The following is a 122,819-nucleotide window of genomic DNA, read 5'->3' as shown; positions in this document are numbered from 1 at the left end:
ATGTAACTCTGTGGACTGATTGTAATACTGTGCTGAAACAATTCAGAATCTTGGCCACTGTCTGATTAGAGCCATAAGATCCCTTGCCATCGCTATGCAAAAGTGATGGAAAATGTCCACCCACTAAGTTAGTGCACCATTATTGTGGAATATGACACATAGGCTGATGTGCCGATACATAGGATTCAATTTAATCTGAATGGGGCTCATCTGGGAATGGGAAACAGGCTTCTAGATGCATGCCTTTCTCCTGCATATACAAAAGTGGGTTGTGTGGAGATAGCTTCTTCTACTGAATTCTCACACTTAGCACCTGTGGATCAGTTGCATAGTTGCCATTGCCTGACTGGAAGGAGGGACATTGTGCTGACCAAATTATCATATTGGCAGCAAAGGAAATCCCAACTTTCCTTTGCCATTACCAGGAAGTTTAAACAAGTGTTTAACATTGTCTAATGTCCTGATAACCTGATATGGACTCTGGTGGACAGTTGAATAATCAATCCAGATGTTTGCACATTAGGATTTATAGATTTAAATGATTATGCATAGAATATCACAAATTACAAAGTGAGACATCATCTCACAATGTGCTGTGAAAATGAGTGGAAATAATGTAGTATCATTATCTTTCTTCTAATAGAGACACTTGTATCCTTCCATTTAGGGTGACTCTGGGGGTCCGTTAGCCTGTTTTGGAAAGGGAAACAGATGGTACCTGACAGGCATTGTCAGCTGGGGTGAAGGATGTGCTCGAAGGAATCGTCCTGGAGTTTATACCAAGATCACAGCACTTTATGATTGGATTCGTCAGTATGCAAACTGACCAATAGGTTGAACCCAAAACCAGAAAAGCATGTACTTTCTTATCGGAGTCCTCACTTATGATGAATAAAATGTGATATGAGTTAATAATTGTACTGTTATATTTTCTAATATAATAAAGATAATTAAAGAAGAATATATGTATGTGTTCAGATAGATAATATATAACTTAAGCAGAAAAGTGCCATAAACTTTTTGTACTGATAACAAACAATATGGATTCAATCAAACAAGCATAATTTCCCAATAAGTGAATGTTCCATCATCAGATATGTGAAAATGGAGTCACACTTTTTGATCAGCTATTTCGATGCTTCATCTGCTTTGCATCAGCTTTGAACTTGCTTTTGATAATTTTCTATTAAGATGGATTTTTTCCATATCAGATGTATCAATTTTTTTTGAGATATATGAATCTTTTGGATATTACACATATTTTGAAAATAAAGGATACTTTACTTTTCAGAATAGGAGCTGGATATTGTTTCAAGTTTTATTTATTTGTTTTTCTGTCAGAATATCTATGTGATCAATCTGCCTGACATCTTGCTTTTCTAAAATAGAGTTTTTAATAATCCACCCACCCTCCACAATGTCCTGGTAATATGGGGATGTTAATACAAAATGAATTGTATAGAAACTTAATAACATAAAGGTTTATATCCCAAGTTAAACCATAAAGATTGCTCATCAGCTACAGTGAAGGTTATGCCAGGAGCTCCCTGAAATCTCAGTATTACCAGTCTGCTATATTTTGGGAGAAAGGCAAAATATAAGTGCAGTAAATAAAATAAAATTTATTTAAACAAATGGATGAGGGAAAATGGGGCTGGACAGACATAAAAAGAATTTGGACTTTTTTACACGGGAGGCAAGCATCATTAAATCGTGATTAAATCACGCTAATAGCATGATCGAGGGAAGATTATCACATGTGCATTACTGTTTATGCATGGGACACAAATGGGACAAGCATGCGGGGGTGTGATAATCTTCCCCCGATCGCACTATTAGCATGATTTAATCACAATTTAATGATGCTTGCTTTCTCCATGTGAAAAAGTAAAGGAGCTTCTCTGGTAACTGAGATAGGCCTGAATATATTTGCAACATTTGCTGCATTCCTCTGGAACTTTCATTTTTCATGTTTGCTTTTGTCCCTTGATTTGCTTTCTCCTTTTGATCAAGCTATTATTTAGGTTGTGTGTATGTGTATACAGACAAGTATCATTTTGGATTTTAAATTAAATCTGCTAAGAGACAGCTACCCACTCTTATATATATGCACACATCATGAACTTTGCAAACATTTATAAAAGGATAAAAAAAGAAAATGTTTAAGAAACTCTACATTTTAGATGTAGAGGTTCTGCAAAATATTGGTGGTGGTGGTAGTGGTGGTGGGAATTCTCAAACCAAGAAAGAGTACATTGGTGTGCATGAGATATTAGGTAGAAATATGTATTTGTTCATCCCTAATGGAAAGAAAATATCAGACCAGTGACTGGACTGAAGGTTATGTTGGCTGAAAAAAAAAAATAAACACAAGAAATAGCATTTTGCATTTGGTATCTTAAAGGTTTATTTTGTTTTTACATACCTTGAAGTCATTTCTGGCATATGGTGAGCCTAAATGTTTGCAGGAATGCTTTAGCATAATTTTGTCAGCTAAAGATAATTAATGGGCTCTGATAATCAGCTAATACTGTATATCCAGAAGAATGGAAATCCTATCTATCTATTGGGAATGAAGCCAGTGAAAGAGAAACAGACTGGATTTTTTTCTAACTGGTGAGCTAACCTCAGTAGGAAATTGAAGGTTGGGTTACTGTTTTTTGGTGAACTGAAGTTTTACAATCTAGGATAGTTTACTTCCAGTAACAAAAATAAACAAGACAAGCTGCTTCTGAAATTTCCTGTGGTCAGGATGTGGGGAACCCAAAATAATATAGTTTTTTCCTCATCATGTTAACAACTTGTTAGCACAGGAGTGAGACAAAACAGCTCTGCAAGAGGAAGGTTTGACTTTTTGAAGAGCTAGATGATTGAACTATGAACTCCATGAAGGTATGCAAAGGAGTAAAGCTGCGAACTTCCCCAGGAATTTAGTTAATAATTCATCTCCAGTTTCAGATTTCTTATCTACAAGTGAGAGATAGGGGTTGAATGCTAACATAACAGAGAAAGGACAATTCAGTTGTACAGTTAGGAGTTTCAGACATGCATTGAAATCATCATCCAGGATTTAAGGCCATTGAATGTCCTTGTTTTATGGCAATTTGCCACACTGGCTGGGAATGATGGGAATAGTAGACCAAAACATCTGGAGGACGTCGGTTGGAGAAAACTCAATTAACGGTAAAATATGTATTTTCGATTATTTCTTTACATTTTCCAATGTTACTTTCACCATTGTGATAGTTCTTTAATAGGAAAATAATATTTTGTGTCTCAAGTCAGTTAAATAAGAACACAACACACAATATTTTATTGTGTAAGGGACTCCTTAATACAGGGATGGGTAACTTCCAAATGATTTTAGATGGCAGATCCTATAATGCTATACCTCACATTCACTATGGTGGCTACAGTGATGGGAGTTGCAATCCACAAACCACTAGAGGGCCATAAATAGTCCACATATGTGGATCACACTATTTTTGATATATGTGTTTCATTGTGTGGCTTCTTTTTCTGTGCCTGAGAATTTTCTTAGAATAGCATGAGATAAGACATATCCTGAGAATCTTCTTAGAAGAAAGAACAAGACTTGTACAGGGAGAAGGTTAAGGATGTTCCAAATTTGATAAAAGTCATATACATTAAATGGTATTTGGTTACTAAATATCATTGAAAGGGATTAATGTTACAATCATGTACACACGTACCAGGGAAGAAGGCCTATGGAATTCAATGAGTCTTCCTTAACAAGCATCCATATTATTGTGCTTTAAATGTCAATTCACATAACGGCTCACAGATGTTATGATCATTCTTATTTGAAAATGTTCATGATTGGTGCCTAATATGTGGACAAAAATAATCTATACTGCTTCCAAATGAACAGAATCACTATCATTGATCTTTTCCTTTTCTACACAACTCACGTTTTAGCCTCTCTTTCTTTTAAAAATGCCACACAACCATTACGTGAATTAGGAATCTACAGAAACAAAAACGGTTATCAAAACTTTATCTTTTATTAATACATAAATCCATATTTGTTCCAAGGACACCTATTATTATTTTACACATTTCCTCCTATGCTCCTAGATCTCTGTAGGACATATTTTTGAAGAGGCCCCATGCTTTCAGAGGATTTGAAATTAAACCAGTTTGAATGAAAACAACCATGAGCTTCCATGGGATATATCTCCTATTATAAATTGCCCTAAGGTCATGTAAATTCCAGATGTCTTTCTTAGTTCCTAGAAAGTATCAGCTGGGATCATGTTGGTAACATATGTCTTGTTTGAAGTCTCTCCCTCCAGCTCCCCACATTCCTACACTTTCTCCAGCTCTCCTAGTTCCCTGTCTCACCATCTCTCTCCAACTCCCCACAGCTCCTCCATTCCCTAACCATTTCTCTCCAACTCCCCTCATTCCCTGTCTTACTCTCTCACTCCAGCTCCTCTCCTTCCCTATCTAACCATTTCTCTCCAGCTTCCCTTATTCTCCGTCTATCTCTCTGCAGCTGTCCACATTCCCTTTTCTAACCATCTCTCTCCAACTGCTCACATATATTCCCATCTATCTCTCTCCAGCTTTCCCATTCCCTATTTTACTATCTCCCTCCAGCTCTTTTCAGCCCAATCCGGGCACAGGACAGAATTGGGCTGGAAGAGGGGAAATGGATTTTATCATACATTAAATTGCTGCTGCGCTGCGCTACCTCCTGACCATCACTCATCCCTCAGCAATTCTCTGCCAGCCGATTTTAGTACTACAGAAAGTTCTGGCAACAACAGCTGCGCTGATCAACTGGCAGAGAGTGGGAAGGAAAGCAAAATTTAAACCCACATACTTACTCTTGACTAGCCAATTGGTGTTACTACAGCAGGTATAGAGGAACCTGGGCCTGGCAGCTGGAACAGTGGGAAGAGGCATGTATGCAGCCCCTAAACTAGGGGGCTAAACTAAAGCCTATGTAATGATTGTGTTAAATGGAATAACAGCTGGCATCCTGTTAGTGACTTATGCCTGCACTTGTACTATTTTGGACATGGTGTATTGTCTGCATTCAGCTGAAGGTTGTGGAAACAGAGCTGAACATGTGGTGACACTGCACTTGCAGATGTGCATTGTGCTTTCTACATTATACATGCAACCTAGCAGCACAGTTCTGACCAGATACCTTGTGTTACCCAGCTGCAGTTCTGTGGTACTTTAAGATTAATACATTGATTATAGCATGGGTTTTTAATGTATTGTTCATTCATTCATTTATATCCCACCTCCAAGACAGTTCATAACATTAATTAAAACAAAGCACATCTAAAAAATCCCTAATTATATACTTTTTAAAAACACAGACACATCTAGCTAGCTGTGTTTGATTTATATCCTATCTTTCTCTTCAAATGAGATTCAAAGCAATCTTATTAAAACAACTAAATAAATTGTCATATTAAAACATCAGTACATTGAAGCAGTGTAAAGTAATTTAAAAACATGATTGTCACAATAAAAGTACAGCATACATTTGCCACTGAAAGGAGCTTTTGCATAATCAGTCACCAAATGCCTGTTCAAATAAAAGGGTCTTTATTTGCCAACAAGAGAGTAGAGTGTGGGCCATATGAGATTCTTATGGGAGGCAATTCTATAGTCTGGGAGCAGCTGCCAATAAGGCACTCTCCCATGTTCTAGTTCCAGAGAATTTGGCACAAAAAGTATTAATCTCAGGATGACATCACTTCATTCCTCCTTACATTCTCATTTTTTTCCTCTCCTTGGTAGTATCTCAGGTTTATAGTCCTGTCACTAAATGGAGTTCCTATTTTTGTCTTCTTTTCTTAATCAAGCATCTTCCTTCAAAGCATATCCAAAAAGTAAATAAAGCAAGAGAAAAATTAAATGCAGAAAGTAATGAAAGTAACTATTGTATTATTAACCCTGGCCATTCACAAAATGGTTTCTGATGAAGTAAACATTCAGGAGGTAGATAAGCCAGTCAATACAGACAGTGTGATAAGAAATCATTATTCCTATTCAAACATCTGGAACCTTCTACTATAGCACCCATGGCACAGTGCATACTGCCAATAAGCTGTGTACCAGCGCTGATTCTAAGGTTAGGGACTGCGCAGCAACCGCATGGTCCCTAACCCCAGTAAGTACGGGCAGCATAACAATGGCAATACCCTGTGTACATGGGTGCCGTCATTGTTACGTACACACCATGTGGCATCCACACATTGCCGCACAGTGTTTACGTAATGAGTGCTCCAGTGGCACACTCATTACGCCACCCTGTGGCTTTAAAAGAACCTGTTTTTTCCGGGTTCTTTTTCCTGCAGAGGGAAGCCATGTGGTTTGGAGACTGTGGCTTCCCCCCAGAGGAAATTAGGCCACCGCCAGCCTGGACATTCTTAAAGGTATGTACCAGACCTATATTAGACTATGTATTAGACTATATATATTGGACTACATATATATTAGACTATATAGAATTGTAATATAGCAACTGTATCTTTCTGTAATCTGTTTTTGTCATTTCTTCACTCAACAATGGTTACTTCAAGGACACTGATATACTATATGCTTTCCATGTAGACATGGTACACTGTAGAACCAACCATCACTTTTCAAAACCTGTCAAAAAATTAATTATCCAAACTTTCTATAGGAATGTCAGGATTTGCTTTCTGTCATTTAGACAAAACCCAGTCCTGAATTTAGCTGTCAGTTTAGCCAGAAGTCATTGCTAAACAACAGACACATGGTTTTCATCTTTATCCTGAGGCCAGCATTTCTTATGAGATAGCTTTTTGCCAGAATTCATTGACATTGTCCCTGGTAGAGGTTTCTATTTCAGCCCTACAAAGGAAAGAGCTTTAGTGTATTACTACATGAAGGGCTTGGTTGCCTCAGGTTAAATTACCTGCTGATGTCTATAGAGGGCAGGTTAAGTCAAGTAAGCAAACTGGAAAATCCAGACCAGCCTTGCACAACTTTTAAATGACAATCTTTCCCGATACCAGAGATCTTAGTACATTGTGACTTCATGTACCGAAGAGCACCTGTAAGGGCTGTATTGTGTTTTACAGCATTTGATTTCAGATATCTATCCATTCTGATTCATGTGGGGAGAGAATAATGAATGGAAACTCTTTTTGAACTGCATCCTATTATCAGCAATACCAACAGAACTGAAAAATGCAAAAGGAAGTTGGTTTTCTCAGTTTGACATGTCCTGTGCTGTAGACCACTGTGTTGATAACCAAGAACAATGAATGGCCACGTTCCTCAACAAGAAGATGCACAAGACATTCCCTTACAACAAGTAGGTGAAGAAAGAAGTGGAGATGACGTGCCTGAATCAAATGAGCTTCTTCAGCCTAACATATTTCAGCCTAATAAGGTAAGTAGTTGAAATATTCATTTTCTGTTCTGTAAAGGTATATTAATTCACTGCCAGGGGTTGATCAGTACTTAACCAGGGGTTAGTGAAAATAAAGTAACTTATTTGGATATGTTTAGACATTGAAAGTTTGATTCTAATATAGAAGGGGGAAACCTAGCATTTTTTAAAAAGAACATTATATACTTATTTAATAAATCCAAAGTCTGTGTCCTGATTAAATATATGAATTTCAGATATCTATCCAGTTTGTAGTTTATACCAAAGGACATGTGCTTATTTTCCTAGTATCATGTTGATTTGTTAAAAAACACACACCATTCTGAACACTTAAATTTCCAAAAAAACAAAAAGCATCTAAAAGGCATGCCGTGATTCCCACCTTTGCCAGAAACCCTCAGCCTCAATCCCTCCATTGGTATAATTGGTATTCTTTGCTTTCCAAGAAGAACAGGCAGCAGCAAAAGAAAGAGAGAAAAATAGTAGTTTCCAGTAGCTTCACCTTCTCCTTCTGGCAATGATGAGGACAAGTAAATGGGGCAATAGTAACACTGGCAAAGGTCCAAAGGTACTTCAAATATTTGGTCAATACAGTGTCTTTTCTATATAGGGCCTTGCCTACATGGACCAAAGGCCCACTCTATGCCCCCCCCCTCATTCTAGCATTGCCCAGTTTGGATGATATGCATTCCAAACTCTGATTCAGATGTGGGCAGTCCAGACCACATCTGATACATTCCATACCAGAAACAGAGTATTATAGAACATATTGGGCCAAAACAGATGGGCTGAAAGCGCTGTGTCAGTGCCAAAATTAGAGTTCCAGAGTGCACGGCAACCACATGCTCTAGAACCCTAATACATATGGACGGTGCCATCTTTATGTGGCACTGTCCATACGTGGCACGCATGCACGATGCAAGTGCAGTGCTGCATCCACACCTCCGGGCACCACGCTTGCGTTGTGGACGTGTCAGTGTGCCAATGGCACACTGATTATGTCCTCCCCGTGCACCCAAAAGAACCCACTTTTAGCAGGTTCTTTTTGGAGCAAAGGGAACCCACACTGTTTGGTTGCTGCAGGCTCCCTCTGGAGGGAAAATGGGCAGATCCAGACCATCCCTTTAGGGTGTTCTGTCGAGCCCCATAGTTACTCAGAATCTTCCAAGGAGATCCCTCTGTTCCTGCGCCATGATAGCTGTCTGCATGGGCATCCCACTGAGCTGCCTGACATATCTGCTGCCACCATAAATCACTCAATCTGAAGTTAGTATGAGTTGCCCAGCTGGGTGGCTCAGCAGGATACCCATGCAAACATTCATTACAGCATGGGAATGGAGGTCCATGGACTTCTGGGAAATGAATTCCCAAACGTATGGAGAACCAAGGGTTCTTTCTCACTCCTACTGAAGGAAAACTAGTCTGTTTCCAACCACTGCAATGGACAACATTGTCAAAATACCTTGACACAAGATGAGGCTACTGTAAGCATGATAACAATCAGACAATCCTTATGAGGTCTTTTGAACACTAGAAAGTACTGCACAAATGGAAAGTAGTATTAAAGTAAGGGCTATGAAAGCTCCATGAAATTAATCTGTATTTTCCTGGATTGATTTCTGAGCCTTAGCAATGATGTTTTGTTTCTACAAAATTAAGAGTAACAATAACCTCATTAAATAAATGTCTGCTTAAATTTGACTCATTGATCCTTTATGAAGTATTGCTCAGTTTCAGGGTATAAATACATGCCATAATTCAACAGAATACAATGTCCTCAAAGGAACAATATTTTTATTGGCCAGCCAAAATGCAGAAAATATAATATGCAAGATTTCAATGTTTCACTGGCTTCCCCGTGGCCTGGAAAGGGGTGTCCTTGGGGCTTCATGCCCCAAGGACACCTGATGGCAGCGGGGAGAAGGAGAAAGGGGCCACTCGGCCCCTTTCTCCCTTGCATCCCTGGCGCAGCTGTCTGAAGGCTGTACCAGCGACGCAAACCACAGAAGGAGCTCCGTTTCAGAGCTCCTTCTTGTGCTGCGGAAAGGGCGCTCTAGGCACCCTTGTGCGGCGCAATGATGTCGCAACTGTGCCACCTCATTTGGAGACGGCGCGGTGGTGACGTAGTCATGGCGGCACCCATCTGTATAGGGCGCCGCCATTATGTGCGGACTGGGTCCGTACTAGGGTTAGGGGCGTCAAGAAGTGACGCCCCTTTCTAACCCTAGTACACGCTCGTCGCATACTAGGGTGCCCGTTTGTAACAGGCCAATGTTAGAGTCACAGGCCTACATTTTGTCTCAGATGTTCTTTCTGTTGTTAGTTAAGAAGATGGTATAGAAAGATATCAGTGCAGGCAAAGGCCATTCTCCTTGGCCATGTGGGAATCAGGAGAAAAGATAGATAAAAGAGAAGTAATAACGCTTGAATTCCATTAACAATGGAGTATTAGCATTGCTAATAGAGTTGAAATTTTAGATGTGTGTGTGCATGTATGTAGCAGGGATGGGGAAATATGAGCTGTATGCAGCTCACAATCCATTTGTTGCACACTAGCTCTTCCAAATCATCTGGGGCCCTCCATTTTTAAAAACTGGGGACATAAAAATTTCCCTTCAGATTCCCTCCAAACGCTGTGCTTTCCTTTTCTATGTTCCCTGTCTCAACACCAAATTGGTTGGATATCAGCTGGAAAACACTATAATTTTTTTTTGTTTTTTGTTTTTAAACGAGAGTAGAATGTTGACTGGGAGTTATATTTAACCAATTTTCATCCCAAAATACAGCAGTGTAGCCCATGGAAGGGGTTCTGTCACAGTCACCCACCACTAACATATATGATGTCACTCAAACTTTCATCTTAACTATGACTGCTTTGAGGGAGAAAAACAGTACACAGAAGTGTTTTTTTTTAAAGATCAATTTTGAAAACTGAATTTTTAAAGCTCCATGCTCTTTATTCTCAAATCACAATACATACATTTCCAATCCGAAACTCATATGTCTAAGGGTTTGTTTATACAGTCGTTTCCTGTTCATCTTATTACAAGAAAAGAGACTTCAAAGGTCACCTGAAACTATTTCTAATCTATTGTTATCTGTGCTCATGGAAAAAGGGTGTTGGTTTATGGAACTGTGTATGTGACACAGACTTCTTCTGTTCAAGCTTATGAAATAGCCATGTTTACCAAAGGTGTAACTGGTAGCTCAGGATATTTAGGAACATAGTAATGCTGCTGCTGTTTCTTAAAGCCCAAACTTCAGTGTGCAATTTTTTCCTTCTCAGTTTTTTGATATTTGTATTTATGCTCTTTCTTTTTCATTCTTATACCCACAAGTTTCTTTATGTTTTGCCCCACTTAAATTCTCTATATTGTTTCACAAAATTGTTATTATGGAATGCTATCTCAGTTCTATGGTGTTTGTTCCATAATTATTTTTCATCATTATAGATAGATTTCTCTCTTTCCTCCCATGACTAGAAGAAAGCCCTCTTGAAGTCATGCTCTGAGATTGTGTTTTGGAAATGCAGACTATGGATGCTTGTCACTTCTATTTTCCTGTTGTTGATAGCTGTGACTATCATAACTTTATCTGTGAGTTCAGGTATGTAATCTTTATGAGATATTAATTTTTCAAATAAGAAATCATGTCAGAAATATTTGTGGGAACTATGTGAGAGATTGTTCCTGACTCCTGATGCAGTTCAAATTACTTGTGACTAGGTCCTCTGACTTTTTAGTCATATTTTAGGACATATTTTAGTCATAACTAGTTTTAGGTTCATCTCCCACATACTTTCATGACATTTTTGCTCACCCTAAAAATATGGTATTCCTATTATAGCTCTTCTTCTTCTTCTTCTTCTTCTTCTTCTTCTTCTTATTATTATTATTATTGAAATATTATATTTAGTCATTCAGTCACAAACTCTATCAACAGAGGAAGAAGTTTTTCCATCACTTTACTGTGGAGTCTATCTACCTTTCTGTTATATGCCTTAAAGTCAATTCCAATTTATGGTGACCCTATCAAGATTTATTTGGAGGTTTGCCATCACCATCCTCTCAGGTTGAAAGAGTATAACTAGCCCAAGTTTCCATGGCTAAGCAGGATGTGAACCCTCATTTCCCAGAGTCCCAGTCCAACATCGAAACCTACACCATACTTCGATTCAACCCATGTAACTCTACTGTCTAGTTAATAGCCTAAATTTGACTTTAATTAACTTTTAAAAACTAGGTGTGTTTTTTTTAATTCAGTGAAGTTTTTATGCCACTTCACTGTAGCATCCATTTCCCCTACTGGATAACACCCTAAATTTGGCTTCAACTAATTTTTTAAAAACATAGTACACTGCTTAAATTTAATCTGAAACTTCATAATCAAAATAACTGCTTTTGCTCTAAACCAACTCAGGAGTCATTATCTTTAACCAAACCCATTACCTCTGAACAATGTAATGAAAAGATCTTTGGGTTACAGGTACCCTTTTGCCCACAGAGAGCAGCCATTAAATATGCATTTAAGAAAAGATCAGTGTTGGGTGTCAATGGATGCCTTTTCACTTTTCATTTTCACAATGGCCTTAACTCAGGGACGTAGCCAGGGGGGGGGGTTCTTGGGGTCTGGACCCCCCCCCTTCCATTAGATAAAATGAATGGTGTGTGCTGCTGCGCCACCGCACCCAAGCCCCATTATAATGGTGGCACTTAGTCTGGACCCCCCCCCTCCCAAAATCCTGGCTATGTCCCTGCTTATCTGCACAGGCCAAAAAGCTTATTCCTACTCCACCCCAATCTGGTGTCATCCTGTTCAGATGATGCACAGCCAAACTGGTTCTGGTGTGGGCAGTCTGGACAATATCTGGCAGGCCTTGCACTAGAACTGGGGAATAACAGGGTTAAAAGCAATTTTAAACATTTACTTGTTGCTCCAGATCTTCCAGAAAGATCCAGAGCCCTTCACTTCTGTGCCATGACAGCTGTGCCACCCAGCATCCTTGCTGCCACTGTGGGTCACTTGTTTTGAGCTGAGAATGTGGCACCCAGCTCCATTGCTGGGTATCTCATTTTGACCTCAGAGGTAAGAAACCTGCAGTAGCAGTGGACATGCCAGGTGCCCAGTAGGACATTGGTGCAGACAGTTGCCATTGTGCAGAAATGGGCAGCTGTGGGGTCATGATACTCTGGGCTGTCCTTGGAGTATTCTGGCCAGTATAGGCAAGAACCTACTCTCAAATACCAACCTGTCCATTTCTGTGCAACATTCCATCAGATGTTTGGAGGCTTGGGGAGTTACTACAGATAAGAACTTACTTTATTTTCATTTTACTTTTAAATCCTTTTTTTAAAAAAATCTTAGCGGTTTACATTGACGAAGATGAATACTGGGATCCTGAATTAATAGCAAGTGGCAATCATCACAACTTCTCAGGGATAGTAAAAATCCATTGTGTGAATCCTGAGCTGCTGCTTTCAGAATCAACATATAATTTACTTTCTGAAAATCTCCACAAGAGGGTAAGTTTTATATAAAGTACATACCTACCTATTTAGAATATGTATATACATCTTTTAACTTTAAAAACATAATCCAAATAATTTCATAATATAAAATTGTAACAAAATGCAATAAAACCAGTCAATAAAATGAAACATCTCATTAAAAAAAAACTGAGAGAGGAGACAGACACCACATCCCCACTGCGCCTTGATGCTGGCCTTTATCGCCAGTCTGTATAGCCTCTTAGCTAAGTGTTAAGCACCTTTTTTCAAATAGAACAACCTAGTGATGGAAAAGCAAGTGTTACCATACCATAATCTATTTAGGTTGTGATTGTGATGCAGATGAAGCCCTTCTCCACTGGTTCCATTACATTCACCACGTGTAATGACCTCCCCACTGAGATTGGGTAGGCTCCTCCAAGGTCTGCATTCAGTAGTGTGATGTGTTAACACAAGGAAACTTGCACGAATTGAAGCAAAGTGCTAAAATTAGCACAAGGAAGGGAACAAATGTGTGTTTTGTTTGTGAAGCACTATGCTAGAGATAATGTGTGCATTACCACTTGCACAGCCATTGACTCCACCACAAGCTAGTGTGACATTTTTCATTCTGATAACATCAAGTTGGACCTAGGATCTAGTAAGGAATGACACAGTGCCAAAGGTGTATTGAAAAGCTGCAGTGCTGGTGACTATGGTGCCCTTTCCATGGCACAAAAAGGAGCTGCTTTTTGTGGCTCCTTTTTGCACCACAGAAAGACCAGATCAGTGTCATGGCATGTAATTGCCACAGCCCTGATCCAGCAAAAAAGAGGTGGCTGCAGGCTGCTCCTTAGGGGTGGTCTGTTCAGCCCATAACTCATCAAGTCATATAAGCATAGATAAAGTACTCTGTCATCAGAATGAAAAACAAGTGTTTTAGAGCTTGCCTATTTTTAATTAAACTGGCCAACTACTCCAAAATAAGTTATCTACTTGAAATGGTTACATTGAATATGATCAATTTCCTCCAAATAAAGAAGCAGCAAAGAGTTTACCACCTTTGAAAAGCATGGAGAACTAATTTAAACTTGTGGTCCGATGGTGATTGACTCCACCTTTTATTAAGCCCTATAGCTTCATTAGAGATGAAGAAAGTTGTAATCCATTCATATCTGAAGGGCCATATCCCTGGTCCAAGCACTCTGTTATGCCCCTTCTCTCTCACACAAACACATTTTATGCCAACCTGAACAGTAGATAAAGTAGTTAGCTTGGACAAATAGGAGGGAACATTGTAATACTAGTTGTCTAGCTGCTATAACAATCTTTATACTATGTTCATTGTGCATTTATTCCAAACAGCTCAGGCAGTATGTGTGATCTCTCATTTTTAACACAATAACCCACACAATAACCCTTTGGGATATTTTCTACACATTGGCTGGTCATCACTCTAGCACTTAGCACTAGACCCAGGGTGAATGTGTTGAACCAAATTTCAACCGTGTCACAGGTATGAAACAGGAACTAAAAAGGCAAGCAGAATAGATAGCTTAACCTAGTGATTTCAGATGCATATAGGCTGCAAACAACTCACTGAGAATATTTGTTTTAAAAACAGAGGATAATATAAGCAGAAAATATCAATAGTTAAATCTAAACTACTTATAAACATAATAAATATTATGATAATTATAATAAAGCTACAAATATAGGCATCTGTTACATTAATCAATACTTTTTTTTTTTAAAAAGTGAATATTTTGTTATATTTTTCTTCAGTTCATAAATGAGCATGTATTATAGGTGTACCTCTCTAATTCTGTTCCTGTTTGGTAAAAGATAGCCATAGTGTTTCAAAAGAGTAGCAACTCACATATATAGCACACATATAACATACATATATGGAACATATTATTATATGATCAGGCATTTAGAAGGCGTTGTAAGAAACATATATCCATTTTGCAGGTTCGGAACCCAAAACCCGAGATTAATCCCATGGGAAGCCAATGACAGATAATACAAAATATATGCAAAATATATCTGACCTCGTATTTCGTGGAAGACAATTTTATGTGAGATTTGAACTTTCTCTTTTTCCTCTCACACACTCTCTCAAGAAGAAGGACCCTACTTTCTTTAAATACTATCCACCACAAATAAAGGATTTGGGGCATTCTGTATCACATGAATTCAGGACAGGCCTTCTCTTACAAAGCAGGATATGTGGCAACCCTAATTGTGTTGTTGAGGTTGTGTGCATCTAGAAAATATTTTAGAAACGAGGCAGAGAGGCTTGACAATATATTTTAAAAATGCCTACAATTTAACCACTTGGATTTGACTCCACTATTCCAACACAAGAACAATGAAATTACTAAGTACACAAGATGATTTTTTTTCATGCTATATAATATGTGTCCCTAATTAATGAATTCTTTCTCAAGCTTCTGGATGTGTACAGAGATTCACCTGCTCTTGGGCGATATTTCATCTCTGCTGAAGTCATTTCCATCAGGTAGGAAAGTAGAAGAAGCTCTAGAACTTTCACAGGATAATTCTGAACACCTATATTTGACTCTGAAGTATGGCCTTAAGAAAAGGAGATGAGTTTGGGGAGGCAAGTTGAGGAACACACTGAGACATCTGGAGAGGTATGGAGGAAGGGAGCATGGCTAGACAGAAATAGGTGGGTTTAAGGGCCCATACAGATAGGCCAAAATAAAGCTGCTTCAGGTCACTTGGGAGGTATGCTGTTTAAATGATGCATTCATCCTAAGAGGCAAGAACTCCAAGCAGTCTTGGATGAAGCTGATTACTGTATCTGGATCCATATCAAACTGGCTTCAGAGCGGGACACGGAGTTGAGAGTGCCATGGTTGCCTTAGTCGATGATCTCCGTCTGGGCATTGACAGGGGAAGCATAACCCTGCTAGTGCTCTTGGACATCTCAGCGGCTTTCGATACCATCGACCATGGTATCCTTCTGGAACGCCTGGGAGAGTTGGGTATCGGGGGCACTGCACTCCAGTGGTTCCGATCCTACCTCTCGGGAAGGTTCCAGATGGTGAGGCTGGGGGACAGCTGCTCTCGGAAAAGAGAGCTGACATCTGGCGTTCCTCAAGGTGCCATCCTGTCCCCCACGCTGTTTAACATTTACATGAAGCCGCTGGGAGAGATCATCCGGAGACATGGAGCTCGGTGTTATCAGTACGCTGATGACACCCAGATCTATCTCTCAATGGCTCCAACTGATACAGTGACTAAGGATGGCACCTCCCCTCTGGATGCCTGCCTGAGGTCAGTAATGGGCTGGATGAGGGAAAACAAACTCAAGCTGAATCCAGAGAAAACAGAGGTACTCGTGATAGGTACCCTAAGTCCAGACAGAGAAATTTGCCATCCTATCCTTGACGGGGTCACGCTCCCCATAAAGGATAAAGTTCGCAGTTTGAGAGTACTCCTGGACTCATCTCTGCAGTTATCATCTCACGTGGATGCGATGGCCAGGAGTGCTTGGTTTCAGCTTCGGCTGATACGCCAACTGCGTCCCTGTCTGGACCGAAAGGACCTTGAAACAGTAGTACATGCACTGGTAACCTCTCACTTGGACTTCTGTAATGCCCTCTACATGGGGCTACCTTTGTACCTAGTTCGGAAGCTTCAACTCGTTCAAAATGCTGCAGCCAGATTGGTCGCGGGAACTTCAAGATCCAACCATATAACACCTGTACTGAAATCTCTCCACTGGCTGCCAATTAGCTTCTGGGCGCAATACAAAATGTTGGTCATTACCTATAAAGCCCTATATGGCTCAGGCCTGAGTTACTTGAAGGAGCGCCTCTCCCTACATAATCCGCCACGCACTCTCAGAACAACGGGGAAATACTTACTCAAATACCCCAGAGTGAGATTGTCATCAACTCACCAGAGAGCCTACACGGCAATAGCTCCAACTTATTGGAATACACTCCCAGAATGGATCAGACTCAGCCCTACATTGGAAGCCTTTAAAAAGGCACTGAAAACCCATCTTTTTCAGTTAGCAGCGAAATTTTGATATAATGTATTGTATTTTATTGTAATATGTTATAATTTGATATGTAAACCACTTTGATCTGGAGGAAAAGCGGTATATAAATAAAAGTTTTATTATTATTTATTATTAGAAGCCGTACCAAAGCTGTGGTCCAGTTATCAGGATTGGAGTGTGGCTTTGGCATGGCTTCTGGCTTCTTAGGATGCATGCATCATTTAAACAGCATACCTCCAAAGTGATCCGAAGCAGCTTTATTTTGGCCTGTCTGTACGGGCCCTATAACTCTTTTCAGTACTGAGCTTGTGCCTAGTGAAAGAAGTAACTACAGTCGCCCCTCCTAACTCATGAATCTGAGATCCGCACCCTTGAATATCCGTGGAGGGGCAACCTCTGCTATTTTCAATGGCACCCACATGGGGGTGCACCCCATTCAAGCCTATGGGGCTTGGATATTCACTTTCTCAAGTGGTCCAGAACAGATCCCCACAAAAACTAAGGGCCAACTGTACATTGGAAAACAGTAATTAGAAGAATGAGACTGACTTATTGCTGTTTCTGGAAATCCATTCAGAGATAAATCAGATTTTTTGTCATTATAATGCGTCCTCGCCTTACACGGGGGATCCGTTTCAGATCCCTCCGCGTAAGGCGAATTCCGCCTATGCCCGAGCCCCATTGGAAACAATGGGGCTCGTGCGCGGCGGTGCGGCGGTGCGGGCGCACGCAGGGCGCAACGGGCGTGCGCGCCCATTCAATTGAATGGGACGCACCGGCCCTTCCGCCCCACGCGTGTGCCGCGGCTTGAGCGTGTATGCTCAAGGCCGCGTATGGCGGGTGCGCATATGGCGCGGGCGCACTGTATTTTATTTTAAATCTTAACATGGTTTACAAAATCTCCCAGGCTGGCTTTCATGAACATGAGTGTGTTTGCAGTCAAGACAGAGGTTTCTTTCATTTTACAGTTATAACACTTTGATACCACTTTAAATGCACTGGCTGCTTCCTATGAAATCCAGGGGTTTGTAGTTTGATGATACACTTGAGATATCTGATTGAGAATTATAAATATAATCTGTTGTTGTTGTTAACTGTTCTCAAGTCACTCTCGACTCATGTCGACCCTATGGATAAGACATCTCCAAGACACTCTACTGCTCTGCTTAATACCTGCAACCCCATACCTGTGATCTCCTTAATAGAGTCCATCCATCTAGCATGTGGCCTTCCTCTCTTCCTACTTTCCTCCACCTTTCCCAGAATTATTGTCTTTTCCAATAAGTCCTTCCTTCTCATGATATGTCTGAGGAGCGACAGCCTCAGTTTTGTCATCTTGGCTTCCAGGGAGATTTCCAACTTGATCTGCTCTAAGACCCATTTGTTTGTCCTTTTGGCTGTCCATGGAATCCTCAGCACTCTTCTCCAGCATCACATCTCAAATGAACGAATTTTCTTCCTGTCTTCTTTCTTAACTGTCCAGCTCTCATATCCACACATATTAAAAGAGAATACAATGGCTTGTATGATTCTAACTTTTGTGCTCAGTTCTATATATTTGTATTTTAGAATCTTTTCTAGTTTTTTCATAGCCATCCTCTCAATTCCTAATCTTCTTCTGAAGTCCCCATTTCTATCAATGTTTAATCCCAGGTATGGGGATTCTTTTACTATTTCTAGTTCTTTATTGTCTAGGTTGAACTTGTGAAGGTTTTTGGTGGTCATTATTTTTGTTTTCTTTATGTTCAACATTATGCCTGCCTCTGCACTTTCTTTCTTTTTTAAATCTTTTTTTATCTTCCCTAGTAGGTGTTCCAGCTCTGTGAGGTTTTCTTCTAGTACGATGGTATCAGCTGCTTATCTTAGATTGTTGATATTCTTTCCCCTATTTTCACTCTTCCTTCTTCTGTGTCCAAGCCTTCTTTTCTTATAATAGCAGTGGAGAGAGGGGAAAAGAGGAGAATCACACCCACTCACACTACATGATTGCATGAGAGGTGGAACTAAAGCGAAAAGCACTGAAATCCATAATGAAAAAATTGTGATTGGGAGGCATTGATGGGGTTTCCCCAATAATGGAGAGGAGTAATCCAGGAACAGATGGAATGCAAAGCAGCAGTAAGATAGACATGCCATCATGTGATAAGTACTGGCCAAGTACACTTTTATACTTTTCAAACTCCACTTTGATAGCAATGTATGATAAAGTCCTTTGTGTGTAGTGTGAAAGAGACAAGAGGCTGCTGCTTCCCATGAAAAGGAGAACAACTAATTTCTGGAGAACCTTAAGAATAGCTACATCCTACACTAAGCAAAAAATTACTTTAAAAGCAAGCTAGTGAAGATATCTGGGCTGCATGACTCTCTCTCTGAGTCCCTCTCTCTTTCTGTTTGTCTCCCTCACTGACATTCACACATGTGATTTGAGTAAACATAAATTAGCATGTGGTGGTGATAAATTCCAGCAAGAAGGAAACGTGTAGCCATTTGACCTGCCATAGGGTGGGTCAGTGATGCCTCTCTGGATTTTATTCCTGTTCATCCTGCAGCTGCTCTGAGTTGAATGGAAACTCTGCCAATGCTAGTAATCCTATTCAACTTGAAGTAGTGGTGAGAGTGGATTCATCACCCTTGTGACAGCAACAGATCCACCAGCCTCTGCTGCCCTCAAAAAACAATACAGACAGGGAGGCTGGCTGGTTGTCCAATTGAAGGGCTTTCCTCATGAACAGATTATTGATTTGCATTAGTTGCGTGTAGTTTTTATCATTTTGTTATTGGGTGTATGTCACCATTTCAGAGTAGTCAATACACTTTACATGGCAAACTGTATCCTTACCTCCTATCAGGAATAATGTTTGGGTTTTTAGCCAGCCACACTGTCCTCCAGGGTACCAAGCTGTAAGCTGCTCAAGTAAAGCATTTTATACACACGCATTCCTGTTTTTCATTTTCCAAATAACATACCCTCTATGTTCTGATTTGGAAGGGACAGTCCTAAATAAGTCTCTGTTCTCCCATTTCTTCCAGCTGCTGTTAAAATGTCCCAATTTCTCTCTTCTCCTTTCATTTTCCTCTTTTGTCCTCAGCTTAGTTCAATTGCTGCAAATTGAATTCAGAATGCAAAGGGAAGTTTGCAGTTAACTCAGCAGGGAGGGCCAATGCAATTTTAGGCTGCATCAATAAAAGTATAGCGTCTAGATCAAGAGAAGTAATAGTGCCACTGTATTCTGCTTTGGTCAGGCCCCACCTAGAATATTGTATCCAGTTCTGGGCACCACAATTCAGAAAGGACATTGAGAAACTGGAGCGTGTCCAAAGGAGGGCGACAAAAATGGTGAAGGGTCTGGAAACCATGCCCTATGAGGAACGACTTAGGGAGCTGGGGATGTTTAGCCTGGAGAAAAGAAGGTTAAGAGGTGATATGATAGTCCTGTTTAAATATTTGAAAGGATGTCATGTTGAAGAGAGAGCAAGCTTGTTTTCTGCTGCTCCAGAGAACAGGACCCGGAACAATGGATGCAAGCTACAGGAAAAGAGATTCCACCTGAACATTAGGAGGAACTTCCTGACAGTAAGGGCTGTTCGACAGTGGAACACACTTCCTCGGAGTGTAGTGGAGTCTCCCTCCTTGGAGGTCTTCAAACAGAGGCTGGATGGCCATCTGTCAGGGATGCTTTGATTTGGATTTCCTGCATGGCAGGGGGTTGGACTGGATGGCCCTAGTGGTCTCTTCCAACTCTATGATTCTATGATTGGGTAGAATCTTGCCCTCTCAGGCAAAAAGCAAACTGCTGCAGCCTCTCCAAACTTGTGTATTCTTCCTCACTAATATCTTTTGCCCTCTTTATGACAATCTGATGTTGCCTGGTGACATGTGTCTCAATTTTCATCTGTGAAATGCTGGAGGGTATAAAATAAGCCTTTTTCTCATGTGAGTTTTTAGTTTTTATGCCAAAAAATAGTACCTTGGTAAAACTCAGGGTTTTCCTAAGAATGAGAAAACCTTCTTCCTGTTTCTTAGCAGCTCTGTTTTGGACCCATGCCTATCACCACCAACCTACATTTGTGATTAAAGGGAACAGTTTCATAACAGGGAAAAGTGGCATATTTTATCCACATAATACATCCATAGTTTTTGTGACTGTTTTGTGTAAAGTTGCCATTGTTGCCTACTGTGTTGCAACTGGTGATGTACAGTTCATTCATTTTCTATGATCAATAACATTTAGTTATTATTATTATTTTTAAATGTCCCTGATGTCCTTTTGAATCTTTTACAAACATTGATTTGGGGCATTCAAAAGTTGTTTGTGTTCAAACTCTCAGTGAGAATTTTTAAAAAGATGTTTCAACACACTGCCAAACTGATGCTCCCTTCATAATCTGTTCAACACAGAAAAGTGTTCTACTCTGTTTTAAATATATTGGAAAATAGCAAGGCAACATTTACATATGCATGAAGTATCATTCTTTCTTGGTGAAACATTGCCTGCTAGAGGAAGAGTCTAAATAGTGTTTTCTAATTTCCACATTCTCTATGTGGTTTCAGCCCAATGATACATCTTGAACAATTCTGAAGCTTTGTGAGATTTCTTTCCTTTAGACAAGAGCAAGAAAAGGACCACTATTTTTCTCACTAAGGTCTCTGTAAGTTGTGCAAACTATTTTTGCACAAAATCAGTACCCATCTTCTTTGACAATCACACACATGCAGCTCAGTACACCCCAAGCACAAACTAACTAGAAAAAAGAGAGTTGTTTGAAATTTACAAGTCTATTCAACAAAGCAGCAGTCGTTGTTTTGCATGGTTCCTCTATGTAATTTAGCTTACTGGTAATTTGTAAAAATAAAATTTGTTCATATTGTCTCTTCAGAGAGCCACAAATACCTCACTCTTACTGGGTGAGGAGAATGGTTTTTCCATTTTGTAAAACTGGATAGATGAGGCGATTTACATTGGTAGCTTGATGACTTTAAAATGGTTGGAATATGGTTAGGGTATTTCTCTTCTTAAAAAATAGACAGACAGACAGACAGACAGATACAATTTGGATCTAGAACTGGGAAAGAGAGAAGAGTAAAGAAAGTGTCAGCGCTTGCACCAAATCTACTCTTGGATTGTTTTTTTGTGTGTGTGTGTGTGTTTTGCTTTTTTAAAACAAGAAGTTCCTATTTTGTTTTTGTTTAAGGAGACTTTACTCTCCATTTGAACCTGTCTAAGCCTTATGATCTTTGGGGAGAGCTTTTACATGGTCCTATAACCCTCACAGACCTGTCTGACAAGAATGGAGGAAGAAACTTCTCACACCAGCCTAAGTTCCACCATAAGCACTTTAGCTTAAGAATGGGAGCATACCAGTTTGGCATAATTTCTTATCACACTTTTCCCCATGATAGCACTTTGGTAATCCATGGTTGCATGATCTGTTTTCTGCACTGCCAAGTGCTGCCTTCTATGAGGAAGGAAGAAGGATGAGTGACCCTGGCTGTCAACCGCTTCCCAAAGCCAGCTGTTGTGTGAATGTGCACAGAGCAGCTGCCTTCACAAAGGTGATGGCTGCCACAGCCACTTCTCTACCACCTCCCAAAGCGTGGGACTGCTGTGTGCACATTCACACAGTAGCCCTGCACTTTGAAAGGAGGGGAGGGGGCAAGTGATTGTTGATGCCAATTGCCTCCTGAAGTCAGCTGCTGTGTGAATGTACTGTAATCACAGAGAGGGAGAGAGGAGCAGAGTCATGCTCACTCACACCACATGACTGCCTAAGAAGTGGAACTTCAGTTGAAGGGACCTATCATACAAAAGCAATAAAGTAATAGCAGCAGAACTAAGAACCTATTGACAGGTTGTACCTGCCAATGAAAAGGTACACCAGGAGACCTGGTGGTGCAGTGGTTAAATGCTTGTCCTGCAGCTACTCACTCAAAACCATAAGGTTGCGAGTTCAATTCCAGGAAAAGGGCTCAAGCTCAACTCAGGCTTGCAGCCTTCTGAGGAGGTTGCTAAAATGAGTACCCAGATTGTTGGGGGCAATTAGCTTACAGTTGTAAACTGCTTAGACACTGCTAGTTTGGTATGAGGCGGTATATAAATGAAGCTGTTTTTGTTTTGTAATGAATGGAATGCAAGGCAGCAACAGGATCAGCACAGGTGCTTTTTAAAAATCTTTACTATGCTCTGAGTATGCTTTTAATTATGTTCAAAACAATTTTAATTGGATTATATGTTCATTTTTTTAAAAAAAACTTTTCTATAAGTATTTGTTTTAATTTATACTGTAAGCTACACTGGGTTCAATATTGAGAGAAAGACAGGATATTAAATAAATAAATAAATAAATGCTTTCTACTTTTTCTTTTCAGAGCATTTGAACAAAACAGAAGTGTCCATATTCTACTGAACTGTGCATAAACACACTCTGTTATAGTCTTCTATTTTTTGATATCTTTGGGAACTGGTACAGCATGTCCGTGTTATACGCGGGCGTGTTATACACGGCTTTGAGCACATGCGCTCAAGCTGCGGGGAGCGCGCGGGGTGCAAGGGGCGGGGAGCGCACGCTGCCATGCCAACACACCACTGCATGCACAAGCAATGCATAGGCAGAATTCAACTTACATGGGGGGGGGTCAGATCCCCTGTGTAAGGCAAGGGTCCACTGTATATTTACATTTGTCAGATTTGTATAACAGATATTTATGCAGAATCCCACTTCTATAATCTTTTTAAAGTGTGCATTTACAAATCTTATGGGTTCATTTAAGATTGCATGAAGTAGTAGGGTAGAGAACTTGCACTGGCATTTTTTCCCAACCATGTCTTATTCCTTCTTTCAGTGATGGAAATAATACGGCAGCCTATCACTTGTGCTTCTCAGTGCCACAAGATGAGACTAGAGAGTTTATGAAGTACAGAATGAACCAAAATTTTGTAATGAATATTTTGAGGCAAAATATTTATGACCAGGAAGAACTGTATGGTCTGGATGTACCTGAATGTATAAATCTGACACTTGATCCAACATCTCTTTCACTAACACGTAAGTGTTTCTTTAATGAAGAACTGCACTCCTAGATAATGTTTTAAACATTTCTTGTATTTGCAAACAGTCTCTCAGTTAAAAAATATGTAACTCATATATGTACATTCTACGCATTCTCTGATCCATTAGTTTTATATAATTTAAGGAGTGATGCTTTATTTTGATTAATTTTATGGGGAAAGCAGTCTTACATGTAGGATTAGAATACTCCAAATGTAGAGTATCCAACCCATCCAAAGCCCTGCTAGGATTGTGATGGTAGGACAGAAATGAGGAAGGGGAAGCATTTTCTGTTGCAAACAATGGGAGAGAATTATTATTTTTAATTATTAATTATTTATTTATTTGTATCCTGCTCTTTCCCCAGAACTGGGATTCAGAGCGGCTTCACAATATTAAAAGAACAATACAGTTAAAATGTAGAAAAGAGGAACATTAAAAAGGGAAATATTTATGCCTTGTCCAAGGTATTCCTTTTTTGTTGAGGTGTGGAAAGAGGATTATTTGGAGCTCTGGACACTTTTTCTCCATTCATCCTCAAATGCCCCTGATGTAATCTCTTTACCAGGTGTGCTACTATGGGGAGGGAAATAACGGCATTGCCCCCTAAGTAAGAAATCCTGTCCCTAAATTTTCCTACAACCCCCCAATGTTTAGCACTGCAGAAGTGAGACACTGAAAAGTATACCTTTCATTAGCTTATATCTACTGTGTTTGCATTCCCTTGATAACTTTTTACCAAGCCTACCACTTTTTTCTGGATGCCTAAACTGTATTTCTAAATGCTCAGATGAAATTTTAAGTTACTGCATGCTAGAAATTTGGGAAGTGAAGGAAAATTTCAAGGGAGGGGCAGCATTATTAGTGAGGGGAGCAATGCCATCATTCCCTCCTTCTGCTAGCTACACCCATGTCCTTTTCCTGCATGTGATATGAGACAGCTTTCTATGGGAGAAAATGGAGAGATTCAAAGTTGGATCTTCTCATTCGAATCTTTCATTGAGGAGAATGAATTCCAAATTGTCATATAGGATCCTGTGCTGGGAGAAAAGTGGGATATAAATTATACAAATAAGATTACAATAATCACTCATTTAATCCATCCAAATATTGCAATCTAAAAACAGAACAGGTAATAATACCCCTCTGGCTAATCTAGACACAGGCAGTATGTGTAGGTGTGTATGAGATTTCTGAGGATAGATATAATAAAGATAAATAAGGAAAGAGGTTTCAATAATTCATACTAGAAATGTATTTTCTCTTTTCCTCCTTCCCTTAAAAACCCCCCATAAACCTCCTTTTGTTCTAAAGAAATACAGCCTATTAATACAGAAGGATGAATTGCATAGATGTCTGGATTTCTTGCCTGATCTCGGAAGAACTTTCAGATACGTTGCCTACCATTTCATTTGTTCAACAAACAAAGTTCTGTACAACATATCCACTGTGTTCTTCTCCATCTTATACCAATCAACAATTCCAGGAAAAACGTGAGTGCATCAGCCTTATGGACAAGATGGTGGATCTATGAATAAGAACTTAAGTGCCAATGTTTAGAAATGAACACTCAAGAGAGCAGACTTTTCAAACTGCCCTTAGATTACAACTGATGGAAGGGGGGTTGTGTGTGGGGGGTATGTGTTTTTAACATTTGACAAAATGCTAAAAGGACAATGCTGGAAAAAAAGAGCATTCCGGAAAACAGATACATAAAAAGTCCCATTCAGCCTTGAGCTGGCTCTTGGTAGAATGTTGGCAAATGCCATTCTTTTTTACTTTGGTTCTTCAGTACAAGGGTGTTTCCAGGATTTTCACTATGCTGCTAAACTGTGCGTAGTAAAAGAGAAGCAAATATGCATTTCTTGGACAATAATCGTCTGCAGAAAGGCCTTCGGTGTCAAGTTTCAACCTGCTTCTTTGTGCCTGCTGCAGCTTTACCTTCCTTTCTGCGGTTGGAGAAATGTGATGACAGCATAGTAGCTATTTACATTTACTTCTCAGCAGCTCACTCCTCCTCTGCCATAACAATCAGTTTGAACACACATTGAGAATCCATCTGTTTAGTGAATGCATGAGCCATCCTGTGTTGATCTTATGAGTTACAGATTTTTTGGCCAATTGTTAAACATCTGTCTTGCTTTTGATTGGATGGATCTCAAGGAAACTATTGGCAAAGTAAAATGCAGAAGGGTATCCTCTTCCACGTAACCTTGGTAAGGGCAAGAACCAGTTAAACAATATCAGCAAATTGACAGGAGGAAAATAAACTCATTTGAAATAGGATGCAGGAGCAGAGTTGTACAGATACCATGGGTTGCTAGAAATACAATTGAATGGGTCTTACACCTAATCAAACCTGAACTATCACAAGAAGTGAAGACTACACTGAAACTGTTGTATTTGGATTATATAATGAGACAACGTGAAAAGACAATAAAGGTCAAGTGAAAGGCTGTAGGAAGAGAAGGAGATTACATTACCGGTGGACTGAATCAATAAAGGAAGCCATGACCCTGAGTTTGCAAAACCTGAGTGGGGCAGTCAATGACTTGAAGTCTTGGAGGCTTCCTATTCATTACCCATTCATACGGTTTCCATAAGTCAAAGTTGACCTGTAACAAACCAATTGTACAAAATGTACAATTATTAGTTTCTGAAGCCAAAGACCTGTGTATAAATGCCTTTGCTGACTGTTGAAAGATCATCAGAGATTGGCAAGAAGTAATTTGAGAACCTAAGAGCAACTACCAAGGACACTCTCTCAAATGGCCATCAAATGTGCTGCATATAAGGTATGGTTTGTTGCACCACTTAGTGGTAAGGAGGCAATATTGTTTTGTTAGAAAAGTTAAATCTGAGCATGTTCAGATCTGTGACTTTTCAAGCTAAACAAGTTCCCTAAGAACTGAGTAAAAAGAAACCAAGAGATAAATCCTGTAATTTTTTTTACCTTACTAGAATCGTATATTTCATATGTTGTTGAAAGAGAAAAAAGGGCCCCTCTCAATAATCTTAAAATTTGGACAGGTTTCTGTAGGAGAATGTAGTCTTTCAGATAACCTGGTTCCAAGTAATGTAGAACTCCATAGGTTATAAGCAGCCTAAGTGGAGCTATGAGTGAGCTTTAGGTTGTGAAATTTAAGGAGTTATCTAAGGTGTTGAAGTCCAGTCCTCCAAACAAGTTTAGCACCTTGCATAGCTGTTTTAAAGTTTGGACTAAAACTTGGAGTGGATTCACCCCCTACTGACATGTAGACCACCAGCCTCCACTGGTGAACTAGTAGCCAGTGAAACTGTTGTAACATGGAATCACATGCTCTCTATGACTGGCCCTGTTCAAATGTCTGATTCAGCTGAAATTCTGGACACTCCAGTGACACCCATGTGCATATTGCATTACACTGGCTCGAACAGGGTTTAAATAAGGCATGTAACAACATTGCCAATGATCACAGGGAGGGAAGCACCCAAATTCTGTGTATAAATGGGATTTAAACTCAGGTAAATCATACAAGAGCAGGATTGTTTTCAGACGACATTGCTTGAATTAAGCATTAACGCGAGATTAACCCATGCAAAAAGTGGCAAAATCACCCCGTTTATGCACAGGATTTGGGTGCTTTGCCTCCTGTGTGATAAACTCTATACTCATATTTACAGGAACAGGGATTTGTGGCACACTGACTTCAGCAGTGAACAAATATACTTGGACACAGTAGAAACATAAGCACTCAGAGTCAAGTCTGAATTGAACGCTATAATCAAATTGCAAAACTGAGGAGTTTATCGCACTGGCTTTTCCTGTCCTTTCCTCCTGAGTTAGGTGCGGGATGAAAACTTTTAAACATGAATTATTTTGCATGCCTCCATGCCCAGGCAGGAGGCATCCTGTACCCAATCATGGCATCACATACCCAATCCAGACTTCTGCATTTTTTGAAAGAACAGGGTTTTTCCATTCTTTGCAAGGTGCAGGAGGAGTCTGAATTGGATATGGGGATGGGGTGGGGGAGGGTCACCCCCTTCTGGCTATTACCTGGTGCAGGCTGCACCCCCCCCCCCCCCGGGTTAATACTGAAAATAAGTATAGGTATACTTGGTGGGAGCTAGTATTCTGCCAAAATAATATAGGATCACATCCATAGAGGCCTATATAAACTTTAAAATGCAATACTACAGTCCCTGAGAGGGCATCCTAGGGAGCATAGAACAGACTCCTTATCTGCTGAGACCAGAGAAGTTAGCATAACAGAGGGGGGAAATTTGACCTTGACTGCTCTTTTCTTGTCTAGTACTGGTGGAAACCTACATGAAGCAAAAAGGCTGATAGCATCCAATAGAAGAGATGTAGAGAAGAGACAAAGCTGAATACCACACTACACTGTTATAGTGCTATTATTCCTTTTTAACAGTTATGGCTGCCTCCTGGGATTTGCAGTTTAGGGAGGGGAACTTAGAATTCTTAGCCAAAGAGCTCTGAGGCAGCACTAAAGTACAAACCTCTGAATTCTATGGAAGGAAAACATAGCAGTTAAAGTGGAATATATTGCTATAACAGTCTTGTCTGATGTAAGGACCACTACAATAAGATTATTTTTGGAAAATGCTATGCAATTGTGGTTGCTTTGTTTTCTATCATACCTAAAACACTTTTGGGATTATAGCACAAAAAGCTTGTCACACACTGCCAAGACATTACCTCTGCCACTTTTGGCACACAGGAACACACATGTGTACAGATTATCTCCCTTCTCCAAATATAGATGAAATATAAATGAAAACAGTCTTACATTTAAAAATACAATTTTTGTCCTTTAGGGAGGGTTTTCTGATCAGTTAGACCAGACTAAGTGCTAGCAAATGAAAGCAAGCAGGAAGCAGCTATCTATCTGATCTACCTGAATTAATGAAAAGAAATTATTTCCAAATAGTCTGCCTTTGAGAGAACAATGAAGAGGACTAACATCATGTGATAATCCCCAGCTAAAGGAGTGATTATCCTGCATCAGTTATGATTTGCTGCCTTGTGTGATAAAGTCCTTTCTCTAAGGGTGTTAAAAAGATGATTTTATTCTTTCCATTAGCCCAAGGCATTTTGGGTAGTAACATTTAATGGCCTTGTTCAGGGGTTGATAAAATATAGAAGAAAGAAAAGGGACAATACATAAACACAAAAAATGGTAACAGGAGAAAAGTTACCATGTATAATATCAATTTTGTGAACATATATCTTGCATCAAGATGTATGTGAAATATCTCAATTTTAAAAATGCATGTTAACCCACATTGAGACCATGGAGAAACCCTACTACTGATGAATGTGTTTTGAGAGGATTTTCCAGTAAAGGGGACCTCCTTCACGTCCAAACACTCAGCTTCAAGTAAAGGTTTTTCCTAAGGGGAAAACTGTGGGGAATAGGGAGACAGTTTGATTTCCCTTTCTTTACCCACTGCATTCCCCAAAATTGTCAGTTATTACTCTCAAAACTCATTTGAACCCTCCTTCCATTTTTAATATGATGAAGAAGTTTCTATTACAAGCCTTTCCTTGTCAGACATCTTTTGTTTCTGTCTGCTGAGTCTGTTTTTATTTTATGTTGTATTTTATGGATTTTTTTAAATAAAAAAAAATGTACACATGAGATTGTGTTATTGTAACAGCTTTAAACTGTACTGAGCAATATATATTCCTTCAAAAGTAAAGGGGAATACATTTCCACAAAAATAAATGAAACCAATCTAACATTTCCTCATTCTTTGCATTATGAGGGTTTCCCAGTTAAGTTTCACACAGAATTCATGAGTCATCCTTATGAAAGTGGCAAACTCATTCTTGTGAAAACCCTAAACTTTTTAACCATACACATGACATTCTAAGCATGAACAAAATAGGATGAGAGAGATCAAAGTACAAATAAATAATTAAATGATCCTTTGCCCATGATCTCAATTTATACTTATACAATTATCCATTCTGGTTTATCAATGGGATCATATGAATTAGAAATAGCTGTAATCAAGCCGACAGAATTTATGGGGCTCGGCAGATGGGCAGTTCAACGCTACCCCTTTGAGCCCTGGATGGAGGCTGTGGCAACCAGATGCCGTGGCCTCCAGAAGGACCAAAAAGAACCTGCTTCCTGGCGGAGCATCATTTGGGTGCAGTGCCACCTGTGCATCATCATGGCGCCCACCGTGTGGATGGGCGCATGGCATAATGGTGCATGGGCAGTGGAACAAGGGCTTGGAGCGTGTGAATGCTCAGCCCTACCACAGCCCTAGTATGTGGTCAGGCCAGCCCAAGGTGAGGCCAGCCCAAAGAGCCCTCCCTCCATGAAAACTGTCATCTTCTGGCGTGGGAGGGAGTGAAAAAGCTAGCCCATCTCCATCAGGGCTAGCTCAAGAAGTTGAGTCATTTTTATTTTTATGTATTTTATATTTATGTATTTTTATTGCTGTAACCTTCCCAAATTCCTTGTGATTGGGTGGGCTATAAATAAATCATTACTTAATTACTTAATTAATTAATTTAATTGCTGGTCTGTACTGCCTCTATCCTTTTATAGATGTTGACAGAAATTCTAGATCAGCTATTACATTATGTAACTAGTTCTTTAGCTAAGCAGAGTCTCCTGGTCCAACCTCCCCTCCATCCTGATTTACCAGGCAGTAGTTTCTTCAAGTGATAGGGGTCTGTTCTCCTATTGAGCAAGATGCAGCAGCCTGGTGTTTCCACCCCCCTCTTGTGAGTGATCTCCAGTATGATACTCAGAAATAAGATCATTGTCATAATTTTTCATTCCACAACAAAGTGTGTGTGTGTGTGAGAGAGAGAGAGAGTGAAAACATCAATCTGCTGAGTTCTAATTGACAGGAAAACAAACTACTGTGGCTTGCAGTGGCTGCTAACCAGTAAGTGAAGATAGTGGGACTATGATTCCTTATGTATTCCCAACACTGTGGAATACAAACCAGTCAGGTTTGCATAACTCTAAATTACTACACACAGAGAGAGTGGGGGCACACACATCACATATTGTGTGTGTGTGTGTGTGTGTGTATATATATATATATATGTGTGTGTGTGTGTGTGTGTGTGTCTAAAAATGTTAGTCAAAAAATTGATCCTAAAAAACTGAGTCGACGTATTCATGGGTCAATGTAAATATTGTTCTTTATTTTTTAAAAATGAACTGGTGAAAGGCAAGCGTATAATCTGTCCTAGAAGCACCAATCCTATTCTATTCTCTCATTCATCCAATCTTTAGTGTGAGCACAAATAGTTATGCCTGCTGAAATTTTGTAAGCTCTTTGGCATCATTTTGCTTTGTTTTGTCCTTTTATGTCCCTTGTTACATGACCCTAAGTTTTACCCTTGACGTATCCATGGGTCATATCAAAATCCATAATTTTGGCCCCAAAACTTTCCCTTGACTTATACCTGAGGTCAACGTATAGGCAAGTACAGTCATCCCTCCATAATTGCGGCTTTGATATTTGCGGATTTGATTATTCACGGATTGCATTAATAGGTTCTCTCTGGGACTGTCTAGGTCCTCCAGTGCAACTCTGTGGTCAACTTTAACTAAAAGTTGCACTGAAAGACCATTTGTAGCTACTCCAGTGCCATTCTATGATTCCTAGAGAGGTGTCCTTCAGGTAAAAACATGGTGTTTTTGTTATTTGCAGTTTTTCCATATTCACGGGGGTCTTGTTCCCCTAACCCTAGCGAATGTGGAGGGACAAGTGTACATACAGTAAATACATAACCATACATTCTGAAAACAGAGGCTAAAAAGATGTATTTGTATTCAAGGTTAATCTTTCATAAAGCATTAAAATATAGCATTAAAATATAAAATGATAAATTATATATGTGTGTGTGTGTGTGTGTGTTAATTTCTTGATTTATGACATGTGCATGAAACACAGATCCAGCATCCGATAACCAAATATCCAAAGCATTCACCACTTCCTAGACTCCTGGCCCAAAACAAGAATCAGTTACAGCAGATAGCAGCCAAGAAGCCACTCGAGTGCACAACCATTGTGTGATTTTTTGTTATCTGAGAATCAAGCAGGTCCACCTGAAGTGAGAATGAGATGGGTGCTACTTGAAAAGCCTCTGCCTTCACAGCCCCATAACAGGACTCTCTGACTGATGGATGATGGACTACTAGGGCCAATCCTTGGCACCTGCATCTAGCTGCCAGAGAAGCATCTCCCACACATGGGATGACTTTCCCCTAGAAAAGATTAGTGAACTGACTTTTCTTAATGGTTTGACATTAACACTTTAACACTAATGCTAACATTATCCAACACTAAAACTTCCAAGCACTCCTGTAAAGTTTGGAGTAAAAACTAAAATGGATTCACTAATGTGGGAGCCATCAGCTTCCACTGACAAGAAATTGTATTTGCAAGGAACACTGTTACTTCCTAAATCAGTTCATAAATGTGACGTTTTCAAGAAGAAGTCAGAAAGCTTGGGCTTGTAGTTTAAAGGTGGGAAGTCCCACCTTTAAAAAAAAATGAGGTAGAAACATGACCTGAAAGAGAAACTCCACTCCAATACAAAGCTGAACATACTTTTTTTTTTACTTTGTTTCCCATCTCTTCTGTAACAGTCACTTCTATTTTTAACTTCTGTTTTCTTCCTTCTTTTTATGTGCATCAGACTCCATCTGCCAGGAACATTCTGAAAGTAAAACATTATCAGCTGGTTTAATAATTATTTGATCAAAGCCAAACAGAGTATAGTAAAACTGCCTTGTGAGGACATTCCCTTTTTACGTCACAAAGAAAGATGTCACTAAAAAAGAAGAAGAAAAGAAATAAGTCACATCATTTCTTGAAATGGAGTTTACAAGAACAGTCAAGTAATGGGCATACAAACCTGGGGGGTGAAAAACAGCTGATATGTTTTGGACATTTTGTGAAGTAATAATAATAATAATAAGTCGTATCCTGCCTCTCCCTGTATAGGATTCATTTGCTAATGTGAATCATGTTATTCCTAGATAAATATTCAGCCCTTATGAGAACTCGTGCAAAACAAAAATGTATTGAGTAACATAATAACAAAACATACCATACAGTCTGCTATTTTTTTAAAAAAAAATTGGAAAATATTCAGGTGAATCAAAACCAACTAAAAATCTTGTAAAAAAAAATCTAAAACGACCATCTTCCCAGAACTTAGTGACTTTGGGGATCATATAAAAGGAAACTGAACCCTTGCTCTTTCTTGTACATCCTGAGAGGAAACTTTGGCAAGAAACTGCCCCCCCTTTTTTTTTTGATAGCCCATGCTGTAAACTCACAACATTTGGTTTCAAAGAAAAAATTTGTAGCTAGAGATAAGGTGAATATGTTTGATTCTGAATGCTTGTTTTATACATGGAACATCACCAAACCTGACTGTGAATTTATTAAGAAAATCTCAGAGGCTAAACAGACCTGCTAAAAAGGCCAGCACTGGAGTGGAGTGGGGGCATAATAAACTCACAGTCAGGTTTGGTGATGTTCTTCTTCTTCTTTTGAAGCTCTGGTAACAAAGAAATATTTAGACTGAACATCAGCTTAAAGAGGACTATAAGAAGTGAATGAAACTCCCATCTTCCACCTGCATCCTGGCCATGACTTTAAAGCAGTTCAGTTTTCTCCCATTCAAACCAGGGTACTATATAACTGATGAAAGAAATAATAACTTCAATATGGAAGAGGTTCTCCTGCCTACTAAAGTCTATCAATATAAAAATATCAAGGGCTCATTTGTAACAGAAAATGGACTTTATTAAGCTAAACAAACTGCTAAAATGTTTGCAAAGCTAGTGGCAGGGCCTCCATTTGTGGTTTGTAAATACTCATAGCATCTGTGTTACTTCCTCAAAAGTACTGGGTTCTTTATGCTCACTGATTTTGTTACAGTGCAACCATATGCCACCTAATCAATACTAGATATAAACCCTGTAACCTTTGGGGTGTGTGTGTGTGTGTATAGAGAGAGAGGGGGGCTGTCTATTTTTAAGATTAAGAAAAACACCATAGCTATTGCAAACATAATGTAAATAGATTTAGATGAACCTGCACTTGAAACCAAAACCCCCTAGGAATACCACATGTCAATTATGAAGAAGTACTTGGGGTTTTTTTTCTCCCAAGTTCTCGAAAATGACACAGTACCTTCACAAAGCTATATGTCAACAGCCAAAAGCAAACTTGATCAGTGGGTAACAGCCCAAGAGACAAGATGATCTTGGCATCTTTTTTCATCTGCATCTTCTGGCCTGATGTGACAGGTGAGTAATCCACTTGCTCAACAGTGAATTGCCTGCATTATATTTTAGCTTTATTGACAAAGCCACCACAAAGATAACACCAAAATTTTGATTCTAGTTGTGGGGCAATTCTATGGCAACATTTTATATCAAAACAGCATTTTCCTTCCTTGATGCAATTATGTAAAATGCAGTGTACTGAAAAATTCAGGCAGTAGACAGGATGATATTGGTAGTAGTATAGCAATATTCAGTTCTCACAGAACTGGATTTACCCAGTGATAAAATGATGTGCCACTGCTGAAAAGCAGTATGAAGACAACTGAAACAATTGCTGTGAATGAGAAAGTGGGGCTTAATTTGTATCATAGCTCACAAGAATATATCCCTGGACTTAGGAATTGTGGAAGAAATTAGCTCAGTTTACATTTTCATGTAAAATTGCTAAATTCTGCACTTTTGAACTGATAGATCACGAGAAAGTATAAAACAAAAATGTATACATTATGGTAAATAATATTACATTATTATTATTATTATTATTATTATTATTATTATTATTATTACATTGCAGTGCATTACACTGTGGGAATATTGCATTACATTACAGTGCATTACAGTGTAGGAATATTGCTAATGTGTACATAGAATACAAAATGGTAAAATGTGTATAGTAGACAAAATTGCATACCAAAATGAGCGTAACTAGGAGAACATCACATTGAAATGCAAAAACATGTGGTCTTTTTATTTCTTTTATTAATCAAATTATGAATCAACCACAAGAATGGAAAACTGTTCAAATCTTGTAAGGAACAGATGTTAAGATGGGAAAACTGAGAAACAGTGAGAAGCTTAAAATAACAGATATTTTCAATGCAAGAATCATACCTGGGATATATCAAGTAAGTATTCTAAGCAGGACTAAGGTGGTCTTTCTCTCATCTAGCTTCCTAAGGAGCCCTGGTAGCACAGTAGTTAAATGCCAGTACTGCACACAGTCACAAGGTTGTGAGTTCAATACCAGCCAGGGGCTCCAGGGTCAACTCAGCCTTGCATCCTTCCAAGGTCGCTAAAATGAGTACCCAGCTGGTTGGGGGCAATTAGGTTACATGTTGTAAACTGCTTAGGGAGTGTTTAAGTGCACTGATAAGCAGTATAAAAATGTGCTTGCTATTGCTAAGAATCCCCATAATTAGTGATAGAGAGGTGAATGTTTCTAACTCAACTGCTATTTCAAGGCAGACTTGAACCAGATTATATCTCTCTTTCTTTCATCTAGAGAAACAGTAGTTCCCAAACTTTGGACCTCCAGAGGTTTTGTACTTCCGCTCTTGGAATTCCTGACTACTAGCCAAGCTGGCTACAGCTAGGGCTTCTGGGAGTTGAAGTCCAAAATACGTGGAGGACCAAAGTTTGGGAACCACTGATGTAGAAAATAGTTATGTGAGTAGCTGCAGACTACTATTACAGCTGATGAAATAATGGCTGAAATTGTGTTGGATGTTCCTAATAGAACAGAATCATTGAATCAACTGTTGAATTGCAAGTCAATACATAGGCAAATCCAGTTGATTCAAAGGCTCTAGTCTAGTCAGAACTAACAACAGAATTTCTTTCTTTTATAATAAAGAGTTTATTGGCATGCACACACACACAGACACACATAGGGGACAAACAGACCAGCACAAAATGCCGGCATTAGAATGGAATGGGGGCATGGCTACTGCATGCTGCAACGGGGCCTGCCCATCACAGGGCCTGCAGGCATCATCGCGCTATTTCTTTGGTGCAGCATTTAGATGCATTTTGCCAAAGAAAAGCCGCCACCATAGTGGCAAGGGTGGCTTTTTGCCACTCTAAAAAGCATGCCGCATGTGGGTGCTGTGGGTCCAATCCAGTGCATCAAGTCCCTTCTTCAGGAACAGCTGTTTTGCTACATAGATGCCAAGAATTCAGCAGCTTGAGTTTCTTTTACAGGTGCAACACAGGTGATTCACAAGTCTGTACAAACAGCCACAGCTGGAGACAATGTGACCTTGAACTGTCAGTTGACTGGAAAACATGACATTGTTCAGATCACCTGGCAGAAGGAGCATGGAAAAAATAAGACCAACATAGCTACATTCAGTGAAAGTCATGGCTCTAGGGTGCTGGGAAAATATCAAAGTAATGTGCAACTTTTCCAGAGTGGGATGGCCATTTCTGCTATCACCTTCCACACTGTTGCCTTGAAAGATGAAGGCTGTTATGACTGCATATTCAACACATTTCCCTTGGGATCCATCTCAGGCAAGACGTGCCTCAGGGTTTATGGTAAGTTATATGCTCTTAGGGGAAGCCAGTAATCTTCAAGCAGTTCTAGCCATTCCAAGTCATCTGTGGAAAAATGAATGTCTTTGCTGAAAACAGGACATTATCAAAACAATTACTGGAGTGTGATGGAACAATGACTATACATTATGGTCAATGGATTTTCAGCATTCTCTCTTGTGTGTATGGTGAAAAGAAAGTGCCATTCATGTAGGCTTTAATATATGTTTTGAGTCCCATGACATTAAATTATTTTATAATTAATAATAATAATAATAAAATTTATTTGTATCCCGCCCCTCTGAGAACAATCAGGGCAGCTAACAAGTTAAAAATATACAACATATCAAATCCCTGGTACCTTCCCTTAAAAAGGTATCAAATCTAACAAAGAATTAAAACCATACAGGTTAAAACTGACCGAAGGGTCAAACAACAAAACAATACAATAGAATAATTCTCACCCATATGCACACTCAACCCCTGCCCCCTTTCTCTTAAGATTTGTAACCACTTCCAACTGACCTCAACTTTACTCTGAACTTCCAAAGATTGCTGTTGAACTATCTCAAGATTTTCTGTTTGGATAGACTACCTGAGAGCGTCTCAGTGGGAAAAAAATGTGTTTATAAAATGTATTTCTCTTTTATTCTCAGAAATGTCTCTGATAGCTAGCTGTCCATATGCTTCTAATTAAAACCATGTTTCTTTAGGTGTGGTTGTAATAAATAGAGAGTATCAAGTGGAATAATGAAAGAACTCTACAAGGCAGAGGACAGAAGCTTTTGTTTGTTTGTTTCACACACACACACACACACACACACACACACACACACACACACACCACCTTTGCTGTTTGTGAGATAATATAAGGCTTCCTTCCACCCTTCCTGCTGCTGTTTCCATGATTACAGAACAGGAATCTCATGGAAACTGCTGCTTCCAAAAGAAGAAATGGTATGGGGGTGTAGGGAGATACTAAGGATACTTAATATCACTGCCCATCTTTTTTAACTGCACAGAAATCACCTGTCATGGGAAGTACAGTGCTTGAAAAATTCATTTTAATTATTTTTAGTTACAAAAAAAAATATGGTTACAAGTCTCCCCACCAGCATTTAATTTTCATTACACTTGCAATATTAAAAAGTAAAAGAAAATTTATTTCAATTACTTTTGAAAATTTTTAGGAGTTCCATCGTATCGAGAGCAGGGGAGGGAGGGAAGGAGGGAGGATGGGGTGGGGAGATGCAGACAAAAAGAATTCTAATAAAGAGTCATTGGTCTGAAACCTTTTATTAGTTTCTGCTAGACCCATTGAATCCATGGAATTTATCTCTGTGTTGTCTCATAGCATTTGGATCACCTGATTTCTGGCAGCCAAATAAAGTACTGTAGTACAATTCTAGACTGTAATAACAAGAAGGTGCAGATCAAGGGAAGTAACAGTACCAGTCTATTCAGCTTTGGTCCAATCTCACCTGGAATACAGTTTCCAATGCTAGACACCACAGTTCAGGAAGGATATAGATGAGCTAGAATGTGTCCAAAAGATGGTGACCTAGATGGTCAAAGGACTGGAATCCAAGCCCTATGAAGATCAATATTACCTGATTTCTGGCAGCCAAATAAAGTACTGGAAATTATTAGCTTGGAGAAGAGAAGATGCAAAGACAATATGATTTTGTTGTTGTGTACCTTCAAGTCTTTTTTGGTTTATGGGAACCCCAAGGTGAACCTATCACAGGGTTTTCTTGGCAAGATGTATTCATAGTCGGTTTGCATTTTGCCTTTCTCTGAGGCTGAGAGAATGTAATTTGCCCAAGGTCACACAGTGGGTTTCCACGGCCAAGTGGAGATTCAAACTCTGGTTTCCCAGAGTCCTAGACTAACCTGCAGATCACTACATTACATTGGCTAGCTGGCTTTGAATATCCGAAGACATATCATGTGGAAGATGGAGAAAGCTTTTTTCTCCTGCTCCAGAGACTATGGGCCCAAACAGGCAGGCCAAAATAAAGCTGCTTCGGGTCTTAATTGACCAGAAGCTGTGCCAAATCTGTACAGTAGTAAACACAGGTATACTGTAGTACTTTCACCAGGGAAAATTAGGTTTAAATACAGTGGGCCCTTGCTATCCACTGGGGTTTGGTTCTAGGAACCCCTGTGGAAGCCAAAATCTGTGGATGCTCAAGTCCCATTAAATACAATGGATAATAAAATCGTGCCCTTTATATAAAATGGCAAAATCAAGGTATGCTTTTTGGAATTTATATAATTTTGAAATATTTCCGAACTGTGGGTGCTTGAATCCATAGAGAAAAAAAATCTGTGGATAAGGAAGGAACTTGATCACCCATAACTGAACCAGTGATCAAAGAGCTACCATATTTCCTGTCTACCTACCAGCAACATACAGGTGTGAAGACTGAATGGGATAAACTGATGTACCTTGCCACGAGTTGGGAACAATGAATATATTGATGGTTTGAGTAGTCTTCCTTTATTCATTGGGTTGACAAAGGGGTGATTTTGGTCCATGATGGGGTTTACCAGGACCCAGAATAAATTGTAACCATACTAAGTGAGACCCAAAGGTCATTTGAGATAGACACTTGTGCCAAACATATATCCATTCATTTGCAGTTCTCTGTAGCTATGAATTCAACTTGTATTCTTTTCAGATTATATTGTGTCCAGAATGAGACATCAGACACCACAGTGCAGCCTGAAAAAGTTAGGTGCCATATATGGTCTAGCTAGTAAGCAGCAGGAAGCAATAATATTTTGCTTAGTCCCAGGGACAAAACTCTAAATGTTACTCTATTCTTTTTGTTTTTCCAAAGCTCTGACAGAGCCCAAAGTGACTGTGAAGCATATTATTGATCCAGAAAAAGCTGGAAAGGGAGTGCTTGAAATCAGCTGCTCAGCAACAGGGAAGCCAGAGCCAGTGATCACCTGGAAGTTCCCTAGACATCTTCTTATCCAGCCAAAGCAATATGCCATTCAGCAGCTGAATGAGACAGTGACTGTGGTCAGCAATTTCACTCATATATTCTCCCAAATCGTCTGGGAGAATCCAATAATCTGTGTTATTCATCATCTATCTTTAAATCACACACAAGAGTTGACTGTACCTGTGACTGTGATAGAAGAAAGTAAGTTTGAACCTGGTTGCTTTGATATCTGTGGTTTGTCTAATCTCTATCCCTTTTGTTTCACAGCCACATTTCCTGTATATGCTTGCTATTTTCTTGTGGTAAATTGTGGCCAGTATTGGAGGGAAGGGATGAACCAAAATATTGCCAGCCCCAGCTTTGATCAAATCCGTTGCCTTACAGTATTGCTTTTTTTCTCCAGTACTTTTTCTGCATGTCATAAGAAAGATCTGCCATCCCCAGGAAATGAAACAAAACATAGGCGGGTCACAGACCGCCATTAGGGACGTCCTGAGGATGTCCCAGTTTGAAAAAGGGGCGTCTCTTCCAGACGCCCCTAACCCTATCATGGACAGAGTCCGTTACAAATGGCGGCGGCCGTTCCACATGGCCACCGCCATCTTGACGTAGCGGACGCTGTGTGTCCGCACGTCGCACCCCAGAAGTGACGCCGCGAGTGCGCGACTAGCGTCTCGCGGTGTCTCTTCCGGGGCCCAGGAAGGAGCGTGATTTCCGTGCTCCTTCCTCGGAGCGTCCGGGAGCCGTGCGGTTTGGCCACTGCGGCTCCCGGACGCTGAAAGCGGAGGCGGAGCCAGACAGCCGCAATCCGGCGGTCTGTAACGTGCCATAGCGTAATGGGTCCTTTCCTCATCCTGGCCTGCAGTTCCAAACCTCTCACTAATTTTGCCCCGTTCTCCTTCATAATTCCTCCCTGGATTGGGTACTAGGGCCTCAAGAGTATGTCTACATGGACCAGTGGATGTTTTATTCAGTGGGTAGTAAGTGTGTGGTAAACATGACCATACTCTGTGTCAAAATTTAACACATGGCTTTTAAGAAAGGTGTCACAGGTTACATTGCATCTTTGGAGTAGTTCGGAGTAGGCTACTGAGTGGAGACCACGAGCCAACTTCCCCCCTATAGGATGTGCCTGCCAAAAGTGCTCCCAAATATCTCTGTCTTCATCAGAGTCATTCCCAAACTGATGACCTGAAGTGCTATTGCATCACTTCCTGTCACCATTTTGAGAAGAACCTTGATAATCATTGAGTCATTAGGATTTTCTGGGTTGATTTATGTATGGAACAGAGTATTTTTGGATATTAGGGGGCTTTCCATGTGGTTTTGGGGTAAAAACACATGATAAACTTGAGGGAAACTGTTGGAGAGCTTTAGAGGATGAATAGGTGGTAAGCAGGGGTCACATGCAGCACATGAGTGCCCAATCATGCACTAGTTGAATGAAATAACTGGCTAGAAACTCATTGGTACACTATGTTGATGTTACTGAGCCAGTATAAGTGTTGGTGGTAGTGGGAACCAAAAAGGGCCCACAGGCACAGCAGTTGTAAGGAACGTGAAGCACTGGAGAAATAGATTGATTAGAAGAAGTGTATTTGGTTTGACTTTCTTCACCATCATGGCAGAATCCTGAATAAAACTAGTATATTCCAGCCACTCTTTCCATGTTAATTAGGAGAAATCACAAATCATTAGCTGATATATAATAAATGATATAAAATAAAAGCAAATAATCTTTATGACCATTGCCATCTAGACATTGTTTGTGACTGTGTTATTCATATAATTAGGCAGAGGTAGACAATGTTAGGTTTATGACAGATGGTCTCTGCTAGTGAGTAGTAGTCTATTCCCATGCACTACAGCACAAGTCCTTTCTGGGCAAGAATTCTACATCCCTCATCAAATAAGGAATCCCAGAATTCTGTGGGATTCAGAACCAGTGACAGTACCAATCCATAGATTTTAACTGTTCCAGATATCCTGTTAGATGCTTCTAAAGCCATTTTAAAAACATTCTCTGTACACTTTTTTTCAACACCTTCACCAAACTGCTTTTGCAGCCATTCTGATTTGTTCATCATTTCTTGTTCCAGCGCCAAACAAAAATCCAGGAACTGACATCACACTTCCTATATGCATTTTGGTTACCCTGATTCTCATATCCCTGTTAATTTACTACTTGTGGTGGAGGCTACTTCCAGCAGAGAAAAAGCAAGGCCTGCAATTATGTTGTGTAAGTCTTCCAAGAAACAAACTATGTTGGTTTAAATTGGTGAATTAAAATTGCAAACCATCGCAATGAAGATCAAGAAATGGGTGTCTGTAGCACAGGATTTCTCTGGTACCACATAAGCCCCTCCAGGCTGTGAATAATGGGGAAATGGGAAATTCTCAACTTTTTGTCTTTTCTTTGGATACTAGGGGGCTGTACAGACTGGCCAAAAGGGCTGGCATCAGGGTGTAGTGGGGATGTGGTTACTGCATGCTACAACTCCACCCCCAAAGTGGCCTCATGCCACCCACCTGCCCAGATAGTGGGCAGCATCATGACATTTTTTTGGCACAGCATTTAAACATGCTGCGCCAAAGAAACAGGGGAGAGCCATGTGGTGGCAGCAAGGGTGCCCTTTTTCTCAGCCAAAAAGAAGTGGGATTTTGCCTCTTTTTTTGTTCTGGAAAAATACTGGGTTGGGGCTGTGGCATGAAGTTGCTGCTGCCCCAATCTGGTGCCCAATGAGGCAGTGGCAGGCCACTACTTCGGGGCAGTCTGTTTCACTCCTTTATCATTCTTCTTTTACATGTTTACTTCCACAGTTACAATGAGAGAGAAAATACCTACATCATATTGTTTTTCTTCCTTTTTGGGCTATTTTTGTATTTATTTATTTAATATCCCACCTTTCCCCCAACATTGAACACAAAGCTGCTTACATCATAGGCTAAAAACAAAGCGCAGCTTAAAAAGATGATAAAAAGCTTGTCAGAAAAATAGGAAGGATGTTTACTTATTTCAAGCATTCATACCCCACCCTTTCACCAAAACAGTTTTTCAGAGAAGTTAATTTGACATTCCCTGTCCTCAGGCTTACAGGTTAAATAAGGCATAACAAACAAGGAAAAGGGGATAGCATATTTTCCATTTGTCCCATTTTGCCAGGGATGACCTCATGTAATCCTCTACTATCCCACTTTCTCAGCTGTTTCTAAAATGTCCTGCTGTACCTCTCCTCCTCCCATTTGCCCTTTTTGTCTTCAGCTTAGTCCCATTTCTGCAAACTGAGTTTAAAATACAAAGGTAGTTTGCACTCAGTTGACTCAGTAAGAGGAGGAGTACAGGAAGGGCAGAGTCTTGCCCTTCCCAGTAGACTAAGATAAAAACACACTGGTACTAAAAATAGTTTTGTGTGTTCCTCCTCACTAATCATCTTTGTCCTCTTGTTGCCTGGCCATGTTCTTTTGACCACACTGTGATGTGGCTTGGCCACATGTATCCTGTTTTAATTTGTGAAATATTGGAGGGTATAGAGTAGGGAGGGCAATTAGGCAGGGGAATTAAACAGAACAGCTGTTTAATCCCAGTATAAGGGAGATGGACCTCACCATTCTCCTCTGTGGCAAGACAAGGGACAGTTGGGCTCTAGAACATTGACTAAGGCCCAGGAATGATGGAAGTGAGTCATGCTGTATATTTTCTCCTTCTGTGGCCACAGCAGTGCTAGTTGGATGCTCAAGGGAGAGGGTCTCAGCAGTATCTTGGGCTAGATCTGCTTGGTTTCCCCCCTTCTCTGTAGCAAGAACAGTGGCAATTGGAACCTGGGAGGAAGAACTCTTAGCAACAGGTGGGGACCAGGTTTCTGACTCCTTACTCCTTACAGATATAGCCTTTTCACCCTCTCCCATAACTGACACAGTGATTATGGAGGAGAGATGACAAGAAAGCTTGCATTCCTTCATTGAAAATATTTCTCCAATGGTGGGTTTGCCTCTTCTCCCATGACATCTCTTTGGATTGACAGAAAAGAAAACCCATTGCATCCTATGGAATTTTAGCTACATTTGCTGAGGATTTAAGATTGTTCCCTAAATATTGTTTTGAAATTATCTTCAAGAGTTAACATTTTAGGTTTTCAGCAAGCAACTCCTGAAATATTGAATTTTCAAAGTGAGATTTGCAAATGATTAAACTTAAGAAGTTGAATTTGAATATTGAAAGTTTGCTGAATTCTGAATTGTTTTCAGAATGTTTTCTTAAATTTAGCTTATAGATTTAGGGCCATTAATGAATATCTTCCTATATGATGGAAGGGAATCTAAGTAGTTTCAACCTCTTCTGTGACCTAAATCAGGCAGAGAAAATTGTCAGGTCTGTCCTCGGAATACTCCAAGAGTTACACAGACTGCCAAAAATTCCTTCCAAAGAGGAAGAGGTGAATCAAAACTGGAAGTTGCTGGAAGTCTACTTCAAGTTTTGAAAACAAGTAGTTTTGTGTGTTGGACAGTGGACCATGTAATTTATGTAAATAAAGGTGAACTGCTACTCCTGGGGACTCCCAGAAGAGACAGTTCATCCCCTTTTGACCCTCCCCAAAGCAGTTGATGTTAGAAGTAGCCAATAACCTTTAAATCTCTCCCTTTACCTCTTTACATCTTTCTCACTGTATGTGTGTGAGAGAGGGAGGGGTTAAGACCCACAAACCCTGTTTGTGGGTCTTAACCACCAACTTTCTTTGCTTGAATAAATTTTTTTTTTAATTTTTATTTTCGTTTTCAAACAAACACAAAAACATTCATACAACATTATACACATTATACATTGAAGCGTGTAACCTTATATACAAACAACATATTTCACATTGACAAAACAAATAGTTCCTTGACATGACTAAAATAACATTTAACATAAAGGTGCTTCCTATTACTCAGTTAACTTCATCTTTCGATATTAAATTCTTATGTTATGTCTTATTTCCATTTTTCCTTTAAGACATTGATCTCCAAACAAAAAGTGAGTATGAGACTTCCCAAGGAGTAATTCTAAGAAGAGTGTACCTTTACGCTTTCTCGTCTCTTTTTGGGGCGTCTCACTATAGTTTAGTTATAATTTTATTTAAATAGACTGTTGCTATGCAAACTCCTCTCTATCTTATACAATATATAAATTTTAAATGACTTTCCATATGTCCCCGCTCCGGTATAGACAGATTGCTCCTTTGTATTTACAATAGAGCTTCTACTTTTAACAAAGTATATTTGTTTCCATAATTCATATATTAAATAAAAACAGTAAAAAGAAAGAGAGGGGAAAAAATCCCTTCTATTACACTAATTAACTTCCAAGGAAGAATATATTCTGCTCCCAGAGCAACTTAGATATGGAAACGCTTATTTAGTGCCATCTCCCAGTGGTGCATGATTTTTAATCAGACTAGCAAAATATTTTGCCATCTTCTCTTAATATAATCCTTAAATGGTAACCATTGTTCTATTGCTTGTTCTTCACTTTTCCCTTTGGTCCAAGAGGTCATTCTATCCAACTCCGCCATTTCGAAAGTTTTCATTAACCATTTCTCTATTGAAGGGGCGGAGTTCTGTTTCCAGAAGCTAGCAAAGACAATTCTTGCACATGTGAATAGGTAGAATAGTAATCTTCGGTATCTCACAGGTGCAGTGTCTTCAAACATCCCTAATAAGCACACTTCCGGGGAGAAAGGTATTGAAATTTTTAACTCTTTCACAATTATTTCATATACACATATCCAATATTTTTTTGCAATCTCACAGGTCCACCACATGTGGTAGTAAGTTCCTGTGGTTTTTTGACATTTCCAACATATAGGACTAACTTTCTTATAGATCAGAGAAATTTTATGAGGGGAAAGATGCCATCTGTAAACCATTTTGAATACATTTTCTTTCAGGTCCTGATTAGCAGTATATTTTAGCCCCCTGTTCCAGATGTATTCCCAGTTTTTATACAAAATGTTATGGCCTACATTTTGAGCCCATTTGATCATACTATGTTTGATAGGCTCTTCTTCAGTATTCCATGAAAGGATCAGCTCATAAAATTTCGTAATTGCCTTCCTATTCACTTTACTCAATAGTTCTTCCCAGGCTGTTTTTTCTTTTGCTATTCCCACATCTGCCATGTCAAGCTTCCATCTCTCTTTAAGTTGTCTAAATAGGTACCAATGGCAGTTACTCCCTGATTGGTTCAGTTCTTCTTGAGTGTTAAACACCAAGACTCCTTGCTGGTCTTTTATTAAATCTGAGTATCTAAGCCATTTTTTTTTGGGGAATGGCCTCTCTATTAAAGAAGGCTTCATGTGGGGAACAACATTGTAGAATCTGGTTACTGAGTCTGCTTTTCCATCTTTCCCAAACTTTTAGTAGAGCTTTTCTCAACACATGATGTTTACATGCTCTATGCACCTTATCTTTAGAGTAAAATAAGTAAGCATGGAACCCAAATCTGAGATTCTCTCCCTCTAAGTTAAGTAGGTGTACATCTTCTAGAGTTATCCACTCAGTAAGCCACCATAAAGCCGCAGCAAAATAATAAGATTTTAAGTCAGGCACCCCCAAACCTCCTCTAGACTTTTTATCGCACATTGTTTTTTTTACTAATTCTGGCTTTCTTCTTGTTCCAGACAAATCCCATAATATCGCTCTGCCATTTATCAAGTGGTTTGAAAGAATGCAAGATGGGAATCGTCTGGAACAGGAAAAGAATTTTTGGCAGAACACACATTTGAATAACAGATATTCTTCCAAACCATGAAAGTTGAATATTTGCCCATTTCTCTAAATCTTTCTTAATATCCCCCCACATTTTAACATAATTATTCTTGTATAGGTCGATGTTTTTGTTTGTTAACACAATCCCCAAATATTTGACACTCTCTACCACCTTAAATCCTGATATATGTTCTAGATTTTCTATGTCTTTTCCCTTCAGGTTTTTAGTAATCATGTTGGTCTTATCTTTGTTAATCTTTAATCCAGAATTCTTTTCAAAATCAGCTAGGATATATAACAAAGGCTTTATGCTATCGCAAGGATTTTCCAAAATATAGACTACATCGTCTGCAAAGCATCTCATCTTGTACTCTTCTTTTTTGATCTTTATACCTTTGATCTGCGCTTCTCCTCTTACAAGCTGATTTAGAGTCTCAAGTACAAAGATAAACAAAAGCGGGGATAGCGGGCATCCTTGCCGCGTTCCTTTATTTATTACAAACTCATCAGACTTGGTGTTGTTTATTAGCAGCCTAGCCCTCTGATTGTTGTAAATTTCTCGAATCCATTCCTGAATTCGGAAACCAGCCTTGACATATTCCAACATTTTAAAAATTGTTTTCCACTTTACGTTGTCAAAGGCCTTCTCGAAATCTATGAAGACAAGTGCCAACTCCTTCTCATTATGTTGTTCAAAATATTCAAGAGTGTCAATGATGATTCTTGTATTGTCCTTAATATGCCTTGTTGGTAAAAAGCCCGCTTGTTCTTTTCCTATCCAGTCTGATAGGACTTTTTTGAATCTATCAGCCAATATTGTGGTGAAGATCTTGTAATCGGAATTAAGGAGGGATATAGGTCTATAATTTTTGATGTTCCTGGGATCCTTGTTTTCTTTTAAGATAAGTGTGATATTAGCATGTTGCCATGTTTCAGGAAGTTTATGCCTGCCCAGTGCGTTCATAGTCGACTTCAGGGGGAGGATTATTTGATCTTCAAAAGTTTGATAAAATTCTATTGGGAAGCCATCTGGTCCTGGGGATTTCCCCTTTTTGCCTTTTCTAATCGCTTCAGTGACTTCTGCCGTGGTTATAGGAGCGTTGAGTATCTCTTTTTGTTTAGCGTTAAAGCTTTGTAAGTTAGTTTTTTTAAGGAATTTCTCTAGATCCTCGTCTTGATCAGGATTTTCTTTATAAAGAGATGAGTAAAAGTTTAGAAACTCTTTTTTGATTCCTTTTAGATCCGTTATTATTTTTGAATCTTTAGTTTCGATTTCCGATATTATATTTCTTTCTCTTTGTTTTTTCAATCTGTAAGCTAGCCATCGACCTGGTTTATTAGCGTGTTCAAAATGCGCCTGTTTCATATATCTTATTTTGTTCTGTATTTCTTCGTTCTCTAGTATCTCAATTTGTTTTTTTAATTGTATTGATTTCTTTTCTAATGACTTTACTCTTGAGATTACTTTGCTGTTCCTTCTCTTTTTGGTGCAATGTATTACATAAATTAGTTAGCTTTTCTTTCTTTTTCCTTTTATATATGGAGTTCTGTTGTATAAAGAAGCCTCTTATGAAAGCTTTAGAGGTGTCCCAAACCGTAGTTACTGATATATCTTCTTTTAAGTTTTCTTCAAAGAAATATTTCAAAGCTTGTCTTCCTCTTTCCACTATTTCTTCCTTCTGTAGCAGGTTTAAGTTCAATTTCCAGGAGAAGTCCGCTTTCCCTATTCTTAATACTGCCAATATAGGACTATGATCGGATATGGTCCTTGGTTTAATGTCCATTTTGTGGACATCTTTACATATAGCTTTTGTAGCGAACATCATGTCTATTCTAGAAAAAGACCTATGGCGGTCAGAATAAAAAGAAAAGTCTCTAGAGTTGTGGTATTTATATCTCCAGATATCCAGAAGTGCTTGTTCTTCAATGAGTTTATCAAAGGATTTTGGTAACTTGCCTTGAGTCTTTTTTATCTTTTTATCAGATTTCCTATCCAGCTCTGGATTCACAACTCCATTCCAGTCTTCCAATATCATGATTTTTCCATAGTTAGTTTTACAGAGTTCTTCATTTAACATATTGAAAAAACTGTTCTTTATGATCCAGAGGTGCGTATATCCCAACCAGCAAACAAGGTCCACTAGGAAATATTACCTCAACCCCTAAATACCTCCCATCATCATCTTTGAATATCATTTTTGCCTTGTATTTATTATTAACATACATCACTATACCGTTTTTCCTTTTAACATTAACTGAAATGAATTCATTACCTAATTTACTATTTTTCAAGAGTCGCACATCTTTTCCCTTAATATGTGTTTCTTGGAGACAAGCCACATCTGTTTTTTGTTTTAGTAAAAAATGGTTCACTCTTCCCCGTTTTTGGGGGGAGTTCAGGCCCCTTACGTTCCAAGTTAATATTTTCAGACTATGCATTATTGATAGTTCCGTTCTTAATTGCTTTCTTACCTTAGGTTTAAATTCCTTCTGGATCTTTTTCATTGACTTCTTCCTTATTTTCCTCTTCATTGCAAGGCTCCGAGTCTGGTGTTTCTCCCGTTTTCGCCTTCTGTTTTTCCCTTTCCTCGTTGTCAGTTCTTTTCTCCAATTCCTTCTTATATTTTCTCAAAAAATCTTTCATTTTCAGTGTAGAATTGATCCTAAACGTCTCTAATTTATATCTAAATATCACCCCCTCTAGCCTATCCCATCTGTAGGGAATGTCGTTATTTCTCAGTAGCTCCGCCAATGGTTTATACTCATTCCGTTTTCTCAAGATTCTCAAAGGGACATCTTTCAAAATAACAAGCTCTTCCCCATCCATTTCAAGACTTTGTTCATAGTTTAGTTGAATAATCTGGTCTCTCATTTTTTTCCTTGTAAAATATACAACAACGTCTCTCGGGAGCCTTTTTTGTTTTGCAATTTTAGAGTTAACGCGGAACATCTTACTGATTTCGATCTCAAAACTGTCTAATTCGATTCCTACATATTCTGCTAATGTCGGTGTCAGGTATTCATATAGATCCTCGTTGTCTTTCTCCTTTAAACCTCTAATTTTAATACAGTTTTCACGTTGTTTTAGATCTTGCAGTGCTCTCTCATCAAGATCTCTCTCATAATTCTTTTCGAAGTCACTGACTTTTTTGTTTATCTTTTCCGTCTTGTCTTCTAACTTATCCATATTTTTCCCCATCCGAGATATATCTTCCTCCACTTTTCCTATAGAGTCCTTAATGTCTTTTAATTCTGCTCTTATCTCCTGACGTATTTCTTGTTTTATTTCTTTTCTCATAGCATTCATGTCTCTCTTCATCGCCTTCATATCTTCCTTTATTTCGTAGTAAAGTGATTTTAGTTCCTCCAGTAAGGCTGTCTGTTCTGAGCTGCCAGATCCAAAAGAAGGTCTTCTCTGTTGGCTTGATTCTATCTTGGTTTTCCTAGTGTTCATTTTTGTCTTCTTAATCTTGTAGTCGATTCTAAGATGTCTATTATATTATTGTGTTGTCTTGATGTCACTTTACTGTGATCGTATGAATTCGTTCCACGCTGTTCTTTATAATCCCTGTAGGAGGAGAAAAGGGGGGAGAAGAGGAGGGGAAGAGAGAAAAACAGAAGACAAAACAAAACAAAAAAAAAGGGTCTAACTCTCATCTAAGCTAGGTCATCTGCGGGGAGCAATCTTTAGTACCTAGCCTCTTGCTGAAGTTTTCCAACTCTCTTTGCTATTCTTAAGTGTTTGCTAAGCTTTCCTCTGTGTCTAGGCTTCTAAAAATCTTTTATATTTCCTTCATATCTCCTAAATCTCCTGAATCTCAATTCTATTCTAGAGCCCTCTCTATTGCTTCCCTGCGCTATTGTTATCCCTCTTTTTAGTATAAGTCTACAGATTCAAGCTTCACTTCGTTCTTTCTCTTCCTATATCTTGGTGTTTCCCTTAGCCCTATACCTAATTCTTCTCCACAGGATTTTGCTTCTCCTCCAAAGCACTGCCTTAACTACCCCAAATTGACTCTCTCTTTTTCTCCTGGAATCTCTATTTTACTCTGTCTTATTCAGAGATGTTAGAGATCTTTCTCTTTCATTCTTCCCCTTGGGTCTTCTCTTTAACTTTATCTGTTTGTTTATATTTGCTTTCTTCTTTTTAATTTCTCTTTCTCCCTCCTGGAAGTTTAATTTAAGCTCTGGATCCTAGTGTTCTGTTTCCTACTCTTCTAACCGTCTCCTTTATGTTCACACTCTCCACTTTGAGGGACGCTTAATCACCAGATGTCAATTCGTGTTCTGCCCTTTATCTTGCAGTTGTTTACTTTCTTTCCTTTTCTCTTTCTTTCTCCTTTTACTCTCTCTCTTGAAGTTCAGCTTCTCACTTTAGTTCCTTTTTAGAGGAGCCGAAAGGACAGCATCTCTTATCACTGTCAGCTTCATGAAGAGAAAAACAAGAGAGGAAAAACAAATCCTCACTGCGCAGTTTTTAAAGGTCTGCACACACTGTTATTGTAGCTTAGCCTCTCTCTGTTTGGCTTCAGCTGAGCTTGGTTTAGCTTCACTTGAGTTAACAAGCAAGGGAAAAGAAAAAAGTAGTAAGTAGGTCAAGCAGCAGCCTTTGTTGCCAAATCCTTTCTTATTTACATAGTATCTTTTTAAAGTCTTTGAGAGGGCTTGTAATAAATTAATTTGTAGTTAGTCTGATTTTTGTTCATCCTCTATTATGTACTCTGCAGGTCTCTCCCTTTCTTTCTCCTTCATGTTTGAAGAGTATATGGAGCTTATTGCACCACTTTACAAAGTGACTTACCACTCGCGAATTGAATTCTAATTCGGGCTGCATCCTGGTCCTATCACATGGCTTTTGTCTCCAAATCAGCTATCTGAGTACATCCCATCTGCAACTGGGGTCCCTTAACATGCTTCGGTGGCCAATTTTTAAAGTCGGAAAGCTTCTGAGTGTGAAAAATGGCCACCGAAACACATTAAGGGACCTGGGTTGCAGCAGGGATGTCCATGGATGGCTGATTTGGAGACAAAAGCCATGTGATAAGGCAAGGATGCAGTCCAAATTAGAATTCGATTCAGGAGCGGTAAGTCACTTTGTAAAACAGTGCAATAAGCTCCTATGTTACAGAGCCTCTGCACGTGTTACGAAATCTTTAATGTTTGTAAGTAAAATTGCTTTATATATTTTTAGAAAGACAAGGCTGTATGTACACTGCAGAATTAATGCAGCCTGACACCATTTTAACTGTGATAATTCAGTGCTATGGAATGTTGGGATTTGTAGTTTTGTGAGATATTTGGCTTTAAACTGCATGAATTCTGCAGTGTGGCAGCAGCCACATCTGCTTTATTACTCTGGTAGACTTTGTGTATATGGTATATTGTGTTGGTGTGAAACTAGTTGCAGCTCACAGCCAGCTTGTGAACTCTAATTACTTTACTTGTGATACACTACTGTCTGTCACATTGCTCAGCAGTTTAGGGAAGGGCTATACAAACAGCCTTGAAAGGCTGCATGCAGCTCCATTGTCACACATCGTCCATTCCTTGCCATAATGAAGTAATGGATTATTTTGCCCTAAAAAATATAGTTTCTGAGGTAACCATCATATAACCTTTGTAATACTGCACTATTGTGCAAAAAAATCAGAGGAAAAAGTTAGGCTATACAGCATTGATGCATTTAGCCTGTAGAAGTCATCTTGCTTGATATGGATCTGAAGCGATATATAATGAAGAGGATCGAACATTTTTTGGCTATAATTGTTGTAGAAAACAATTTATATGCAACAGTCAGCTCTTTGCAATAGCCCCTTTCCTCTGTAATTTAAGTAGTAATTTCCTGTTACTCTTTTCTTTTTGCCAGGTTCTCCCTGTATGTCCTGTAACAGTAACAAATGGAAAATATGCTTACACTCTGCAAGAAGTTTCAGTGAAATCTCTTCCTGAAGGAAAACTTCCAGACAGATGAAAAAGCTTTGGCCAAAAACCATCTTTTAGTTGTTGTTTTTTTAAAAATGAGTTCTTCAACTATATATCTATATCTATATAGTTATATATAATTCTATATAATATATAATAACCTATATATAATTAGTACCTCCTGTATATAAACAATGAATTTAGCTGCTGCATTCTATGTATATTTGATTGATAATCAGTAACATATTTAAACTGTACAGTAATATTGAGTAAAGTTTATTTATTTGAAAATGTGTGTATCACTCATAGGAAAAAGAATAATGTCATTATTAAACAAAGTTTCTCTGAGCATCTAGACATTAAAAAAAACACTTTAAAATTTCCTCCTGGCAGGTGGACAAATAATGATTGGCTAGGAGAAGTTGTGATGCCATTTGATATACATGTTTGAAATATAAATATGATGTGGAAAGGGTGGTGTCAAAGAGAATAGATCCCTCAAAATCTTGCATTGGCCATTTTGCCAGATCTAGTGCATTCGGGATATGGTTCCCATTTAAAAACAATTATGGCCAATGATTATTATTCCATACCAAGACAATTAATTAATTTTCATTTCACTGTTCTTGCATTTTTGGTAGTTGCCCTAACAAAATTTCAAGATCATCTGCTGCCATCTAGTGTTTCTACTAATGTAATACACTTTACATCTACATGCAGACCTGCCCCCTGCTCAGCATATTATATGACTCAAAATATTTTGTTTGCTGTGTATACTTTCGTTTGTACATTCCTGTATATTCACATTTTAACATTTTATAAGGAAAAAACATTGTTCAAAATAGAATGGTTTTATTTAAACCAATTCAGTACTTAATATGTGTACATTTTACACATACTGACTCACACACAGCTACACTCACATAAGCCAATGCTCACAGATATGTACACACTCAGTCATGCTGTTTTATTCTTTCTTTCACTCACATACATACTCATTTATTGTCTCACACACAGTCACACAAAAACATTCATTCTCTTGTGTATATGTGACTATACAGAAGTGCATATAGAAAAATGTAAAAAAAGAAATTTATGCTCAGTTTTTTGTCAAATGCTTTTAAAGTTTCTATATAAAATTGTACAAACAATACAACTTCAGTACAGATGAAAACAGAAAAACAATTTATCCTTGGCTAATCTTGGAATGGAAGATTTCCAATGAGCTCTGATGCTAGCGTCAAATAAACTCAACTCTTTGCTTGAAAAATTGCAAGTTATATTCATCATGTCAGTTTGGTTGCTGTTGTTTGCTTATCTGGTCCTAAACAAGACTAATGCCTTTGAAACTCTATCAATAAAGGGATTTTTAAAAATATCAAAAACACATAAAAACTGTTACCATTTCCTTTTTGGAGAAACAACACTTCCACTTGAAAATTTAGTTCTAATATTAGAAATACTTAGATCAAATGCTTAATATTACTGGTCTATGACTGTGATAAAGAGTCTCATCTATTACCGCTTAATATTAACAATGGCAATTCACAAGTGCTTTTTCCAGTGGTGATGTTCAAAATAATTAACAACTTGTTCCCATCCCAGCCCCCTCCCCCATGTGTAACACATCTACTTCTATCTATAGCAGTATCTATTGATACTCTTCTAGGATGTCTCATGTTCCTAGGTACCAGCATGTCACTCAAGTTCTGTCCATGTTTAAAAGCAACCATGAGCACTTGTCTACATCTGAGAATATAAGTTCGCTAAACTACAAATCCCAGGATTCTATAGAATGTTGTCATGGCACTTGAGAAGAAGTATGTAGAACTGTAATTGTATAGCATGTCACCCAGTGCAGAGAGTTCCAGAAGTGGATAGTAGCTGTAGTGTCAGTGGGATGATGAATCCACTTATATAAAGTTGTATATATTGGGTCATCCATACTGGGCTCCCAGAAGCCTAAACCATCTTAATGAATGGACTGGGATTCTGTAAACTGAAGTTCAAAACATGTGGAAGACCAGAATTTGGGAATCACTGTCCCAGGATCTCAGCAATGCTAGACTGCCACCCACACTTTGCAAGGAAAAGGAACACATTTACAGAAGGGAGCCCCCCTAATGTATGCTGGTTCCCCTGAAACTCAGTGTAATCTGAGTGGGAGTTGATATTGGAAAAACTACTCTTTTCTACAGATGTGATCCCAAATTTATGCTTGATCAGAGAACAAATCTAATGGCAATAATGGTAGCTACTGGCACCCATGTCAGGGGACTCTACTCTGGCTTTTAGTCCAGAATTTAAAGGAGATATGCAAGGAGCTGAACTCTATCCTCAAGCAGGTTCAGCACCTAACATTCAAGCTAAAATCTGCTGATGGGGAGCCACCAGCTTCCACTGAGTGGAGTTGTTATTATTATTGGCGATGATGGTGATGATTTGTATCTAGCTTTCTTCCAAAAAGTGGCTCACAATGTAAAAGAACAATGCAATTTTAAAAATTTTTAAAAAAGTGGACATTGAGGTTGAATTAAACTATCTACTTCAGTAAAACAATTTGTTGTGCTCACACTATATTTTTCTTTCTTTCCATGTAATTATAAACACATGAATGATAATGACCAAACAGGACTCATGCAGCATTTGACCTATGATTTCTCAAATGACCAAGGAGCTGTTTGACAGTGGAACACACTCCCTCAGAGCGTAGTGGCGTCTCCTTCTTTGGAGTTTTTTTAAAACCAGAGACTGGATGGCCATCTGTCAGGGGTGCTTTGATTCTGTGTTCCTGCATGACAGAGGGTTTGACTTGATGGTCCTTGTAATCTCCTCCAGCTCTATGATTCTGTGATTCTAAGGATCATGATCCAGAGCAATGCTCAAATATCCAATTATTTAAAGCTTTAAAACTCTACTTGAGTATTTAGAATGTTTAGAAACTTCTGCAGACTTTTGTTGTTCTTAGAAACAATTCATCCACTTATGATTCCAGTTGCTAATGTAAAGCTGCCATGGTATTGTAGTTAAAAAGTGTGACATAGGAGATTATCAGACAGGAAATCTGTGCTGGGATAGATGCAGGTTGTAACCTTCTGGAATGGTTCTTATTGCATGGTCGGGGAGCCCAGGCAGTAGGCAGCCCATATCCAACCCAAGCTTCTCTAGCAGCTTTTAATTAATGGGATTTTTCCATTCTTGACAGGTTGCTGGAGAAGCCCAGGTTAGATATGGGCTGCCTACTGCCTGGGCTCCAGCTGTGCGATAAGATATGTTCCAGATGGTTACAACCCATATCTATACTGGTGCGGATTTCCTGTGCAATAATCTCCATAATGAATCACTCTGGGTCACATCACATCTTATCCATGAACAATCTGGGTAGCTCTATCTCCCCTATCCTGCTGAAAATATAGAATGATTAATACTGGGCTACTTTAACAGTCAGTTGCAATGATTGATGAGACACTATATGTTAATTGTCTGCACACTTAGCAAACACTAAATAAAATGTGTACCAAATTCTAAATAATGCAGAGGGTGTAATTTACCCAGAGGTGAGTCCCAGTGAGTTAATCTTAGGTTCAAAACACCCTGCAGAAATAATCCAGTTTGAGACCACTTTAACTGCCCTGGCTCAATGCTAGGGAATGCTGGAAACTGTAGTTTTGTGAGACATTTGGCCTTCTCTGTTAGAGAACTCTGGTGCCAGAACAAACTGCAATTCCCAGAATTCCCTAGAACTGAGCCAGGGCAGTTAAAACAGTCTCAAACTGGATTATTTCTGCAAGGTGTTTTGAATCTTAATTTCAGAATAAATGTGATTATGATAAGCACGTTGCTTTATGTACTTGTAAGAGTTTAAAATGCATTAAAAGAGAGCAAACAAAGGCTAGATGCCAGAAAGTCATATTATGGAATCCTATATTAACATTTTCATAGAATATACTCATTGTCCTAAATGCACTAGACCAGTGTTATCAGTACAATAAGAATTAATTCATGTGCAATACTTCTTTGTATACTGCTCTTTCTGCCATTTTCTCCCATAACCTTATCTGATTTCTAGAACTGGGTACCCATTTTTAAGATTTACAAATACCACTAAAGTAGTTTGTTCCCCCTTTGAATTGTTCATTCTTAGGCAGAATGGCAGAAACAATGATCTTTTTACAACTCACATTTCATACGTCCTCTTATATTGATTTCACACATCGATGTTTATAAAGAAGAGTGCTGGATAAATTTAGCAAGAATGCTTTTAATGCAGACTGGCATGTACACCTGGCATGTCCTGTTTTTCTCTCAACACTGACATAAATCATATTCATTTCATTTCAACATCTGATGAAATAAATATCAGTTTAATATAAAAATCTTTAAATAGTTTATCACCCCCCCCAATAATCCCCCAATTGGCCTTACAAATTCTTTGAAAAGAAAAGATATCCACATTCCTACTGAGCTTTAGTTCCTTATTCTTACGAAAGTTCAAAATAGAATTATATTCAATTCCTTATTGAGGCTGCTTTGAAGTTTGGTGAGAGTAAGGAACTAGGAATAGTTAAGTCCCTATACTGGGAGAAAGGTGGGATATAAATAAACAAAATAATAATAATTATAATAAATGACTTCTGTCTTGTTCTAATGGACAGTTGTTTGAGACAGGAATCCAGTTGCTATAGGGCAGATAGCAGGTCATGGACAAAATGTTGGAGGGCATGCCTTATCCCAAAATGGCAGGCAACCACACTTGGTCTATGAACAATCTGTGCCGTAGAGGGATAAAACAACATTTGATGGTCATTTCCAGCTCTGCGATGCTGTCTGCCTATATATTTAGCTGTACAGTCATATGTATACGATGGTATCTGATAAGCTGCTCCTGCTAGTGGAATTGCTTTCATCACTGGAACTGAGGGAAGTCTAGCCTTGTTACAGGCCTTATGGTTGGGGAGACAACTCTTCCTATTGCTGAGAGGAAATCAAGAATAAATTTGTTTGTTTTTGAGTTCACGTAATAGCTGCAGTGTTTGTTCTGCCTGTAAATTTATGCAGGGTATGGGAAAGCGTTTTTAGCATTGCAGTAACTTAAAAATTCAGCTGAACATGTAGGAATATAGTTTAGGCATCTGAAGAAAGGGGCAGGTAAAGTTACCAAAGAAATGAGACACAGCAAATATAAGAGTTCTAAATGTGAAGGATTTTCAGTGTCTCTCCCTCAGCAATTCTAAAAATTTAGGGACAGAAGAAAAAATTCATGAGGAAGGGAGAATTCTTATTTTGTCTCCCATTTATCTATGGAACTGTTCCTCCAGGCAATAATTTGTTACTCTTTTTTAAAAAAAGGGATTTAAGGGGGAAAGCATAACTAAGAATGAAATATGGTCTGCAAGTCACATTTTCCCCACCCCTGTTCTGAGCAGTGGAGGTTCAAGAATGTTGTACTGTAGCTCTAATATCCCTGATCTTCTGTTCTTCAGAAATAACTCAGCTCCATAGAAAGTACTGCTTACTCTGTTTATAATATCCTCTAGCGTTTGTTCAAAATTATACCAGTTTTAATAGCACAGAGCAACAGAAGGGCAACACTGGTATTTTATTTTATTGGATGTATTTATCCTTGTACACATGCAATCTTATTTGGTGCCCAAATGATAATATGCATTGTTTTGTTTTTATATAGGTACCCTTTCTTTTCTTAGCAGCCTTACATCCCTTTGGACAGAATGCAAGATTTAAATGTGACATTGGGAACACGACAAAAGAGGAGGGGATACATCAAATCACTGCTTCAGATTCCACAGGCTTTTTTAGTTACTGCTTCGTAATGTTTGTTTGGCCTTAATGGCATGTATATAAAATAATGCATCTGTTCTTATGTTCTGTTTTGCATAGTTTGATTTCTCTTTGTATATAAAATTGTAGGATTGATTTATACTTCACTTGCCTAAACTAAAATACTAAATCTGTACTATTCCTGTACCAGGAATCACAATTCAATGGGAGGAGCTCTACAAGACTGTAGGAAGGGCAGATGTTGACTGTTATTTCTCTGTCCAACCTATGGCTTCTTCTAAGCTTTTAGGTGGAAGCAGCAGCTGTACTCAGATGCACTCTTCCTTCCACACTATAGTAACATGCATCCCAAGGTAAGATGTATTTTGTTGTGTAATACAATATTGGGGCACAAGACTGGCCTTGGTTTGGTGGATATGGAGAAGGGAAAATCAGAATCTGCTTTGGTGGAATGAATAGGCAAATGTGCAATTCTTTCACATGAAGCTTTAGTTGTCCCCCCCCCCCCAATTAGTCTGTAATGGGAACATGAGACTTTTACAGTCTCCGTTGAATATCCCTTCTGCATTCAAATAGTTCAAGAGAGGGGAAAGATTTTTTTTAAAAATATTATATGTGAAAAACAATCCAAAGAAGCAATGTTTGAACTGGGGAAGACATTCTGTTAAGTACTCTCAGTGCAATTGAGTTTAAGTAAATGGGTGTAGGATTACAACTTCTGCGACAGTAAATGTCAGTGCCTGACACAAAGCAAGACAGTAGAAAGCTTTCCAAGGAATCTATAGATGGATGCATTTCAGATATGAGCTAAGGAATGGAGTGGGTAAAAAAACTGATAGGTTCTTTAATGACTGCTGAGATTTGATTCCTTCATTCTTAAATATTTGGGTTTGAATCTCATGCATTCAATTGTATTTGCAGGGTTGAATTAATGTTGCCACATTCTTGCCTAACAGAATTCTCCTTTTTAACAGCTGTGACAGATGGGTAAAACATGATTGTTTCCATCCTGAGAACAGTTTGTATATTTTGAATTTGGCCTGTGTTGATGTATGAAAATCTTGTTTCAATATGATTTTGATAAAAACTCTCCAAAATTTGCACATTCGTGTACACATCTGGGAGAGGAAAATGTAAGACTCAGAAAACTGGAATGTAGGAGAAAACAAAGGTGATAAAGCTGAGCTTTACAAGCAAATGGGCATAAGAAGTGAAAAAAATGGAGTTATATGCGGAAACAGCCATGAAGCCTAATCCCATGCATGTTAAGTGAGAAGGAAATAATATTGTTTTCAGTGTGGCCTCTTCTTAGATAAAATACGTAAAATGAAAGCCTTAGAATATTTTTGGACCATACCGGTAGCTCTTGTGTGAATGTATGCACGTTGGATTTTAAAATATAATATACCTTGTGGAAGATTTGAGGCACAATCTTGTTGTTAGTCCCAACTAGGGCCAAATCATTGAATGAATGGAATTTAAATATGTTTTGAGTCACCATTCAAGAAATGATTCAGTAGGACTACTTTAACTACTGAAACTAACAAATGGATTTGTGTCAATTAATATTGATGTATTTAAAGAAGAACTGAGAGTCAGTGTGTTACAGTGGTTTGAGAATTGGACTACAGTTCTGGAGACCAGGGTTCAAATCTCTGTTCAGCCATGGAAACCCATTGGGTGACATTGGGCAAATCACTCTCAGTCTCAGAGAGATGCAAAGGCAACCCCCCTCTGAATGGAATGATCTTGTTTCCAATAAGCATGGTTACAAATATGGTATGAATCTTACTGAATTCTATTAGTCTTAGGTAGTAAATGCTTACATATAAATCTTATTGGGATTAGTGATGAATACAACCACATTTAATTGGTCATGTCATTGAAATCAAGAAAACATGGTTCCTATGTTCATTTTATTCAAAGTTGGCAATGTAGACAATTGAGAAGAGTGAGAGGAGGCTTTGATTTGGAAACCAAAGGAAAGAGTATAGCTGGGTGCCAGAACAATATGCCTTGAATGCCCTTTAATCCCTGTGCAAGAACAGAGGTATTATACAAACACAAATCCCACTCAAAGAAATGGATTTAAAATTTATAGGGTTAAAGTATATGTCTTCTGTTTGAATTGAACAGGATAATATGCAAGCTCTGTATGTGGGGATTAACCTGTGGTGGCTCACTCATGCATTTACTACATGCAAGAAAGTTCAAGAACTTCATGTTCAAGGGTTTCAGCATCTAATATCTAAATAGAGCTAGATGTAGAGAAAATGTATACTATTTACCTTACTATTTATTTTTTAATTTATGGTATTTATACCCCGCCCTTCAGCCCTAAAGGCTATCGGAGCGGCTTACAATTATTATTTTTAATTAGACGGTTCCCTGCCCTCAGGCTTACAATCCAAAAGACATGACACAAAAGGAGAAAGGAATGGTGGTGGGAAAGGGGATGAGGTCCAGTGGTTATTCTCTCCCTCTGAGGCCTGGACCAAGGCAGATGGACTGGAGGAAGGGCTCTTCTTCTTCAGGCTAGCCCTGGTGGAGCTGGGCCTGCCTGTTCACTCCCTCACAGGCCGAAGGATGACAGTTATCATGGAAGGAGGGCTCTCTTTCTTGTCCATTCTTGGCCTCTTCAGAGTACCTCTAAAGTGGTATTTTTAAGTATCCTTCCAGGCAGAAACTAATCATATCCCATTTTATTTTTCTTTGCAAATTACTTTGTTCCCTCCTTGTTATTTTTTTCTCCAGATGCTTCCTTCTCTCATCCTGTTGCTAAAATCCCCTCCTTCGTCTCATGTTCCTTCAAGACCTTTTCTAAACAATGGACTCATTTCCCTTTCATAATAACTCTGTTTCTTAAACATTTGTAAGTGTTTAATCATTTTCAAGGATTAGTGTAGTGGCACTGTGCCATGAAGTAGGCAGTGCCCATTTTAGATCCTGGTTCTGCTATGAACTCATGGCTTATTCTTATTTTCTCTCAGCTTGATTTCCACTTGATTTCTTCAATAATAAAATAAACCATTCATTTATTTATTGAATTTATTTCCAAACTTAACAACATAACATAACATATTTAGGTGCTTGAACAGAGATGGTGTTCATGCTACAAGCTTCTTTCTTTCAGTCTCAAAGGGGCTACACAATCCCTTTGCACACAGTGTTAATAAAGTAATTGTTACTATCTCTATTTTCTGCATTCAATTTGTCTCTGGCTTCATGGTCTACAGTCCTGCTCCCAGCTATATCTACTGCATATACACCTAACATCTGGGATAACACATCATGCATCATATGAAGCGGGTAATCATTCACAAAAGTTCATGCTTTAATAAATGTACTTGTCTTCAAGGTGCAAAAGGTAATTTTTGACATTTGAATGGTCCTAAGGCAAATAATTTGTCATATGTATATTCTAAGATATGACAAATTATTTGCCTTAGGACCACTCAAATCTGATACATGTAAGTTCTAAGATAGGGATGTGGTGACTCAAGTAGTTAAGACACTGAATCTGTTGATTGCAAGATCGACAGGTTGGCAGTTCGAGGCTTGGGTGCTGCATGATGGAATGAGCTCCTATCACTAGTCCCAGCTTCTGCCAACCTAGCAGTTTGAAAGCATGCAAATGCAAGTAGATAAATAGGTAGCACTTCAGTGGGAAGATAAACAGAATTCTGTGCAATCATGCTGGCCAGCTGATCACAATATAGTCCCTGACAATGCTGGCTCTTCAGCTTAGTAACAGAGATGAGCGTCCCCTTATGGGTGGACATGACTTGACAGCCTTGTCGATGGGGAATACCTTTACATTTACTTTAAATTCTAAGATAGGCATCTAACTGTTTGTTGTTGTTTTTTCTTTGGGGGGATTCTATAATACAGTTGGGTCTCCTTATCCACAGATGTTTTATCCAAGAACTCAAGCATCCACAGCTTGAAAATATTCCAAAAAAAGTGTAAATTCCAAATAGCAATCCTTGATTTTTCCATTTTATATAATGGACACCATTTTACTAGGCCATTGTATTTAATGGGACTTGAGCATCTACAGATTTTGTTATCCACGAGGGATCCTTGAACCAAACCCCAGCAGATAACAAGGGCCCACTGCACTTCATCCTTATTCTTACATATGTGGGATTTATATAAAACCATAAAATATTATTGCTGTGAAAGCAAATAGTATCTGTGATTCTACAAGAGTTCTTTTTTCTTTCCTTTTCCAAGGTGAATGAAGGTAATTGTTCCTTTTGGACTTTCCAGAACTTGACTATATGTATCATACTTATAGAGCTCTGTAGGGTACAAGGTAAGTCTAATATGATTTGACTATTCTGTTTTAATATCAGAAAAGTTTTTATTGTGTAGGAACTACTGTCACAAATGCAGTATGATATTTTATGTATCACATGGTTCCCTTTCCTTTCTTGTGTGAAGTGAAACAGATGGGTAAGCATGTGCCTGTTCAGCAGCCTCACTCTCTTTTTGAGCATATTTCATTCAGAAGACATATCTATTTCCAGTCTTTTGGCACATTTTGGGACATGAAAACTCACCCCAGGGTCAGGTGAAGACATGTCAGTACATGGTATGGCAGCACCCCATTCTATTTTTAGGTACAAAAGCCAGTTGGACTGGCAGTTACCATTTTCTTCAAACTTAGTGACAGAAGGCAGACCAGCTTAAGAGACTCAAGGCAGCCCACTAAGTGGAGAACTCTCTCTGCCAACATTTTGTTGCTGATTCACAATATCAGATGATCAATTTCTTTACCTAACGAAAAGCACCTACCAAGCACAGTATAGCAGAATGAGTTAATCAGGGCTTAGTTGTCAGGAAGTTGATACTTGAAAGCAGTTAGGGGAAATCAGAAGGTTTTCAGCTGCTTGAAATTAAGAAAATGAATTCTAGCTCATTTGGGTGGGGGGGAATCAATGTAGCACCCATAAATAGGCATAGGATAGCCTTGCAAAGCATGAACAGTCTCTACAGCACACTTTCTGAGTCAAGACGTGAGAAGAGATAATAACTGAAAAAAGGCAAACTGATGGCAAAATCTTGATTGATGTGAGCCCAAAGTGTAATTTAGCATTTCTCTTCTCTCTGTGCTGAAGCCACAGAGTTCAAGAGATCAGCATCTGTGGACTCAGTTGCAGAGAACCTTTCAAATACCCCCCCTCTCTCTCTCACACACACACACCAATGTTAGAGGTGAAACAAACCATCTTCTTGTTTTAAGGATGGACTGTGTTAACAAACCATTTTTGTTGTTATGTATCTTCAAGTGAACTCCAGCTTATGGTGGCTCTATCTTGTGGTTTCCTGGCAAGATTTATCTAGTGGAAGGCTACTATTATTTCCTCTGAAATAGTGTGACCTGCCCTGTGCATTTCCATGACAGAGAAGGGAGTTGAAAGTTGATTCCCAGAGGCCCAATCAAGCACTCAAACCATTAAACCATGCTAGTGCTCCTCAAATTAATGTTAAATTTCATTCCAGTCTGACAGTTTCAGATAATATGGGAACTTGTATTTAATCAAACCTGGAAATGAAAGTTTCAAAACCCCTTGTTAGCCTAGGAAAGGAGGGAACATGGGGAAACAGATGAACCCACCTTTGCTCAATTATTTTACTCTAAGGACATTATCATACCAGCCTTGTGTCTCATGGCAATTGTGTTTTGAAAGAAAGTGGGAACTTGCCAGTTTGAAAATATTTCTTATCACATCTTTCTTCTTTCACGCAACTGCACTGCTTTTAAGTCCCCCCTCCTTGTGATACATATCTTTGCTGCAGTTCCAGCATTATAGCAGTCAGTGCCATGAGGGGGTCTGATTCTCTGCTTTTTCCCCTCTATCACCCTTCCATTTTCTATTTCAAAACAGACTAACTGTGCTGTTGGTTTATTTATTTTTTAAATTTTGCTGTGCTTGTGTAATTTTTAGACCTAAATGACAATGACCAATAATGATATTTCTATGTCTGTTGCCACAGGTGAAATAATTACAAAAAACAAAGATGTGGAAGTTGGTGGCAGAGTTACTTTGAGATGTACATTATCAAAGCTGTATGACACTATTCAAGTTACATGGCAGAAAGAAATGAATGGAAGTGTTGTAAATATGGCAACATATCAAAATGGAAAAGGTCCAAATATCCTCCCACCATACAATCATCAAATCAATTTCACAGTTTTAGGAGTCAATGATACTGCGATCACCTTTTGGAATGCTAGTATCCAAGATGATGGGTGCTACCGATGCATATTTAATACATTTCCTTTAGGATCTGTCACAGGAAAGCCGTGTCTTTCTGTTTACAGTAAGTCAGAAGAGAGTATTTTTGTGAATGTGGCACTTCTCCTACATTAGCTATAATTACATTGTGTTTATGATCTCATGTTGGACTTCCTTCTACTCTGCTGATGCAAAAATATATATTACAGGTCTTAGCTAAGCATGATCAGTTTGGATTTATGTTAGGGGAGGTATTTCAGCAAAAAGTTCATCCTCAAGGAAAGGATGAGAACATAAAAAATCATACTCTTGATTTGACTCATAGAAAGTTCCAGAGCTGGAATTTTAGAAAGGATTAGTATTTTAAAAATAAATGAAGAAAAGAAGCTAATAATTTTAGGCCAAAAATGTTGTGGTTGTTTTTTTAAAAATTATAAGAAAAAGTATTTAACTTAATAAAACAATAACCCACAATAAAATCTGACAAAAGCCCAGTTTCATGCATCCTCATTCATATTTTTCTGTGAATTTTTCAAAAGTATGTATTTTCTTTTTTAAAAATACATGTCTTGTGGCATTTTTTTTACAAAAGTGCATTTTTGTATATCTTTTAAAAGTGCACATTATTTCCCCCAACTGTACCTATTTATGTCCGCATGCACCACTGACTAAATTTTGCATGCTGTTTTCCTCATACATTTTAAATATGTGTTTGACATGCTGTCAAACACATTTTTCTCTTTAGCATTGCAAGATCAAAAATCTATAGATTTCCAACCATAAATTGCATTTAAACCCATCACACAGTCTAAGACTCTTATCCAGGAACTGGATAAATCCAGTTATATAATTGGGATGAATTTCTCATTCATTTGTAATACATATTATCCCTGAGAAATTCCTTAGAAAACTTCAGTTTTTGCAGCAAAAAGGTATAGACCACACACACACACATACACACACACACAGAGTCTCCCTTATCTGGAATTCCAAAATATTCCCAAAACCAAATCTTTTTTTCATGGTTGTCTGAGATAGCAACACCTTTGCTTTCTGATGGTTCAGTGTACACAAATTTTGTTTCATGCAGAAAATTATTTTAAAAATACTATATAAAATTACCTTCAGTCTATGTGTATAATGTGTATATAAAACATAAATGAATTTTGTGTTTAAACTTAAGCCCATTTCCAAGACATCTAATTCTGTACTTATAAATAAATAGGTATTCCAAAATCCAAAATAAAATAAAATAAAATAAAATAAAAATAAATGTGAAATCCGAAATACTTGTAGTGCAAAGCATTTTGGAAAAGAGAGACTCAACCTACACACACACACCATATATACTCGACTATAAGTCAATGATGTTTATCACACTATACTCTTAAAGTGCTACTATTCCACTTTGACTCCTCTAGCTGCCTCCTGTTGCATTGTGGGATTTGCAGTTTTAAGGAGGGGTATTTAGAGTTCTGTGATAAACATCATTGTCATATCTAAGTCGTGGGCAGATTTTGGGGCCAAAACTATAGATTTTGGTATGACCTGTGGATAAGTTGAGGGTCAAACTTTGGAGCTCCTCAGATCCATAGTAGCTTTTTGCTGCAGTGGGTAAACACCAAAGTGCCCCAGTTGTATCCATTTTACCTGGGGATGGGGTGGAAAAACATGGCCACCCTTTGCCTCTTCAAGCCCACCTAGAAACTTATGTTTACAGTAGGCTTTCCCCTGACGGACTCTTCACCACTCACCCATCCTTAGTTGTTTGCAACCAGCCCACTTGTCTTCTTACGGAAAATGGTGAGAACATTCTTCCTGAGAGATAGTATGTGTATATGTGTGACTGATGTTTCTTTTACTCTTAAAGAAGCAGCAGTCACCCCCCCCCCTCCCATATATAAATCGATCCAGGATTTGGGGGGGTCAAATTTTAGGCACACATTTTTCAACTTATAGATGCACGCATATGGTGTGTGTACGTGGGTGCAGCCATTATTTCAGTTTCTTTGAAATATGTGTCTGAGTTTTATCCAGATGTTGCTGTTTAGGATGCTGGACTATTCCACATCTATAAAATGTGCATCTTTCTCTGTTTGGCTGTTATGTTATACAAATCTATATGCTTGATCACTGAATGATCAGACCTGATGTGTTATTTAATGGAACCCAAACAAAAACTATAGTCAAGTTTTGGATGCATCTTTTCAACTACTGTATTTTCTGGTGTATAAGACTATTTTTTAACCCAGGAAAATCTTCTCAAAAGTCAGGGGTCGTCTTATACGCCGGGTGTCATCTTATAGGGCAGGTGCTGAAACTTCTGAGCCGGACTGGAGAATCTGCGGTTACCGCATATGGTCGAGGGAGCTCAAAAATGGCCGCGGCCACATCCCCACCGTATGTGACGATCGTATGAAAGCAGCTACCGCTCTAATAGTCTTGGAGACAGGGAGGGCTGGGCAGGCAGGTAGAGCTGACCAATCCAAGCAGGCTTTGTATACAACAAGGTTTCCTGCTAATTACCTGCATGTCATTTGAATTAAAATTACCATATTGAAATCAAATCTGATTTTTAATTTTTTTTTAATTTGGTGTGTGTTGGAAGAGGGGTAATCTTATACGATGAGTATATCCCAAACTCTATATTTTAACTGGAAAAGTTGGGGGTCGTCTTATATGCCCAGTCGTCTTATACGCCAGAAAATACAGTACTTCAGATACTTCTGGAGCAAACACTTTAAATTTCAGCATCACTTGCTCTGCAATGCAGAACTGAATTGATTTTTCCCAGGCTTGATATTTAGACTTAGGCTGACATCTCAACATTCTGTGAAAATTCATATTCACAAATTTTAGCTTTCTCCCCACCCCCCACCCCCTTTGGAAAGTTTCTGGCTTTGCATGGAACGTACATATAAGGACTGGTTTTGTTTCATTCATATCATAAGCTAACTCATTGAAGTCAACTGGAATAAAGCCAGGGATGTTTCTTAGTAATGTATAAAGAACAGCACACCACAGCACTTAAGAGATTATCACACAGGAGAGAAAAGTGTCCTTCTCTTATGCTTAAATAGCATTAATTCCACAATCGGGGGGGGGGGGGATTATCACACCCCTGTGCACTTGTCCTATTCTTCTACCATCTGTAAACAGTAATGGACCTTCATTGAGTATTAACGGGAACTCCCATTAATATCCAACAACAGGTCCATTACTGTTTACAGACAGGAGAAGAAAGGGATAAGAGCATGAGTGTGTGATAATCTTCCACCTGATTGTGCAATTAATGTGATTTAAGCATGGGGGAAGGACACTTTCCTCTCCCATGTGATAATTTCCATAGTGTTGAAGGATGTTTACCCTACAGTTACATGTTTTCTATTTCTGTAGTTTGACTTATCATCTGGGTACATTCAAGAGCTTGTGGCCCCCTGTGTGATAGGAAAGTGTTTCAGTTATTTCATTGCCAACCTGAGATCTTCATGCTAAAGAGCTTTGTTGTTGTTTGTGTTATACAGCCCACCTCAGCATCTTTATATACTACAAAACCTCTGATAGACATACAAATGCTACCTGCTTTGCATCCGGCTTCCCACGCCCTTCTATCTCATGGCTTCCACCAGGACACAAAATGAATGAAAACCTGATCACAAATCCCAATGGCACTGTATCTGTTATGCGCAGCATCTTTGCAAATACCTCAGGAAACCATGCTGGACAAGAGCTGATCTGCAGAGTTAAACACAGAAGAAAAGAGGTGGACCTCAAACTGGCATTATTAGGCAGAGGCAAGTGGGCAAAACACAAAATCCTGGTGCTTATAATTTCACAGAAGGCCACAGAATATTTCTCATTTAGCTATTTTGTTGTGAATAAGGAATACATATGGTTGTATTATGCAACATGATGGCCCTGTTTAAACAGTTTTCTGCTGCTCCAGAGACTAGGACACGACACAATGGATTCAAGCTACAGGAATATAAACATTAGGACACCTAAACATTAAGAAGAACTTATTGATTGTAAGAGTTTATCAACAGGAATCTGCTGCCTTCGGGTATAGTGGAGTCTCCTTCTTTGGAGGTTTTTAAACAGAGTTTGGATAGCCATATGTCGGGAGTGCCTTGATTATGTATTCCTGCACAGCAGGGGTTTGGACTGGATGGCCATGGTATCCTTCTGAGTCACCTCTCTGGGATGGGGCTTGGTGGCACTGTTCTATAGTGGCTCTGTTCTTTCCTGGAGGAGCGTTCACAGAAGATGGTGCTGAGGGATTCTTGTTCACCTGCTTAGCCATTAGGCTGTGAGGTCTCAGGGCTCACTGTTGTCCTCTATGCTCTTTAACATCTAAACAGCTGCCTTGTGTTGGAACAGAACATGTCGTTCTAATATTACTGCCCTAATGCCTATGGGCTCCTGATCTTGCAGGAAATGTGAAGCAAACAGGAGCTTATTTTACACAATTGAAAGAGAGATATACCCTGGGTTTTGTGTTGAATGGGCCAGATGTTGTTTGGGCTGTTCATGTTAGGGATTGTTACTTACTGAATTTAATGGCACTTACATATGGGTACATGTGGATACAACTGTAGCTTTAGTGTGGACACAAAAGGAAACATATTAGTGCAATCCGTTATGGAGCAGCCTTGGTGAGCTGTAAGGGTAAGCTGCTTTGTGAAGGAGCATATACTGTTAGGTACATAATACTGCCTATTCAAGCTTGCTTGCTTGTTGTGTTCCTTCAAGATGCTTCCAATTTATGATGACCATAAAGATGATCCTATCAGAGGGATTTCTTGGTGAGATTTGTTCAGAGGGGGTTCACCTTTGCCTTCCTCTGAGGCTGAGAAATTGTGACTGGCCCAAGGTCACCCAGTAGGTTTCTATGGCTATGGTCTCCAGAGTGCTAATCTAATGTCCAAACAACTGAAATAGAACAGTACAGTGATCCTTGTTCATACTGTCACCTGAAATATCCTTTTCTTTCCTTTTTGTAGGCCACAATCATCAGGATTATTTGGTTCTAATTCTACTGGCCCTAATGCCTATGATCATTCTTATGAATTAGGTACATTATTGAGGCAAGACAGGAAATAAACACAGTGGTAAGTTATTTAAATAAGTTAATTAAATCATTAGCTGATTCACAAGGGGAGTAGTGGATAGTCATTCAACTGCAGGACTCTCGTTCAGTCATTTCTTGTAAGTGGGAAGAATGTAAATTCATCCAAACAATAGTCAGTTATACTAACAATAATTCGAAAGGAGTGAGAGGAGTCTGGATCTCAGGGGCATTGGTTCAGTATGTACTGTCACAATTTGAGCTCTAGAATCTTCATACTCCTGAGAGATGTCCCCTTGTGTAGCTATTGGGTGGATGGGTGCATGGGTGGAGGGTGCAAAATGAGGATGTTGCAAACAAATAAAAATTCTGCCCTGCAATGACATTTTCCTTCAATCTTCACATTTCTAGCATTCTAAAGGGTGAGACACTGAAAACCATTCACAATTAACTAGCTAGACATTGCTTAAATAACCCATCTTACCTCATCCAAATTCAAGTCTAAATCAGGAGGCATCTGGGTCCTACCGCAAAGATTTTGCCACTGAAGCCACCGGGTGAGTACAGCCTGGTAGCAGCCTGGGTCCCAGGCGAGCTCCAGTGGCCATTTTTCTTAAGTCAGAAAGCTCTCAGCTTCGAAAGGAGACCGCTGGAGCTTGCCTGTGACTCGGGCTGCAGCTAGGCTGTACTTGCCCAGCAGCTTCAGTGACAAAATCCTTGAGGTAGGACCTGGCTGCCTCCCGATTTATGCTTGAATTCAGATGGATGGTAATATCTGATGTCAGATGGACAAAATCATCTCTGATTTTGTATCAACAATTGTATTTTACTTATTATTTTATCCATTTCACTTATTTTACTTATTTAGTTCACTTATTCTAATCTTATTATTTTACTCTATTTATTTATTTTATTTTATACTGGTCAATGACCGAAATACAGATCGATGATGATGATGATGATGGTGGTGGTGGTGGTGGTGCTGTCCTCCCGTACCACATCATACAGAATTCTTACCCTTTGTTGTACTAATGTTACTCCTAACCCATAATCCCCATATATCACTAAGTGTAATGGCAATAGTTCTGACAAAAACAACAAGCAAAAATTAAATGTATACCTTTAAATTACAATACAATATGCACAACATAAATGGATTTATATATACATCATTTCATATGGTTAAAGTGAAAATTTGGTAAGGTGTGATGTTTTGAAAGAAAATTTTAAAAGAATAATTTTAAAAAAATGTCAAAAAAGTATTTTTTTAAATTAAAAATTAAAGTTTAATTTTTTTTAAAGCCTAGATCCTCTCCTTTTTCTTTACATTGTCCTTGCCCCACTCATATAATCTCCTCAGCGATTTAAAGGGATGTAGGCAAATGCTACAGTTCGTTTCTGCCAAAAGACAGGTTTTTGGGGATCAGTGGTCTCACCTTCCCTTCAGGTGTTACTTGGTGCGGTCTGAACACCCTGCACCATATTAGTGATGACGTTGTACATAAGGTATATGAGATAAACCAGAGAGAACAGCTCTGTTGAAAAAATGGTTCAAATTTATTGACTCTTTGAACAAGGGTGGACTTCGGACATCCTGTTACATTGCTAGAGATTTTGGAAGGATTCATTCATTCAATCATATTCCCCTCCCAGATATATCAGCCTATTGATGCCCCTGGGAACAATAAATATAACTTTTTATCTTACCATGTGCATCTAGAGTTATAATTCCTGTTTTTACCATAAGTTCATTATATTAGTTTCTTGCACTCTTCTAGTATAAATACCCAACATTTGTATATATAATAAAAGTACTCCTTGTACCAGAATCTTGGTTTATCTAGCCCATGTTATCTGCTTTTATTGATGGTAGTTCTCTAACGTTTCTTCTGTTGGACAGATACAAGAAACTCTCTGTTGGATCTTCTTCATGCAAAGTATATTCTCTGCTGTGCAGCTTTTCCTGTTAGATATTATATCATCAAGATTACTGTTAAAAATTAAAGTTAAAAGTTAAACTTCATTGAAAGCAAACTAAGAACATTCCAATGGTCTTCAGAATTGGATAAAAATCTCTTTCTACTAAATACTTTTTAACAATATTTTTTCTAAAAGTAAGCACTTTTTAAATACATACACACAGATGAAATGATAATTTCTTTAAAAAGTTATAGCTGAATTGAAGGGTCGTAAAAATACAAATATTGACTCTAAAAAGTATCGAGGAGAAACAATATTTTCATCCATCCATTCCTCAATTTGGGTCAGGCTTTCTTCTCACCATTGAGAGTCTTTTATCAGCTAGGAGCATAATGTTTTCTGTGGAGGCACATCCTGCTTGAAACCAGGAGGTCAGAGTAAATTAAGACAAATGAGCTCAGTTAATGGGCAGACAGGGGTGCTTTCCTGTGAATTCATATCTTGAAGCCAAATGCCAAAAGAAAAGATAATAATGAAAGCTTCTGTTCTCAAACACAGGAAATAGATACATAGTGAATTCTGATTCTGTAATATTTAGATATGTTTCCAAGGGCTGCCTGTTAAGATTTTGAGGAAGAAACAGCCCTGAGATCATATGAACAAGATTACAAAAGAATACATTTCTACAACACTGTAGTGTTATGAAAACACAGACCAAACCTTGTCTTCAGAGCATCATAAACTCACAGTTTCACTTCCCTTCCTTACAAAAACACTGAACAAATAAAATTCTCACTGAAGTCCATGTATGAATGCATGTTATCTTTAGTGCAAACAAAACATAGCTTGAAGTATGTTCTGGAACATAACTTCCAGATAAGACCATTACTGTGCTATCATATTACTTCATTCACTGAATTTGTGGGAAATCTACAAAATAAGCTGCATTATCTAGCCTGTTTTTCCACCACTGCTCTCTCAATCTTTTTTTGTTCATCAGAAAAAACAACCAAAATTTTAAATTAAAAATAATAAAAAGACAGAATAACTGCCCAATACCTATTGAGTGTTAGTGATACAGCCCCCGCCATTCTCAAAGCTTTTTAGATGGTGTACTTACTACTTATATATTAAGAACATAGAGATTTGCTTTAACGCCCTTTCACAGTACATAATTGTGACACTACGAATCTATTTTAACTGCCATGTCAACATACTATGGAATCCTGTGTTTAGGGAGGGTTACTTAGGAATCATATCCCAGGATTTCAGTAGGATTCAGCTATGACAATTAAAGTAGAATCATGGTACTGTAATTCTGTAGTGCCAAAGGGTCATTATATTGAGTCAGACTACTGGTCCATCTTTCCTAGGAACATCCACTCTACCTGGCAGCATCTAGTTTTAGGCAGAATTTCTTTCTAACTCTAACTAGAGATTTCTGTTATTTCCTGATGGTCTCCTATCCAGGTACTTCTCAGTCCAAACCTTGCTAAGCTTCTAATACCGGTTGTTTTTCAGGATAGTATGGTGCTACAGTGGGCCCCTTGATATCTGTTGGTGTTTGGTTCCAGGACCCATCATGGATACTAAAATCAGTAGATGTGCAAGTCCAATTAAATACAATAGCATAGTAAAATGTTGTTGTTGTTAACTGCCCTCATGTCAACCAAGCCTCATGGTGATCCTGTGAATGATACATCTCAAAGCCCACATATCCTCCACTGCTTTGCTTAGGTCCTGCAAGTTGATACTCATGACATCCCTAACTAAGGTGCACTACAGACCGCTGAAAAACGGTGCCTTGTTGGTGCCTGTTTTTCCTCCGGAGGGAAGCCGTAGCTACCAAACCGCACAGCTTCCCTCAGGCAGAAAAAGGACCCATGAAAAGTGGGTTCTTTTAAAGCCACAGGGGTGGTGTAACAAGTGCACCACTGGCGCACTCGTTATGTAAGCACTGCACAGCAATGTGTGGACACCACACGGTGCTTACATAACAATGGCATCACCCATGTATTTAGGGCACTGCCACTATTACACCGCCACCACGTACTAGGGTTGTGGGGCGTGCAATCGCTCCACCCCTACGCAATCCTAGTACATGGCCAGGCCAGAGCAAAGTATTGGTCTGGACTGTGCCTAAGTTTATCCATCTAGCATACAGTTTTCCTCTTTCTGCTTCCCTCCACCTTTCCTAGCATTATTATATTTTGCAATGAGTTGCGCCTTCTCCTGATGTGGCTAAAATATGACAGTCTCAGTTTAATTACCTTTTCTTCCAGGGAGAGGTCAGGCTTGTAAAAGGGTGTCCTTTATATAAATTGGCAAAATCAAGGTTTGTTTTTTTAAATTTATATATTTTTAAAATATTTTCAAACTGTGGTTGGTTGAATCCATGGATAAAGAATCCATGAATATGGAGGACCAACCAGACATAAGTCCAAGTTCAGGGCAGAAGGATTCACTCCTAAGCTCATGTGCAGTATAATTATGATTATGGTGATAAAAACTAACTTTCATAAAATTAATTTCCAACAAAAAAATGGAATTATTTCAAGAATGGCAGAATATAAATTTCAAAGTATGAATTGAAATGGTGAGTGAATATGAGTGAGAAATTCTGCTTTTGGTTAATGATACATGTCATATTTATATCTTTCCCAGCGCTATTGTTTCCAGATTTTAGTTTAGTTATGTTTCTCTCCATTCTTACCAAATAAAGAGTGGTTCATCTTAAATGTCTCAAAATGGGCTCATATGCTATCTTGTTTTGTGATGGCCACAGTACATACTTATCAACAGACATTCAAGGTGAGCTGTATAGATGCAGATCACAGCTAATAGAAGTCTTGGGATTGCTGGGTTTTCCCCTTTAAAAATATACCTAATAAAAAAGTATGAAAGAAGCAGATTTAGGCCTCATTGCTATGCATGTCTACACCAAAATCAACTCAGAATGCTTACTCATTTAATTCAATGGAATTTAATTCTGAGTACATGTGGAAATAACTGTAGCTTTAATGTGGACCCAGAGGAAATGTATTAGTGCAACCTGATATGGAGCAACCTTGGAGGGTAAGCTTCTTCTTCAAGGAGCAGATGCTATTAGGAAAATAGCATTGGCCATGCTTGCTTGCTTGTTGTGTGCCTTCATGTTGTTTCTGACTTAATGTAACCCTAATGCAGGGACGTAGCTAGGATTTTAAGAAGGGGAGGGCCAGACTAAGTGCCACCATTATAATGGGGCTTGGGTGTGGCAGCGCGGCAGCACACACAATTCATTTTTCTAATGGAAGGGGGGCGGACCCCAAGAACCCCCCCCCCCTTGGCTACGTCCTTGCCTAATGTGAACCTCTCGTGGGGATTTTTTTGTAATATTTGTTCAAAGAGGATTTGCCTTTGCCTTCCTCTGAGGCTGAGAGAATGTGACTTGTCCAAGGTTATCCAGAGATCTTGTATGGCAGAAGAAGGATTTGACGTGTGGTCTCCAGAACCCTAATCCAATGCTCAAACCACTACACTATGACGGCTTCCCATCTCCTTAGGTTGTATATTTCTAAACAGCCTATTTTAAAGCCACCAGAAGTATCTAGCACTTTCTCTTCTCTTTCCTGTACTGGAAATCACAGTTTGCTAGTTTTATTGTTTAAACTGTGGCCTCCACACTCCCCCTTCAGCTTTCAAAACCAGTTTCCTGTACACAATGGAAATGGGATCTTTTCCAGACAGTAGCAGTATCTCCCAACCAGGATGTGTTGCTAGTAGGAGAACTTTGACCTTGCCCTTCAGTTTTCTATTACTGTTGTTTATCTTGCAGCTGCTACAGATTTGGTTCTGAAAGGATTTTGGTTATTTTTACCACACATCTTTCTGCAATGAGATGTGGTGCTAAAGAGACAATTTTCGGAAAATACATTTCTCAAAAGAAATAAGTATTTAGCAATTCTCCAGTGACACGTCTATGTGAGCTCTTTCTTATGAAATATCACATATGCCTGTGCCCAGTTGTTGTGTCTCACCAGTTGCTGCTGTGCATTTTAATCATTGGTGAAATGCACCTTTTCATTGATGAGAAAAACCCGACAATGGCTCCAGTATTGCTACTTTTCCATTACTGACTCTGATGCAATAGGTCCCTTCTGCTGCAGTTCCAATATTTCAAAAGCCACATAGGATGAGTGAGTGTGATTCTCTTCCTCTCCTCTTCCCTGCCACTCCCTCTCTCACCATTCTCAAGCAGGCTGAAATTGCTTATACAGTGGTACCCCGGGTTACGAAATTAATTCGTTCCGCCGCCGCTTTCGTAACCCGGAATACTTCGCAAGCCGAAAAACCCATAGGCGCTAATGGGGAAAAGCCGCGATTTCGTGTGAAATAGCGCCGAAAAGCAACAAAATTTTTTTCGTAACCCGAAAAAACCTTCGTAACCCGGAACAGTTTTTTTAATTGGATTTTTTTCGTAACCCGGAAATTTCGTAAGGCGGCGCATTCGTATCCCGGGGTACCACTGTACTTCATTTTCCTTTCCTTATCTATCTCTATTATTTTATTATTTTATTTTATTTTTCATTTGGCCGTAAATTGTGAAATTGCAGCAAAAAGAAGACATACATGCAGGCATACACAAGGAAGAAGGTGGAGTTAGTGAGATGGTGCAGAAGAGCAAGAACAAGACATGAATTGCCAAAGCAGCATAATAGCATGTTTGCAGAGATGTGTGATAGTGATTGTTTTCAAACTTATATGTTCACATTTGCTTCAACATTGCAATTGCTGTAAGACAATCAGGTGGAATCATAAAGTCCTTAGTTTGCCAAGACAACTGATTATATACCTCTTTTCTTCTAGGTTTCAAAGGGATTCTTCAGTCAACCCCCAACACTTAATTCCATAGAAATGAAAAACAAAAGCCTCAGTAGATCTTGCCAAACTAGACTGAACAGAGTGGTGTTGCAACTGCACTTTAAGACTGAAAAATAATAATCCACCAATAAATTTGGTAACAGAGGTGAAAGTGACACAGAAAACACTGGACTGAAATGATCTGGCAATGATATTACCTTGATCCTCTGTAAAAGCTGAGCAAATGAAACATATCAATTTCAGATATTCATGGCAAAGGGAGAAATAGGTCATGGAGATAGACGTTTTACTGAATCTTACATTTTCTATGAGAATTAATTCCTGAAATGATTCTATTGCTGTGATAAACAGCTATTCCTTGTGCCTCCATTCAGTGGTTTTTATTCTCCTGCCTTTTCAGATGATAAACCATATTACTTAACCTACTTTAAAATGAGGTAGATCATCCCTACTAAGGGGCCATTCACGCTTACTTTTTTGAACGAAGAGATTTGCATCTCTGCACTGATTCAGAACCAATTCAGAATCGGTTCAGTGTTCCTATTACATTTACTGTGCTCAAACCTCTCTGTGCCATTTTAACCCTGTTGTCATTCACATTTGCCACTGTATCAATTTAAAATGGAGATGCCTCCATCTCCAGGAGCAATGCAGCATGACCTGAATCGATTCAGTAGCGAGTTCACACTACCAAAGCAAATCATAGTGGCTCTTAAAAACAAACTGCTAAGGGATCTGATGCCAAATGCACGGCTTAAGTGGGCTTTTTGCTCCCCCATCCCCCCCGCAAACTGCACCGATTGCACTTATTTCACAGAAATAAACTGATTCCACACTGATATATTTCCATAGTGTGAATGGCCCCTGTTTCAGGGTCTTCCTGTAAATGCTGCTGTGGGGCCTCTTTGGCTTTCTGTTTCAAGCCCTATCCTCAAGATATCCTTGCCTTCATTATAACCTCCTTTGTGGCTGCTTCTGCTATAAAAGAAAAAAACACAGCAATCTTTGTACTGAGTATGGAAACACTTGCTGCATTTTATTTAAAGGAAACCAGCTAATTGCTGTAGCTGACTATATTTTCTGAGTTTTTAAAAATGGTTTTTGTATTATATTATGTTTGCTTCCCTTCTCTTTCACTTATAAACCATATTAAACTTTTCTAGAGATGTCAAATACACAGTAAATGCATATGTATATAAATTAGAGATAGTATGCTAAGAAATCTATATGAAGGAACTGAAGAAATGATTTGCCCCTTTGTAGAACTTTAATTATTTCAAAATCCTTTGGAAGACTGCTCATTTAATCAGACAAAGGAGTAAAGAAGGGAAATGCTTTCTCAAGTGCAGCAGCATTAGTATGCAAACTTGTGCCCATGGCTAAAATCCTGCTGGTTAGTTCCAGTTTAGGTAGATCCAATAAGTAAATTGTTGAACAGTGGAATGACTCTAGTTAGGGCTAAACTGGGATTTAGACCAACAAAATTATATCAGCTACTTTAGCTATGATAAAAACAACAACAATATGACAAAGAAGAAAGCTGAGAATGCTGCTGAAGTTCAATTTCCCTCAGTTTGATCTGGAGAGGAGCATTTTGAAAGTTATGTTTCTCAAATAATCATTAATTTGGCAGGAAGTCTATCACACAGCATTGCTTTTCAAAATACTAACCTTTTAGGAATTTTCTACATTGACCCAAGCAGGACCCAGAAGGATTCAGCTAAGAATTGTCTTACCAAACCTTCTTAGTTGCTTTGCCATTCTGTCTCAACTCTACATTGCACTGGAACATACTCGTTTCCATGACTCAACCACAGCAGAACTTCACTACTAAGCAGTGATAGCTTAGCTGCCATTATGTTTTTTATGTACCCTCCCTTACTCATTTTGCAGTCAAGAAGAAGAAGGCAGATACCAACTGCTGGCTTAAATCTAATTAGAACTTGGTAAAAAAAGGCAATGACCATTTTAATCAGGCAGGCTTTGGGCAACTGACTGAGAAAAATGCTTTTAACAGATGGGTCCTGTATTTTTAAAAACATTGCTCTGTTCTAAAATTACTTAAGAATTCAAAATGTTATATAATTAAGATACAGTTGAATCAATTCTCTCTCTCTCTCTCTCTCTCTGTGTGTGTGTGTGTGTGTGTGTGTATTCTGTCTGTCTTTGCTGATAATCTTATTGAAAGCTGCTCTGAGTCTTGGTTTGGGGGTGGGATAATACAGTCATTCTCAAACTGTGGAATGGGACCCCCAAGGGGTGAGAGTTGCTCAAGAAGGTGTGTGAGACTTGGAGGCTCTAATCCTTCCTTTCCTCCTCCTCCTCCTCTACTACCACCACCACCTCTTCCTGAACCTTTTCTGTCCTGGTGGGGAAGAGAAAGGAGAGAAGGACTTGGAATGTCCACCTCTGCCTGAGCAGGGAGGATGACAAGGAGAAGAGTGCAGAAGATCACTGGATCATGGGCTCTGGCGGGGCCCATCTGAGCCACTGCTTCTTCTTCCTTCTGTCTTGTCACTGCTCCAGTTATTTGGATGAGATGCTGCCGCTGCCTCAGCCAGCAGCCCACACAGTCCAGTGTGCCCTAGGTCCACAGGAGAGCCAACAAACATAATAGCCCCTGGTGACAGTGGTGGCCTGCAGCACCTCTGGTTTGGGGCTACTGCCATCACCTGGCTATGGCTAGGCCCCTTCAGAGGCAGAGGAGAAGTGGCCTCTGTGGCTCCCCTTCTGAGCAACTGGCACATCGGATTGGCCAGCTGAGGAGGAACTGTGCAAGTACATCGTTTCCTGTGAGCCACTGGAGCAGAGCATGTGGCCTTGGTTCATGTGTGCCTGTACCATGTGCCTGCAGTCTCCTGGCTGGCCAGCTGGAGACTTCCACTCACAGTTGGAGGCACATATGAAGCTGTTCCTCTGGACTGGTAAGACAGGGAGGTATGCAAGGCAGGGGTTGGAAAAGTCCCAAAGAGTGAAAGAATGAACAAAGAGGACTTTGGGCAGTCATTGAAGGCATTGAGGATGGTAGACAATCAGAACCCGCTTCCAAGAGGCCCAGTTTCTATGCCCCCCCCAACATGTATATTTGTACATATGTACATTTGTTCTCTCTCACATTCAATTACACTGTTTCTCTCACACTTGTTCTTTCATACGGTTACTCTTGCAGGGATTCATTCACATTAATTTTCTAAGTTGTTGACCCTCTGAGAGGAATTTCTTTCAGTCTCAAATTCCTTTTTCTCCATAGACAAAAAAGCACTAGATTTTCCAGAACAAATTGGTTATCAGGGAAGTGGTCCTTCCTTTTCATGTGTGCTTCAAGCAATGACAATTAGAGCAATTACCTCCCGCCCCTCCAGAGGCTGCAACAGCAACAGAGATATCCAGCTGGCTAACTGCTAGTCAGCTGGCTTCTGCTACCTCACCATCACCACCCCATTTGCTTAATTTGGCAGGGAATTACAAGCCATGTCATCCAGGTGCATGACTAAAAGTGTCTGGCAGATGTGAGGGCCTGCCCACCCAACCACAAGGTGTAAGATGAATGTGTGAGTTCTGTCTAAAACCCAGAGCTGAAGAACCACAGAAGAACCAAACAAGATGGTTCCATGCAAAGCATTGATGTGACAAAGATATTTGGCAACCGAGGCGAGGAAAGTCTGAGGAACTTGGAAGCTGAGGTAGGGTGCCGTCCAGGTGTGACGAACCATGACTGGGAAGGTGCTTATCTCCTGAGTCGCCATGAAGAGGAACTGACAGGACAATGGAGTTCTCTGAACAGAACTAGAGATTTTGAACAGAACAAGTTGCTTGGAACAGCCTGTCTTACCTCCCAAAAGAAGAAATTGAGTAATGGGCTGCAATAGTGCAAGAGAGCCAGAGAGAAGACAAAGTATAAAGACCCTGGACTTTCATCTCCAGTTTGTTGGCATCATCCGTGGCAACGGTGTCATCCCCAACCTTCGAGAACAACTGATCAATGTTCAGCAGAAGGAAAGTGTGTGTGAGTATTGTATGAATGTGCGAATGAAAGAGCTCTTGATAATCAATGTTTGTGTTACTTTTGTGATTTAATAAATGTTACATGCATGGTATTTAAAACCAAATTTGGTGTCTCAATGTCTTTGTCATCCCTGCTGTGAATAAGTCCACGGAGGGAGAGGTTTTCATTACACGCTCTCAGGATAAACAGGTTGCCCTTAACAAACTTGGGCATAACAAAGGGCCCAAGGTGCATTCAGATCCAGCGGGAAGCTTCAGATTTGGTGTTTTCTTCCAGGGCCACTGATGTGTTCAGTAGGGCTCAGGGAGGAAGGGGCCCTTAGTGACCTCACATTCCTGGAATTTTTTCTCATTGTGGTAGCCATCCACATTTGAGGCAAGAATTTTGCAAACAAGGCATTTTGCTTCTGGTATGACAACAAGGCAGTGGTCAGAATTATCAACTGCCTGAGCTTCAGGTCAGAGAGGGTCATGATGCTGGTCCGTCATTTTGTGCTCCATTGTCTCCACACAAGCATCACTTTCAGGGCCCAGCTTTCAAAATAACATTGCAGAGTCTCTCATTTTCAGGAGGCCAGGTTTCGCTAGCTGATGCCCAGAGCAGACCCCTAGCCCATTCCCTTCTCAGAGGATCTGTAGGAGTTTGGAAATCTGCTTGAAACAGGGCATCACTCACTCCAGCCACTCACAGCCTACAAGAGGGCAGTCTTCAAACTGTCTGAATTTTTTGGTGCCTTGGGCCTCCAGGTCTTCTGGCCTTTATAGTCTTACACAGTTCTTCAATTCATGGTTTGGCTAAAGGGGGTGGGGACGGCATGACGGACCATGTCTGTCCACTTTGCTGGTATATCCTTCTCCAAGGTTTGGAGGGTTTGCTCATGCTGGAGGGCTGGAGGAGGATGCATGTAGGTAGGAAAAATGGCAGGAAGCCTATTTGCATCAAGATCCTGTCACAGCTCTCTGAACAGCTGGACCAGGTTTGCAACTCCAGGGCTGAGGCCAGCTTGTTTAGAGCTGCCCTCATAATGGCCTTTTTGGGACCCCATTCAGGGTGGGTGAGCTTGTGCCTTCTTCCAAATCTGATGGTTCCAAAAGATCACTGCAGAGGGAGGATGTTTCTTTTGTGGGCAATACTGTTTGTTTAGCTCTCCGCAGGTTGAAATATGACCAATATGGGAAAGGATAATCTATTGTGCTGAGAAGGCTTCATGGTTCCCACCTGTGCTCAAAGAACGTTGTGGAGATACATGGCACCCCGCACCCAGACCTCAGGTCTTCTATTTACTCATGCTGTTGGATCCCCACTGATGCGGTTCCAAGTGGTGTCAGTGCTTTGCCTGACTCTGCAGCATGCAGGACTGCCACCAATGGACTTTGGGAACACTCATTCTGCATTAGAGCCTTTACATCCACTGCGGGATGCAGCTTGCTGGTGGACTCCATAAATAGACTGGGCAGGTAGAGATCCAGGGTCTACATGGGCTATATCTGCTTAGATATTGACTTTTGTTTGGGACTCTCTTGAGGGTGAGTTTGCAGCTGTGTAGTGTTGGCAGAAGGTGCCCTAGGGAGGGGGGGGGGGGCTGCCATCAGTGGCAGTGGCATAGGCCTTGGATCTGCGGGATGTGGTTTCCAGGGCTGTGTAGCTCTGGATCAGGAGTCCAACAGGGACCCAGGGCTGCTGGGAGTGTCCCAGTGTTGCCATAGCAGGGGCAGCACTGTGTCCCCCAGTGGCTAGGAGTGGTGATGCAATTAAGTGATCAACCGTTTACCAAAGGTATGCATGGATGATTAACCAGTCACCCCTTTGTCATCCTGAAACTTGGCCATGATCAAGCAAATGGGTTCATCAGTCAATCAGGGATTGGTTGATGGCAGATCCAGACCTCATGCTTTGGGTAGACCAACCCTACTTTATAGTTGTTATCAATAAAGTTGTGGCCTTTTCCTTCCAACTGGTGTGTGCTGTTACCTTTTTGTGGCGACTCCCTTCCATGGCAAAAGAGATTCAACCTAAACATTAGGAGAAACTTCCTGACAGTGTGAGCTGTTCAACAGTGGAACACACTTTCCTTCCTTGGGGTTTTTTAAACAGAGGTTGGCCATCAGTTGGGGGTGCTTTGATTTTGAGTTCCTGCGTGGCAGGGGGGTTGGACTGGATGGCCCTTGCGGTCTCTTCTTATGATTCTAAGGCTCCATAGCTGGCATACCTTATAGATTAAGGAGTCAGACTGAAGTAGTTTTATGGACCGTACATAACCCTTTGCCCCATCACACTCCAGGATTGTATAAAGTGGTTGAATACCAGGTTGATAACTGTGAAGAGAAAGTTTTTATTAACATGAAAAGCAGATTTGTGTAATTTTCTTAATGTGAGAGAAGGAGAGGGGGAAAAGGAAAAAAATGGGGTCTTCTGTCTCTTGGTATATAGCTGCAAGAAGTGAGATGCAGGAAGAAGTGGAATTAATGCTATGAAATAAAGAAGCTGAGGCTGCATCTCCATTGCAGAATTCATGCAGTTTGATACCACTTTAACTGCCATGGTTCAATGTTATGGATCTGGAATGTGTAGTTTTGTGAGAGATTTAGCCGCCTCTCACAAAAAGCTCTGGTGCCTCAAGAAACTACAAATCCCAGGATTCTATAGATAGAGCCATGACACTTAAAGCAGTGTAAAACTGCATTACTTTTGCAGTGTGGCAGTGGCCTCAGTGGGAACTATTTATAGAATTGTTATAGCACTTTAACTGTCATGGCAACAATCTGTGAAATTCTGGGGTTTTTAGTTTAGTAAGGTCCAAGAGCTCTCTGACTGAGAATTCTAAATGACCCTCCAACTGCAAATCCCAGGATTCCACAGGAGGCAGACACAACTAGGATAGGGGCCAAAGGGGGATATGCCATGAAACACTACCTCCCTGTATGTACCCTTATTGCATCCTAGTGACAGAAACACTGTGCAAGCTGATTTTACTTTTCTTAATCACTAATAGTTTCCACAACTGTTTAAATTTCTCATTAAAAGGTAGTAATTTCAAATGGACCCAATTTGTTTTACAGTATGCTTTTGTTGAAACTGAGTATGTTTTACTAACAGAAACTATGCATTGAGCATCTCTCGGCAGCAATTGCTTTCATAGTCAATGGTGGGAGGTAATGAGAATTACAAACCAACATCTGGAGAACCTCACAGTTGCTGCTTTAAAGCTTTCAACAATCCCACCATGCGCTAAACATAGTTTAGTTACACCAGGGGTAGGCAACCTGCGACCCACGGGCCGGATGCGGCCCGGCAAGGCCTTGGGACCAGCCCCAGCCCGGTCCTGCCGCCGATTGCCGCCGGAGCCTTTGGCCTCTCGCGTGAGGGCGTGGGGCCTTTGGCCTATCAGGAGGAGGCGGGCAAGGGGGGGCAAGCGGCAGGCAAGGGGTGCAAGCGGCGGGCAAGAGAGGCAATTGTCTATAGAAGCCTCCGAACCATGCATTTATATTAACATTTTTTTAAAAATCAGCAAATTTTTAGCGTGTCCTCCATATTTTTTAAAAAGTGTCCTCCATTTGAAATGTGTCCTACATTTGTCCCGGTTTATTTATTTATTTATTAAAATTAATTATTTATTTTTTGGCTTCGGTCCCCCAGTTGTCTGAGGGACAGCAACCCGCCCCCCGGCTCAAAAAGGTTGCCTACCCCTGAGTTACACAAACCTAAATATCCTAAAGCAACCAGATCCTATCTGATTTTGGAAGCTAAGCTGGGTCAGGCATGGTTAGTACTTTGGTGGGAGACCACAAACAAATATGAGATACCATAGAGGAAGGAATCGGCAAAATCATCTTTGCATATCCCTAGACTAAAAAAGCCCTATGAAATATATGGGCTTGCCATAAGTCAACAGGTGACTTGAAGGCACATATGCACACACAATAGTTCATACTGGCAGATTATCATCAAACCCCTCTCTAGTGTGGAATTATTTGTAGCCAGAAGGTAGAGATGGCCCAGCTATTAGGCAGAGTGGAGTTGGTTTTAATACAACAGAACTATGGTGCTGCAACGAATTACAAATCTGATAGCATGGAACCACATGTAGCAGATTCAGCCTAGGAGATTGAGCAATGGGTTCAAATTGCAGGAAAAGAAATTCCACATAAACCTTAGGAAGAACTTCCTGATGGTAAGAGTTGTTCAACAGTGGAATACAGTATGCTGCATTGGAGTGTGATAGAGCATCTTTCTTTGGATATTTTCCAACAGAGGCTAGATGGCCATCTATCAGGAATGCTTTGATTATGTATTCCCTCATGGCAGGGAGTTGGACAGGATGGCCCTCGTGGTGTCTTCCAGCTCTATAATGCTATGAATGCTGCCATTTGAGGCCTGCGGAGACTCAGTGCACATGGGATGCTGACTGAATGTTGAGAGATATGAACATATATAGGAGGAGATGGAATATGAAGGAAGGTAGCATAGTTTGCTGGCTGGAATTCTGTATTGTAGCCCTCTACACTGCAACACTTTGTTGTAGGCTCCATTTATTCCTTTAGAAAGCTGAGCCACCCTCCCTTTATAATAATAATAATAATAAATTTTATTTATAGACCGCTATTCCGCAATGATCATAGCAGTGTACAGTAAAAATTGTAATACAAAATTAGCCCCTACCCACCCCCTCACTCCCCCCAGGCTGAATGATGACAGTTGGCCGTGGAGGGAGGGCTCTGCCTCTTCAGGGCGGTCCCGATGGTGTTGGACCTGCCCCCTCACTCCCCCCAGGCTGAATGATGACAGTTGGCCGTGGAGGGAGGGCTCTGCCTCTTCAGGGTGGTCCTGATGGTGTTGGACCTGCCCCCTCACTTATCTCAACTGGGAGCTATCTTCAAAGTCAAAAATAACAAACCAACCAATCAATCAATAAAAATCCAAATGTCTGGTAAGTCACAGAAATAGTGGGCAGTTTCTTCTATAGCTGGCATGTCAGTTCAGAAAGGCCTTGGATTGTTTTCTTTTTCTCATGGCACACTGGCCATGCCCTGGCACAAACTTTGAGAATGACTGTGTTCCAGAGTTGTTTCTTAGCAAAACGATTTTCAAAATTGTTAAAGGCTTCAGTCCTGATACGGGTAATGTTTGTGCTTCTTTTTCGAAGCCATTCATAGTTACAGAAAATTCAGAAAGGCAAACATAAAGAGACCTACTGAATAGCATAATTTCACATTGACATTGCTTAGATTATTTTCTTCCCAACTGAGAATGAAGACGACTTTGCCAACATTTTAACTGTCTCCAGCTGTGAAAGTTCATGGGAGATAAGTGCTTAGTTTGGTTTCCTTTATGAAGCTGTGATGCAGCCCAAACTCTATGTATGTTTACCCAAATGTGTCACTAAGTTTAATAGGATTTATTTCAAGTATGTAATGGTGCATAGAGCATACTTCTTTCGAATTCATACATGAAACATGAAGAAATAACTATCAAAGTCTTATGGGGACTTAAAAGATCAAAACTTGCAATTGGCAAAGGAGGATTAATTTCCAACAAATTTAAGTTCACTGTTTCTAATCTTTTGCACTTTTTCTTTCTTTCTGAGCATTAGTGTTTCCATTTTTAGAAGGTTAGTGAGTCATGGGAAAAATCCTCCCACTGAGGACAATGGAATGAATATATCAGATTTGACAACCAATGTTCTTTGGTTCATACACAAGTAGTTTGATGTCACATTCATTTTGATGGCTGGTTTTTTTCTTTTTCTTTTTCTTTTTTTAAATATTTAATTTACATACTTTATAATGGGCGGCCCAAAATGAAGCCTTCCAGATGTTGCTGAACTGCAACTCCCAGTATTGGCTGTGATGGTTTGAGCTCTTGGGAGTTACAATCCAGCAACACAAGAGCAATACCTTATTTTCTCTATCCCATATCCTACATATCTACTCAGAAGTAAAACATTTTGAGCTCAGTGACACTTATTGCTAAGGAGAGATCTGGACATTAATAAGAGAAACATATTAATATCTATTCGTAAGTAAGCCCCAGTTAGTTCAATGGGACTTTCCCATAAGTTTGTATAGTGCTGCAACCAAAATTTCTTATAATATGAAGAATTATCACTGAGTTCCTTTATAGTAATATTTGGTTCACTCTTCACTCTATTAGATCCCTCTACAAATGGCTGAACCTCAGATATATCCTTTAATTCTCACACTCAGTTGAAAATTAGTTATGAAACTTCAGACCTCTTTTTTATTATTATTTCTATCTGTCACTCTACCTGTGTTTGGAGAAAGGTTGTCTGGCCTCCTCATCAACCTTAGCCAACTAAGTAATGCTGGAAAGTGTTATCTAACCAGTGGTTTCTCGTGGTTTCCATGTCTTTGGGGTGGTGAATCTTCTCAGAGTTTTAATTTGGACTTTAAAAGGAACTATCGAAATGTTGACTCTATTCTAGGTACTGATGTGGAAGCCACCAAACACCAGTCCTCGTTTAAGGAGATTACTACACGTTGCTTTTAAACCACAATTAGATCCTGAAAAGTGTGGCTTTGGCAATACTTATTGCTCACTGCCCATAGGTGTTGAATCTCCTGATGATGATTAGGGCAACCCTTTTCAATACTAGGGAAACTTATCAATGAGCTCCCAGTCGTACAAGTCCCCAGGTGCATAATGTTAATGCCGGGGCAGTAGTGTTATTGGTAGTCATGTAGGGTCAGCATCCTCTCCTCTCCCCATCTCCTCCCCCTCACTATTCCTATGCAGCCTTATCCCCTCCCCCCCATTTCTTCTCTTTTTAAAGCCACAAATTCAATTGCAGTAGCAGAGCTCCAGAACTGCACCCCAAAAGTGAAAATAAAATAAAATAAACCAGAAGGCATGCTGGGTAGAGTTGGAAGAAACCATAAGGGCCATCCAATCTAACCCCCTGCCATGCAGGAACTCACAATCAAAGCATCCCTGACAGATGGCCATGTGGTAAAGTCCTAAGACAAAGGATATTACTGCACGAGGGTGGTTTAGCACTTTATTCATGAGATTCATATTAGTGCAAACGCAACATTTTAAAAACACTTCTTACTGCATCTCCCTGCAGTTCCAATGAAACGTGCACCAAAAAGGAGCTATAAACTCCCTCCAGAGGCTCGGTGACATGTCCTGTGTGACATGCCATTTGGACGTGTTGCACAGGACACGTCATGGATACGTGCCCTGTGGGGGTGGGGCTGTGTAATCATGGTGGCATCCACAAGTAGTAGGGTTAGGAAGCGTGCAGTTGCTGTACGCTTCCTAACCCTACTATTGGCCCCATGACGGCACTTCCTGGCATTTATCTCGGGCCAATGCCAGTTATTCACAGGTATTTTCCATTAAAGAAAAGTAGCACTACATTAACACTCAGACAACAGGATGTGTGCAGAAGAGTAACAATGGCGGGATACAGACCGCTCAAAAAGGGTGGTCTGCTGCCGTCCTGGTTTGCTCCGCGAGGGAGCTGCAGCGGACAAACCGCGCAGCTCCATTGCGGAACAAAAAGAACCTGGAAAAAGTGGTTTCTTCTTGTGGTGCCTTTGTGGTGCCACAAGGTGCCAATTACGTACTTGGGGCATCACAAAGGCGCCGGGACGTGCGGACGCTAAGTGTCCATCTTGTCACAATGGCGGCGCCCATGTGTAAATGGCGCCACCATTTTGACACCCCCGTCACATGCTAGGGGTGAGGCTGCTATGTATGCTACATCCTCGGCCAACCCCTAGCACATGACAGGGGCGGCGTAAAGGCCCATTTAAATCAGACCAATATTGTGCAACAATTAGTGGAAACAGACACTATAATTCAGCTTTAATTCAACTTTCAGAGCCTTGCGTAGTAATGTCCACAGTCCAAATTACCAATTTACTTTGTATTATCCAGCAGGAAAAGATCTGAGGGATGAACAGGAAAGAAACTCCCCAAACCAAATTGCCAACTACCAAATGATTATCTTAGGGGCGAAACAGAGCAACCCTTTGCACTGGTTTTGGGGTGGCATCAAAGCATGGCATTTGGATGCCAGACACTCTGACACCACCCCCAAACTGGCATCATCCCACCCACATGGTTGGCAGGTTTGTGGCATTCCGGTGGCATGGTATTTATATGCTGCACACTGCAGGGTCGCCACAAAGTTGTCACCACAGCAGACAAACAGGCTTTTTGGCGATTAAAACAGGAGTGGCATTTTGCCACTTCTTTTTGTGCTGGCAAAAAGCCGAATTGGGGATATGACGTGCAGTTATCACAGCCCCAACTTGGAGTTCAAAGGGGTGGCAACAAGCCACCCCTTCAGGGTCGTATTTTTAGGCCCTTATCACCATACACAAAGAAAAAAAATCAACTATGTACTGGATAAATGCTTCCATTCCCAAGCAAGTCTGGTAACATAGGCGAGGGACATTCTGGATATGGAAGCGCCACGATACTGATAATTGTATTGTTGCTCTTTCCTCTAACAAACCCTTGCATCAATTTTCCTTTTCTTCAGCTGTCAGAAATGCTGAAAACTTTCATCTCCACTTCCATTTCAGACCTTATCAATATAAGTGAAGTTAGAAAATTTTCTTTGTTCCCAGACTGAGTCATTTTACCCTTATATACAAACCGCATACCCTTACTGTATATATAAACCACATTTGTCATTTTGTTGTCCATTCACAGAGTTTGAAAATATCCCTTCAGATCATTTCACAGCATAGTTGGGCTTTCACTGAAGAATTAATACAGAGAATCATTTCTACAAATAGTCAAGCTTTTTTCTGTACCTTATTTGTCTAACCCACTTCTGTTTGTTTTCCTATGTAGACACTTGCAAAATTAGACAACATAAGAAATCAACGGGCAATTTTTATTTTGCATTTCATAACATAGCAAAGACCTGCATCTTTAAAGACAGGTTCTCAGGGATTTTTATGCATAATGTATTTGTGCTTCTTGGATTTCTGCGTACGTGCATATTATGAATTCTGGAAAATATTTTATAACTAGTAAAGAAATGTCTAATAATATTTTATAACTCAAGGCATAAAAAAAACTAGAGGCCAAGTCATAAACTCTGGAGTTTTTAGCTGGTGCAGTAATTGTTTTCTCTACTTAGTTAAACTGTTTGAGGGTAGTAGTCATGGAAATCTTGAGAGTGTATTGGATTATTTTGGCACAGAATGTGGGAAGTGCAGATAAAGCAAAGCCATTTTTTCTACAGTTTCCACAAATAATAAGAGTTGTAGTGGACCAGACAAAATGTCAGTGTAGTATAGCATTTTGTTGCCACTGTGGCTAACCAGATGCCTATGAGAAGCTATAAGCAAGGCATGCACATTTTAGAGTTTACAAATTTATGTTACCCAGCAATGTAAGTCAGAGGCATACAGTCATTGCTGGCTGCAGGATTCTGGGACCTGCATTATATATAGTAACATTTCTGAGCTCTGTAAAGGCAGTATGTCTCTGCATATTGAAGGTGATCCAGGAACATCATTAGTAACTACTCATTATTCTCAATAAAATACATTTACAAAAATAGCGTCTATAAAAAATATTACAGGTAGTTCCTAACACTGCAGTCTTTTATCGTGTTGTAGGAATACCATAACTTTCCTGGCAGGGTTGATGCTTTTTATTCCAGTGGTGTCCCTAAGTATGAATCTTTACTTTCATTTACAAAAATGAATGATGTCATTTGAGGATACTTGCAGATGGGGTAAACCATGCCTCCATTCATGCTCTCTCAGCATCTTTTCAACCATGTTCATCCAGTCCCAATTATAGAGTCCTGTTCAGTTTGACACATAAAGGTCTAGAATGCCCCCGGATACACATTAACATCTAGAGGCAGGGTATATAGGTATACCCGCCTCCCCAGTTTTAGCCCTTTATACATAAGGGTGAGCAGATGTATAGGGAATATATTTACCAATACAATACATCCAGCCACACCAGAAATACTGTACTGCAGATGCAGAATAAGGGGGAGAAAGACATCTTTCTCTTTCTGCAATTTGAGAATGCACATGAATTGCCCTGGTTCTAAAGTGACTTTTCTGTGTAAATGTCTGGCAAGTTGAAACAGAAGTCCAGTGTATTGCATGTCCTACATGGAAGCTATGACTAAACGATAACATAGTTATCATCGTGGTAATGTATGCCCACCCATACCTTGAAAATGAAAACAAGCCCTCTTGTTACTAATACCATGGCCAGACATTGTTTCATAGAGAACTGTAGAAGGGAAAGGCACTGCCCAATGAGTCAACAAGATCATTTCCTTAACTGCCTATAGATTCCTTGGAATGTCTCCCATCTGACCTTTGAGCTCTGATATGAGAGATTTGCTCTGAGTGAAAATTATAGCTACAGAAAAAGGATTTTCTCCAGTTTGTCAAAAGGAGGAGGAAAGAGCTTAGTAGTACCTTCACCTCTTCTCTGATCCCATTCAGTATCCTACATATAGTTCTCATTTGTTTATCCCTGAGTAATTAGAGAAATGAGAACGATTTAAGCAGGGTGAGGTAGCAGATTTTGTATACTGTCCCAATCAAAATCTTTTGCTTATTTGATGCCAATTGCAATTTGGGAAGAATATGCCAGTGAGTGATTCAGTAAAATTAAAGGCTTTATCAGAATAAGGGTGAATTAAATATCCAATGAGCTCAACTCCAGCTTCTTCTGTTTAACTCAATTTTTAAAGAAAAAAATTACTATAAAAATTATAACCAAAAAACCTGGAATAGACTTAGCACCCTGTTGACCACCTGTCACACAGTTTCCAGGCATGCCACCTAGAGATTGTTTGGATCATTAGTTGGTGCAGATTTCAATCTTTCATTTAAAAAAGTAAAGAAAAAAAATCTTAGCCTTTGTAGGAGCAGAACTATAGGGCAAAATATTCGGTCATTAATCTGTCTGTTTTGGGAGAAACAAGTCTGCCCCGCCCCTGTTTATCCCATGAGTGAAGTCTCACATCTATGACTGACATTTGGGACTAGTTCCCATTGGTAAATATTATAACTCTGCAAAAAAGTCTAGCTTTTAGTGGAAAGTCTAACTGAAGTCTATTCTGTAGACCTCCTTGAAAAGGTTATACACAAAAAGCAATGGATCTTCTCTATACCATTTCTCTCAGAAGAGTAATTACTACAAAATGGTACAAATAGTTAAATGTAGCAGTTGTGGGGGAAAACAGCTATTAATGTGCTGAATATGCACACATGGAATAAAAACTAACACTGATAATTGTAATAATTGACAAAATATGAAAATTAGATGTCCAGATTAATGGGTCTAAAATATGGCAACCCTAATTTGGACAAGGGCTGGAAGAAGTCCACACTTTTCTTGTTTTAGCAAAAACAACTCAACATCACATCATTTACTCATACTTATAAAGGTAGTAGATATCATCTTCCCATATTTAGACATATTGTGCATGGATTGGTTTCAGAAGTAAGCAATGAAACATAGCAGATTATCAGGATTGAGTGGTGTGTGTGTATATATACACATATACATACATATATACATACACACATACACACACACAGAGAGAGAGAGAGAGAGAGAGGTATCATGATATTTCTGTAGAGAAATTAGGTTTTGAATCTCCCAAAGGTCAAAACAACAGCAGCAGCATAAACAGTGGGAGATTACAATGACATATTCTGAAACCAGAAGTCTGGTTTTGGAATCTATGTCCAACAGTATTACAACATGTTTATTTTGTTGAGTAAAACATTCTGAACATTATTTTGTAGCTTCATCCTCTAATACATATAGCAGTAAATTGGTGTGCTGGGAATTTTGAGGCAGGGTTTTTCTTCTTCTTTATGGTGCTGAGGATTTTCCTCCATCTTTCCTTTTCTTTACTACTGATCTTCATTCTTCCTGTAATCTGAGTAAAAACAGTGTCCATGGAATAGTTAAAAGACATATTTGATGTATTTCTGAAAACACCATGGGTCATCTCTTACACCAGCCTCCACCTAAGGGGGGGGGGGGGGATGCTCTCATACCACCTGTCATATGTCACATGGAAAATCCCCAGATAAAACAGGTGATGTAGCATAATTTTCTCTGCAATGCAATATGGTAAAAATGAGTTCTGCTATTTTAAAATACAGTATTAAAAAGAGGATCTGAGGATTATTATTTTTCTTTGCAATGGGTCGGTTATGAGATCTGGGAAAGGTGTCCTGTGGTGAGAAAAGAGCATTTCAATTTTGTGTGTTTGTCTTCCACTTTCAATAATTAAAAATGTTTCATGCCATGTGACCTGTTTTTGACCTAGTGAATTATCAGTTAAATTCAATATAAATTCAGTTTTACTTATTTTCTATTTTCATTCTAATGCCCATCTTCTAAAGCAAGATTGCCTATGAACCATAAAGTCCATTAAAGAACAATACATTGGCTTATGCCAGAGGCGAATAAGCAGGTTTTTGTGTGTGTGTGGGGCCCTGAACCTTTTCAGACTCCTTGAAGACCAGGAACTAAAATGTGGGGCAGGGGGAGCCTCTAGGAAGAGCAATTCATCTTCAACATAAGTCACATTCCCATCTCCACTCAGCACTGATTAACATAAAGCCAGTGTACGTTGTTTGTACCAACATTATAGAAGGAAGAGCAGGAACTCTGGCAGTGTCCCTATATTCACCTGATCAGTTTGATTCAATTCAGAACTTGGAAGTGTAACTTTTTGAGCAGGGTTACCTGGTTTAAACTAGGTTGGCTTAAACCAAGGTTTATATATTGTTTAAAGTCTGGTTATTATCACTTTTTTTCAACCCTTGTACTGGAATAACAATAACTGTTTGAATTAATACATTTTAACGTAAACTATTTGTTTTCAGTTGTTCATTGCTGGACTAGTAGCCAGTGTCCCTTGCTTCTTTTTAATCGCTTTATTTTATAATGCAAAAATGCCATTCAAAAACAAATCCTTCAGTTAACATGTTCAGCCACAGCAACTTGCTTTAAAAGAGAACCTTTTAAAGAACAATTTTTGTTTAAGGTAGTGGCCATAACATCTGGACTGAATTTTGCTACTTAATTTTCTGATTTAGTCCTATATTGGTGTAGTCCTATACATAGACTACAGACTTGTTAACATAATTCCCCAAGTTTTATTGAAAGATGTAAAATATATCAACACTTAATAACTCTGGATTGTTAATGTTAGAAAGCATTAAAACATGGTTGATCAAGCTTTCTAATACATAAAATAATGTTTCACAGCATTAATATAATAAACAGAATTCAATTTTTTTCATTAAAACATTAATGCAAAAAACTGATTTAAACAAAAAAAAACCCTGGCTTTTTTGAAAACAAACAAACTGCCCCCCCCCCCCCACTTTCTGGAAACACAATTCCCAAAATTCCCACAGCAAACACAGGCTAAAGCCATACTAGCTGGGAGATACTGGGTGTTGTGGTCTAAAATAAATACATAAATAAATCAATCACATTTTCAAGCTGTGATTCAAATATGATTGCTAGCTATATAGAGTAAGCTACACAAGTTATTCATAGGTGCATTTAGGCCTAGTTGGAGAGGTGGAGGGCACATCCTCCTCACTGTGTAGAATTATTGTTATTATTATTATACTTTATTTATATAGCGCTGTAGATTTACACAGCGCTGTACATACAATCAATAAAATTGATAAAAATGAAACCTGCCAATGGCGTACATTCTGGATAATAACAAAATACATATTAAACAATAAAATAATAAATAATAATAAAACTTTTATTTATATCCTGCTTTTCTGTGACAAGACAATCAAAGTGGCTTACAACACGTTAAAATCCACATTTACAAATTTATGTCCCAAATTCCCCCCCCCCTTTAAAACAGGATTAAACAAGTTACAATTAAAACATTAAAAACACAATAAAAAATATAACGAGGACAGAGCGGTGGGCTGATACATGATGTGGGGGGCAGTCATTCTGTGTCCAGGCACTTTTATTCAGGAAAGGCCTGCCGGAGGAGATCCGCCTTGACAGCTTTTTTAAAGCTGTCTAAGCTGGCAATTTGACGGATCTCGTCTGGCAGACTGTTCCATAGTTTGGGAGCAATTGCAGAGAAGGCCCTCTGGGAGGAAGCAGTTAGTCTGGTTTTTAAAGGCTGCAATAGATTCCTCCCAGAGGACCTGAGGGTGCGGGGCAGATTACTGTATATGGAAGCAGGCGATCCCTCAAATAGGTTGAACCCAAGCCATGTAGGGCTTTAAAGGTTATAACCAACACCTTGTACTGTGCCCGGAAAATAATAGGCAGCCAGTGAAGAGATTTTAAGATGGGCGTTATTCGGTCACTCCTAGTTTTTCCAGCGGCCAGCCTGGCTGCCATATTTTGCACTAGTTGAAGTTTCTGGACTAGGCACAAGGGTAGCCCCATGTAGAGTGCATTACAGAAATCAAGTCGTGAAGTTACCAGTGAATGTACAACAGTTTCTAGGTCCTTTACTTCCAGGAAAGGGTGCAGATGGCATATCAGCCGGAGCTGACAACAGGCGCTCCTGATCGTTGCATTCACCTGATTTCTCATGTGAAGTGACGGATCTAGGAGCGCCCCCAGACTGTGAACACATTCCTTTGTGGAGAGTGTGACCCCATCTAGGACTGGAGGTTGCAACCCTATACCTGGTTTGGCGGCCCCTACTGTAAGTACCTCCGTTTTGTCTGGATTCAGCCTGAGTTTGTTTTTCCTCATCCAGCCCATTACCGCTTCAAGACACTGATTGAGGAGACAAATGCCATCTGTTGTCATAGCTGCTGATCGGGACATGGAGAAATATATAATAGATAGATAACAGATAATAATACAAGATAGCATTATATGAAATAAGCAGACAGCTAATTAAAAACATAAAATATCAAATCAACTATCAGATTACAATCAGATAAACAATCACACAATGCCTGGGAATGCTTCCCTGAACAATATAGTCTTCAACTCAGTACTGAAACTGGTCAAGGAAGTGATGAGCCATGTTGGTGGGGGAAGAAGGTTCCAGGAGTGAGGGGCAGCAAGTGAGAAGGGACGAATCCAGGATGGGGCAGTGGAGATCCTAGGCTGGGACAGCAGACCTTGACCACCAGAACGGAGGGTGTGAGTGGGAATGTAAGGAGAAAGAAGTTCAGATAAATAAGGAGGGGCCACACCATGCAGGGCTTTAAAAGTCTAGAACTGTTCCTGGATTGTATAAATTCAGATTTTAAGTGGAAATGTCATGTCACTTATCTACATCACTGTGTAAACATTTTTCTGGTAAGAGTGTCAAGCTGAGAGATCAAGATTCAAAATCTGCAATCAGCCATAAAGTGAAGTTTGTTTACTTATGTATTTTCCGGTGTATAAGACGACTGGGCATATAAGACGACCTCCAACTTTTCCAGTTAAAATATAGAGTTTGGGATGTACTCACCGTATAAGACTATCCCTCTTCCAACGCACACCAAATAAAAATTAAAAAAAAAACCCATCAGATTTTATTTCAATATGGTAATTTAAATTCAAATGCTTATGACATTCAGGTAATTAGCAGGAAACCTTGTTGTATATAAAGCCTGCTTGGATTGATCAGCTCTCCGGGCCTGCCCAGCCCTTCCTGTCTCCAAGACTATCAGAGCAGTAGCTGCTTTCATATGATCACCGCATACGGCGAGGATGTGGCTGCGGCCGTTTTTGAGCACCCCTACCATATGTGGCGACCGCAGATTCTCCAGTCCAGCTCGGAAGTTTCAGCACCTGCCCTATAATATGACACCCAGTGTATAAGATGATCCCTGACTTTTGAGAAGATTTTCCTGGGTTAAAAAGTAGTCTTATATGCCAGAAAATACAGTAACTTGTGCCTGCTAAATACAACAAAATCCAAAATCCTCAAAAGATTAGCATCTCTTAACCTAACATATCTTTCAGGGTTATTGTGAAGATGAAGGGGGAGGGATATGTTTAAATTGAATAACTGAAGTTAGAATGAATGAAATATATCCCTAAATATATATATTTTAAAATATATATTAAAATATTTTTTAAAAAATTAATAAACCACAATTATTGAATTTAATACAATCACTAGGAAAGGGAAGGGAAAATATATAAGCCATTAAATTCTATAAGAAAGAAGCAATGCTTAGTGGAAGGGGAACATATGAAGTCTGAAAAGATGCAAAAGCTCTTCTTAAAGATGACTCAAGTAAAATCCTTAATAGGAAGGAAGTCAGTTGGCTTCTATGTAATACCAATTCACAATCTGTTCACAGCCAAATGTATTTTGACCAAGGTCTTCCTCAGTAGCGGAGCTCTTCTTACTTGGTTTGTGGTTCCTTATCTTCAAAAAACAAGTCAAAACCTTGATAATGCCTATTTTCTAAAGATAACATGAATTTAAATATACATCAATAACAATTAGTACTTACTACAACTGAAGTACTATAGATAGAATGAAGAATAAAAGCCACCTGGGATGTCTTGAAGGAAGGTACAGAAATGTAAGGAGTACATCATAATCAGCACCCATAAGGCATAAAAGAGACCACTATTTTTTAAAGTGAAGGGAAGCAAATTATTATGTCCTTGTGTCATGTCCATCTGTCAACCCACCCCTTGAAGAGCCATCATTTCCTCCTGCATCCATCATTTAGCAATTGTTCAACAATGGAGATGAGTTTAACTTCCACTGTTATCAGTCAGTCATTAACCTATACGAGCATGAACAGCCATTTAGACATAACCAACTCAAGATGGCATCAGAATATTTGTTTGCATTTATCACCAGGCATTGTCCTACAATTATTTCCACCTAAAACTAGATCTGATTTCAGATGCATGCAGTTTCACATCCTTTGTTAACTTTACAACCTACTTTTATCTCTGTGGAGCACTTTCCTCTGCATGAACTGCAGTTCATGATAAGATTTTGAAGTGCTTCCTGTTTTTCTTATGCACCGTGTCTTTTCTAAAAAGCGTAGCATGTTGAGTTCATCAAAACTGATGTTCTAGTTTAGCGTGTCTACTTCCTCAGAGAAACTATGTGCACTTTCAGTTGAAAGCAGTCTGAAATGACTGCAAACAGTTTAGTTTCATCTGATTACCAAAAGTCATCTGACAGTCAGCCAAGATGAGAGCTTGGAAAAGTTACCATTTTGGACTATTACTCCCAGAATTTCCCAGGCATTGATCATGGAAATCTCTTTGGCAAGTCACACTCTCTCAGCCTCAGACAAAGGCCATGGCAAGCCCCCTTTGAATAAATCTTGCTCAGAAAACACCATGATAGCTTTCTCTTAGGCTCACCAGAAGTCAGAATTACTTGAAGCCACGCAGCAACAACAACCAAAGGCTGGAAGACTGTTAGCATTGTAATCCAGAAAGTAGCTTTTCCAAGCACTTGTCAAAGTAGTATCCTGTGACTGGCATTCCTTCTCTCATTAATAAAAAAAATCTTAGGGACTAAGAATAGGGTGGAAAACTGGAAAATCTGGGAGCCATTTTTCTGCACCTAGGACCTCTGTCTGTCTGTCTATCTAATTTATATATTACCTTTCTTCCAGTATAGTACTCAAGGCAACTTAATTTGTTTACAAATTTAAACAAAGTACAGATAAAACCTTTTTCATACAAAACTTTAAAAATAAAACAATTCTATTTAAAAATTAAATTAAAATAAATTAAAAACACATTAAAACAAAAGAAGGGAAAAAACAAACCATTAATAGATGCTTTCATCAGAGAGGGGCTATACAGACTGCCCTAAAGGGGCTGTCTGCAGCCGCCCCTTTCCTGGCCAGATCGGGGCCACGGCAACCTCATGCCGCAGCCTCGATCCAACCTTCGGAGGGCACAAAAAGAAGCTGCAAAATGTGACTCCTTTTTGTGCCCTCAAGGGCAGCATAGCTGCAGTGGCACAAGTCTATGGCACCTCTTTGGCACTGCATCATTTGGACGTAGTGCCAGAGGTGCATCATGATGGCTTGGTCTGGAGTGGTGGGCACCATCATGGCACCCTGGAGGGGGAGTTAGGGCAAGTGTCATTAGGATGCTGCTCCCTGACTCTGCCCACAGGCTGGCCTTTTGGGCTGATCTCTACAGGCCCTAAGTTAAGAGTCTAACTAACTAAAAAGGTCTTTGACAGCTGGTGGAAAGAGAGCAGATGGGGCCAACCAAGCCTCCCATGGGAGGAAATTCCACAACTTGGGAGCATCTTTCTCCTGTGCCCACACCAAATGCACCTGTGATAGTGATGAGATAGAAAGTTCTCACATGAAGATCTTAAAAGTCAGGCAGGCTCACAGAGGGGGTTAGGGTCTTTCAGGTAGTCTTGACCCAAGCCATGGACTAGAAGACATCCTCTCAAAAATGAAATCAACCAGTTTGCTCACCCCAAAGTAGCTGGACATTTACTTCTGGTTTTGAAAATAGGGTTAGGGTTAAGCAGTTAATTGAGTTCCTGCAACTTATTTAAAGGTGAATAACCACTCCTGTAAGTTTCTGGGTAATTCATCCTTTTCTTCGGGCAAGAAAATGGGTGTTTGGAGTCTGGAGGGGTTGAGGGATATGAAATAGTCTTGGGAGGTCCCAGGCCACACTTTGTCCAACTCTGTATAAGACAGATGGAGACTGGGGACAGACTTTTTTGGAGTGGTGCAATTACATCTATGCTACTTGACATTATGCTCTAGGTAAGCCCTTGTTTGAGTGTTTCTGCTGGTTTTATGATACTTCTACTTGTTTTTACTGTTGTTGATATTATTGTTGTTTAGGTTTGGTTTCTTGGATTATCTTGTCAGGGATTTGAAGGGTTAAAACACAGCACACAGAGAAATGCTTGATGTGTGTGTGTTTGGCCATGAGCATTCAGCAGAGTGGCAAGGCTGATCAAGCTCAGCTGAAGCTCATTGTCTCAAGGACACTTCAGTGCCCAAGTGCACATAGCCATGGCTGATGAAACCATGTGTCTAGATTGCACAGGAGACACATGACATGGTTACACACCTGAACTCACTGGGTTTGGGAGACCACATGGTCTGGAGACTATATAAGCCCAGGGGTTGCAAGTGTGTGGTGTGGGTTTGAAGTAGGAGTTGGATTGGTATGTTTTGGAGTTTTAGAGATCTGGTTTTGTATAATAGCACTGTTAATAAAGAGCACTTTGGGGATTTTGTTTCTCTGGTGGTTTATTAGAAGAAGCTACAGCATTGGTTTGCTGTGTGTCCCCGGAGGTTCCTGCATTGCTTCAGTTCCTGGAAGACATCCAGTTGCTGTCATCCCAAATTGGACTTTGGAGCCACGCTTCAGCTTCTGGAATTTGCCAGCTCTGCTCCAAGGGTCTGATTTAACCCCAGGACACGTTGGAGTCGCTGACAGTGGTTGTTGGACCCCAGCAGTTGCACTGACATATCTGTGGTAAATTGCTTTGGATAATAGATTGGAAAAGTGTAATAAAACTATATGAAAATAAAGAAATGTAAAATGTAAAAGCCCTACTCTGACACATTTTAACGTTATTTTCATGAATGTATGTGTGTGTTTGTTTTAAAATGTTAAAACACATTTTCCTTGGAAAATGCTTGCAACAGTTTGTATAGGAGGCAACACTATGCACAGAAATGCTTATCTTCAGAAGAGGGTACAGAAATGTTTATATATTTTCATGCAAACTTTAAAAATAATTCTAAAAACTTGGGATAAATTGGAAAAAGTTTAAGACTGGGGAAAAAATTCAGGTGTGCAGGAGTGTGAAAGAGAGGAGCTTGGCAAGCCTGAGTAAAATCACCAAATCAGAGCCTTAAGAATATGGTGAAGGGCCTTTGGATGAAACTATAAAATCAGAGGCTTATCAAACTGTTAGATAGGGCCAGTTTGGAATAGAGGAACTGATAAACTCTGAACAGGAACTTTGATGTGAAGGGAACTGAGAATGTGGAAGGAGGTCAGACAGAAGTGTTACTTTGGTCTCAAATAGACACGCCAAAATAAAGCTACTTCAGGTCACTTTGGAGGTATGCTGTTTAAATGACACACATCTTAAGAGTCCAAAAGCTGCGCCAAAGCTGTGTCAGTCTTTAGGACTGGAGCGTGGTTTTGGAGTGACTTCCAGCATTTTAGGATGTATGCATCATTTAAACAGCATACCTCCAAAGTGACCAGAAGCAGCTTTATTTTGGCTTGTCTGTTTGGGTCCTTTATTTAAAATGTGGTGTTATAGCATACTGTACATGAAACCAGTGTCAGTCCATATGTTTAAGATATTATACAATAAATGTTTACTGGCTTTATTTTCTATAACTCTGTCTGGATGTTTTCAATTAAAAATTAATAAGGAAGATTGGTCACACAATACCAGACTGACAAGATTATCTCACTGCTTTGTTTCCCAATCTGGGCATGGGCTGAGACTGGGCTGGAACCATGTGTTATCACACAGCTCCACGCCCAGATTGTTACCATCCTGTACCCAATTCGAATGTCTCCCATTACTTTACTAAGAATGGAAAAGAAGCATTTTAGCTAATTATGGGAGAAGTCTGATCTGGCATAGGATGATAATGATCTGGGCACGGAACTGTGCGATAAGACACTGTCCCAGTACAGTCTCAGCCTGTGCCCAGATCGGGAAAAGACAGTCAATGCAATAATCTCCTGAACCAAACAATCATTACATTTGCTTGTCCATTTTTAAGTACCATCTTGGGACCAAGAATGAGATCCTGGAAGGGATTTTAAGGGTAAAAAAGCAAAGTGAGTGATGGAAGTCCAATGGTTCAACTGAAGGGCAAACCTGGTGTCACAAGAGCAAATCAGATTTAAGGTTAGATTTAAGACGAGAAAAAAAATGAGGAATGGTAAGAAACCAAAGCAGCAGATATGTCAACTAACTAGCCCTTTATAGCCATATGGGGACAAGGAATTAGATTCTAAAGCAAGGGTGGACCAATGTGACCCACCAGATTTTGCCAGACCAATTCATCACCATTGTCTGTGTTTCCTGGGGCCATTGGGAATTGCTAATACCATTTGGAGCATAGTAGTCCAGCTCTTTTCTAATACCTCAATATGTATTCTGTTATACCTCCCAGCAGCATGTACTAATGGCATATGCTGAGAGTCATGGTGGCATGATTCACAGATCATCATATTATACCATCATCCATTCTGAAACCCAGATTATGCAGCTCCACAATTTTTCATAGATGTCCTCCTGCATATATTTATAATAAACAGAATGGGTTTAATTATGCCAATAATGATACTTTTAAAAGCTATTTCAAAGGGATCTGGCAACATAACACATGACAGTGGGAAGGATAGAGTTCCCCTTTCATGCCACGTGGAGAGAGGCATACTAAACAGTCATGTATAGATATAACATTTGTGTAAGTGTGTGATTGGTAGCACTGGGAAATTTGTAGGACAGTTTTGTGGCCTTGCAGAGATGGTTTGTGGGATTATTTCATAGCCATTTGAAATTATATATGTTGCCACCCACACATTCAATCTGACTTCAGAAGAAACTATAATCCTGTTGATGAAATAAAGGTAGGTGAGCTTACTTTTCCAGATTAGTGACACAGAATGCTTAGTCCCAATAGAGTACACTCACTGAATCATTTGTTGAATAGTGATCCCACAGATGGGGAGGTCTCAATGATTCACTGAATTTGTTTGAGGGTATAACAACAGCTTTTAGGTTAGACAGAACAATAAATACAGCAAATGTAGACACTGGAATCAACATAGCAAGGCAAATTTTTCATCAAAATATGATGGAAGAACAAAATAGCAACTCAGCAATTCAAGATTCTTTGCATCAGAGTTTCTTGTCACTCTAAAGCACTGATGGAGAAACTTTTAGAGGCCGAGTGCCCAAACTAAAAGGTTTTCCAACACCAGATGTTACCTGGTGCCAAGGGTGGGACTCCCACCCTCTGGGGGTGGGACTTCTGCTCCCTGGGGATGGGGCTTCTGGGTCAAGACCTCTTCCCCTGCCCTCCCGGACCTTCAGCTGCCTCTCCAGAGATAGCAGAAGGCCTAGCAGCATGGGAGGAAAAAGAGGAACAGGCATGCACCTCTTCCTCCTCCTCTCCCTTCACCGTTCTCGGTCTTCAGCTGCCTCCAAAGAACCAACTGGAGGCCAGGAAGGGTCGGAAAGGAGGAGGAACAGGTATGTGCCTCTTCTTCCTCATCTCTCAGTGCTGTTCCCAGCCTTCAGCTGCTTCCAAAGAGGCAGCTGGGGGCTGGGAAGGGTCAGAAAGAAGGAATAACAGGTGCACGACTCTTCCTCCTCTTCCCCTGCCATGTGCTGGGGGAAATGGTGTTGTGTGCCATCTCTGGCACATGTGCCATAGGTTTGCCATCACGGCTCTAAAGCATATATTTCAATGATTTTTAAAACATTTATATTGTAATTATATTTTATTGAATTTGTTTGGAATATTTTTGAATATTATTTCCATAATTTAGAGTAGAAGGGTCTGGCTTGTAAAGGGGCCCAACTGAGTGTATACGTTCTTTCCTAAATTTAACACATAGTAACAGTAGAAGGGAGTTAGCCCTTGGCATCCTACTGCACTCCTATCAATAACCTGGAAAGTTTCAGTTGGTAGAAGATAGTTATGGGAAATTTAGGTCAGTCTTGACATCTCAGTGTAAAAATATACATATAAACCATGCTGAAAGCTAATTTAACAACTGTAATTACAACGAGTAGTATAGGCCCCATGTATTCTCCAACCATGTCTGTATTCTCATATGTATTCCTTGTTTCTATGGGACTATAGTTCTTTTGTCCATTAATTTACAATTTTTGTCATCACTATTTTGATTTCCTAGGAATAACACCAGTAAGCAATGCAATTTATTCAGGCTGAAAACAATGAATAAAGATTTGTTTATTTCCAGCAAATAGGAAATATATGCAATCATTCTGTACACTGAGAGTCTCTCATTACCTCGTAGTGAACTGGAACTGCCAACAAAAATGACAGAAGTTGCTGTTTCTCAGAATGATAGTTTATCAGTCCATTGTGACATATGCTAAACCTTATTAGATACATTTGTGATATTCATTTGGGTAAAAAAATTGGGTAAAAAAAATACTGGACTATCTATGTTGTCCAACACTATTATGTTTTGATTAGATCAAAGTTCGTGCTAACAAGAGCCTGAATGGAAGTTTATGAAATTAGAATAGATGCAGTCTTGTCAACCAGAATGAGACTAATTTAAATGATCAATGATGATACCAGAAAAATGAATACTAGTGGAAACATATTGTCTGATAAGCATAAAAGCATATACGAAACAGATTGGTGCTTTTGAGAAACCTGGTTGAGTCACAACAGAAGACATAATATTATGGGAACCAATAAGGAGACATCTACATTTAGTTCTTCAACACAATTGCAGCATATTCAGTAAACTCAGTTTCCACAAAGGGCTCACTTTTCTCAAAATGTTCTCTATGGTTCAGTGTTGCATAAACAAGGGTATCCTGGTTTGCAGATAAGAGCTGGTTGGTGACAGATTTGTCATGTGCAGGTTTTGATGTTACCATGTTGGGCTTCTTGCAGTTGATTTGTCTGCTGTCAACAGCACTGCCACTGGGAAGCTGTTGCAAGGGAGAAACAAATTCATCATTTGACACATGGCTGCTAGTATCATTGCAGCATTTGACATTCTTATAGCTATTGATCAGACAGAGAGAGAGGAATGTGTCTACTCCTACCAGTAAGATGCAATGCAGGAATGTGAGTCACGTGGCCCTCTGGAGCAGTGGTTCCCAACCTATGGCTCTAATGATGTAGTTTAGGAGGAGTGCACTAGAGAATTCAAAGTACCTTTCCAAACTACAAATCCCAGGATGGAGCGATGGCAGATGAAATTGTATTATAGTGCTATAAATGTACAGTGTAGATACTCTGTTTTGACTAAAGTGCCCTTCTCACTTCTCCAGAGTCTTGTTACAAGACAATGTGTAACTTGCCTCTAGCATCTGTACATTTGTGAGATTTCAGAGGGAAAAAAAATAAATTCATATAAAACAATGCACATACATAAAAACGTGAATGGTTAAAATATACATAAGTGAAAAACACACACAAATATGATTTAGTTACAGAAATCAGGGAAACTGCAGAAATAAATGCACATATTAGGAAAATTTTGTACAAAGATAGCATAGATTTTGATGTGAAGAACAAACTACCAAGTTTCACAATCCAGGATGGAACCAGGATGGGAAGACAATGCAGATGGGATTCAGAGAAATTCAGTGAAATTGAGATTGAGAGATTTTCACATACTGTACTTGCTTCTGTGTGGTTGCTGGCTCTATAAACAACTACCGTATTTTCCAGCGTATAAGATAGCAATAATAGGATTTATTTATATACCGCCCAATCACTGGGAATCCGAGCGGTTTACAACAGAGGGGATAATAGATGGTTCCCTGCCCTCAGGCTTACAATCTAAAAGACACAACACAAAAGGAGAAGGGAATGGTGAGGGGGGGGGGGGGGGGGGGGGATCAGGTCCAGCAGTTCTTCTCTCCCTCTGAGGCCTGGACCAAGGCAGATGGACCGGAGGGAGGGCTCTTCTTCTTCCAGGCAGGTCTGTTGGAGCTATCCTGCCTCTCTCTCCCTTTTTACCCCCGTCTTATATGCCGGGTTGTGTTTGGCAGCCTCCATAGAGACAGGTGAATGGTGAATGGTGAATAGAGACAGGTGAATGGTGTAACCACCTCTCTGTCTCCGGGGTCCTTGCGGGTTCCTATCCTGGCAGGCACCACGGCTGGGCTCTCTCTCACTGCCATTGCTGGAAAAGATGGCAGAGAAGCGGCTCCAGAGCCAGTCCAGAGGAAGAGGGATGGTCGGGCTGAGAGAAAGAGCAAGCCCCTTATGCCTCGCTGCCTCCGCTGCCGCCTGGGATACTCCGCTCCTTCCGTGGCATGCCGGACTGCGAGAGGCCCTATTGCAACTTCTGACACCCGCCTTCCAGGCCTCCACAGAGGCCCTCTCAAACTGGCGCATGTGGGCGCCAGACCCCCTTAATTCGGCCTATAGGAGGCCAGGGACACTGCCTGCATGCGGCTTGGGGGTCATCTTATACGCCCAGTTGCCTTATACACTGGAAAATATGGTAGTCAAGTCAAGTTAATGTTTACTGTACTAGCCAAAGGCCCTGACAAAATGAGCTTATCAAAAAGTGTAAAACATTTAAAACAAAATGCACACAATACAAAGGACAAAAAGGAGTTAAAATAGTTAACTGATATAAAGGACAAAAGGGAAAAAAGGACATCTTTCCTGGATGTTAGTAAACTTATACAATATCATCATAAAATCTAATTAATACTTTGTGTCTTCAGGGAAATGTATGGCAATTTTATTTAACTCTCTCTTTCTAATCTTTTTTTGCAGCAATGGCGAAAAGAGCCACTCTATGTGTTAAACAGTCATTGGTGTCACTCAAAAGGAATAAACAGCTATATTCATGCCTAAGCACTGGGAATTGAGAATAATCATAGCCAAAAATAAATAGATGTTTCAATAAACAAACCTACCTCTTTTGTTTCTTCCTCTAAGGTTGATGAAACTGTCTTGTTTCCCCCTAAAAACAAAAAGAAAAACACATTATACTGTTGGAACAGCTTTTCCACATTAGCTGTAAAAGAATGAACCAGGCTCTGGGAATCTTTTGACTCATAAAACTGGGATCAGGCTAAATTTTGTTGGTAGGCTGAATTATCAAGATTATATAAGAGGCAGGCAATGCATATTAGAAATAAATTGGATTTCTCCAAGACTATGAGTTTCATAAATACTAAATAAATAAACCTCTGGAGAGTTATGAGAACATAGTTATGTACGTTGTCTAAAATAATCTGAAAGACAGGGGTCAGATAAATGAATTTCTCATCCCAGGGAAGAGAGTAGAAAATGGAAGACTGAAGACCAAAAAGTTCACCTTGAAGCCTCCGTTTAGATTGCAGCACGCCAAAGCAGCAGAAAATGAAGAGGCCCAGTGCTCCCAGGGATGACAGGATATAAATAATCAACATCTTGTTCTTTTCAGATGCTTCACGATCTTCTGTAGTATTTCTAGCGTCATCAAATACAGTGATGTTGCTGTAATCTACACAGACAGTGAATCAAATGACTATTGAAATTCCATGGAATAGTGATATTGTTGACCTTAAATACACTCTAGTTTTTGTTCTGTTTTTTTTTGTTTGTTTGTTAAGAGTGAAAAGAACCTCAGAGGGTTCTTCCCAAGCTGCTTTTAGATCCCAGTGACATGCACCAATTAGTCCCTACAACTACTTTCATTTCTTTGCAAAATAAAGAAAGCCCTCAGACATCATGAAACTTTGACCTGAGAAGGTGAGTCAAGATGTTCCTTGATTGAATCCATACAGTTTTGCAGAAAACAGAACTGAAACATAAGCCCTATTCAGGTGTTCAGGACAGGTTCAGTCTGAATTTTTGAGGAAAGAAACCCCTTCCATTGCCGCTCCCCTGATTGTCTGAAAAGAAGACATTTTACTACAGAGGGAACTCTTTACTGTCAGGGATGATGGGAGTTGTAGCTCTTCACCTCTGGCTTGAACTCACCACCTGGTTGTGCACCGCGCTGACCAGTTTTGGCCAGTGGTTATAGCTTAGCAGAGTTACAGAGAACAGGCTGAAGACCCCGACAAACTCTCCAAGCCTTCTCACTCTTGCTTCCACAGAAGTCTTCACACCCTTCTTCAGGATCCAGCTGGCTCTTGTAGCTTCACCCAAGACACCAGACAACTCAGTAGTCTTAAATAAAAGATCTACTTTATTCTACTATATACAGCTCCAAAACTATCCAACACAACTCCAATACAACAATACTCAACTCCTCACTATCCACTACTACTACCCACTCTACAACCCACAAAATACATTGGGATGCATAGTCATTATTATAGTCAATGCATGGTACCACCCACTGTTGTCTGTTTCCACCCAGGAGGCGTTTACATCATTCTCATTGGTTCTCTTGGTTCATCCTATAATTAATGATTTCATCATCTCAGCCTTGACCACTTAACAATTGTCAGGTGTGTCCAATTATCCACTTTACATTTCTTGTCCTTGGCATTCAGGACTTGTTAATTGTATTACCATTTACACCTGTGTGGTTCTCAATTGGCTTCTGCTGAGTCACCCTGACTCTCACATACATGTTTTATTTCACTTACTGTATAACCCATGTTGCTTTAGAGGATAATGTCTTCCTCAGAATATGTCTGCTCACACAAAAAGAGCGAAAAGAGAGTGAGGCTAATCTCAGTTCTAAATTCTGATCAACATGACTCTTAGTCAAAGTACGTTCAGGGGCTGAACAGATGGCTATTTTATGTCACCTTCCCGGAGGCTTCAGAGCAGGGGTAGGCAATCTTTTTGAGCCGGGGGCCGGGTTGCTGTCCCTCAGACAACTGGGGGGCCGAAGCCAAAAAATTAAAAATTAAATTTTTTAAAAAAAATTAGATATATAAATAAACCAGGACAAATGTAGGACAAAATTTTCAAATGGAAGACACTTTTTTAAAAAAAAATGAAGGACACGCGAAAAAATTTGCTGATTTTTTAAAAAATGTTAATATAAATGCATGTTTCTGAGGCTTCTATAGACAATTGCCCCCCAAAGGCCCTGGCGGCAATCGGCGGCAGGACTGGGCTGGGGCCGGTCCCAAGGCCTTGCCGGGCCGCATCCGGCCCGCGGGCCGCAGGTTGCCTACCCCTGCTTCAGAGTATGGCATTTAGTGCAGTTTGAGAGCACTTAAACTGGCATGGTTTCATCCTATGGAATCCTGGGATTTATAGCCTGTTGTGGTACCAGAGCTCTCATTTCTCATAAAAGTACAAATCACAGAATTCCATAGCATGGAGCCATGGCAGTTGAAGCGGTGTCAAACTGCATTAATTCTGGACTGTAGATGCAGCTTGAATTGCCAATCTCTGTTCCTTTTACGTTATTTTTACCCAGTTTTCTAACCATAGGCCCCATTTCCCCTCAACCAGCTTCCTTAAATATGTTGCAAACAGTGATAGCATAAAAGGCATCATTTTTTTGTTTCTTTGATACCCCATGGGACTGAAGGCAGCTCACATCAAGTACTCAGTACAATGGATGGATGGATGGATGGATGGATGGATGGATGGATGGATAGATAGATAGATAGATAGATAGATTCAAAAGTTAAATAAACATTAAACAGTTTTCTTAAAACACTAAATTAAAAATATTGAAAACACATTAAAGCATTGTAAGAAAATAAAAACATAATATACCCCACTGAAAAATCCTTTTGCCACTGTTACCTAAAAGACAAAAGCCTGCCTAAATAAAAAGTGATTTCCTACTGGTGGAAAGAGAGAAGGCATGGGGCCAACTAAGGTTCCTGTGGGAGGTAATTCCACAAATTGGGAGCAGCCAGAGAAGACCCTCTCCCTCATCTTCATCAAACACATATCTGATGGGGGTGGGACAGAAAGAAAGGATAGATCACTTATGATGCCTACCTTGAACAATAACCTCTATTGCATGGCCTGCAATGGTGCTGTTAGCCACATTTGCTTCACAACGATACGTTCCGCTATCATTTTTATTAATAGGTTGAAAAGTCAAAACAAAAATGTTTCCAGTTCTCCATGAAGTTGTGTGATTTGGTCCAAGACTTAAAGAGAAGAATTTCTTGAGCATTGTATTGTACATATGCCAATGCACATTGGGCTTCTTTTGACAGTACATCACAGGGCACTCTATAGAAGTTGAATCACCGGATTTGCTGTAGTACTTGGTATTCCTCTGGACAGTAACAGCAATAGTGCAGTTATCAGCCTGAACCGCTGAAAGAGAAGATGGACAAAACTTATGTTTTGCATACCTCATATATTTCAATACTGTATGCAGTGACTATGCAATATCATTCATAGCTCTACTCAATGTTTTTTTATTCATGAATCCATATAAATAACAAATAATAATAAAACTTTTATTTATATCCCGCTCTTCTGTAGCAAGACAATCAGAGTAGCTCACACTAAAACATCCACATACAATATAATACTGTATATACCCATGTATAAGTCTAGAAATTTAGATTTAAAAAATGACCCCAAAAACCTGAATCGACTTATCCATGGGTCAATGTAAGTATTGTATCAAAACTCTTATTTAAAAGGAGGAATCATCCCCCGGTGAAAGATAAGAGTGTAATCTGTTCTGGAAGCACCAATTCTCTCTAGTCTCTTATCCATCCAGTGATAAGAATATGCACAAAAATCATAGCTGGAATTTTGTAGGTTCTTTGACATTGTTTTGGTTTGCTTCATCCTTTTGATCCTTTGCTATATGCCCCTAAATTTTGCCCTCGACTTATCCACGGGCCATATCAAAATCCACAATTTTTGCCCCCAAACTTGCCTGCGACTTATACATGAGCTCGACTTATAGTCGAGTATATACGGTACATAAAATTATAATATCCCACCTTAAAAAAGAATTAAATATATTACAATTAAAAGTTTTTAAAATCAATTTATAATAAAAATAGGCAGGGTGGTAGTAAATACATGGTGTGAGGGGGTAATCAATCTGTGGCTGGGGAATTTATTCGGGAAAGGCCTGCCAGAAGAGATCCATTTTGACAGCTTTTTTGAAGCTGTCTAAGTTGGCAATTTGATGGATCTCGTCTGGCAGGTTGTTCCATAGCCTGGGAACATTTGCAGAAAAGGTCCTCTGGGGGGCTGCAGTTAATCTGGTCTTTAAAGACTGCAATAAATTCCTCCCAGAGGACTGGAGTGTGCGGGATGGATTGTATCGAAGTATACAATCTCTTAAATAGGTTGGATCCAAGCCATGTAGGGCTTTAAAGGTAATAACCAACACCTTGTACTGTGCCTGGAAACTAATAGGCAGCCAGTGGAATGACTTTAGGATAGGTGTTATCCGGTCACTCCTAGAATTTCCGGTAACTAACTTGCCTGCCATGTTTTGTACTACTGTAATTGGAGTTTCTGGACTAGGCACAAGGGTAGCCCCATGTAGAGTGCATTACAGAAATCTAGTCGTGAAGTTAATAATAATAATAACATCTTTATTTATATTTCTCGCCTCTCCCCATGGATCGAGGCGGGAGTACATCAGATAAAATCACCATTACAGCAAGCACAAACTTATCCAAAATTACATCAATTAATTGACAAAGCAAATGCAATAAATACATACAAATCCATACCTATACAGTGGACCCTTGTTATACGCTGGAGTTCGGTTCCAAGATCCCCCGTGTATAACAAAATCCGTGTATGCTCAAGTCCCATTACATATGACATAGCAAAATGGTGTCCCTTATAAAAAGTGGAAAATCAAGGTAAATTTATACTTTTTTGGAACATTTTCAATCCGTGTATGCTTAAATCCGTGTATAAAAAATCCGTGTATAAGAAGGGCCGACTGTATATGATTAATGGAAGATAGGGTGTTACCCAGGTTCAGTTATGGTGGATCAAATGGATAAGCCTGCTGGAAGAGATCTGTCTTTAGTGCTTTCTTGAAGTTACCAATGCATGTACTCCAGTTTCTAGGTCCCTTACTTCTAGGAATGGGCACAGCTGGCGTATCAGCTCCTGGGCTTGTCATGTGAAGCGAGGGATCTAAGAGCACCCCCAGACTACGAACACAGTCCTTTGAGGAGAGCGTGACCTCATTTAGGACTGGAGGTTGCAACCCAATACCTGGTTTGGGGGCCCCTACTGCAAGTACCTCCGTTTTGTCTGGATTTAACTTGAGCTTGTTTTCCCTCACCCAGACCATTACTGCTTCAAGACACTGATTGAGAAGAGAATCATAGAATTGTAGAGTTGGAAGAGACCACCAGGGCCATCCAGTCCAACCCCCTGCCATGCGGGAAATCCAAATCAAAGCATCCCTGACAGATGGCTATCCAGCCTCTGTTTAAAGACCTCCAAGGAAGGAGACTCTATCACCCTCGGAGGGAGTGCATTCCACTGTCGAACAGCCCTTACTGTCAGGAAGTTCCTCCTAATGTTGAGGTGGAATCTCTTTTCCTGTAGCCTGCATCCATTGTTCCGGGTTCTGTTCTCTGGAGCAGCAGAAAATAAGCTTGCTCCCTCCTCAACATGACATCCCTTCAAATATTTAAACAGGGCTATCATATCACCTCTTAACCTTCTTTTCTCCAGGCTAAACATCCCCAGCTCCCTAAGTCCTTCCTCATAGGACATGGTTTCCAGACCCTTCACCATTTTAGTTGCCCTCCTTTGGACACGCTCCAGTTTCTCAATGTCCTTTTTGAATTGTGGCACCCAGAACTGGACACAATATTCCAGGTGGGGCCTGACCAAAGCAGAATATAGTGGCACTATTACTTCTCTTGATCTAGACACTATACTTTTATTGATGCAGTCTAAAATTGCATTGGCCTTTTTAGCTGCCGCATCACACTGTTCACTCATGTTCAACTTGTGGTCTACTTGGACTCCTAGATCCCTTACACATGTAGTTTCATTCAGCCAGGTCTCCCCAATCCTATATTTGTGCATTTTATTTTTCCGCCCTAAGTGCAATACCTTACATTTCTCTGTGTTGAATTTCATTTTGTTAGCTTTGGCCCAGCTTTCTAGTCTATTCAGGTCATTTTGAATTTTGATCCTGTCCTCTGGGGTATTAGCTATTCCTCCTAATTTGGTGCCATCTGCAAATTTGATAAGTGTGCTCCCAATTCTGTCATCCAGGTCATTGATAAAGATGTTGAACAGCACTGGGCCCAGGACAGAGCCCTATGGGACCCCACTGGTCACTTTTCTCAAGGATGAAAAGGAGCCATTGTTGAGTACCCTTTGGGTTTGGCCGGTCAACCAGTTATAAATCCATGTAACAGCTACCTTGTCTAGTCCACATTTTACAAGCTTGTTTGCAAGAATGTCATGGGAAACCTTGTCAAAGGCCTTACTGAAATCAAGATATACTATATCCACAGCATTCCCTTCATCTACCAAGCTGGTAATTTTATCAAAGAAAGAGATTAGATTTGTCTGGCATGACTTGTTTCTCTGAAACCCATGTTGACTTTTTGTGATTATGGAATTGCCATCTAGATGTTCACAGACATTATCTGCTCTAGAATCTTTCCTGGTATTGATGTCAGACTAACTGGACGATAATTGTGGATTCCTCTTTTTTTCCCTTTTTGAAGATGGGGACAACGTTTGCCCTCCTCCAGTCTGCTGGGATCTCTCCTGTTTTCCAGGAGTTTTCAAAGATTATTGCCAATGGCTCCGATATTACATTTGCCAGTTCTTTTATTACTCTTGGATGGAGTTCATCTGGAACTGGAGACTTAAATTCATTTAGATTAACAAGGTATTCCTCTACTATCTCTTTACTTATTCTGTGCTGAAATTCCCCTATTCTGTCCTCTGCTCCTTTAGCCTCAGGTTGAGCACCCTTTTCCTTTTCTGAGAAGACTGAGACAAATAAGGCATTGAGTAATTCTGCCTTTTCTCTGTCTTCTGTTAACATTTTGCCATCTTCTCGATGCAGTGGCCCTACCATTTCCTTCTTCTTACTTTTGCTGCGAACATATCCAAAAAAGCCCTTTTTGTTGTTCTTAACCTCTCTAGCAAGCCTGAGTTCATTCTGCGCTTTAGCTTTTCTGACTTTACCCCTGCACATGCCTGCTATTTCTTTGAATTCCTTTTTCATGATTTCCCCCTTTTTCCATTTCTTATACATATTCTGTTTCAAACTTAGCTCGGTTGAAAGTTCCTTAGTCATCCATCCTGGTTTCTTGAGACACCTCCCATTTTTCTTTCTTACTGGAACTGTTTTAAATTGTTCCTTCAGTATCTCCCTTTTGAGAAAGTCCCATCCATCCTGAACTCCTTAATCTTTTAGTATTTCTGACCATGGGATCGCCCTCAATACTTCTCTAAGTTTACTGAAATCCGCTCTCCTAAAGTCTAGGATGCGTGTCTGACTATGCCTGGCTTCTCCTTTCCACTGTATTACATACTCCAGGAGAACATGGTCACTTCCACCTAATGATCCCACCACTTGCACCCCATTAATCAAGTCATCCTTGTTGGTTAGGAGCAGATCTAAAATAGCTGATCCCCTTGTTGACTCTTCCACCTTTTGGACAATTGTCTTCCAGGAAAGTGAGGAATTTGCTAGACCTTGAGGATTTTGCTGAGTTTGACTTCCAGCAAATATCAGGATAGTTGAAGTCACCCATCACTACTACATCTCTCCTTTCTGAATGTGTGGTCATCTGTTCTAGAAAGGCATCATCCAATTCCTCAATCTGACTTGGAGGTTTGTAATAGACTCCCACCATAACATCCTTGTTGTTTCCCTCCCCTTTAATTTTTATCCAGATGCTCTCCACCTGGCTTCCATGATTGATGTCCTGGATCTCTTCATTGGTGTAAATATCTCTGACATATAGTGCTATTCCTCCTCCTTTCCTGTTTGGCCTATTTCTCTTAAAGACATTATACCCCTCTATTTCCAATTATGAGACTCATCCCACCAGGTTTCGGTGATGCCTATTATATCATATTTGCTTTGTTGTACTAGGAGTTCAAGTTCATCTTGCTTATTTCCCATGCTCTGTGCATTAGTGTAGAGACATTGCAGACCATGGTTCCCTTTTATTTGCTGCCTGTGCAAGGTTTTTTGCCTCCCACTGTTAGGTCCTTGCACTTTTTTTTCTTGTTTCCTCTATGTCAGTTTGACTATTTTCGCCTTCCTTAATATTGTCTCTCTTCCCCTCGGAACTCAGTTTAAAGCCCTCCTGATCAAGTTCTTGAGACTGTTGGCAAAAACATTTCTTCCAACTAGCGTGAGATGCAACCCATCCGTTGCAAGAAGTCCCTCCTCATGGAACAGCAGCCCATGATCGAAGAATCCAAATCGTTCTCGGCGGCACCATCTGTGAAGCCAGTTGTTCACATCCGCTATTTTCCTCTCCCTTCCAGGACCGTGCCATTCAACTGGCAGAAGAGACGAGATGACAACTTGTGCATCCATTCCTTTCAGCTTCCTACCAAGCGCCTTGTAATCCCTTTTGATGTTCTGAAGGCTGTGTCTTGCAGTATCATTGGTTCCCAAGTGGACCAAAAGGAAGGGGTATTGGTCAGTAGGCTTGACCAGTCTTGTCAGCCTCTCTGTCACATCACGGATCTTTGCCCCGGGGAGACAACACACCTCTCAAGACATCTTGTTACATCACTACAAATCACTGCTTCTGTACCCCTCAGCAAGGAGTTCCCCACTACGACCACACGCCTCCTCCGAGGCTTAGCAGCAACTGTTCCCTCGGGTGGGACTCTCAGGCTCCCCTGCTCTGTCTCTGAAGTCTGTCCATTCTGCTCTTCTTCATCCTCCTTGATAAGGGAAAGAGCTTCGAATTGATTCTCTAGCTGCAAGCTCCCAGAACAATCCCTTCTTGGCTTACTTCTCTTTGTGACATTCCTCCAGCTGTCTGCCTCCTGTGTATGGGAAGTGACCTTCTCCGCCCTAGCATCTTCCTCTGTGTGGTACTCATTGAAGATCGTTAATCCTGTTTGTATCCAGAAAATCCTCTTGTTCCCTAATATGCTGAAGTGTAGCTAATCTTGACTCCAGCTGCTGCTCTTTCTCCTCCAAGAGTGCTACCAACTTGCACTTGGTGCATGTGAAGTTCTCCACTTCTGTAGGCAAGTAGACAAACATCCCACAAGCGTTGCAGGTGACTGCAGCAGATCCCTCGGCATCCATACTGCAAATCTTTAGTAATGCCTGAAACAGGACTGTGGGCTTCCTCCTCAAAAAATTCTCTGGTAAACACCAATGTTAAGGCCCCTGATGACTTGGCCTTTTCACCAGTCTGTGGAAGCGAGCTCAATCTACTGGGAATACAACTTTATAGGAATGTCCTGGCTGCTATCTTATACTTAAAGGCAAGGTTCGGTTTCAATTTCTGTTTCTAACCCGATGCCACTTGTGTAGAGTTGTTGAGTTAAAAAAAAATTAAAATCCGCATGCCGAGAGATGCCATCTGTCATCGAAGCTGTTGACCGAGGCATGGAGAAGTATATTTGGGTGTCATCAGTGTACAGATAACACCCCACTCCATGTCTACAGATGATTTCTCCCAGTGGCTTCATATATATGTTAAATAGCATCGGGGACAGAATGGTGCCTTGAGGGATGCCATGTCTAAGCTTCTTTGAGGAGTGTCTGTCCCTGAGTGTTTTTCCTGCAAGATATGTTTAACTGGCTGGAATGGAATGGCTAACTAATATGCTGTAGTTGTAGTTGTGTGCCCTCAAATCATTTCTGACTTACGACAATCATAAAGTGAAATTATCATGAAATTTTCTCACATTTGTTCAGAAGGGGTTTGCCATTGCCTTCCTCTAAGGCTGAGAGAGTGTGATCTGCACAAGATAACACAGGGGGTTTCCATAGATGAGCAGGGACTTGAACACAGGTCTCCCAGAGTCCTAGGCTATGTGTTCTGGTGCTGGGGCTGCTCCACCATGCCTCCATTACCTGGGGCCTTCTGTTGCAATGCTGGTTGATTGTTTGAACATGAATACGCCTGTGCCACCCAGTATCCTCTGACGTCAGAGCGAGTGATTTGTCACAGTGGCAGCCATGCCAGGCAGCACAGCAGGACACATTGTAAACAACCATCCAGCATCACAACAGCAGGAGCCACATCACCTGGAATGATCTGAAGCAAAAAGTGAGTTTAAAAAAAAATTTTTTTAAGGGATGGGGGTATATGATGGGTTTGGTGCTAAACTGGCTGAACTTCACTTGGACAGTTCACACTAAAACTGGGGATTAGGCCATGCTTTCTCTGAACTCCTTGCCATAGGAAGAGGGGAAGAATTCTTTACAGAGTCCTAACGCTTAGTTAATATGACTGAGCATAAAATGCTTGGCTTTAGTCATTTTCACTGTTTTAATCATAACCAGGCTCCTTAATGTTGGTGTTAGAAATATGAATGGCCAACAATCAGCTCTCCTTAAGCAGCATCAGTTTAATGACAATGCTGAAAGTTGTATTCTACTGAAGCTAACATCCATTCTCTCCCAGAAAGAAATCTTAGGTATTAAGGGGAATCTTTTCTTTTAAAATAAGAGCTACCCCTGGAAATGCAGTGTCTGTGTGTGGTGGTGGCAGGAATACAGACCCTACATGTTACTGTAGTTCCCAACAAAATTGGGAGCCAGCTTTTATGTGAGATTGTGAGAGCATCTACCTGCATCATACACCCTCGCAGGTTCCAGGTGATGGAGGATGCTACCATGGTTTCAGTGGTATTAGTGGGGTCAGTGGACACTGCAAATTCTTCAGAAATCAGGATCCCAGAGAGGCACAAATCAGGGGTGTGAGGGGTACACACAGAGACAAATACACACGTGTTGCCCACTCCAGGCTTAAAAGCTGTGGGCCCCAGCAACTGCAGCTCATTTAGGGCCCGTCTAATATCCTGATACCCTACTGCAGTCAGTAGGAGACATGAACTGGAGGAGGCTGTTGTTGGCAAAAAAAACCCCAACATCTGCTAACCAAAGGCAGCTGCAGCTACAGAAAATGGAAGTGGAATCATGTATGTGGCTGAGATTGGAGAACAAGTGCTTAAGTGTTATAGTGGAATCACAGCTGGTGGAATTTTCGATCTGGAGGAATGGTGATGTAGCTGCCCCACATCTGTGTTTCCTCTGAGCTTTGCTGCAGTTCTTACAGTAGCTGGGTGTATGGTTGGGGTTGTTTGGATACAATACACAGTTGTAAGCTAAGCCTGTTGAAATGTAAAACATTTTGAGGTGATCTGGCCTTGAATGAGCCTCATAACACTCATTATGAAAGACAGTTAAAGGTGAAGATAAAAATTACTAAAACTGGTGGTCATTCATTATGAACCCAATTGTCTATACTGGAACTTTCTTTAGGGTGTGGATGTGCAGGCTATTGTGCATCAGCACCTGCATTTCAAAATGCACCACTATACCACTAGTGTGATATTGTAACTTTAATTTTTAAAAAAGAGTAAACTTATGTTACGAAAAATCTGGGACTTTTTACAAAAGTTTGCACAGAAAACTGAATCTATTTGGCCAGCTGTTGTATTTATACACCTCCATCCAACCACAAAGTTTCCTATAATGGTTTTCAGTTAGTTAGTTTGAGAGTTCCCTCCTCTCAGGCTTACAGTCTCAATAAGAGATGACACACAAGGAAAGAGGAATGGTGGCTGGGAAGTTAACTTCAGCAGTTCCTGGCTGTTCTCCTCAAAAAAGCAGCAGCAATGGCAATTGGAACATGGAAGGAGAGAGGGGCTCTCACCAGCCAGTGGAGCCCAAGCACAATGGAGGTGGGACTGACTGTTCTTCCCTTTCTAAGAAGCCATAGCATCCACAGATGGCAAGCCCCATTATCCCAAATGGTAGTTCTCAGAATTGCCCGTGCCAAAATAACCAAACAAATAGATTAAAAATATAAAAGACATTGTTTAAAATGTGCCATAAATCAGAACTGATTTGAAGGCACATAGCAGCAACAACCAAGATGTTGTCACACCAAGCTGGCAAGTTAGGGCTGAAATCCCTAAACATGGATAAGTGTGACCTTTGCTTCACCTTGCTTAACATGGGCCTGAGAGTCTTTCCTGCCATCCTTTCTCTCTCTTTCTCTGCCTTATAGAATGGGTAAGAAGGGTTGACCTTTACTTCATACTTTCATTACCCAGATCAATTTTTTCCAATTATTGGTTCCATTATTTCTGTCGTTCTTAATAAAAATTGTCTTCTGATGTTGTAGGTCCAGGCTGCATGTACACTGCAGAATTAATGCAGTTTTACATCATTTTAACTGTCATGGCTTAATGCTATGCAATTCGTGGATCTGTAGCTTTGTAAGATATCTAGCCTTATCTGTCAGAGAGCTCTGTTGCCACAAGAAACTACAAATGCCAGATGGAGCCATGCCAGTTAAAGAGGTATCAATCTGCATTAATTCAGCAGTGTGTCAGAAGCCCAAGACAAATGTAGAATCTAGAACAATTTTTCTTGTTTATTTAAATGAATTACTATACCATATATTTTGATAATAAACCTGGTTGCTTGAAGACAGCTGATGGGGTCTAGTCCAAAGGATTTTTGAATACAGTGGTACCTCGGGATACGAAATACCCAGGTTACGAAATTTCCGGGATACGAAAAAATCCCATTGGAAATAATTGTTCCGGGTTACGAATGTTTTTTCGGGTTACGAAGAAAATTTTTGGTGCTTTTCGGCACTTTTTCGCACGAAACGCGGCTTTTCCCCATTAGCGCCTATGGCAATTCGGCTTACGAAGGCTTTTCGGGTTACGAAAGCGGCCGCGGAACGAATTAATTTCGTAACCCGAGGGAGCAGTGTACTGGAATTTCACAGCCCTGTCTAGGACCTGATAACAAGGCTACTGTTTTACATTCAGTAGGTTATGGATGCTAACTATCCATTGAATTAACTGCAGGTTAAATTTCAGTAACTAAAGTGGGCCACTGTGTCGTTCACTATGACCTGGGAGAGGATTGCCATATGTCTTCAAGTTGTTTCTGACTTATGGTGACCCTACGGCTTGAAAATATTCCAAAAAGATATAAACCTCCAAAAGCAAACCTTGACTTTGCTATTTTATATAAGGGACACCATTTTACAGTCAAACCTTGTACCTGCAGATTTGGGGTTTTATTGGTAGGATTTGTTCAGAGGACGTTTGAGAGTATCACAATACAATGCTGAATACAAATTGTCTCAGGAAACCTGCATGGTGTATAACAAACCTGCCTACATGTGTATTGAGAGGAAATGGTAAATAATGGAGTCAAATAGAAATGCATTGCAAAAAACAGAGCCTCCGCATAAAGAGGAAATATATTTATGATAAGCATTAAGCTAATTCATAACAACAGTGGTTCGTGATAACACAGCCATACCATCATTGCTGTTTACATTAAATGCTACAGTAGGGCAGAAAACCATTGTCTTGATTTATGCTTAAAGGAATCAAATCACACTTCTTGACAATGGCAACTTGTCATCGATATGCAGGGTGGGGTGTGCCTTATCCTGCAGTGGTGGGATGAAACCCTCCTCCCCAACTCAAATGCCAGATTTATGGTACTTCCTGATGAATTCTAATCCAGAGGTCTCATGCATGGACCCTACATTTGATGATGAATGGGTTTTAGCTATCTGGTTTTTTTTTTTCTAAATAAACCATCTTTTAAGGTTAAACTCTCACTAGATGCCTTCAAGTGAGATTTTCATAAACATAATAAAGAAAAGGTGTTGATGATGAGGAGGGGATAACAACAGTCATCATTGCCACCATCACCAACAACATATCAAAGCCAACAGCTGGAACCAGGGAGCACTACAGACACAAAAGCCCCCAGAGACTCCTAACCCAAGCCTGGACTGGTGTGGTTATTCAGTGAAGAAACTGCACTGTATCTCTTCACAGTGGTCTTTTCTTTATTGACTTCTTTTTCAACATTGAGCCCAAGTACTACATACTCCAAGGCTGACGCATGTCTTTAACTAAGCTCTGTCTCATATTTCACTATTTTTTCTTGGCTGAAGCCATATCTTGGTCTTACAGCCATATCTTGTCTACTATGCAACATCTAGAAAGAGGCTTTCATGCACATTTTATTGTCTTTCTGATAAACAGATTTATTTTTAATTAGAGCATCTTACCATACACCCATGGCTTGTCCACCACCATCATCAAAAAGAAAAAATCCAGTGCCAAACTGCCTGTGTTCATGGCCTGTAGATGTCTTCACTTCATGATCTTCATGGGAATGAAAGAGATACTATTGGTATGGAATGATTTTCTCTTGCCTTTTAAGCACCTTCCTCAATTAGCTTGCAATGGTTCATAAGGAGAAGGGTGTGCTTTTTAAAAGACATCTTAAGAGGGTAGACAAGTACCAAGAAATGAGGGAGGGAGTAGGAAAAAACCCTCTGTCCCACCCACAGATCTGCTTTGTTCATCAGAGATCTTCCTGCAGTGTCGCAAAGTGTCTTCTGCTTCTTGTTTTCAAAAGCCAAACTGAAGTAATGTGCTATTTTGCATTTTTGTACTTTTCCATCTCTCAAGAGAAACTGCTGAATTTAATTTTAAAAAATGCTCAAAATAAAAGGAGATAAATGGTTTTTCAAAAATAAAATTTGAAAATTTAGATAGAAAGTTTTGTTATTTTGCAATATCTTCTTGTGATGTTTTCGATTTTTATAGCACTACTAATAGTGAACTTAGTTTTATTATTATTTATATGGGAATAATAAGCCTGTACTGCAAATAGATCAAGAGAATTAATTTTAGAGCTTCATTTAGTCACATTTTACACAAACTCCTTTTTACTTAGGTTATTTTTAGTTTCTTCTGTTGTGAGAGTGTGTGTTTAAGAAGCATAGGGACATAGGTGAAACATATACTTCTTGGAAAGAATTTTACATAGAAAAAATGCTTAATTTAATTTAATTTAATTTAAAATGTGCATCTTTATTTTTGCATCTACATAAGGTATAAAACAGCATATTGATTTCAATGGTGTTTAAGCATGACATGAATAGCAGGGATATGAGAGTGTTAGGGAAATATTCCCAACATGTTCATTTGAAAGGAGTGTCCTTGAGTGACGACACGAGAACCCGAAATGTCCATAGGCAATACACACTTTATTTGGCCAAGGCGACAGCACACCAGCAGATGGTGATAAAATTGCTGCCGCACCCAATAGCTATTTCCAAAAGTTTTTATAGCAAAACACAGTTCATTATTTACATAGCATTAGCTTAATTGGCTATTTAGTACACACGATTATACCACAGGCAGTTAATTGGCTATTGTCTAAACAACAAATAATTGGTTGCATTTACTGTCCACGCAATGGTCACGTATGTTCTTATTGGCTCTACATTTGCTTGGAGTCTGGAATGAAAAGAGATACTTAGCTGTTCCCTTCAAGGCCACAGCAAAGCCAGAGCATTGTATTCAGAGCTCTCTAGAGAAAGGAGGGGTGAGGGGGTGAGTGTGTACTATGGTCACACACAGTAACAAAAGGTGGGGGCCATCATAGCCCATGCACTTTTACTCTGTAGCTCATTCTATGAGTCTACTGTAACCACTGATTCTTTTGCAAAGCCATGTACAGAAGCAGAAAACAAGAAAGCCTAAGTTCAGCCATATTTATGTCCCTCTCAAGAGCATTTATGTATACACAATCAAAACAACAATTAAAACAAGAGTCTGTAAGATCAGGGCATTAAGAGGCCCATGCATGGCTCTTGCCTCACTCTGTTCTAAAAATGGAGCTGAGGAAATCATACTTTATCATCTCAAGATAAGCAAAGCTCAACAAATTATCAAATGTATTTTCAGATGATTAAATGTGTTTTCTAAAACTCAGGGTTAGAGAGCATTTTGAAACTGAATCTAGGGCATAATAGATGTGGCACACAAGAAAGTAAAACTCCTTAGAAGCATTATTTGCAAAACAATGCCATCTATAGGTGGTTGGCTATAACATTATCCTTACAACCCTACAGCTATAGTATCATTACCATAAAGGTAGCTGTGTTAATAAAGGGCCTGAATACCCCAAGGCATCAATTCCACTTGGAAGTTAACCAGGATCAGCCAGGATGGGAGACCACCAATCAATACCAGGTTGTATAAGCTACATTTCAGAGGAAAGAACTAGGAAAACCACCTCTGAGTATTCCTTTCCTAAGAAAAACCCTAGAATCCCATTTTGAAAGAAAAGTAGGATATAAATTCCTTAAATAAATAAATACTCTGTAAAATTTGTGAGGTCGACATAGGTTGACAGGTGACTTGAAGGTGCACACACATACACACACAGATATGTTAATCTGTTGCAATAAAACAGCCAAAGAATCTTCGGACATCTTAAAGACTAACATTTTTTTCATAGCTTTAGTTTTTGGTTGGTAGCAAGGTATAGTGGTTTGAATGTTGGACTTTGCCAAGGTTTGTTCATAGGAGGCATGTCACTGCCATCTTTTGAGGCGGAGAGAGTGTGACTTGCCCAAGGTCACCTAGTGGGTTTCCAAGGCCAAGCTGGGATTTGAACCATGGTCTCCACAATCAGAGTCCAACACTGAAACCACTACACCACACTAGTCTCTGCTAGTATATGAGAACTGAGCAAAAAGGAAAAAAGAAAAAGCAGTAAGAACAGAAGAAACTATCAAGAGTACTAAAACAAAGAAAATCATGTATTCTCCTCTATCCCTCCACAGGACTAAGGAGACATAAAGCACTCGTTCCCAGAAAGAGAACCGAGAAAAGGAAACCAAGACTAGGAATTACAACAGATAATGTTCATCAATGCTTCTTACATAGGGTTGCCATAACTGAGGAGCTCCGAACCGGGACAAATGTAGGACAAGGCTTTAAAATGTAGGAACTTTTTTTTAAGGTCCTACATTTTAAAACCTTGTCCTCCTGCTCCTTCTCGGCTTGGGAGGAAGCCTCGGCCTCCTCTCAGGCTGGGAAGGATGCAAGGGCTGCTCCTCATCGCGGTGATCACCGCGGTGGGAAGCAGCC

The 122,819-nt window shown here is 39.7% G+C and overlaps 5 protein-coding genes across 9 annotated transcripts; 3 read left to right on the top strand and 2 right to left on the bottom strand.

The window, feature by feature from the left end:
* Positions 1-2,904: 2,904 nt before the first annotated feature.
* Positions 2,905-33,636, top strand: LOC121917238 (TPA-induced transmembrane protein-like). 5 transcript variants are annotated; one of them, XR_006100989.1, is made up of 8 exons: positions 2,907-3,183; positions 7,095-7,408; positions 10,891-11,014; positions 12,773-12,930; positions 15,348-15,418; positions 23,775-23,977; positions 25,295-25,473; positions 32,664-33,636. XR_006100989.1 is itself a non-coding variant. In XM_042442998.1 (8 exons), the coding sequence occupies exons 3-8, from the start codon at positions 7,277-7,279 to the stop codon at positions 25,321-25,323; spliced, it is 717 nt and encodes a 238-aa protein (XP_042298932.1). In that variant the 5' UTR covers positions 2,907-3,183; positions 6,345-6,422; positions 7,095-7,276; the 3' UTR covers positions 25,324-29,726. The 5 variants fall into 5 exon arrangements, 4 of the variants coding, with proteins under 4 accessions (XP_042298934.1, XP_042298933.1, XP_042298932.1 ...); XM_042442998.1 differs by lacking the exon at positions 32,664-33,636 and adding an exon at positions 6,345-6,422 and having other exon boundaries at positions 25,295-29,726; XM_042443000.1 differs by lacking the exon at positions 32,664-33,636 and having other exon boundaries at positions 2,905-3,183; positions 7,252-7,408; positions 25,295-29,726.
* A 325-nt stretch (positions 33,637-33,961) lies between these two features.
* On the top strand, positions 33,962-53,394 carry LOC121917237 (OX-2 membrane glycoprotein-like). The gene is made up of 5 exons (XM_042442996.1): positions 33,962-34,287; positions 36,247-36,582; positions 39,426-39,737; positions 41,636-41,775; positions 52,147-53,394. The coding sequence occupies exons 1-5, from the start codon at positions 34,239-34,241 to the stop codon at positions 52,249-52,251; spliced, it is 942 nt and encodes a 313-aa protein (XP_042298930.1). The 5' UTR covers positions 33,962-34,238; the 3' UTR covers positions 52,252-53,394.
* On the bottom strand, positions 44,945-50,868 carry LOC121917236 (uncharacterized protein PF11_0207-like). Its single transcript, XM_042442995.1, has 2 exons — positions 48,753-50,868; positions 44,945-45,237 (listed from the first exon to the last, which is right to left on the bottom strand). The coding sequence occupies exon 1, from the start codon at positions 49,732-49,734 to the stop codon at positions 48,760-48,762; it is 975 nt and encodes a 324-aa protein (XP_042298929.1). The 5' UTR covers positions 49,735-50,868; the 3' UTR covers positions 44,945-45,237; positions 48,753-48,759.
* Positions 53,395-57,654: 4,260 nt separating the features above from the next.
* Positions 57,655-77,211, top strand: LOC121917235 (OX-2 membrane glycoprotein-like). Its single transcript, XM_042442993.1, has 6 exons — positions 57,655-58,354; positions 62,238-62,319; positions 64,005-64,331; positions 67,771-68,040; positions 69,250-69,357; positions 76,083-77,211. Exons 1-5 carry the CDS (start codon positions 58,343-58,345, stop codon positions 69,318-69,320), a joined length of 762 nt encoding a protein of 253 aa, XP_042298927.1. The 5' UTR covers positions 57,655-58,342; the 3' UTR covers positions 69,321-69,357; positions 76,083-77,211.
* Positions 77,212-101,784: 24,573 nt separating this feature from the next.
* On the bottom strand, positions 101,785-120,042 carry LOC121917234 (B- and T-lymphocyte attenuator-like). The gene is made up of 5 exons (XM_042442992.1): positions 119,939-120,042; positions 108,690-109,016; positions 106,102-106,269; positions 105,698-105,744; positions 101,785-103,744 (listed from the first exon to the last, which is right to left on the bottom strand). Exons 1-5 carry the CDS (start codon positions 120,006-120,008, stop codon positions 103,520-103,522), a joined length of 837 nt encoding a protein of 278 aa, XP_042298926.1. The 5' UTR covers positions 120,009-120,042; the 3' UTR covers positions 101,785-103,519.
* Positions 120,043-122,819: the final 2,777 nt, after the last annotated feature.

This window comes from Sceloporus undulatus, unplaced genomic scaffold (genome assembly GCF_019175285.1).
Source record: "Sceloporus undulatus isolate JIND9_A2432 ecotype Alabama unplaced genomic scaffold, SceUnd_v1.1 scaffold_13, whole genome shotgun sequence".
Taxonomy (NCBI): domain Eukaryota; kingdom Metazoa; phylum Chordata; class Lepidosauria; order Squamata; family Phrynosomatidae; genus Sceloporus; species Sceloporus undulatus.
The sequence above is the reverse complement of the archived record's forward strand: the minus strand, read 5'-3'. Positions and strand labels throughout refer to the sequence as shown.

Bases quoted from the DNA above. Each gene is read 5' to 3' on its own strand.
- LOC121917238 (XM_042443000.1), top strand. From the start codon at position 7,277: ATGAATGGCCACGTTCCTCAACAAGAAGATGCACAAGACATTCCCTTA. The intron at 7,409-10,890 runs GTAAGTAGTTGA...TCCCATGACTAG, and splicing joins ACATATTTCAGCCTAATAAG to AAGAAAGCCCTCTTGAAGTC. The intron at 23,978-25,294 runs GTAAGTGTTTCT...TTTGTTCTAAAG, and splicing joins AACATCTCTTTCACTAACAC to AAATACAGCCTATTAATACA.
- LOC121917234 (XM_042442992.1), bottom strand. From the start codon at position 120,008: ATGAACACAGGCAGTTTGGCACTGGATTTTTTCTTTTTGATGATGGTG. The intron at 106,270-108,689 runs GTAGGCATCATA...CTGTCTGTGTAG, and splicing joins AATAGAGGTTATTGTTCAAG to ATTACAGCAACATCACTGTA. The intron at 105,745-106,101 runs GTGAACTTTTTG...TTTTGTTTTTAG, and splicing joins ATCTAAACGGAGGCTTCAAG to GGGGAAACAAGACAGTTTCA.
- LOC121917236 (XM_042442995.1), bottom strand. From the start codon at position 49,734: ATGAACACTAGGAAAACCAAGATAGAATCAAGCCAACAGAGAAGACCT.
- LOC121917235 (XM_042442993.1), top strand. The intron at 64,332-67,770 runs GTAAGTCAGAAG...TGTGTTATACAG, and splicing joins GCCGTGTCTTTCTGTTTACA to CCCACCTCAGCATCTTTATA. The intron at 68,041-69,249 runs GCAAGTGGGCAA...TCCTTTTTGTAG, and splicing joins ACTGGCATTATTAGGCAGAG to GCCACAATCATCAGGATTAT.
- LOC121917237 (XM_042442996.1), top strand. From the start codon at position 34,239: ATGATCTTGGCATCTTTTTTCATCTGCATCTTCTGGCCTGATGTGACA. The intron at 36,583-39,425 runs GTAAGTTATATG...GTTTTTCCAAAG, and splicing joins GACGTGCCTCAGGGTTTATG to CTCTGACAGAGCCCAAAGTG. The intron at 41,776-52,146 runs GTAAGTCTTCCA...TCTTTTTGCCAG, and splicing joins AAGGCCTGCAATTATGTTGT to GTTCTCCCTGTATGTCCTGT.